The sequence below is a fragment of the Magnolia sinica genome, chromosome 17 (assembly GCF_029962835.1).
Source record: "Magnolia sinica isolate HGM2019 chromosome 17, MsV1, whole genome shotgun sequence".
In the NCBI taxonomy this organism is placed as follows: domain Eukaryota; kingdom Viridiplantae; phylum Streptophyta; class Magnoliopsida; order Magnoliales; family Magnoliaceae; genus Magnolia; species Magnolia sinica.
In genome coordinates, this window is record NC_080589.1 from 33040361 (window position 1) to 33184539 (window position 144179).

Genomic DNA, 144179 nt, shown 5'->3' on the forward strand with positions numbered 1-144179 from the left:
TATACTTTTACCCATTTTATCTTTAGAAAGTTTGAGAGTTGTACTCATGGGAGTATCAAACTTTTTTTTCTTTCTCAAACTCAAATTTCTTTACTAAATTCAAAGCATATTTGGTTTGAGAAATGAATATTCCATCCTTTAATTTTTTACTTGTAATCCAAAAAAGTAATTTAATTCTCCATCCATACTGATTTCAAACTTCAACTTCATCAGTTTTGCAAACTCAATAGATAAGTTAGAGCATGTAGATCCATAAATAATATCATCAATGTATATTTGTACAATCAATATATGTTTTTGACAAATAAAGTTTTATCAACGCTTCCCATGATAGAGTTATGACTTAGTAAAAATTTTATCAACTTTTCGTACCATGCCCTGGGAGCTTGTTTTAATCCATAAAGTGTCTTTTTAAAACGATATACATGATTTGAGAGTTTAGGGTCCTCAAAACCCTTAGGTTGTTCAACATATACTTCTTCATGTAAATCACCATTTAGAAAGGCACTTTTAATATCCATTTGATATATCTTGAATTTTTTATAGCAAACAATTGAAATAAATAATCTAATGGATTCAAGGCATGCAACTAGTGCAAAGGTTTCATCGTAGTCAATTCTTTCTATCTGAGTGTATCCTTGTACAACCAGTTGAGCCTTGTTTCTAATGATATTTTCCATTTCATCAGATTTGTTCTTAAAAATTCATTTGCTTCGAATTATATGTTTATCTGAAGGTCTAGGAACCAAATACCAAACATCATTTCTGATGAATTGATTTAACTCTTCTTGCATAGACAATATCCAACTTTCATCGGTAAGTACTTCATTTACATTTGCCGGTTCAATTTGAAAAGTGAAGCAGACGTAATTACAAATATTTTCTAATTGTTTTATTATCTGAACAACAGTGCGATGGTTACCTAAGATCTGATCAGTTGGATGATCTTTGACTGATCTTAACTCAGTAATATGTAAATTAGATGAAGAGTCAGGTTTATCGATAATATTGACTTCATCATCATCTTGGCTTGGTGAGGGTGTGATCAGGTGATTGCCAATAACAACGTTAATAGATTCTTGAATCACTCCTATTCTTTTATTAAGAATATGATATGCTCGACTATTCGGAGCATAACCTGAGAATATTCCCTCATCACTCTTTGCTTCAAACTTACCCAAATTTTTCCAGTCACGTAAAATGTAACATTTACTTTCAAAAGTTTGAAAGCATTTAATAGTTGGCTTCTTATTAAACCATAGCTCATAGGTTGTTTTATCTTTTGCTTTTCTAACATATACACGATTTATAATGTAGCAAGAAGTATTAACAGCTTCAGCCCATAAGTTTTTCAGTAAATTCATGCTATTTAGCATTACATTGGCCATTTCCTGTAGTAATCTGTTCTTTCTTTCAATAATCCCATTCTGTTGAGGTGTTTCAAGAGTTGAGAACTCATGTGATATACTATGGTCTATACAATACTTCTCAAAACTACTATTTTCAAACTCAGTACCATGATCACTTCTGATCTTGATCACATGTACTTCTTTTTCAATCTGAATTCATTTTAGAATTCTTCTAACTTCATCAAGAGTTTCAGATTTTTCTCTCAAGAAGAATACCTAAATATATCTGGTAAAATCATGTACAATAACTAGAAAATACTTCTTTCCACCTCTACTCTCCGTTCTCGTTAGTCCTACCAAATCCATATAGAGTACTTCAAGAGGTTTAGATGTGGCTAAGGTGTTCACTTTCTTGTGACTACTCCTGATTTGCTTGCCAATTTGACATGCGCCACAAATCTTTTTTACCTTTTTTTTTGGGTAAGCCACAAATATGATCTCTTTTGCTCAAGTTATAAAGATCTCTAAAGTTGACATGTAACGTCCTAGATTTTTTCCAACTTGGTGATGGACGTCCTTAGGCAATGGGTCGATCATAATACCTTATTGACTTCTCATAACCCAATCCCAAAGCCTCAAATCCCCTTTCAACCCATTTCCTTCAAAAATCTCACCTTTCACCACCTTGTTCTTCAAATTTTTCTAAGTACTTTCATATTATACACTAATCCTAAAGATGTTTAAATGATGAAGGACAATACTTAAACTAAAATTTGCTATAAATAGTAAATATATAATAAATGATTTTTTTAACCATTAAACTTATGGAATCTCATGAAATAAATAGTTTATTTGGATATAGCAACTTCTCCTACCCTAAAATTATCTATTACACGTCAAATAACTCATTCTGGTTTGTAAGATATGCTCGTTTCAAAAGTCATGTGGCAAAACCACCACCAGATAGCACAGTGGGGCGCAGCACCACCGCCCAGTCGGCGGCGTGTCGTCAGTGCACCGAATTTCGGTGGACCCTCGCTGTAATTTTTTACACTTTTCAATCGACTTCAAAAAGTCATATCTCCCTCAATATAACTCCAATTTAGGTGATTCAAAAGCCAAATTGAGTCTAGTTTCATATAAAAATAAGTAAAAAATAAAATAAAAATTTTAATATAGTTAAATCTAGGTTGATGTGACAACTGTCCAAAAATTATTAGTTCGGACAGCTGCTACTTCTAGAATTTTAAAATTTTTTCTAGAATACAAAATCTAATGAAATTTGGTGGAGACAAAGTAGACTTGATGACGAACTAGTAGACAAATAATTAAAATAATATACTAACTAAAAGTGTCAAAAAGGGACATATAACTACCCTAAGACCTTATTCTATTGTAATTAGGGTGGAATTTAGTTAAGTACTAAACTAAATAAGTCGTGGATTTAACTTGAACCACCATTTCCATAAATGGCAAGACCCAAAATCATTAATACCATTGACTCAACGTCCCTTACAAACCTAGGAGAAATCCTAAAACCCAGTTGCTCTCGGGAGCATATTGAAATTCCGTATCGGACCTGACCGCGTATCGAAAGTCCGATTACCGCAAAACTATAAGGTTATGACCGCCTTATTGGGCTTGACAACCATCATGGGAATCGAGCCCAAATAGTATCTAAAAACATACAACTTGAGCCTTGAGCGAAGTGTGTGAGAAATGCGAATATCTTTAAAAAGGGAACTAGAACTTAAGTGAATTGGACCGTTCACTTGCAAGCGAAATTGAAGACTTCAGACCGTCAGATTCTGACCAAACTTCACCCATGGATCAAGTAAATTTCCCTGCTCTTATCCGTATACTTGTGGCCCTGATCGAGTGACAATGACCGTTAATTTGATACGGGTCGTCCACGATCGATCCACTAATCCGATCGTACTGAAATCATAACCTGACTAAATCCATTGTAAGAGAACTTACTCCGTGACATAGACAGGTAATGAACCTTCAGATGAGCCTCATTCGTCAGAAACAGTCGCCCTTTGGCTATAACCCAAGTATACCATGGCCCTGGGGCCATTTACATCACTTTTGAGCCTATATAAGGCCCTTAAACCACCCCACCCCTCTCTCATACGAATTTCTCAAATCTTAGGTGAAGGAAGAGAGAAAAGAGGAGAAAAGAGTGAGGAGTAGAGTGAAAGTTCGGGAGATCGTTGCTGGGATTCACTCCCACTACTCCACATACTGAATCGCCTCCCACCATAGCTACATGAGCCATTCCAACTTTGATTTGGTTAAGAAATCCTAACCCTAATCTTGTCTTAGGAATCCAAATAGAGGAATCCACAAAATAGCTAACCTATTTTGTGATTTAGGTAACTATTGTTCTGTAGACGGGAGCGTAGGATTCGAACCGAGCTTGAAATGAACAATCCGACGAAAGGTGCGGACTATAAATTTTTAGGTTATGATTTTCAATGCTTTCAATGTCAGCTAATGATTTATGTCTGACTTGATTGCTACCATATTGTTGTAGATACGCCTATTCTTGTATAATATACATGATGAACTGTGTTAAATAAAAGATGCATTTCATGTGTTTGTTGAAATTTTTGAATGAACATTTGAATGTGATTTGAGCTTGTCGTGATTACTGATCTAGGGTTAATCATCGTCACATATACGTTACTCTCTCCGTATAAGGAATTGCTAAAATATATGTTGTAACTAACCTAGTCTATGTATTTATTATAGTGTAGTCTAAGTGTTTGTTGAATTGTCTGAATGAGAAATTGTTGATGATTTGTACTTATTATGAGTATTAAGATAGTATTTTGCATTACCTTATATGTATGTATAATTTATTTCATGTAATCATGTTTTCCTCAACGAAATTTATGGATAAAATGCAAGTGTTTGTTAACATATTTAAGGTGTTTGATAAAATGCTCAAATAAAGTATTTACTTGGATTGTTTGTCAAATGTTGAAATGCCTATCACATGTATTTATTTACTACATCTAAGTAAGATTGGGGCTACCGCGTAGCTCAGGCAATCGGTAACTTTTCCTATTCAGATGGCTGAATTAGTCACGCCACATTTGGAAAAATCTGATGAATCTGGGTTGTACGAAGATTGTCAACAGTTGTTAGGCCACACGGGGTGCTTATGCACTCTACATCGATTAAATTAACGTGTGCTCGTACCAATCGAACTTCCCTAACAAACCGATTGGTGTATTGTATGTTTACCATGTATAGACACTACCATTTGAATCTAAGGTACCCCTTACCAATGTAAAGATCCATTTTAACCATGGTACCACGATTCGCTAAGACTCATGGGTCAGGCATGGTGGTATGGGACATCGTGGTCGAGCTGTCAGCCTATGTTGGGGTGACGAGCCTCCCCATAGTGACCAATGAGCAACCCAAACTCGTGAGCCAGACGTGGTGGTATGGGACACCGTGTTCGAGCTGTCGGCCTACACCGGCGCAGCCTGGCTGCGATCCCAGTGTGGGTTGGGGTGAACCGTCTGATTTAGACGCCCTTCGAAAATATCGCTCCAGTTGGTAGGGCGTTGGTGGAGTGACCTTGAGTATAAACATTTGAATTTGTCTATCGACTACTTTTCATTAGGGATAATGCCCTACAACTTGCCTATCATATGTGACTAACTAGGATTGATGACCCTAGATGGATCCCTGTTTGGGTTAATGATAAAAAGGGAGGTACCTTAGCTTCCCGAATCTATGTATGAATAAGCCCAATCAATTACTTGACTAACACGATCATGCACCGCATTACATGTGCTTTGGCGTGGAAGTGCACGTTTAGGGAGTTTGTCATGCCCGAATGGTTAAGGAAGTCGCTTGAGGGAGCTTTGTGCTAGGGCATGCATCATTTCACCATACCATCCCTACATTAATAAGAGTACTTAGGACATAATTGTTGTATTGCTTTATCATTACTGCTTGACTAAATTGATAACATGTTAACCTTTGTTTTATAGTTCTACTGAATTAGCTACTCATTCCAACATGGGATGGTATTTTAAAACACCAACTAAACTTTAGTTTAGATGCAGGTGACGATGGAGTTTATACTATGGAGCAAGACTATATGGATGAGGAGGAGGAATTCTCCTACGTCCAGCTCTCAGGCGAGTCTATGTAGACCTCGTGCTGCTTCGACGAGATCACAGGGATATATGATTTAGTCGGACACTTTACATTTTGACATTTTGTATATTTTGAAACAAAATATGTATGTATTCAACCCTATTACATTATCATACTCTGGAGGCAGATAACCGCTTACTTATCTCAATACATATATTTTAGTCTTTCGCTTGCTAAATTACATCATCTCTGGAGTATGATTTGCTGTTTTAGTATAATCTCACTCATGTTAAATGCACTAATATGGACAACATTTAAACATCATTATCTATGTTGCATAAGTGATGCGTTGGATCTCGGGAGTTGAGCTTTGCCCAACCCTCAAAATCCGAAGCGTTACATGACATGTCCAAGACGTTTATGCCTAATTCTATTTCGTCTGTTTAGACCATGTAACATGAAAAATTATAAGAGCATGAGTCATTAATAATGTAGCAATTCTTAGAAGTCCTATGACCATTTAATATCACACTTCCCTTCTCATTTGATATCTCACATCCGTGATTTGTAAATTTCACGATATGTTTGTTATCACAGATAAGAAATATGCTGTAACGCCCCGACTTTTCAGGACCCGAGTATATGACCCATTTTCCAAAAATCCGAGTGTTAACCTTAAAGGATGGTCAGATTCAATATACAATATTTTTCTTTTATCAGAGTAAGCAGATGAACGTAGAATAGACAAATCAGCATAAGGAAAAATTTTGTATTTTATTCAGAATGTACAAGAGAGTGTCCATAATGACTTATACAAACCAATGTCTTTACATTAACAATGACAAGATTTACATACATGAAAAATATAAAAGAAATATATAACAAAAGCCGCAAAGTCGTGCAGCTTCCTTAACAAGTACAACCATACATCCTTAATAATCATAACGGCTCCTTATCAGTCTAAACCTGAAAATCACTTAAGCTACCTGTGCTACCTGTATGGTTATATATTTAATGGATGAGTGGCTAACTCAATATGAATTCCCCTCAAGATTACACACCACCGCATTAGGTAGGCAGAGTTATAAAACAAGGCATATAAAACACTACATGATGCAGGTCTTATTAGATGCATGGATGCGTGAAATATGCAATCATCGCCCCAAGGATGCTCATCCGTGCGGACAGTAGGCTCGTCACCCATGCAATATCGAACCTGGAAAAAATCATCCAGTTGGAACAATAAGTACATTATACACGATAGCAATAGATGTTGGTATGTCTCATGTACGCATGATTAGCCAATCCGTTATTAATCCAATTACAACCAACCATTTTAAATAAGATCAAAGGTCACTACAGAGGCTCGTCACCAGGGTAGCCGACAGCTCGGGCATAGGTCCCATACCACTATCCCCAGCTCATGATACTACCATCTTAGGATGTTTGATGGAAACCGATCGACCAGTGGCCAATCATATTAAAGTATATAGGGCTTACCATCATATGGTTGCACGGTATAAAACATCAGACCCATATAGGGAAAATACCAGAACAAAGCCACAAGGGCGATATCAAACAAGCCACATAGGGCAATATTGAACAAGGCCGCATAAGGCAAGTATCAAAACCATGAGATAAAAGACCATCCTTGAAAACCATTGGACACAACAACCTTGGATGGTATGCCCACATTAATGGTTAATTCGAACCACCATTCAATAACCACTAAGCCGAAGGTCCATTACAATCACAACCAATCGGGTTACATCCCAAGTATGGGTGTACATTTATAAGTGGGAGTTTCCCACTAATGTACCAGTTTAAGTTCCATAAGCAATTTACAAATAATCCACAAGCATGAGATAATATGCAGGATGAACATTAAGCATGAAATCTAGAAAATTTGATTCCAACAATTACACATGTGATTATAAGATGGAGATATCAATTATCAATTCAAATTAAAATAAAACTATACTTAAGTTAATGGGAAAATGGAAAGCTCAAGGGGAAGAATCATCACCTTATAATTTGAATCGCCTACCAGTGTTGCAACAGGATGCATGTTTTCTTAGAATCAAACCCTATCATAAATTGTAAAGTTATATAGTTAGATCCAAGATTTATACAACCTAAGGTTTGGATTATTTTTATTTTAAGGTTTTAATATAGAATTTGGATATCATCCTAGGGATTAGTCCTATCTTAGATTCTAGGGTTTGAACTCTAAATTATTATTAACATTACTATTATTATTATCATACAATGGACCGAATAATATTCATAATATGGGTATTAACCCATCAGTATTAAAAATGATAGCTCATTCGTTTGTATTTAGATGTACTGACATCCTCTAATATCCTTAAGATGACTAATAATCCCTTAAATAATACAAGAAATTATAGAATATTTTCTAATGATAATAATAAATATGATAGCTACCCATAATGGATTTAGTCACGATAATAAATACTATGGTCTACTATTAAGAATAATGTTTAAGAGAGTTAAATAAAATTCTACTATATAATAACTAAAATTTGTTTATGATAACTAGGTTGGGCACAATTAATTTACTAATGGCTAACCATATCTAATGTTGTCAATCCCCATAAAACAGTGGTAAAAATGGTAATACATAGTGTGACCTATTATCAATGGTAACATTTAGGAATAAACACTAATTTCTAACATCCATCGGTTGTAGTTTTATAGTAACTAGTACTAGCACAAATAACCTTCTAGGAGTTAATCACATTTAATAACCGCAATAGTTATAATAACATCAATGATAATAGTGAATCAACAATTTACCTTGGGAGAGAAAATTGACCCACATAAGTTGACTCAGCTTCCACCTACTCACTCCTTTTCTTTCTTCTTTTCTCCTCTCTCAGGACCCCACTTCCAGCTAGACCTAGGCTAGGCCCATGTCTAACTCAACCCAACTGACTCGGCAGTTAGTCAGCCAACATCTCAGCCCAAAACTCACTATCCCTGCCCTATCTTCTCCTTCTTCCATCTTTTCTCCTTTCCTTTATTCCCTTCCTTTTCTACTTCTTCTTTTTTTTCTTTTTTCTTTTTGAATTTGTAGAGAGGATGGAGGCGCTTGGCAGCTGCTCGACCGGGCTCAAAACTCGGCCTGACTCAAGCTCACAACTTAGCAGAGAGTCAAGCTCTCTCCGGTTCGAGTTGACTCAGCAACGTACCCATTCTTCCACCATTTTCTTCTTCTCTTTCTTTCCTCCTCCTTTTGCGTTTCTGGAAAGTCCGAATGTGGCTGGACTCGTTGCAGGGGCGGCCCAACTCAGTACATCTCGTTAGCTTGCTGGACTGAGTCACCAGCAGACGTCCCTTACTCAGCAGTGAGTTGCTGCGGCACGAATCTGCACCTTCTCCCTCACTTTCTTCTCCTCTTTTCTTTCCTTCCTCCTCCGAGACGTGCAAAGGACCAGCGGTGACTGGACTGAATCAGTCCCACGTGTGACTCGATCTGGACTCGATCCAGATTCGACCTGCTTTGAGTTGCTCACAGTGGTGCGGTGCAACAGCCGCACCACCCTCCTTCTTCTTCCTTCGTCGTTTCTTTCTCTCTTCTGCTGCTGGGAGTGTCCAGCAATAGCCATACCAGACCCCATTTCAGCCTCAACGAGTCGGGCCTGCCCGACTCGACAGGAGCAGTCCCCTCCTGTCTCTGACTTCTTCTCTCCCTAATTCTCTTTTCTTCTCCATTTCCTCTCTCTCTCACTTCTAGGAAAATATCTGCCGCACGGTGGTATAGTCTGGCAACAGCGTTTGCTGTTTTCAAAGGCCAGGATTCACTCTCCATGGACGTCTAGGATGTAAGGGAAGGAGGGCGCGCGGATTGCCAACCTGGCGTACGGAGAAGTTTCCGTTTTTGGAAACGTGGTTTTCCATAGTCCAGATACGCCTGGGTTTGTGCCCATACGTGTATGCTACTACGTGTAATAACACCTAGGGTTTGGTTAGAAAAATCGTTTGAACCAGATGGACGGTTCAGATCATAAATATGGGCCCCGCCGGTGGGCCACCGTTGAAACAAGCGGACGGTGACCGTTTGCTGGCTAAACGCAGAGAGAGAGAGAGAGAGAGAGAGAGAGAGAGAGAGAGAGAGAGATCTCTATTTCGAGAAGTCGCGGGTCAGCCCGCTTTGACCGGACTGCCCGGACCCGTGCACAGCGAGTGCACGTCCCCCCGTGCACTCACGCCTCGAGATGGGGTCCACCATGGTTTTTTTGAGAAATCCACACCGTCTATTTAGTTTTTAATGGTCCATTATTAGCCTATATTAAGGATCAGTCTAATCCTCAATGTCAGTGGGCCTTAAAACTTGATTTAGGGTCTCATTGGAGATTCCTGTCGATCTACTGGTCGGATCTTCCCAAAATCGAAAGTCAACGGTTGAAAGGTACTTGATAATTTATTTAGGTAACTGGGACCACCCATTCTATGATTTTAGAACATTATTTGTTTTTATTAGGTTTAATTCAACATTTATTATTATTATTGTTATTTTTATTTATTTATTTATTTATTTATTTATTTCCTTTATATATTTTGTTATATATAATTTATATTATCACAAATTTTTAATATATATAAATTATATGAATATCGGTAAGCAAAGATTTATATATATATATATATATATATATATATATATATATATATATATATATATATATATATCGGTAAGCAAAGATTTATATATATATATACACACACACACACACACACACATGTGTTAGGTTTTAAATTTTATATAAGTCATTAAATTTTTTGAAATATGTTATCCATTATAAATCTTTCAAGTATATTTTATTTTTATGTATTACAAATTCTATAGTTTGTAATTTATTTTAATAATGTTTTAAGTATATGCATATAATATGGATCATAGTTACATATCATTTTAATATGAAACTTTAAATATTTATAAAATATATAAACAACATTTCATAGTATATATACTTAGGTTGTATTAAATTTTGTATTTATACTAAATTAAATTATATAGTAATACTCGAGTACTAAAAACTACGAGGTGTTACATATACTCAGGAGGTTATGTTTTACGCCTTCAACATACAATACATTCTCAAAGGAATGGATATTAGAGAGTTGAACAGTACCTTGACGTATGATTCTACAATTGCTTCCATCACCGAAAGTAACTAAGTCATCATTTACTTCTCTAAAGTTGATGAATATTGGTTTGTCACCTGTCATATGTCTTGAACATTCACTGTCCAGGTATCATTTTGAATGGTTAGTGGCTTTGAAGGCTGTGTGGGCAACAAGACATGTAACCTTTGGAACTCATTTCAATATGATTCTAGGTTTAAGAGTTTCATTAGATTTTCTCCATTTTTGGGAGTTGGAATTACTCCACTGTCTATTAACTTCGATTCTATTTGAGTTAGATTTAAGATGCCCTTTGAGTAAGTCCACTATTTTTTCAGCTAAAGGGGGTTTATTAAATCTTTGATTTCTATAGCTGATAGTATTAGAATTAATAATCTTATAAACTTGAAAAGGTTTTAGATTTTTAAAATCATTTCGACCAAAATTTCTCAAGTCTTTACCTTTAGAGTTTGAGGATTTTTTTTTTACAAATATAAGAGATGAATTCTTCTTTTTCTAAGAGTTATCTTTGACATAATCTATACCTGATTTATTACCACATTTTCTGAATAATGATAATAATTTTTCGAGTTTTGAGTCTCCATGGGTATATCTTCAAGTATCCTTAGAATTTAAAAGGGAAGAAACTTCAAGTTTTAGATTCTCATTTTTAGTTCTGAGTTTTTTTTTTTTTTTTTTTTTTTTAAATTTTTAATCTCTAAGCTTTTGAAATTTAAGTCTGGTTTTGCTTTTTCAAAACAGTCTGAAAGATAAGATTTTTCTAAAATATTATTTTCAAGTTCTTCTTTTAACTTAAGATATTTTTTCTCTTTGAATTTTTAGTTTGACAGCAATTTTGCAACTTTTCCTGTATAAGGCATTGTAGGCGTCTTAAAGATCATCCTCATTCTCTTTTTCAGGGTCACTCCTGAGATTATCATTATCAGATAAGTTACAGCTATCTGAGGAGATGACTCTGGCTATAGTCATTAGGGCTTTTACTTCATTTGAATTTTCTTATTCTGATTCATCTGACTCATAAGAACTTTCAGAGCTAGATAATTCATCCCAAGTAGCTATCATGCCCTTTCTTTTTTATCTATCCGTTTTAGGACATTTATTCGCCAAATGCTGGCATTCATGGCAGTTGAAACATTGACTGCCTTTTACAGATTTCCAAGATTTAGATTTTCCTTTTCTTTTGTTAGATGGTTTTTAAAAATCAGATCCTTTCTTGTTTTTGAAAATTCTGTAAAATTTATTAGCAAGTAAAATCATATCATCTTCTGTATCTTCAACATCAGAATTAACGCAAAAAGGAAGAGACTCATAGAATGACAGAGGCAAATAGAGCTTTTGCACATTTTCGTTAATCCATGAACATGATCTATATTGTCACGCCCCAAACCCGGGGACGGATAGCTTCCGTGATACCCCGAATTCGGCACTCGACTTCCATAAACCAAGTCCCGAGTTCGGCGCACCACAAGGAAGATTTTTGACTGATTTTTTTTTTTATTTATATACATAGTAATACTTGAGCACAAAGATCCATGATCAAACTACCCAGTAACACTCTCCATCATAAGCATGGAAAATAGTACCGAATAGACCAGGTGTTACAATCTACCCCCCTAATAAAAATTTCATCCTCGAAATTTCTAGTTCTAAGCACACTATCAAACTCATAACATGAAATCCAAACATACATATCACCATATATATCAAACAATCATCCATCAAACTCTAAAGGGTATTGCTCACCGCTATCTCCCTTATGCCAAGGTACTAAGTATATTCTCTAGGGTCTCAAATAGAGGATCCTGTTTTGACTAGGTTCTCAAACCGGGAATCCTAGACTCATGTCTCTAGATTCATACAAATCAGGGGTACTAATAGCATTTAGGTTCTCGATCAACGACGCTGGGAAATATAGTTTAAGTTCCTCTATGTTTTCCATTTGCGGACTTTGCTCGTAATTGATCCCAAATCTTATGCTCTGATACCATCTTCTGTCACGCCCCAAACTTGGGGACGGACAGCTTCCGTGATACCCCGAATTCAGCACTCGACTTCCATAAACCAAGTCCCGAGTTCGGCGCACCACAAGGAAGATTTTTGACTGAATTTTTTTTATATTTATATACATAGTAATACCTGAGCACAAAGATCCATGATCAAACTACCAAGCAACACTCTCCATCATAAGCATGGAAAATAATACCGAATGGACCAGGTGTTACATATATAGACACATAGATCCATGGATCCATACATCTCGAACAGAAAAGAATCAATAGAAAAAGAAAGAATTGGAATGGATCGATATCTTTCTCGAAACAAACGAAAAGGAAATGAAAGATGAAACATAAATCATGGATCAACTAAGCCCTCCCTCTCGGGGGCTTGCTTAAGAATAAGAAAGAGGAATTTCATGGAAATACCATGGAATAAGGTTTGATCGTATTCATGGGGATTCCGTAAATATCCCATTCTTTTGAAATAGATCTAGATGATTTAAGAGCAATGGACTTACCTTTAGGAGCTTTAAAATTTAACTCATACGATTGAAGAGAACCAACTAACTCCTTAACCTTCATTTGATCAATATCTCTTAATTCCTGAACGGTAATTACTTTGGAATTAAATATCTTAGAAAGAGATTACAGTATTTTAGCACAGACCTTGCTTTCTAGGATTCTATCTCTTACACCCCACATGAAATTTACTATATCATTTAGTTTTGTATAGAAGTCATGAAAGTTTCATTTTCTTTTATATGTATTTCTTCAAATCTTGTAGTGAGGATTGGAACTTTTGATTTCTTAACTATATAAGTTCCTTCATGTGCCATCTCAAGAATATCCTAGGCTTGTTTAGCTGTATCACATAAAATAATTCTCTTGAATTCATCAGGTGATAGAGCACAAGTAGTGACATTTAAGGCCTTAGCATTTGCACTACTTTTGCTTTTCTGAGGTGTAGTTCATAAATAGAATATAGTTTCTTTTATAGATTTAGTTCCATCACCGCCTAGAACTTCAGACATAGGAGGTTTCCATATGGTTACAATGGCTTGCCACACGCTTTCATCTGAGGATTTTAGAAAAAACTTTATTCTGACTTTCACGTATGCATAATTAGAGCTATCAAAAGGTGGTAGCCTAATAATAGACAAACTATCGAAATTTGACATAATAAAAGCTCTAAATCTTTAAACTCAAAGAACTTAATCAAAAATATGAGCAACTTTGCTATGATATCACTTGAAAAAGGCGAGCTTAATAGTCCGGGGGGGGGGGGTGAATAGGACCATGTCAAATAAAAACATAAAGTACTAGAATAATAAATAAATCCGAATAAAACAGAAATCTCAATAACACTTGTATTGAAAAATTGATTCAAATTTTTTAGTTCGTAGAACAACTTTCACCAAAAACAATGTTAAGTGTTCACACCTTTCGACATACTCAAATAGTTCAGCAACATCATGTATGTAAATATGTTAGCATAACTTGCAAGTATATATTTTGGTTATAATGAAACATCCATATTCGCATGATCAACTAATCACAATTAATCACCAATCACGTACTTAAGTGGTCACACAATTCCTCATGCTTGCACATCGTTAAGTATTGGATCTGGTAAACATCACGGTGTAGCCCCACCTTTTACACAGATTGGATATTCCACGCACATGACATGTTGGCGTGAAAAAAAAATGGCTGGATCAGATCTCATCTAATCTTATTCTTCTTCTTGTTTTTTTTTTTTTCCTAACCCAAATCCAGATTTGTCCAGTCATTGAGCAGAAGCGGCTTTCATTTAAAATGAATCGTTGATCACTGTCTCTACCTGTCCATTTCTTTCATCCGTATTTCCAACGGGACATCGCACGTAGACGGTACGAAAGGCCTGTCGGATATTCCATATGCTCACACGTGAGTTACGATGGCACGCGTATACGCGAATAAGATACCAGCCCTACTCGCACAATAAGTAATTTCGGAACACCAAGGAGGAGCGGAATCGTCTGCAACACCTGTTTTACTTAGCATCTAAAGCACTTAAGCTCTCTGATGCCCACCATGCTTTGTATGTAAAATCCACTCCGTCCATTCCTTCTATAAACCTTATTATAACCGTACATAAAAATATGAGAGACATAAAATACTAAAATGGGTCACGCCAATGGAACAATTTAAAATTGCGCCTAAAACATCTAAGGGCGTGTTTGGGCGCTGGGAATGGACGGGATTCGGTGGGATGGGTTTCAAAAAACATAATTACCCTGTTGCCATGGGATAAGAATAATTCCATGCTTTGTTGGTAATCCAGTGGTACATTGAATGGATATACTAACCATCATTCGAAGTTATTGAGAATAACACGCATGTGTTATATCTAAACCGTTCATTTGTTTTGTAACCTCAATTTATGGCATGGGCCTAAAAATGAGGTAGATCCAAAACTTATATAGCCCCAGTGAAGTTTTCAACGGTAAGTATTCAATCCCCGTTGCTTTCTATGGTGGGGTCCACTTGAGCTTTAGATTAACCTGATTTTTTAGCCCATGCTCTAAAATAATCTCAAAAAATGGGTGGACGGTGTGGATCTAACCTACACATCATAATGGGACCTACCCAACTTGCTAACATGGATTGAAATTGGCATGAGACCCAATGCAATTCCATCGACAGCTTTTCCATCCTCCCCAAACATGGAGTGGAATTGGCACGGGACCAGATGCAATTCCATCCCACCTAATCCCTTCTAATCCCAGTGCCCAAACACGCCCTAAGTTCATGAGTTATGGCACACCTGAGTTTTTGATCAGGTTTATTTTTGAATCATCTCTTCATCACGGTGATTCACACATGATGAACGGCTTTGATAAAAGATAAACACCATGGTGACCTCACACACAAAGCTATGGTGGTCACCAATCTGCATTAGCCTTGTGGTGTGGCTGGACCGGAATCGTCTACAACACTGCCCAACCCAAGCCCCGTGGGGTCGATGGACATATTATCTCTCGGGGTCGATGGACATATTATCGGGTCGATGGACATATTATCTCTCTCTCTCTCTCTCTCTCTCTCTCTCTCTCTCTCTCTATATATATATATATATATATATATATATATATAAAATCTACTCCGTCCATCAGGTGGTAACCATTATTTTGACCATACATGGATAAGATAAGACGATTATAAGCTCTCATAGTCCAGAAAAATGCTGCTAAAACCACTAAGTTCACACCGTGTGACCCACTGAGTTTTGCGCGATGCTTATTTTTTTGTTATCTCTTAATCCTTATGATTTAAACCTGATTAACGGGTTTGATGAAATAGAAACACCATGGTAGTCCCACACACAAACCTATGGTTGGCATACCATCACCATTGTCCCATGTGGTATGGCCCATCGAAGTCATAGACCTAGCTGAGTTTTTGTCTTATGGCCTAATATAGAGGATATAACATGATAGACGGAGTAGATTCTACATAAAACATGGTGGGCCCACATAGTTGGATTAAAATAAATGTTGCAGATGATTCCTGGCCTGTAGCTCACCCGAGTTGTGCATCTAGCTTATTTTTGTATCCAGAGCTTAGCATCGTGGAGAGCTCAGGTGATGAACGGAGTGGGTTTCATATATAGTGGGCCCCAGATAATTGGGCGTAAAACAACGGGTGTTGTGATGTAGAGAATTCCGGTCCCACCTGAGGATTCAAATTTTCGTTGATATTCTCGGACTCGAACGGACAAAACGGGACGCTTATTTAAAAGAGAGCGGAAGTAGCGAAACGGTTCCGCTCTTGTTGCCGCCAAAAAGAGGAATCCTCAGAGAAGCTGGAGGAGAGGAGAGGAGAAGAAGAAGAAGAAGAAGAAAAAAAAAACCCTAATCTCATCCTCTCCTCCCCCATTGGAAGCCTAATCTTCTCTCTCTCTCTCTCTCTCTCTCTCTCTCTCGTTTTCAATCACAACAGATCTAATCAATCCTGCATTCCTCGATTCTGATTTTCGGAGGTTTGTCTCGAAGAATCTCGTCTTCTCTTTTATATGCGAGTAATTCGGTTCTTGGTGATCTGTGATTGATTTTTATTTTTATTTATTTATTTATTTATTTTTGTTTGATGAGTTCTGTTATGTGATTGATTTTTTTTTAATTTTTTTTTCCCATTTCTGTCATGAAACGGTGAATTTTGATGATTTGCGAGTTTATGGCCCTGGGACATATATAGGTTCCATGATTGATGATCAGAACCGTCAAGCTGGTGGGTCCTGTTGTGGATGATGGCTCATTGAGAAATATTGGTGATTTGGACAATCCCAACTGTCCAGTTAATTTTCTTTTGGTTATAGAACGTGAAATTTTCCTCTGCGGTCCTTAGTGAGGCCCACTGGTTTGTAGCATCAGTTTGGATTATGGTGGCATGGCCCGTCAGATGAACGGTTTCGACTGAAGACGGTGGGATCCATGTATTGTGGTATACCGGATGAGTAGTATTTCAGGTGGTCCATTTTCTTGTCCTCATCGGACTTATTACTATCACTTAATTTCCCCAATTTTCTCTTCTTGATCAAACAGAGAATAATGTGATCTATTTCTAAAAGTTAATAAACAAGATGCAGAGATGTTCTGCTATTGCTAAAAAGAATTTACTGAGCTTTTACCATATTAAAATTTCATTGAAGTTTGAAATCTTAAAGCCAGGATGGGAGCTTTTACCATATTAAAATCCAGGTTGCTAAGAACCCGCAGACTGGACAGTCTGCTCTGGTTTTTAGAACATTGGTTTGATCGAACAGTTAAGATGGTCATAAGTAACAATGACAGGTTGTCTATACAAATGCTAAAAAGATAATCAACAAGGGATATTATTGTGTGACACTCTTCAATATGATCTAGTTGGTTATAGCTCTTAGAAAGAGGCCCGAGGGTTGATCTCTATCTCAAGCATGGTTTAAAAATCCACCAATACCACTTGGTTTCGTTTCAGTCATGTTGGTTTTGGTCTGAAATGACATGAGTCACCAGACTGGAATGGGAAAATAAACAGCCAAAATGGAACAATCGACCAACATAGGGTGAGTCGTATTGGCTTTGTTCCCCTGGCTGGCTGCAATACAAAATCCATGATCTCAAGCCATCTAATCACATGGATTGTACCACCTTCAACTTCATTTTCCAAAGCCACAACAGGTAGTCACAATTCTTCTCTTCTTCTTCTTCGAAATGTGTATCAATATTTTGTGATCTTTTCTTAGGGGCACAACCAAATCTACGTGAATTCTGCAAATCACAACATTTTGTAGAGACTCATATAGAGAATGCTAGTGTATTGTATTTATTGTGTGTCATTAGTAGGCGGCCTTTTTAGTGTAAGTGCATGTGCACACTTCCCTATTCTCCTGCAGTGTACTATATGCTCTATCATAATAAAATATTATGTGTTAGGGCAAGCAAGCCCAACACATCATCTCTCCCAAACTCTCCTCCTCCTTCTTCTCTCTCAATATTCTCATCTCTTCTTCACATTATCCTTATCAAATCCTTCTCTACTTGGTATTAAAGCAAAGATCTAGGCATTCCGCATCCAACGGATTGAGAGGCGACACGTCACCTTGCTGACGTCAGCAGCCGTACGGCTGACGTCAGCGTTGTACGGACGCATGGACTCTGTTTGAGCTATAAGTTTAGGGGTTTGATAGATCTTGATTTTAGAAGATTTGTCATGATTTTTTCAGAATTTATTGGACCTCATTTCATGGTATTTTGGGCGAAATAGAGAAATTCAAAAATCGGTTCCAGATTCCGTTTTTCTTCGATCTACCTCAAATCGGTAAGCTTTTCTTTGGTTTCTTTGCTCAAGATGGACCGAAATCTTCCTCCCAAGCTATCCATAGTGGATTTTTTACTTAAGATAAATGTTTGAGAGGTTTTTAACCTCAAATGGGCGTGCAGCTGGGCCGTTTTTCACTCGGTCAGGCCCTATTTGACTGCGTTTCATGGTATTTTGGATGATTGATATTTGTTTGAGGTTTATCTCTTGTTATCTTGAAGGATTGAGTGAGATAGAGTTGTTTGAATCAATCTTTCTTGGCATTGAGGGTCTCTTGGCATAGGTTTATTTCTCTTGGACTCTACTATGGCTAACAAAGGGCCCTCATCTCTTGGCATAGGGTCTCTTGAATCCAACCCCTTTCAGATTACCTCCATTAAGTTGAATGGTGACAACTATCTTCAATGGGCACAATCTGTAAAAGTATTTTTAGGAGCCCGTGAAAAGTTGTCGTATATTTTGGATGATCCCCCAAGCTCTACAGATGTCACCTACAAGTCTTGGATAAAGAAAAATTATCAAGTTATTGCATGGTTGTTAAATAGCATGGATTCCTCGATTAGCCACTCAGTGATGTTTTTATCCTCGGCTAAAGGCATTTGGGATACGCTTCATGATATGTTCTCGGAATCTCAGAATTTTTCACGGGTATTCCAGCTTATTCAAGAAATTGGTCGGTTTCAACAAAACTCCAGATCCTTAAAAGACTACTATTCGACGCTTCGGGGTATGTGGGATGAGTTGGATATGTATCAACCTCTTCCTTCCAAATGTAAAGAGGATCATGAATATGCTCATAAGCAATGGGATGATACTCGTATCATGCAGTTCCTCGCTGGGTTGAGTTCTGATTATCTTCACGTTCGTGATCAGGTTGTTATGCAGGATTCTCTTCTCCCATTGATGACAGTCAATGCCATGTGTCAGTGTGCTATGGTCTCTACTCTTCCTTCTCATTCATTTGTGCCACCCGAGCGTTTGACACATCTTGCTAGCGATCGGTCCTCCCTTGGTCTCGGGTACCATCCTTGAGCTCAGGGTACATTTTTGGTTTTGGTGGTCGTGGTAGAGGCCGCGAGGGAGATCGCAGTCGCGGCGGCCGTAGTCTTCGTGGTCGTGGTGGACGTGGATGAGGACGTGATGGTTCCCGCATTTGTTCACATTGTGGTGGAACTAATCACACTATTGATTATTGCTGGCAGCTACATGGTCGTCCTACGTATGCCGCTGCTTTTGTTACTTCCACTGTTGCTTCTGAGACACAGTCTTCCACCCTGACAGCTGAGCAGTCTACTTCAAGGGAGTCTCTTATCATTTCTCGGGCGGCATATGACGCCCTTATGCGGCTTCACATTTGGGATATTTCTGAGCCTTCTCACGCAGCTTCGGCCCAGTCAAGTACTGCCCTTCTTGCGTCATCCTCTCCTACCTCCTGGGTCATCGACTCTGGAGCTTCCTCCCATATGACCGGTAAGCTGCAATTCTTTTCTTCTTATTCTGCTTCTTCTCCTACTCAGTATGTCACAGTCACAGATGGAACCCAATCTCCCATCTCTGGGATTGGTTCCATCCCTCTCTCTTCTTCTTTGTCTTTGTCCTCCGTATTGCATGTGCCTCGTTTTCCATTAAACTTATTGTCTGTTAGCTCTCTTACTAAATCACTCAATTGTTCCATCACCTTCTTTCCTTCTTATTGTTTGTTTCAGGACCTACAGACGAAGAGAGTGATTGGTGGGGGGCATGAGCGAGGAGGCGTTTATCTTCTCGATGATACACTTGTTGCCGCTTTTAGTACCCTTTCTCTAGATCGAGTCCTTGACTCGGTGGCATTGCCGCTTAGGCCACCCATCCATTGCTAGATTGAGACTTTTGTTTCCCTCCTTATCTGTCACTAAACCATTATGCTGTGATATTTGTGAATTGTCTAAACATCATCATGCTACGTTTCCTCCTAGCTCTTCTGGGAGAAAATCTCAACTTTTTCTTCTGGTACCAGCTCCGGTTACCTCGACTTTTGGATTTAGATATTTTGTTACCTTTATTGATAATTATTCCCGCATGACTTGGATTTATCTTTTGAAATCTAAAAGTGAAGTGTTTGATGCGTTTAAAGTGTTTTATCATGAAGTGTGCACTCAATTTCATTGTTCCATCAAATCCCTCCATTCTGATAATGGGGGAGAATACATGTCTACTGCCTTTCTGTCGTTCTTGCAGGAACGTGGTATTTTGTCTAAGACGTCATGTGCTCGCATTCCTCAACAAAATGGTATTGCAGAACGAAAGAATTGTCATCTTCTTGAAGTTGCTCGCACCCTTTTGCTTGGTATGCATCTACCTAAACATTTTTGGGGTGATGCTCTTTTAACTGCTACTTTTCTTATTAATCGTATACCCTCACGTATTCTGTCTTACAAATCTTCATTTACTATATTGTATCCTCATGATAATCCATTTCCTCTACCACCTAAAGTTTTTGGTTGTACATGCTTTGTTCAAATTTTGGATGGGAGTAATGATAAACTTAGTCCCAGGGCGACTAAATGTGTCTTTATAGGGTATACTCGGAGTCAGAAAGGGTATAAATGCTTTGACCCATTGACTCGCAAGAAATATGTCTCTGCCGATGTCATCTTCTTTGAGGATCTTTCTTTTTTCTCCTCTCCAGGCCAATCCCTCTGTGATCCTCTTGCGCGTCAGGGGGAGTATGACTCTTATCCTCTTTCTACTAGTGATCATGGGAAAACTCCTCTCCCCACTAGTGATCATGGGAAAACTCCTCTCCCCTCTATTCAGTATCCTGTTGGTGATATGGGTGAGCCTAAGCCTCTGCGGGTGTATCATCGTCGAGATAAATCTTCACAAGATATGACTCTTATCCTCTTTCCATTAGTGATCATGGGAAAACTCCTCTCCCCACTAGTAATCATGGGAAAACTCCTCTCCCCTCTATTCAGCATCCTGTTGGTGATATGGGTGAGCCTAAGCCTCTGCGGGTGTATCATCGTCGAGATAAATCTTCACAAGCTCAGCCATCCACCATTCCGCTCACTTTGGATGTTGGTTCAGGTGACTCTCCTAACTCAAGTTTAGATCTTCCCATTGCCTTGCACAAAGGGTCACGATCTTTTACTCAACACCCCATTAGTAATTTCGTTTCATATGATCATCTTTCACCGTCTTTTCAGTCGTTTGCAGCTTCCCTTTCATTACAGACTATTCCTAAATCTCTCTCACATGCTCTTCAGAGTCCTGATTGGACAAAGGCGATGATGGAAGAAATGTCTGCTCTTGAAAAGAATCATACTTGGGATCTTGTGCCCCTTCCTGTAGGCCATAAACCTGTTGGCTGTCGATGGGTTTATACAATCAAGTTTCTTCCAGATGGCTCAATTGATCGCTATAAAGCCCGTCTTGTTGCTAAAGGTTACACACAGACTCATGGTGCGGATTACTTCGAGACATTCTCTCCGGTGGCTAAGCTTAATTCAATTCGCGTTGTGCTCTCCTTGGCCGTTAATTTATCATGGCCCTTGTTTCTGCTTGATGTTAAGAATGCATTTCTCCATGGGGATCTTGCAGAGGAAGTTTACATGCATCAACCTCCTGGCTTTGTTGCTTCTCACAACCCTGCACTTGTATGTCGGTTGAAGAAGGCTCTTTATGGACTCCAACAATCTCCACGTGCATGGTTCGAAAAATTTAGTTAGGCTCTCTTGGAGTTTGGCTTTGTTTGTAGTCATGCTGATCATTCTCTCTTTATATGTCATCGATCGACGGGCATCATGGTTCTCATTGTCTATGTGGATGATATTGTTTTGTCCGGTAGTGATTCTGCTGGAATGAGGGAGGTCAAAGATTTTTTGAAGACCAAGTTTGAGATCAAGGATCTTGGTCCTCTTCGCTACTTCCTCGGAATTGAAGTTGCTCGCTCATCTTCCAAATTGGTCTTGTCACAACGAAAATATGCGCTTGATCTTCTCATGGAGACTGGCATGTTAGGGTGCAAGCCTGCTACCACTCTCATGGATACTTCACAGAAGCTTCGACCAGATGATGGTGCTCTCCTTACTGATCCTGAGATGTATCAATGACTTGTAGGCCGGCTTATTTACCTGATTATTACTCGCTCAGATCTCTCATTTGCGGTGGGGGTTATTAGCCAATTCATGCAAGCTCCCCGTACTTCTCATCTCACGGCTGTCTACCGCATACTTCAGTATTTAAAATCAGCCCCGGGTCTCGGCCTCCTCTTTCAGTTGCATGGTCATCTTTATCTTTCTGGCTATTCCGATGCTGATTGTGCAGGTAGTACTTTTGATCGCCACTCTACATCCGGCTTCTGTACCTTCCTAGGTGGCAATCTTATAACCTGGAAGAGCAAAAAGCAGCTAGTTGTTGCCCAGTCCTCGGCTGAAGTAGAATATCGTGCTATGGCTCATGCGACGTGTGAACTTGTGTGGCTTCACAATCTTCTTGAAGAACTTGGCTATCCTCCTTCGGATCCTATTCCTCTTCACTGTGACAATCAAGCGGCCATTCATATTGCTCGTAACCTAGTTTTCCATGAGCGAACCAAGCATATTAAGGTCAATTGTCACTTTATTCGGGAGAAAGTCGCTTATAAGGAAATTGTCACTCCTTTTGTTTGATCTGGGGATCAACTTGCTGATGTTCTTACAAAGTCCTTGAGTTGAGATGCTCTTTATCGTGCTCGTGACAAGTTGGGCATGATCAACATCTATGCTCCAACTTGAGGGGGAGTATAGAGAATGCTAGTGTATTGTATTTATTGTGTGTGGTTAGTGGGCGGCCCTTTTAGTGTAAGTGCATGTGCACACTTCCCTATTCTCCTGCAGTGTACTATATGCTTTATCATAATAAAATATTATGTGTTAGGGCAAGCAAGCCCAACACATCATCTCTCCAAAACTCTCCTCCTTCTTCTTCTTCTCTCTCAATATTCTCATCTCTTCTTCACATTATCCTCATCAAATCCTTCTCTACTACTCACAGATACCATATGATGTTCAAAACACAGCATCTTGCAGTGACTGACAGATCGAAATTTCGACTGTCAAGGTTGCAACACTTGACATGGGAGTTAGTCATATTGTTTTGTTGGTTCTATTCAGTAGAATCAAAAGTTGGTGATTTCAATTGTTATGTGACTGTGAAGAACTGTAACTCTCTCGGAAGGAACCTAGAAGTTCAGTAGAATCAAAAGTTGGTGATTTCAATTGTTATGTGACTGTGAGGAACTGTAACTCTCTCAAAAGGTACCTAGAATTATTCTCTTACATGGTTATCTCATAATTCAGCCTAGAACTTCTTCTTCTTCTTTTTATTGTAAAATGATTTAATCCTGTTTGAGTTCAATGGGTTTTGGTGATGAGGGTATGGTCCCCAGGTAAAGTATGTAAAAGTGCTGCATATCACTATTGATATTCTCCTTTTCTTTTCCATTTTTTCTTATTTATCGTTGCTATTTCTTTTCCTTTCTTATTTATTCACTTCATGCACCTTTCATATAGTTTTTCTTCTTCAAGTGCATGCTCTTTGTTTGACTGTATTCACTTTCTTTAATAGTTGCATGCCTTATGCCTATCCACCGTTCTGTTTGTTCTTTACTTTAACGTTTGTAAGATGAATCTCACGTGGTTAATCCTATTTCAAAAATTTCAGGGGAGTATTGGTTTCCGACAACGTAAATGGCTTCCCTTGTAGATATTGGTCTTGCAGCAGCTATCAATATTCTAAGCGCATTCATTTTCCTCATGCTATTTGCTATTTTACGGCTTCAACCAATTTTTGATAGAGTATATTTCCCAAAATGGTATCTGAAGGGGATAAGAAGCAGTCCAACACATTCGAGAACTCTTGTCAGAAATATTTTCAACGTAGACTCCAGATCATACATAAGGTTTTTGAATTGGATGCCCGAAGCATTGAGAATGCCTCAACTCGAGCTTATTGAACACGCTGGGCTTGATTCTGCTGTTTACATTCGGATTTACCTTCTTGGGTGAGTTTTAAGAATTCAATTTCTCATAAGTTCATCTTGGTTTTGAGCATATATTGCAGCTCACCTTTTCAACTGCTTTCCATTATAATTTATTCTTTTGAAATGAAATTGACTTTATGGTTGCATGAGGTTTACTCCAAACTACCTGATAGTTGCTAAATAGATGTTCTGAGAAGTGCATGTAATGATGCTTGGAATCCTCTTTTCTACCATGGAAATGAAATTATTTTCCTCAAGAAAATGTCACAATCCTGACACTATTTCGTTTTCACAGTTTTACTTGAAAAAGGGTGATTTCCATTTCCTCGAAAAAAAAAAAATAAAAAAAAAAAAAGAGGAAATGGAGATTTCCACTTCTTTAAGAGACAACTCTCACTTTTTTTTACCATTGAACTTTCCACATTTCCATGGACATCACATGTGCTAAAACGAATAGGTTTAGTTTGATTTTGTTCCAAAGATTTCCTCGGATGTGGTGTTTTCCTTTCTAAATCTACCTTTTGGATTCAACCAATCCCTAGACAGGCTCTAACCGATAAGTGCTAGTATTGGTGTTTAGCTATGATATCAGAGATGCTTGATTCTTGTGAGATTGATCATCTAATTTCCTCTCATGTTTGCAGGTTGAAAATATTTGTCCCCCTAACAGTACTTGCCTTTGCTGTCTTGGTCCCTGTTAATTGGACTGGTGAAACTTTGGATCATGTTACTAATTTAACATTTAGTGACATTGACAAGATATCAATATCCAATGTTCCACCTGGATCGAAAAGGTTAGAATATATTCTTCTCCATTTCTTTTTTCACGTTTTGCTCATTATTTTTAGAAGCTATGATATTCTAACTAACTCTATTGTCTTCTATGGCCTTTGTAAACTGGAGGTTAGGCTGTAATCATTTTTTTTACTGATTAATGAAACATGATTAGAGTGTCATAATTTTCATTATATGATGGGGTGAAAGAGTAACTAAACTTAGTTTTATCGTCAGGGGTGTTTACTCATTGTTTTACGAACTTGAGCTAGTTATTTTAGTAAAATGGATAGCCAGAATCGATTGAATGTACGGTTGAGATCGACATGGATAAAGATTTGTAGGGTCCTCAGAACATGAATAATGTCCCAGTGCACCATTTTATACATGTTGGACCATGGTTCAGTAATCATGATGGTTGATCTAGGGAACCCGCAGTCGATGGATGGTGCCTAAAAATTTTTTCCAGGTCAAATGATTCAAACTTTGGATCAATGGCCTAGAAATAAATAATAGGGAGAGAATAAAGAACAATCCAAGATAAGAGTCATAGATGGGATGGGTAGGATAATCTAATCTGCGAGGGCCCAACTTACATGAAGTAGATGCATGTGGACATTAATGTTTTGATTCATCAAGAAGTTATAATTAATCTTAGCATTTCTTTGTTTAATCTATTGTGAAAGAGTTAATCTAAATGAAACATATGTAAATATACATACATTCATATATATAATATATGAGTAGAAGTTTAGAGAGTGTGGAGCTATGCAAGTTTCCTCTTTGTTCTTGACATGTGAATTTCTCTCTATACTTCTCTTCATAGGCAAATCAAACCATTGATTTTGTTTTTTTGTTTTTTAATTATGTTTCCTTTTTCGCTGCTTCATTAGGGCATCCTATAGCCTCCATACCTGCAACTATATGATTTAGCTTCCTTGAAGGGTTGTTTGACCTAGATGGAGGCCCCTGTTAGGGCCTGCTCTAAATTCCAAGACTGCACAAGGCTTCATTATGAGCCCTCTGAACTTAGGCTGGCTATTGTGATGCTGCTCTAAGGGCAACAAAGTAGAAGTATAAAATAAACAAAAATAAATGTTACCAGTGAGCCACTTCGAGGGGGAAAGCCTCCATAAATTTACAAATTACAACCTTAGCACATCTAGAATTTAAATTCAACCAGCTAATTGTAATACTTACCTAATCAAACAACTCAAGATGATACTTTTACCTAACTATTCTTACTCTTATCCCTTGCTAACAACTAAATTATCCGAGATACAAATACTCCAAAATACTATTCCCTCTATTTCACCAACCAAAAAAGATTCAAATATTCCAACCCCCATGGGAACAAATTTCCTTAGGCTGCATGTGACCTCTTTTGCCTCATTGATACTTTTGCTGAAAATAGCTTTGTTTGGTTGCCGGCTTGGCGCCTCATTGAACACATACATCTCATTGAAATTCCAATCACCCATTTGAACAATCATTTTGATGTCAAAATTAATCGCCTCAAATCTCGCCACATGCATTTTAAACTTTTGGAAAGTTGCAATATGTATTGGCGGGATTGTCTTCCATTTGACTGTGCTTGTATTCTGTTTTAATCTTCCAGATCTCTACTTTGATCCTCAACTCAATAACATACGTTGGCAAAATTGAAATAGAAGAAAATCCTATTCTTTCTTGTCTTGGCTTCTTTTACAAATCACCTTCCTCTACCGTCATGATATTCGGATTGGTGATTTTGACAAACTTTTACCTCATCTACAACAAATTTTGTGGATATCAAAGATAGGGTATAATCCTGCATAGATGATTTGATGACTTGAACTTCCTTTTGTACTTTGATTAGCATTTGATCACCTTTTAATGCACAGATATAAGCAGGCCTTTAATTTCTCATGCTTACACGATGGTTCTTGGCACATGTTAATGCAGTAGGACAACTAATCACTTGCTTTAAAAGCTCAAACTGATAGAACGTGGCGGATCAATACCTTTATCTCAGGCCCCGATTAGGCCATCGGTCTAACCCCCCTCTTGGACCCCACTTTACATGGGTCTTGCCTCACACGAGGCACCCGCCTCACACAGGCTGCCCACCCCAAGTGTGCCCCCGCTTCACATAGGCCACCCCACTCGATTTCGGTGTGAAAATGCCCCTGCATTAATCACCCTAAGTGAGGAGTCTCGAACATGAGACCTCCCGCTCTGATACCACTTTTGATGCAGGATAACTAACCATTTCCTCTAAAAGCTTGAATTGATAGAGCGTGGTGAATCAATACCTTTATCTCAAGCCCTGGTTAGGCCATCGGCCGAACCCCCCTCGTGGACCCCACTTCACATGAGCCTCATCTCATCTTAGGCCCTGGTTAGGCCCTCGGCCGAACCCCCCTCGTGGGCCGCACTTCACATGGCTCTTGCTTCACACGGGCCGCCCACCCCGAGGGTGCCCCCGCTTCACACAAGCCACCCCACTCGAGCCTGGTGTGAAAATGCCCCTACATTACATGTCTTTGATTTGTTGATCTTCTATTTTATTCCATGAGATAACCAGACGTGCTTACAGATTGTCACAAGACCGTCGTTGTTAAAACATATGATATGATCCCAAAAAGCAGAAAATAAATTAGTGGATAGTATTGATGAGCCAGTTGAAGGGGGCAAATCCCCAACACATAACAATCATTTCCTAGACATGATCAACCCTTATACTACTCTTCTTTGAAACCTTACACTTGATCACAAATCATACTCTTATCACATTTAGAATTTAATTTGAACCAACTAGTGTGAATCCTTACCTAATAAATCAACCAAAAACTGCTAATTGCACCTGATCACTCATATCCCTTCCTAACCATTAAATTTCCATGATGCAAAATACCCCATTATCTTTATGATACCATTATGTTGAAGAAGAGAATATGACAATGGCACAAGTCTATGTAAAAATCTAGGCAGAATCCGTGACCAAAGTGGAGCCAAAACAACTCCAACTAGGCCCAAATGAAAGCCTAATAATGGTAGTCATGGAGGACTCCAAACCAGCACAAAATAGAAGACTATAACAACAACTTTGGATAGGAAGCAGTGTCCTAAGTATTGGTATCGCTACAAGTTTCGTTGGCCAAGGATACGGAAACAATATCGATATCGCCGATAATATTGCTGATAACCGGAAATGCGGAGAAACATAGGAAAAATGATGAAATTTTCAGCGAAACTTCAGGCGATGTTAAAATATACATACTTGCGTATTTAGAAATTAAAAAAAAAAAATAATTGTAAAAAGAATGCATTCATAACAAGTTTCCATTTAATGGGGCCTTAAAAGCTTGTGTTGTTTTAAGAAATCAGTCCAACCATCCCATCTGGCCTATTTAACCATCCCACCTTCCATCCAAACATCCATCAATATTGCAAAATAACAACAACATATGATATTTCACCAAGAAATCATCAACAATTGGAAAGGAAATGAAAGATTGTGGTTCAGTATCGCGCATGTTGCGATATCAATAATATTGAGATATTATCAATATTATCAATGACAAATTGAACACTACATACAACCATGTGCTCATAAAAAAATTGAAATAAAATTTTTTCTAATAAATAAAATTTTGATGATATCAATACGTTGGCGATATTGTTAAAGTATCGTCAATACACTTATGATACAAGCATTACCTAGAATTTACATAGTAAACAATATTGGCGATACATTGGTGATATTGATGCATTGGCAATACAAGCAACACCTAGAATTTACATAGTTGAAAATATTGGCAATTACTTTAATGATATTGATATGTTAGCAATACTTATCTATACATTGCTATTACCTGGAAATTCTGATACTACCAGCATTAACGGAATCACTACCATCGGTATCGCTGAGTTGGAGATAAAGATAATATCGGAGATAATTTAAACACCGATAGCAAGAACAGGGGATGACATCATGCTAACATCAGCACATTGCTAATGTCGGCATGACACGAGGCCTGCAAAAGATCATTTTCCACTTTTTGTCCTTGTTGCACCCCTAAGAAAGGCATTTTCCATGATGGAAGGAAAATGGGTTTTATGTCTTGTCGGACATGGTATCATTGACACAATGCAAGCAATAAAATACTAACAATACAACAAAAAATATACCTTGGTATCAAATCCACATGGAGTTAGGAGGCAGCTTGCCATCCCTATCCATGCTAGGGCAACTATAATATTGTTGTTGCACATAATTTCAAGCTTTCCCAAGTTCCAACTCATGAGATTATGGTACCAGGCTGTTTCACTCGTGAGCATATTAATGATACTCATCCTCAACATTGTGCACTAGTATATCCATTGGTGATATTGCACAATCATTGTAACTGTCACAACCGCTCATAGTGGCACCAATGTTCTCAGTATCGGTATTGACGCATTTATTGCTCCCTTGGGATCATTTAAACATATCAATATGGAAATATCGTTATGTCTCAGGGAATGTATTGCTGTCTATGAGAAACATTGGGAAAATGATGGAATTTTTCAATGAAACATTAGGCCTATTTGGATTCATGGAAAGGAATAGAAAGGAAACATTCTCCTATGAAACTAAGTTTCTGTTATTTGTCAAGCCTTTCTTTGTGGAATTCGTGGGAAACATCATTTCCCACTTTTTGTCTTTGTTGCACCCCTAAGAAAGGCATTTTCCATGATGGAAGGAAAATGGGTTTCTCAATAGTTAAACCTAAAGGTGCACCATCCATCTTCAATGGCTTCACATGTGACACATGTGCCAATAGGCTAGATGAGCTATTATCCATCTTTTGTTATGCATCACACATGCCACTATGCCACATGTGCCACATGCATCTTCTCTTGCACCCCATACGTGCTAATGTACCACATGTACCACCATTCATATTTTCTTATGCTACTCATGTATAAAGCACCCCATATGCCCTAATATGCCACATGTGCCATCGTCCATCTTCAAGTGCTCCAAACATGCCACGTGCCAATGGTGCGAATGTGCACAAGTTCTAATGGCTGGCTTCAAGTGCCTACAAGTGTGAAATGTGCCAATATGAGTCTTGTGCAACATTTGCCACTGTACAGTTTCAAGCACCTCACATGTGCCACAATTCAACTTCAATTGCCCATATGTGCCACATATGCCCATTGTTTGGAGTATCCTCAATATTATCAATAATATCCTTGATATTATCTGTATCTCTAGCTCAACGATACCGATAATACTAGTAGTATTAGAAATTCTAGGTATAGGATATATATCTCTAAGTATCGTCAATGTATCGCCAATATTTTTTACTGTGTAAATTCCAGGTTTCGCTTGTATCACTAATGTATCAACGATATTTCAATAATATCGCCAATGTATCGATATCACCAAAAATCTATTTATTAAAAAAATTACCATTTTAGAAATTTCTTTTGGGTGTATGGTTGTATGATGAAATGCATGCTTGTACATGTCAAAAATATTGGCAACAATATTGTCGATATCAAAAGTCGAGTGTTTCAGGATATTGAACGTGTCGCAAATATTTGATTTCGGATGATTTGTGGATTGGGGATCAAAAGTTGAGTGTTGTCTTTCCTCATCTAGTAGGTACGACCATTGAACCAAATATTTTAGTTGATAGATGTTTTTCAATTCAAAGTGAGGAAATTTTGGTTGTCTTTCCTCATCTAGCAAGTATTGCCATAGAACTAAATAATTCGGTTGATGAATGGTTTTCAATTCAAGGTAAGGAAATTATTTGGGTGCCTCCATGTAGAAGGAATCTAAATGATGAAGAGGTGGAAGAATTGTTTAGGTTGTTGGAATTGCTTTTAAACCGGCATTCGTCTAGCTTGGAAGGAAGATGCATTGATATGGTTAATTGATAAATCTAGCAAGTTCTTGGTAAAATCCTTTTATAAGAGGATAGATGAGGGGCATCTTGAGCAAGTTAAGTGTCACATAGCTCATGTTTGGCATTATGGTGTTCCATCTAAGGTGGCATCATTTGCATGGTTGGTGGGAAGGAATAAGGTGCTCATGGTTGATAATTTATGAAGGCACAACATGATTATCCCAAATGTGTGCTTATTATGCTATCATGCTGAGAAATCTGTTGATCACCTTTCTCTCCACTGTTCTTTTGCTTTAAAGATTTGGATTGGGTTCCTAAATTTGTTTGGATTTGCATAGGTTGTTCTAAGTTCAATAGATCTGTTTTTCCTAGCTTGTCATGGAGGGGGCAAGGGAAAAGTAGGGAAGTGGATTTGGGATGTGTGCTTATTAGCAGGCCTTTGGAGAATTTGGTTGGAGAGAAACAATCGCAATTTCAAAAACTGAAGAGGTTGGATATCGGAAGTCTTCAATAGGGCAAAACTAAATGTAATGGAATGGCGCAAGCATCTAATGTATTAGTTTCCTGCTAGTTGGTCTCATGTATAAAGGTTTTGTGTTTTTTTTTTTTTTCCATTAATGTATTTATTGGCTTTGGCCTTCTTTTAATAATATTATAATCATTGTTTAAAAAAATGTATGCAACATGGATGTATGTATGCATGTGTGTGCCTGGATGGATGGATGGATGGTTGGTTGGTTGGTTGGTTGGATTGATAGATGGATGGATGATTGGATGGATAGATGGATGGATGAATGGATGGATGTGTGTATGTGTGCACGCGCACATGTGTGTGTGTGTGTGCACACATGCATAGATGGATGGATGGATCCACCATTTTCCCCATGTTTCCCCAATGTTTCCCTAAGTCAACGACCCATGCTTTTAGGCCCCAATATAGGGAAACTTATTATTTGATTCCTAAATATGCAAATATGCGTATTTTCACTATTATTTGATTATTAAATATGCAAATATGTGTAATTTAGCTTCTCCTGAACTGCATTGCAAAATTCTATCATTTCCCCATGTTTCTCTAATTCTTCCCTAAGTCAACGTTACATGCTTTTAGACCCCCATTAAAGAGAAACTCATTATGTATCCATTTTTATTTTTATTTTTGCAATTATTTGATTCTTAAATATGCAAATATGTGTATTTTAGCATTTCCCGAAGTTTCATTGAGAAATTCCACCATTTCCTAGTATTTACCCAATGTTTCCCTCAATCAACAATACATTTCCAGGTATCAACAATAATATCGGTGATATCAGTACATGTTTCTATATCCCCAACTAACACCAATACTACGAACATCGCATATGCCACATGGGCATTGCCCATCTTCAAGCATCCCACATATTCCACGTGCTAATTTGACACATGCTAGTGACTACCTTGAAATTTCTTCCCAAGAAAATTTTATGTTTTGCCAAACAACAAATTTGAAAATAAATCTTAGATTTCTAGGAAAATCTTATTGAAAAACAAACAAGGAAAACAATGTTTCCTTTCCCATGGTTTCTTGGAAATAAGGTTTCCCAAGAAACATTATTTCCTTTCAAATGCTTTCTATGAATCCAAATAGGTCCTTAGGAGATGTTAAAAGAGACATGATTACCCACTTAAAACTGAATACTCGAAAAAATATATGCATAATAAGTATCCATTGCATGTGGCAGCGTTTTTGGTAGCACTCGTAGGGTAGTGTACGCTACGTAGCATATGCAGGTAGCGTAAGCTACAGGGCATGTAACATAAGCTACAGGAGCATGTGGCATACGCTACATGTAGCGTAGCGTACAGTGTAGCACAGGTAGTATATGCAACCTGATATCTCCTCTTTTTTTTTTTTTTTTTTTTTTTTTTTTTTTTTTTAAAGGTTTTTCTTCTATTCTAGTTCAATACCTATTTTAAAATGGTGGTGACTCATCCCAATCGCACGTGGCACTACATTAGATCAATCTAGACCATTTATATTGTGGTCTATATCATGGATAGAGCACTTAGATCAATCCGGGCCATCCAATTGGTGGTCCATATTGTGAATTTGTGTTGTTTCAAAAAAAAAAATGAAAAAAAAAAAAAGAAGAGGTCACACATAGAGATGTCTGAAGGCAAAGAGACAGATTTTGAATGGAAATATGTGGTTGACGATCTAGATTTGCAATAAAAAAACTCATAGCAATTATGCATTTTGTAAATTTTATCATATTTTCTAATATTTTAGTTAAAAAAAATATTAAATATCATGTAGCTTACGCTATATGCTATGTACCTTATGCTACACACTATTTAAAACAATGGTACTATATGGTTCTAAACTATGTGTTATCTAACTAAACTGATGCACTTAATATCTAAAATGAGTTCACATAATTCATATCCATACAGATACAATACAAGTAACAAAACACAAACAATACATCCAAAAAAAGAAGCAAAAATACATTAGCAATTTTTTTTGAGATAATGATATTTTAATTATTTGTCACCTTTTCAATTAAAAATAATATTTAATAATATTTTTTCAAAAGTTCAAGAAACCATCTCCAATTCGTAGGACTTGCAATTTAAATGGGTAAAAACAGAAGATTTTCATATTTTCACTAAAATCTTATTCTTTCCCCAAATTCAAAAATCGAAGCTTCAAACCCATAAATTTGCATGCAAAGCATGCATAATCATGATTTAGTAACTTATTTCTACCGGTCATTAACAAAAGAATTAAGTAATTTATTTCTACCGATCATTAACAAAAGAATTAAGTAAAAACAAACAAAATCACAAAAATCTTATGAAATGGTTCGGGCTTGTTTCTGCTCTTCAATCACAATTTCTTTGGCCAACCTTGATTTCTCTCCAAACAACTCAAAAGATGTCTAAATCTGACCACATAGGGATTTCACCAAAAAAAATTGGGGAGAAAATGGAGTTTTGGGGATTTTCTTTTCTTTTTTTGGTTTTTTTAAAGAGGTTTGCTGCCTCGATATTGTTAATATGCATCGCATGTATCAAATATAGCAGAGGATATTGTAAGGGGCTGTGTGATATTTTGGGTTATATCCATTATCAATGATATATCAAACGGTACATGAAAATATTTTTGTTGATACAGGGGAATTTTACAATTGCCATCATATGCCATATTGGGCTCATATGATATCGATAGTATCGGCCGATACTATTGTTACTAAAAACATTGAGCGGAACTGGATATGGTTGTGTCTGTGCTTGTGGTTGGACACCTCTATATCCATATCTATATCCTGGATATATTTGTCCATAGCCATACTCTCTCCATATCTATAGCCATAGCCAGATGAGTGTGAATGGATGTCATAGCCATTGGAGTCGCTCATGCCATAGCCATACGAGGCGTATCCATAAGGCGGCATGGAAGTGGAGATCCCTACCCACCAGTAACATTTATGAACCTGAAGCTCTATGCAATAGCCTCCTCATCATGTGCCAATTGTTCTTATGACACATATCAGGAAATATCATGTATAGAAAACATCTCACATATTGGAAAATATCACAGATATATCAGGAAATATTGCGCATACACAGAGACAAATATCGATGATGATGTTATTGATATATTGCAAAATATGTAATCCATCCATATTTTGTATTGCGCAAGTGGAATGCCAATATATCGTTCAACATTGTCAATATTTAAAACAATTAAAATCAAATTCAGGCTTTGGAAATCAATTCTTGCTTGAACTTGTTCTAGTTATAGGAAAGACTGTTCAGTGCTTGGCTTTGTCAGATCTTTAATGACCCTTGGATGGGCCTGATCTTCAATTGATCAGCTTGTCGTACCATCTGGGATCCATTTGATGGATGCATGGCTCAAACAAATCAATTTGGGGTTAATTTAGAAGATTCAAGAATTAAATAGGTGTGGATAAGAATTATCATTGTTCATGATCATGATTTCTATTTATCCTAGTATCTTGTATCGATGTTCCCCCCCTTGAAGGCAATCTACAATAGAATACTTCTATTTACTATTTTGGGGACATATCAGTTAGGGCAAGCAATGGGCTGGGAAAAATCAATATTTAGTCCCAGTCCAACCAATTCAAAATCTGGGCCTGAGTCAACCCCAGCCCTGCCCATTGCAAGGCTTTGTGTCAGCAGCACTTTTACCCCTTTTACCTCAACCCAACATGACCGCTTCTATTACATGTAGTTGAGCAAGGACGCATTTGCAAGACATTTACTGCCAGTGATGTAGGTGTTGTTACTGAAGCATTAACCTAAGTGTTTGTGATTGCTCAGGTTGGAAGCCCTATGCAATTGTTTGCATTTCATAATGTGCTCTCACTTCTGTTAGAAACATATGAATTTGCAGATATAATTCTTTTGGAACTATGTTTTATAGGAATGCAACTGTTGTATGTGAGAAGTTTGAACATGGAGCCTTTTCATTAATAACAAATTTTATTGTAAATAGTGGTTTTGAAAATGAGATTGTATGAAATTTTATCATGCTCTGATTTGTAGTCCTTACAAGCCAAATATGTTATAATTCTTGAATAGTCTCTTGCCTTGTGCTGTTGTTACAAAATCATTAGTTTGTCACTAGTGCATACATCTCACTCTATGAGAGTGAGATGTTAGAAAATGGCCTCAAGGTGTACCTTGAGGTCCATCGACACAAGGCTCAACCGCTGTTTAGGTGAGGCTTATGCCTCAGCTTCAAGGCGTATTTCTCCTCCATGAGGTTTAAACCTCATATATTTGGGCAAAAGATCCAATTATATTTTCATTTATATTTATTTCTAATCTTTTTTGGGATAGTTTTTCGTTATTTCTTAGTAGGGGTGGCATTTTGTTGGTGGCCCATATGTGATCCGTCTAGTTGTGGACCCCATATCAAAGGCGTATACATTTTTTATTTTTATTTTTTAAAACTCTTAATGCACATTTAAGATTAACATTCTCACAACAAAGCTGTAACACCTACAATAACGTTGAAAATTAGAAAAAGGTAAACATGCAGCGCAACATTTATTGATTTCACGTATTCGCCTGGCTTTAGTTTACAAGCCATTCATCAAATGGTTAGGAATGTTAGAACGATATGATCCTTTAGCATGGGCATTCTTAGGTGGGCCCATTAATGAATGGTGTAGATTGAGAATCATTCAAGATATTGATTATTTGGATTGGAAATGTTGATGCTCCACTGTTGCTCCACCTTGCCATCATATGGATGCCATCTTGGATGCCCATCGACATTCTCGTGCAAACAACTCATAATTGACACTGGTAATGTGGATGGTTCAATAATCAGTTCAAATAATAAACTAGTTAGGCCCATCTTGAATTGTTGATTAAAAAAGTAATATTGTGACTCTAAAAAGACAATTCTCGATCTTCATATCAGGGAGCTTTTTTTGTTGAACATGAATAGCTACTTTTAAGCCTAAAGTATTCACTCTAGAGAAATAACCCAATGCTAGTCCAGTTAATTGATTTTGCCCGCGGTATATAGTCAATTGTGCAAGGAACAAACTGAATGGATGATTTTAAAGCTTTGAGCAATGGCCTATAAAATGGATGATCAAGTTCATTTATATTAAATAGTTCCAACCATTAATTGATCCATTATTTTTTATGTCTAATACTATGCTTTTAAGCCTCTAGCATTGGCCAACTTGACTCTTGAGACATGCTTTGCTTTGAACTTCATTTTGGGTTGAGATTGTTATTTGCGGCCTTGGGTCATTACTTAAGAGACCAGGACATGAGAAGTTTGCCTGTGTTTACTAATTGGTAACTTGGTGCTTTGTATTTTTTTAATCCTTTTTATTTACTCATTTAATTTAGCTATGTACTGCATTTGCGTATTATTGATTATAGTTTACTGTTCCACTTTAACACAAACCAATCAATTACCCTTCATAGATGTTAGATCAATGCAATCAATTTGCCTCATAGATACCATATACTTAATTGTGAACAATCAACATTGTAATTATTTATTTATTGTTTGAGACTAATGCCCTTGAGGCGTATGCCTCACCTCATAGGCCCAGCCACATAAACTATGCCACACGCCTTTAAAAACATTGATTAGCACGATCAAAGTGAGCCGTGTATGGCAGCATGACTAGATCCTTTTGAGTTTTGTAGCATAGGTTTTGGAAAGTTCATACTAGACAAATTTCAAAATTTCAAAATTCCAAGCCCATTAGTCATTGAACAGCTTTGATGCTCTACCTTTGTAATAAGCCTCAATGCTTCATTTTTCACACTAAGTAGATTGGTTGGAGAACCATAAGATATTTTCTTTTTTACTTAAAAGAGATTATGGTGTTGGTCTTTTACAGGTTTTGGGCGCATTTGTCAATGTCTTATATCTTTACATTTTGGACATGCTATGTGCTATATAATGAATATGAAATCGTAGCTTCAATGCGGCTGCGTTTTCTTGCATCTGAAGATCGTCGTCCAGATCAATTTACGGTGAGTCTATTCTAGAAATTATTACTTATGTTCCATTAGCTTTAAAATGAATATCTTATTCAAATCCTTCTGAATTTGGGTTCTCATTGGTGGCAAAAAATATAAGATTAAATGTTTTTATTTACATCGTTCATTTAGATTCATAGTTACTCTTAGCATTCTTATTTTGTATGATTATAATGAATTTTCATGTTTAAAAATTGTTGAGCTGTTAATGGATGTGGATGTAGGCCACAACCTTGTACGGCCCACCTAGGCTCACTTAGATTTGTTTATGTGCTTGCTCTATTGTTAATAGTGGCCTAGGACATGATGAGGATCCTTGCTTTTGTTAGTAAGGGACTTTTTTCATATGAAATTCATTTATAAAAGAGAGAGTGGTGGCGTCAATCCTAATTTGGGTCCCTCTCTTCTCTTCTCTCTCTTTCTTCTCTTTGTTTCTTTCTCTATACTTTTAGCCAGCATCAGAGCATTGTTGCTCCTGATTTACCCTTTTTCTTTCTTCTATTCTCTCCTTTCTCCCACTTTTATCGTTTGGTACTTCTCATCCCCCTTGTGCCAAACATCTTTTAATAACCTAGGGTTTCTTTTTCTTTTCTTGTGTCAGGCCTTTTGTAATGGCCCATGCATGAATAGGTAAATGAAGTCCATGTAATCTCACCTTTCATTTGATTATTTGAAGCGTATGGGCTGGTTGCTCGTGTTGGATGTTGTGTTTGTAATCATCTTAATTGGTAACTAGTTGGAAAGTGTGGATATGTGGGCTAATTTCTCTCTCTAAGCATGTGCGCATTGTATGAAGCGTACAGGTGGGGTGTTCATCAATCGTGCTAGGTCAGCCTGTGTTTGTGCAAGACTTGCAGTATTCTCTTTTTCACTTGTTCTGATGGGCATGAAAAGTGATATAAAATCTTGATTCATAAATCCATCTAATTTTTTAGGGGTCCAGATTACCTCTTTTAAATTAAATGGAACTAATTCTATCTAGTGATCTTAAGTCCATCCAAGTGTTTTTAATGGCCAAGGGAAAATTAAGATATTTGATCATGGAGAAACCTGATGAGAGTTCTAGTATTAATGATCAATGGATTTAAGAGAATACCCAAATTATGACATGATTGTGGATTAGTATGGAACCACCCATCAGTGCAAATGTAATGTTTTTGGACATTGTAAAGGAAGATTGTGTGGAGGATATGCACATGGTGAGTTATACTCATTGTTTGAAGTATCTCTGATATTAACGATGTCACGCCCCAAACTTGGGAACTAGACTCACTAAATTCCCGGCCACCGAATTCGGTGCCGACAGCCTCCATAGTACCTCATTCTCAGCTCCTAGATCCCATACGCCAGGTTCCAATCCTGGGATCCGACCAGGAGGATTTTCAGGGTGTTTTTTTTTTTGTAAAGGAGCATAACCATAGGTGTACCCAAGTCACAAAACATAATCACCGCATATCCATTAATAAAATCTTTAAGTATAGTGCTGGAATGGAAAACACAAGATATAATCAAGAACTTAAAAGGTCAGGCTCATGCTCTGGGCTCAATGCTGTTGAATACACCCTAACATCACCTGCAGCATAAACAAACGTGAATAAGCCTCCTACGAAGCTCAGTAGAGTGCGTGTGTGTGTGCACAATGCATATGACAAGAATACACATATCAGAGTATGCGAAAGATGATGGAGGGCTAAGTTGCCAAGTCCATGAATGTTGTTAGCCATACCAAGGCTATGTAATGCAAGCCCTACATGCCGAGTGTCATATGCTAAAGATGTAATGCAAACATGTCAATCCTTGACTGGTCCACATATCAGTACGGTTCTTATCTGGAAACATCACGGGGGTCTAGTACACTCCAACACTGGCTACCGCCCCATTGCACGCATGACCCAGTGAGTGGAAAGACCTCACTATCCGCCTCGTTAATGGTATGCTAATGTCCACACGGCTCGTCGATAGCAGACCCATTTCATGAGTTGGTTAGACTCAACCTAGCTTACAGCCCTCTACCCTCGGGCGGATAAGGTCACGCCCCTTTTCAACCAACCTCGACATAGTGGGAGACGCGATTTGCTAGTATTTGACACTCGGGTGCTCATGTTATCCACTTGGTCTCGACATTGAAGCATCCTACTAGTACCACAAGTGTTTAGCGACTTTCACCCAAGGACATCCATAGCACTCAAGTGCTAAAACAGATATTTCCGGTATCCAATCCGACCATCCATGACATGCCTGTGAAGGTCACAACCCCGATGTCGCTAGGGTGTAAAAGTGATTGTGACATACAGGATGTGAAATGCATGAGTCATACTCCAAGTCATGCACCAAACCTACACATACTGTGCGGTCACTTGGGGCAATCCTATCTCATATAGTCCCATAAGTGTCTCAAGCCGAAGGGCATATGCTATGAACAATCGTCATCCACAATAGGCATACAAATGATACATATGGGCATATAACTAGGCATGATATCATTATACTAAGAACGTTATCAATGTGTCCTATCAAGCCAAGTACACTAGCATGTTATCAAACATATCATGTGATAATCAACAGGCTCCACTAGAAACATAAAGGTCTATGTTGTGTGGCCCACGTTAGACTAAATTCAGCTCTTCATGTAGCCTGCACATTGTAAGGCATGGATAAAATACATATGCCAAGGCGAGGCCCACTGGGAATGATTTGGATGGACACCCACATGTGCAACATGTGTGCCACTAGGCTACCAATCTATTGGACACATGGCCCACTGATAATATCCCAAAACAATCAAATTATCAATGGCATCACTAAATTACTTTAATAGGATGATTTGTACCATTTGAACATTGCCTAGCATAAATCGTCAGTTACGAATCATTGGTTAGTCACTAGGATGTGATCCTGTGCTTATGGCCCATCCGAGTCTTGGGATTTGATCATTTCAGGCAAGGTATATGCCTCAACGGATTTACTACAACCTAGTGTTCAAATTATCTCTGATATTATCCTATCTCTAGCTCAGCGATACTGATAACACTGGTAGGAATACCGATAACGCTGGTAGTATCAGAAATTCCAGGTACTAGCAATATATCGCAAGTATCGCCAATGTATCGATATCACTATTGTAATGGCCAATATTTTCAACTATGTAAATTCTAGGTGTCTGTTATATTGCCAATGCATTAATATCGCCAATGTATCGCCAATATTTTCGACTGTGTAAATTCTAGGTAATGCTTGTATCATAAGTGTATCGACGATATTTCAATAGTAAGTTTTGTTTCAAATTTATTTTTTTTTATGGGCACATGGTTGTATGTAGTGTTCAATTTGTCATTAATAATATTGATAATATCTTGATATTATCGATATCGCAACATGCACGATATTGAGACCACAATCTTTCGGTTCCTTTTCAATTGTTGATGATTTTTTGGTGAAATATCATGTGTTGATATTTTGCAATATCGATGGATGTTTAGATGGAATGTTGGATGATTAAATAGGCCAGATGGGATGGTTGGACTGATTTCTTACAACAACACATGCTTTTAAGGCCCCATTAAATAGAAACTTATTATGTATGCATTCTTTTTGCAAATTTTTTATTTCTAAATATGCAAATATGTCCATTTTAACATCTCTTGAAGTTTTGCCAAAAATTCCACCATTTTTCCCATGTTTCCCCACATTTCTGGTTATCATCGATATTGTCGGCGATATCGATATTGTTTCCGTATCCCTGGCTAGCGAAACTTTTAGCAATACTGATACTTCGAACACTACTACAACCATAGTCTCAACATTACTTAACGTACACTAATTGGAAATATTAAGGTTGATTTAATAATTAAACCCAAACCCTTGCAATTATATTAGCATATTACCTTAGGATTATAGCATCTTTGTTTTTTTATCCAATTCTTCTCCAACAAATCTCCTCTTCTTCTTTTTTTTCTTCCTTTTTTTTTTCTTTTTTTTTTTTTTTTTTTGTGATTCTTATCCTACTTGTGGTGAAACTCTGTTAAGAAATCTAGGGTTTCATTTTGTTTCTTTTGTGTCTGGCCTTGTGTAATGGTTCATGCGTATGTGGGTGAATGAAGGCATTGACTTCTTGAATTATATCATCCCACGCATGCTTGTTGCAAGCATGTGGGCTGTTTGCCCATGTTGGATGTTGTGTTCCCGACAATCTCTGTGTAGCTTGCTGGAAGTAGTCAACGTGTGGGCTGATTTATCTGTCTGAGGTGACGTGTGCATCATGTGAAGCATTTAAGTGTGGGGCTTATCAATTGTGCAAGGTCAGCCCACGTTTGTGCTAGTGAAGTTACTCATGCTGATAACCTATTTGTGCTAGTGAGGTACTCTTATTTTATTTGTTATGGAGATAAAAACTGGCCCAAAATCTGGATTTATAAACCCATCTGACTTTTTAAGTGTCCAAATAACCTATATCAAGTTGAATGGGATAAATTATTTAGGGCGTGTTTGATTTCCAAGAGCTTGGGTAAACCCAGGAAATGGGTAATTATTACCATTTCCTCCGTTTGAAAATCCAAGGAAACTTCTGCATTGGGAAACGGTTCAAATAGCTATTTAAAATTTTTGAACCTCAAGTTAATGTATATGGTATATCAATTCCGTTCATATGTTTTACCACAATATTTTGAGGCATGAGCCAAAAAATGAGGATGATCCAACACTCAGGTGGCCCACACCAAAAGAAACAATGGCCTCACAAAGTTTTTAACGGTAAGTATTCGATTCCTGTTTTCGTATGGTGTGGTCCACTTGAGTTTTGGATATACCTCATTTTTTTTGCGCATACCATAAATTCAAAAGGCATAATGGATGAACAGTGTTGATAAGCGAAATGCATCACAGTGGGACCCATATATAATTTGCAATGTTTTCGGTTACCATGTCAAAAGTAAGTAGTCAAATCAGGTGCCTTGTAAATACACAGGGAAATAATTATAACTCTTTTCCCTGGTATTTACCAGTGCACTGGAAAATCAAACAGGCCCTTACAGTAATCTAAGTCAATGCAAGTTTTCTCACAACCAAGGGAAAATTAGGATATTTGACCATAGAGAAATCTGATGAAGACTCCAGTACTTATGACCAATGGATCCAGGAAAATGCCCAAATTATGACATGGTTATGGAATAGTATGTGCAAATTTCATGTTTCTAGATGCGACAAAGGAGGTGTGGGATGCTTTATGAGAAATGTTCTCATTTGAAAAAACATCTCTCATACTTATTAGTCATATGAAGAAATATTCAAATTTCAACAAGGAGATAAATCATTAAGTAAATACTATTCCAAACTCAAAGGAATGTGGGAAGAGTTGAATGTGTCTCAGCCTCTAACTACTGATTTGGAGAAACCATGACAACAAGGTGAAGAGTTTTGAGTGGTTAAGCTCTTATTTGGGTTGAAACGTGAGTATGAACCGGATTGTGCACCAATTTTGGGTAACAAAGACGTGTCATCTCTCAACAAGGTGTATGCATGCCTCCAATGTGTATCCTTGTCCTTTTCAAGTGGAGCCAATGATAGCTTAGCTCTAACATCGTTCTCTGGTTGGATTCGCAGTGGTGGCCATCGTGGAAGAGGTGAGCGTGGTAACATGGGAGGTAGCCGTGGTAGAGGTCAAGGCCCTAAGAAGTGTACACATTGTGGGCTCTTTAATAATTTTATTGAAAAATGTTGGGACCCCCTTGGTAAGCCTGCATGAGCGAATCAAGCTTCCCACAATGAAGAAAGCAGTGTTCCTTCTTTGGCTTAACTCTACATCTAATCCACAGACACGTATGACTAGTGACATGGTTACTTTCACTCAAGAAGAATATTCCAAGTTGATGAGCAATATACATAATCAGTTGGCTCCTACTATTGCAACTACTTCCACTCCTGTGGCTACATTTATGACTTCACATGTGGCTTGTTTACAATCCAAGTCTCCTACTTCATGTGTAATTGACTCCGGATTATTCAACCATATGATAGATTAGTCCAGTGTGTTTTCGTCTATTGATGGCTTATTAACAGGCTCTTCTATCACTCTGCCAGACGGTACCCAATCCAAACTATGTGGAATGGGTACCGTTCATACGAGTCCTCTTTCATTATATTGTTTTATTTGTTCTAAAATTTTCATTAAGCCTTTTATCTGCTTACAAACATGCCAAAACTCATAATTGTTGTGTCATTTACTATCATTCCCATTGTGTTTTCCAAGACCTAAAGACTAAGAGGAAGATTAGTACAAGACATGAGCATGATGATTTGTACTATCTTAATTGTGATGTTGTGGGTGCAACAACTTAAAAGGACATCTCAGCCTATTAATGGCACTACCATCTCGATCCTCTATCATTACATATTTTTAGGGGTGTCATTCCTTCCGTGTCATCAATGTTATGTCTAGAGTGTAAGGTGTGTGAGTTGTGTAAGCATCATTGTGCTACTTTTCCATCACGTTTTTTGCTCATTTCTCTTTAGTCACTTAGATGTTTGGAGCCCAATTAAAATATCTAATAGGTTTGGGTTTAAGTTCCCCTTTTTTTTTTTCTTTTTCTTTTTCTTTTTTCTTTTTACATTGTTGATGATTGTTCAAGAATGACATGGCTTTATTTAATGAAAGATAGATCTAAATTATTATATATTCTTAAGACTTTCCACATAGAAGTGCAAAATTAGTTTAATTCGCAGGTGTTTGTGTTTTTGTCTAATAATGTCAAGGAGTACATATCCCAAGCATCTAGTCATTTAAAATAAAATACTTAAAAAAAAAAAAAAAAAACAAGAATCCTACATCAAACATTATGCGCACACACCCCACAATAAAACTGGTTTATAGAAATGGCTAATAGGTCTGAGTTCAAGTTTCCCTCTTTTTTTTTCTTTTTTTTTTTTTTATATTTTTTTTACATTTGTTGATGGCTGTTCAAGAATGACATGGCTTTATTTAATGAAAGATAGATCTAAATTATTCTCTATTTTTAAGACTTTCCACATGGAAGTGCGAAATCAGTTTAATTCATAGGTGTCTATGTTTTAGTCTGATAATGTCAATGAGTACATATCTCAAGCGTTTAACGATTTTTTTAAAAATAAGAATCCTACGGCAAACATTATGCGCGCGCACCCCACAATAAAACAGGTTTATAGAATGGGAAAAACTTCCCCTCCTTAAGGTAACTCGGGCTCTCTTAATTCACTTGAATGTTCTTAAGAGTTTGTAGTGATGTAGTATTCAAAGAACATTTCTAATAAATCGGATGCCTTAATTTGTTTTAAGGGGTTAGTCACCTCATTAGGTGTTATTCCTAGATAATTCGATGTTCTCTATTGCCTAAAGTTTTTGGATGTGTTTGTTTTGTTCATCAGTAGGAGTCTAGCCATGATAAGTTTGATCCTCATCCAGTTAAATGTATTTTTCTATGATAGTCTTGCACACAAAGAGGTTATCGTTGTTATAGTCTAGCACTTCGAAGACAATGTATGTGCTGATGTTACATTTTTTTTGTCTACCCCATTCTTCTCAAAATACAACAAATCTCTTGATATAGAAACAGTAGAGAATGGTTTAATGATTATAATGTGAAGAAGAGAGGAGAAATTGAGAGAGAAGGAGGGGAGTTTGGGAAAGATGTTGTGTTAGGCTATCTTGCCCTAACACACACTAGTTTATTATAATAGAGCATATAGTACACTGCAAGAGGAGGAAAGTGTGCAAATGCACTTACACCAAAAAGGGCCACTACACTATAGAATAACATTCTCTATACTCCCCCTCAAGTTGGAGCGTAGATGTTGATCATGCCCAACTTGTCACAAACACGATGAAAAGCATCTCGACTCAAGGGCTTTGTAAGAACATCAGCAAGTTGATCCCCAGATCGAACAAAAGGAGTGATGATTTCTTTTGAAGCTACTTTCTCCCGAATAAAGTGACAGTCGACCTCAATATGCTTGGTTCGCTTGTGGAAAACCGGGTTACGAGCAATATGGATGGCCGCTTGGTTGTCACAATGAAGAAGAATAGGATCCGAATGAGGAAAGCCAAGTTCTTCAAGAAGGTTGCGAAGCCACACGAGCTCACACGTCACATGAGCCATAACACAATATTCTGCTTCAGCCGAGAACCGAGCAACAACTGGTTGCTTTTTGCTCTTCTATGTTATAAGATTGCCACCTAGGAAGGTACAAAAGCCGGATGTAGAGTGGCGATCATAAGTACTACCTGCACAATCAGCATCAGAATAGCCAGAAAGATGAAGATGACCATGCAACTGAAAGCAGAGGCCAAGACCCGGGGCTGATTTTAGATACTGAAGTATATGGTAGACAGTCGTGAGATGAGAAGTACGGGAAACTTGCATGAATTGGCTAACAACGCCCACCGCAAATGAGAGATCTGGGCGAGTAATAGTCAGGTAAATAAGTCGGCCAACAAGTCGTCGATAAATCCCAGGATCAGTAAGGAGAGGACCACTCATCATCGGGGAGTGGTAGCAGGTTTGCACCCTAACATGCCGGTCTCCATGAGAAGATCGAGCGCATATTTTCGTTGTGACGAGACCAATCTAAATGATGAGCGGCCAACTTCAATTCCGAGGAAGTAGCGAAGAGGACCAAGGTCCTTGATCTCAAACTTACTCTTCAAAAATTCTTTGACCTCCCTCATTCCAACCGAATCACTACCGAACAGAACAATATCATCCACATAGACAATGAGAACCATGATGCCCGTCGATCGATGACATATAAAGAGAGAATGATTAGCATGACTACGAACAAAGCCGAACTCTAAGAGAGCCTGACTGAATTTTTCGAACCATGCACGTGGGGATTGTTCAAGTCCATAAAGAGCCTTCTTCAACTGACATACAAGCGCAACTTTGTGAGAAGCAACAAAGCCAGGAGGTTGATGCATGTAAACTTCCTCTGCAAGGTCCCCATGGAGAAATGCATTCTTAACATCAAGTTGAAACAAGGACCATGATAAATTAACGGCCAAGGAGATCACAACGCGAATCGAATTAAGCTTAGCCACCGGAGAGAATGTCTCGAAGTAATCCACACCACGAGTCTGTGTGTAACCCTTGGTAACAAGACGGGCTTTATAGCGATCAATGGATCCATCTGGAAGAAACTTGATCGTATAAACCCATCTACATCTGACAGGTTTATGCCCTAAAGGAAGTGGCACAAGGTCCCAAGTATGATTCTTCTCAAGAGCAGACATTTCTTCTATCATCGCCTTCATCCAGTCAGGACTTTGAAGAGCATGTGAGAGAGACTAAGGAATAGTCTGTGATGAAAAAAGAAGTTGCAAACGACTGAAAAGACGGTGAAAGATGATCATATGAAACGAAATTACTAATGGAGTGTTGAGTACAAGATCATGACCCTTTGCGTAAGGCAATGGGGAGATCTAAACTAAAGGTAGGAGAGTCACCTGAACCAACATCCAAAGTGAGTGGAAGAGTGGATGGCTGAGCGTGTGAAGATTTATCTCGACGTTGATACACCCGTAGAGGCTTAGGCTCACCCAAATCACCAACAAGATGCTGAGCGGAGGGGAGAGGAGTTTCCCCATGATCACTAGTGGAAAGAGGAAGAGGATAAGAGTCATACTCCCCCTGACTCGCAAGAGGATCACAGAGAGATTGGCCTAAAGCTGAGAAAAAAGAAATATCCTCCAAGAAGGTTACATTGACAGAGACATATTTCTTATGAGTCAATGGGTCAAAGCATTTATACCCTTTCTGACTCCGAGTATACCCTAGAAAGACACATTTAATTGCCCTGGGGCTAAGTTTATCATTACTTCCATCCAAAATTTGAACAGAGCATGTGTAACCAAAAACTTTAGGTGGTAAAGGAAATGGATTATCATAAGGATACAATATAGTAAATGAAGATTTGTAAGACAGGATACGTGATGGTATATGACTAATAAGAAAAGTAGCAGTTAGGAGAGCATTGCCCCAAAAATGTTTAGGTAGGTGCATACCAAGCAGAAGGGTGCGAGCAACTTCAAGAAGATGACGATTCTTTCGTTTTGCAATACCATTTTGTTAAGTTGTGCGAGCAAACGACGTCCTAGACAAAATACAATGTTCTTGCAAGAAGGACAGAAAGGCAGTAGACATGTATTTCCCCCATCATCAGAATGGAGGGTTTTGATGGAACATTGAAATTGAGTGCACACTTCATGATAAAACACTTTAAATGCATCAAACACTTTACTTTTATATTGCAAAAGATAAATCCAAGTCATATGTGAATAATCATCAATAAATGTAACAAAATATCTAAATTCAAAAGTGGATGTAACTGGAACTGGTCCCCAGATATCCTAGTGAGCCAAAACAAAAGGTTGAGATTTCCTCCCAGAAGAGCTAGGAGGAAATGTAGCATGATGATGTTTAGACAATTCACAAATATCACAACATAACGGTTTAGTGTCAGATAAGGAGGGAAACAAAATTCCTAGTCTAGCTATTGATGAGTGGCCTAAGTGGTAGTGCCACCGAGTCATGGACTCTCGATCTAGAGAAAGAGTACTAGAAGCGGCAATAGGTGTATCATCGAGAAGATAAACGCCTCCTCGCTCATGCCCCCCCACTAATCACTCTCTTCGTCTGTAGGTCCCGAAACAAACAATAAGAAGGGAAGAAGGTAATGGAATAATTTAATGATTTAGTAAGAGAGCTTACAGACAGTAAGTTTAATGGAAAATGAGGCACCTGTAAGACTGAGGGCAGAGACAGGGAAGAAGAAAGAGAGATGGAACCAATCCCAGAGATGGGAGTTTGGGTTCCATTTGCGACTGTGACATACTGAGTATGAGGAGAAGGAGAATAAGAGGAAAAGAATTGAGACTTACCAGTCATATGAGATGAAGCTCCAGAGTCTATGACCCGGGAGGTAGGAGAGGATGATGCAAGAAGAGCAGTACCTGACTGGGCCAAATCTATGTGAGATGGCTCAGGAATATCACGAATGTGAAGCCGCATAAGGGCATCATATGCAGCCCGAGAAATGATAAGAGACTCCCCTGAAGTAGACTGCTCAGCTGTCAGGGTGGAAGACGGTGTCTCAGGAGCGATTGTGGATGTAACAGAAGTAGCAGCATACGTAGGACGACCACGTATCTACCAACAATAATCAACAGTGTAATTAGTTCCACCGCAATGTGAACAAATGCGGGAACCATCACGTCCTCGTCCATGTCCACCACGACCATGAAGACTACAACCGCCACGACTGCGATCTCCCTCGCGGTCTCTACCAAGACCACCAAAACCAGAAAAGCGCCCTGAACTCAAGGATAGTACCCGAAGGCCAAGAGAGAATTGATCGCCAGCAAGATGTTCCGAACGCTCTAGTGGCCCAAATGAATGAGAAGGAAGAGTAGAGACAGTAGCACGCTGACACATGGCATAGACTGTCATCAATGGGGGAAGAGGATCTTGCATAACAATCTGATCTTGAACATGAAGATAATCGGAATTCAACCCAGCTAGGAACTGCATGATACAAGTATCATCCTGCTGCTTATGAGCATGTTCATGATCCTCTTTACATTTGGAAGGAAGAGGTTGATACATATCCAACTCATCCCACATACCCCGAAGTGTCGAATAGTAATCTTTTAATGATCTTGAGTTTTGCTAGAACCGACCAATTTCTTGAATAAGCTGGAATGCACATGAAAAATTCTAAGATTCCGAGAACATATCATGAAACGTATCCCAAATGCCTTTAGTTGAGGATAAAAACATCACTGAGTGGCTAATCGAGGAATCTATACTATTCAACAACCATGGAATAACTTGATAATTTTCTTTTATCCAAGACTTATACGTAACATCTGTAGAGCTTGGGGGATCATCCAAAATATACGACAACTTTTCACGGGCTCCTAAGAACACTTTTACAGATTGTGCCCATTCAAGATGTCACCATTCAACTTAGTGGAGGTAATCTTCAAGGGGTTGGATTCAAGAGACCATATGCCAAGAGATGAAGGCCCTTTGTTAGCCATAAGAGAGTCCAAGAGAGATAAACTTATGCCGAGAGAGGCCCTATGCCAAGAAGAATTGATTCAAACAACTCTATCTCACTCAATCTTTCAAGATAATAAGATATAAACCCCTAACAAATAGCAATCATCCAAAATAACATGAAACGCAGTAAAAAACGGCCCAACCGAGTGAAAAACGGCCCAGCCGCGTGTCCATTTGAGGTTAAAACCCTCTCAAACTTGGATCTTAGGTAAAAACTCCTCCATGGGTAGCTTGGGAGGGAGATTTCGGTCCATCTTTACCAAAGAAACCAAAGAAAAGCTTACCGATTTGAGGTAGATCGAAGAAAAATGGAAAAAGGCCCGATTTTCAAATTTCTCTGTTTCGCCCAAAATATCATGAAAGAAGGTCCAAAAAATTCTGAAAAAATCATAACAAATCTTCTAAAATCAAGATCTATCAAACCCCTAAACTTTTAGCTCAAATGGAGTCCATTCGTCCATACAACGCTGACGTCAGCCGTACGACTGTTGACATCAGCAAGGTGACGTGTCGCCTCTCAATTTGTTGGATGTGGAATGCCTGGATCTATGCTTTGATACCAAGTAGAGAATGGTTTGATGATTATAATGTGAAGAAGAAAGGAGAAATTGAGAGAGGAGGAGAGTTTGGGAAAGATGTTGTGTTAGGCTATCTTGCCCTAACACACAATATTTTATTATAATAGAGCATATAGTACACCGCAGGAGAAGATGAAAGTATGCAAATGCACTTACACCAAAAAGGGCCACTACATTATACACTAGCATTCTCTATAGAAACTATTCCTTACTTCTTGTTGTTAATAAAGACATCTAAACTCCATCATCCAATGCCTCTTCCATTCCGACTGTGCCTCAACTGAGGGTTTCTTCTTGACGAAAATGAACAAATGGTACAATCGTCATGTTGTGTTGTCCAGCATATCTTCTTCAGAATCTTTTGGTTCGATGAGTTCTTCATATATATTTGATACTCCTATTGCCCTAAGAAAAGTAAAGTGTGGGTACCAATCATCCCATCCTAAGCTTATCTCTAAAATTTTGCAACTTTTTCATGTCCTTGTTTCTCACTTTGTTCTCAAGTCATATGAGGAAGCTCTATTAGATACGGGGTGGGAAAGGGCTATGGAGGAAGAGATGGATGCACTTCATTGGGATGACACTTGAGAACTCATCAAACTTCCTACTAGTAAACGTGCAGTTGGTTGCAAATGGGTTTACACAATCAAGTTTCATCATGATGGAACCGTTGAACAGTTGAAGGCTTGCCTAGTCGCTAAACGTTGTACTCAGACACTTGGTGTTGATAATAGTGAAACATTCTCCTATAGCCAAGTTGAATTCCATTATGGTAATCCTTTCTAAGCCGTTAACCATGGCTGGCCTCTATTCCAACTTGATGTAAAGAATAAAGAATATTTTCCTTCATATTAATCTTATCGAGGAAGTGTATATGGAGCAACCTCTTTGGTTTGTTGCTTAGGGGGAGCCTGACAAAGTGTGTAAATTACGAAAGGTAATTTATAGGTTAAAACTATAAGACTCGTGACAGAAAAAGTTGTAAGACCCGTGACCCCGAAATCTGGTTTGTACAGTGGATAGCCGTTGACTATAGGTCCATTGGCCTCGAGAATGTTTTGACGTGATTATAATGTTGTTCTGTTATCAAGCCGCAAGCCGTATTTCAACCCGATGTCCGAATTTAAGATATGGACTTAAAATTAAACAATCTGAGAAATGACAATTATGTCCTTAGTTTATCTGGCGGAGCCCCACCTTCGAGTTTTCAAAATCCATTAGGTCCGAGAGCCTAACTGTTGTAACCGTAGTCGAGTTACGGAGTTAATGGCGAAAACGGCATGTCAATAGGACACCCGGAGTGTAAGTTATGCATAGATACGTACATGTATATGTTGAGAAAATATACTCAAATGACCTCGATGTTTTTAAACTCCTTGGAATACGTTAGTTCCAACTACTTAAATAACATTATTATATTTCTACTATACGCTTAAACTTTTCAAAATCATCACAAAACATCCCATAACCCTTTAAAACCAATTTCAAGTCCACACATTTGAAAACCCTCTTGCAGGATTTTATTTTTCAGCACTCTTTCTTGTTGAATGTGAAGTTGAGAAGAAGAAGAAGAAAAAAAGGAAATAGAAGCTGAGATTGCAAGTCAATCCTTTGATAGTTACAAGTGAGTGTATAGATTAGGAGCACGTATATGTGTACGTTGAGGTTTCCTTCAAAACCCTATCGCTGGAATTTCTGTTTTAAGGTTAGAGAATTGCTGAATTTTCTGTTTTAGGGTTAGGTTTTCGCTGGATTTTCATTTAGGGTTAGAAGATTGCTGAAATTTCTGTTTTAAAGTTAAATAATTGCTGGATTTTCTGTTTTAGGGTTAGGTTTTCGCTGGATTTTCATTTAAGGTTAGAAGATTGCTGAAATTTCTGTTTTAAAGTTAAATAATTGCTGAATTTTCTTTTTTAGGGTTAGGTTTTCACTGGATTTTCATTTAGGGTTAGAAAATTGCTGAAATTTCTGTTTTAAGGTTAAATAATTGCTGGATTGTCTGTTTTAGGGTTAGGTTTTCGCTGGATTTGTATTTAGGGTTAATAGATTGCTGGATTTTCTTTCAAAACCCTATAGAAGACTAGCTTTGCTGATTTAAATTCGTTAGGTTATTGCTGGACTTTCTTAAGGTTATAGCTGATTAGATGAAAGTGGATTTTCTACATTAGTTGACTAGGTTATTAATGGCTGATTAGATGAAAGTCATACGTATTTCTAACAGGTTCTCTCTTTGTCCCTTACAAACGGGTTCTCTCTTTGTCCCTTACATCCGCCCGCTCCCTGTTTGACAAATTGTTTCAAAGAAATATCCTACATCTTTTTAATGTAGTTACTTCTTGAGAAAAAGCATGCTTGTAGAATGAAGTCTTATAACAGAATAAATCCCAGATTGGAATTAGATTGGCTAAGTCATGTGCATATCATATGCATGACTCATAGTTGTTGTATCATTATATGCTTGAGAGTGAATGATTCATATCATGATATGGTGATCATAGTGGGTTGTGGTGCGACACACGTGTGTCTATGATGAGTATGTAAACCGTCTAGATATATGATGTATTACATGAGACCCTTATGAGGAATTTAAATGTGGAACTTAAATGTATGAGGAGACCACATGAAGAAGGTCGTCCTATGTTTGCCTTGAAAACCATGGCATATTGTGCTTGTATGTGGACTTATGCATATGGTAATTGTAAATGCGATGAAACATACTTTGTTATAACTTGAGTTGGACACCACACCGGAAATGTGTAATTCGACAGGATGTGATTAGAGGGTCCGTGGGTGAAAGTCCCTAAACCCCGATTGATACCATTGGGAGTGACCAATGCTTAGACCGGGTGGCAGAACAGAGCGCTGGAATGTCGAAATACCAAAGTAGGCAGCGACTCCCACTGACGCGTGTCGATTGGTTGAGAGGTTTGACCTGACCTGCTTATGGGCAAGCAAAGATAGGTTGTGTGTGACGAGCTCGTAAATTGTCTACTATCGTTTTGCCAGGCGACTTATTACTTCTCGCTGTTAAGCAGATAGTGAGGTTTAACACAAGTGGGTTAGACTAGTTCGGTCTATGAACTATGTAGTCCCACCTTTGTTGTTGACCACGGTGGAAAAGTCTACACAAGTGGGTAGTAATTATATTCTACACAAGTGGGTAGTAATTATATGCGAGTCCCACCTCTGTTTTAGACCCTGGTGATCCAATTGAGAAATGTGGAAAGTTGTGGAAACGTTGAAAGAGTAGGCATTGTATCTTTATTTTATGGTTATCAAGCCAAAAAGCATGTGCATTAGAGGAGCATGACATGAAACATGCATTTTCACTGCACACATGCACTCACTGGGCTTAGTAGCTCAAGCTTTCCTTTCTATTTTTTTTTGTTACAGGTGAGAGTAGGGAGCTGCAGGAGTAGAGGCTACAGACTCCGGTTGTCCCTTTTGTTTTATACATATCAGTGTATATTTTTTTGTAATACCCTGAATATGTACATTAGGTATAGTAAATATGACATGGTTTATGTCTTGTTTTGCCTTGATGTGCTCAGTTGTACACAATAATATATGTTGAATATGATGAAATTTTGAGACATACATGCTTGTTGTCTTTACTTTCAGAAATCCTCCTTGTGGAGCCCCGCTTATGGGAGTTAGGATGTGATAGTTGGAAGTCCCAAAATTGGAGTTCTACAGAGGCTGTCAACTAAAATTTGGTGTCCCGTAATCATGGATTACCAACACTAGATTTAGGGTCGTGACAAAAACAATCCCCAGTGCATGGTTTGACAAATTCAGCAAAGTTGTACTAAACTATGGCTTTATTCGAAATCATATTGATCATTTCGTTTTGGTACATAAAGATATCTTAGGTCTCATTGTGCTTGTAGCATATGTGGATGATATTGTTGTTGCTAGAAGCAACAACAAGGGGATTTAAGAACTAAAGAAGTATCTTCAACAACATTTTCTCACATAAGATCTTAGTCATCTTTAGTTCTTCCTTGGTATAGAAGTAACTAGATCCAAAGGAGTTAACTTATCTCAAAGGAATACGTTCTTGATTTACTCATGGAGACAAGTCTTCTTGGGACCAAGCCAATTGACACTCCAATGGATCCTAATCACAAGCTTGTAAGTGATCAAAGTGATGGAGTAGAGGATCCAAGAAGGTACAAAAGATTGATTGGAAAACTTATTTACTTAACTGTTACTCAACCCGACATATCTCATGCAGTGAGCGTGGTTAGCCGCAATTCATGAGTGCTCCAAGAGTACCTTACATGGAAGTAGTTATTTGAATTTTGCATTACCTCAAAGGAGCACCTGGTCAAGGAATTTTGTATAAATGGAATGGTCATCTTTGGATAACAAGATATTTAGACGCAGACCAGGCATGTTCCTTAACAGATAGATTCGTGGGACGAAATCTAGTCACATGAAAGAAGAAGAAGCAAAGCGTAGTGGCCCGATCAAGTGCCAAAGCAGAGTACAGAGTAATGGCTTATACCTCCCGTGAGTTGATATGGATCAAGAAATTGTTGCAAGAAATGAGATTTACAAGGTACCTATGCAAGTATTTTATGAATATCAAGTCTCTTCACATATCGCAAATAATATGGTCTATCATGAAAGAACTAAACACATTGAAGTTGACTGTAACTTCATACATGAGAAAGTCTCTAGTAGCAAAATCTCTACTCTATATGTTCAATTTCAAGATCAACTTGCCTATGTGTTCACCAAGGCTCTTCATTCCAGTCAGGCTACACATATATATTCCAAGCTTGGCATTAATAACATCTATGCTCCAGCTTGAGGGGGAGTGTTGTTAAGTATGAGATGAGCCTACTCGGGCCCACTTAAATGGGTTATGTTAATCTTGGACATAAAGGGGATATTTGCTTTTGTTATTACCATGGTATTTTTGTCATTATGCGATTATTTTAATATAAAAGGATGGGTGGGGGGTCTAGGTTGGAACCCTTTTTATCCTCTCCATATTTTCTTCTTCTTCTTCTTCTTCTTCTTCTCTCTCTCTCTCTCTCTCTCTCTCTCTCTCTCTATTTCTTTTCTTTTCCCATTAAATCTCATCCATTTACATGAGAATTGAGTACCCCTGACATGCATATGAAGGTATGTTGAGGATATGGAAGCATGTTGAGAAGCCACCTCCTTTTGTAGCAATGCAAAAGATGAGGAGGTGAGAATTAAGGTGCTACCATCTCTAGTCATAACTATGTATGTATTATTGAATTCATAATGTACGAGGCATATTAAAATGAGATGTGCAAGTGTCAGTGCTTATAGCCCTATGCCATAACATACTGGATAGCTTTGGATACGAATAAGACTCTTAGAGTCAAACACATTCATAGGTGTGGTGGTGTTAGGAGTTACTGAGATGAGTAGGTTCTTATAGTCATAGCTAAGTATGTATTATTGGATTCATAACCGTACGAAGAATTGTTTAAATGAGATTTGCAAGTGATAATGCTTATAACCTTGATTTGGATGACTACGGATGAGACTTTGGGAGTCGAATGACATTCATAGTGGTGGTGGGGTTAGGAATTACTATGAGTTGGTTGTCACACGTTTTGAATGGGACCTCTATCTCATGATGAGATCATGGAGATGATTCTAAATATCATCATCAGGCGATACAAGCATCGCATATCAGACTATCGGTATTAGCTCACATTGGTCGAATAATTTTTAAGCCAGCACACTTGAGGAAAAATTAGAAAAAGGAAGGAAAACGAGATATTCAAGAATTTCTCCTTTTTTGTGTTTTAGACATGTATATTATAGGGTATCAGACCGTTCTTTGATGAGAATGTTGTTAGTCAGCTTAGCTTATTTAAAACAAGCAAATGGGGTTGATTGAACACAAATCAAGGATGATTTGGTGAGTTACAACACATTTCATTGAAATACAATAGAAAGAATATGAAAAACATGAAAAGAAAAGTGAAGGTTTAGCCTTCTTTCTGATTTACCCACAATGGTCCATTCTGCCTCAATTTATTGAATCCCACCCAAATCTTTTGTTTTAATTTCCAAAATAGTCTAGAGCTAATTTACAATGACTTTGTAAGCTTCCTCCATGATTGAAATGAAAAAATAATAGGAAAAATGAGTGAAAATTCGAAAAGGAAAAAAAAAAAAAAAAAAAATCAAAATTGGCCCCTTTGTGGGCGTATTGGTTGTATCGGACCAGCTTTTGGGTGGGCATATATGACCTTGTATCGTGGATCATATCGGACCTATATGGATATAATAAGGCCATATTGGCCAATATGCCATCGATATTTAAAACTATGGTCATCTCCTATAAGGTGCCAAATTAAGAGTTACCGAGTTGAATCAGTACTCATGCATTTGAGACGGGACTTGTGCATTGTAGATCTAATGTATGCCTAGTAATGTCTACTTCGCTGTGTGGTGTGCATTCACATGCTTGGAGTGTCTTAAGTTAGATTTTGCCCGTGACCCTTTTACCCATTGCCTATTGGTGTTTGATTTAATCTAATCAATGGATTGTGTGAAAGGTTGGTCTTATGGGTGAACCCCTTGCCCTTATCTACCCAGTGCCCTGGGAGGATGAGATTGTGGATGGCTACAATGGCATATAGGACAAAGGTCATGATTTATTCTGCTGAAAATATATTGTTGGGAAAGCGGCTTAGTTGATTACGAATTGTGTAGTTGTGTGGGGAAGACCCATTGGTAGTGACTCTAGGTTCCTACGATCTTGATTGTGCTTATTGGATTGAGACTCACCATTATAACCTTGATTCCTAAATATGCAAATATATGTCTTTTTCACTATTATTGGAATCTTAAATATGCAAATATGTATGTTTTTTTGCATCTCCTGAAGTTTCATTGAAAAATTTCATCATTTTCCCTATGTTTCCCCAATGTTTCCATACATTTCCGGGAATTGGCGATAACGATATTGTTTCTGTATCCCCAGCCAATGAAACTTGTAACGATATCGATACTTTGAATTCTGGGTATATTTGAAAATTTGTTCATAAGCTTACTCCAATGATTAAGTGAAGAAACAAGGAAAAAAAAGGTTAAAAAAAACAAAAGAGGACTTTATAGGCGTCTTTGTCTTGAGCCAGTGTGCCATGCCTATATCAAACCCACTACATACCCTGATTTTATGACCAAACCATTTTAGACTCAGTTTACATAGACTAGGCTGCTATGAATTCAGTGCACATCTTATTGCTCAATTTGAAACCGATATTTGTAACCAGGGTCCCTATCTATATTTGGACATTGTAGCTCCTAACAATTAATGCTTGATAGGTAATCTTCGCTTTGTTAAATATGAAACTCTTTTGTTTGTGTTTTATGTTGTATTGCGTAAGTAGTGATTCTAAAGGGATAACCACCCTTGATTTTGGTCTTTGCCTCTCTAATATAAGATTCGTAGACTTCCAAAAAGGGAGAAGGAGAGTAGTAGTGGATAGGGTTTGCGATGGAGAGGATCTCGTAGAAAGAATAGTAGGAGGATAGTGAAGAAGAATAAGAAGAATATGGAATGTTTTGAATAATGATTAGGATTCTTGTGGTGTAATAAAGAAAGGCCAAAACAAAAAAAAACAAAAAACCGAGGGAAGGTAGAACGAAAAACTAGATGGTGAAAGGGCGAGAGAGAAAAAGAATGTGATTAAGGTACAAAGAGGAGAGGAATCAATAGCCAAATATTTCTATATATGTGAGATCCCTCGCTTCTTCATACAATGGAATGGTGGAATAGGATCTATGTAGCCGATCCAAATTAGTTGGAATAAGACTTGGATGATGATGATGATGCTGATTAGGTCCCTAGCTTGAATAAAGAATTCCTTGGATGAAAGAGAATTTTCCATGGATTGCTGACATTAAAAAGAATTTTCCATGTATTCATTATGGTCAAATGACCAGATATAATGTTGATTACAATGGGATGAATATAGGTCATTGAGTAAAATGAAAGTAAATTACAAAATGACTACTAACTTATTTTATAAAGATATATTTATATATTTGCTATAGATGAAATTGTAAAAACCTCGATAACTCTCTGCATTCTCTTAAATGTAGCAAAGCAAACATTTCTGGTTATCGTGGAGCCCAAAACAATTTGTTGAGTTGGGAACAATAAAGTTCGATCATTGATGATTTTGATTCTCTTGGGGTGATAATACCTAAATTCCATGTGATTTCTTGTGGGAAAAATATTCCATGCTCCGTTTTTTTAATTGCCGAAGTTTGGAATTGTAGAACTCCATTTCCTGCTCTACTTGTCTAATTCTCATGTAGGAGAAAATTGAAGCTTTTCCAATGCTTCTATGTTTCTTTACGAAATTGTAGTGGAGTATATTTAAACTATGAAGATGTTATTTATCAAATTCTCTCTTTGTTGTTATAATACAAATATTCCATTAAGTACATCCGTGTTTTCATTTAAGTGGTTGATCATGTTCATCCATAGTTGCAAGAGCCTCTCCTTTCTCTTTTATTTATAGAATCATAAATGAGATGTTTAATTTTTGCATGGATTACATTAGTGTCCTTTTAACCTCAGCTTTAATTATTAAATAGAATGATCATTGTACACCTAAAGCATGGAAGTGCATAGTATCCATTTGAAAATGAATACAAAGAGAGAAAGAGAGGTCTCCTGTGACTACCTTGGGTGGGCCCACTATGATGTGCATATGAAATCCACTCCGACCATGCATCGCCCCATGTTAAGCTGAAGGCCTAAAATTCAGGCAAATCCATGATTCATGTGGGCCGCACCAATGGAAATACTTGCGAGGGGAACGCCCACCCTTGATTTTGTATAGGGTCCACTATGTTGTGTATGTGAAATCCAGTCCTTCCATTAGGTGAGTCGCCCAATCTTATGCCTAAGGCCCAAAAAAATGCCATTTTTCAATTCATGTGGGCTTCGATGAAATCAACAGTGGCCATTCACTCCCAACTATTTCCCTTGATGAGGCCCACTTGAATCACGGATTGACCTGATCTTTTGGCCCTGGCCCTAATGCAATGCGATGCATCTAATGGTCGGAGTAGATTTCACATGCACATCACTATGGAGCCCATTGAGTTTTCTCACACCAATGGTCTCCTACAACACAACTTGAAGGTGTGTGTGGGTGGGTGGGTGTATGTTTGCCAATATAGTTCAAACTTATATAGCTAACTTCTCTTTGCTATATTTAACAATACATTCATTTCTTTATCCTTGATCTTAGTTGTACCATTATTTCCTCTAATTTAGTGGTTGTTCACAGGTCCTTGTGAGAAACATTCCTCCTGATTCCGATGAGTCGGTGAGCGAGCATGTTGAGCATTTCTTTTACGTAAACCATCCTGATCATTACCTCTCCCATCAGGTTTGAACCTCTAAGAAATAACGATGTTCTTTCCTAGTAAAATTGGTTGCAAATATGGCATTCTTATGACCGTGGTATACACAAATCAAGCAAAACAATTAAAGGATGTGCAATTTCTGTTTATTCTCTCTTCATTATCATTTTTGAACAAGGTTGGAAAAGTTGAGACTGACTCAACTCAGCCTACTACAGAATTTTGACTCGGGTGAGTAGACCAAGTGACTCGGTCAATTCAACTTTTGATCATATTCCATCAATACAAATAATGTATGTATTGTGTGTGTGTGGATATGCGTGAACACCACACACACACACACACCTTCACACACATATTTAAAGATGAGGAAATTTATAAGAAAAGAGTTTCCTTTCAAGCAAAAGTGAAAATTAAACCCTGGCTCTACGAAGAAGATGCAGGTTCGTTCATTTGATTGGCTAGTCAAGCATGAGCTAGTTCATAGATCGTTGGACTTTGATTACCTAGAAACCTGCTTTTTCCAACGTCACTCCCAATGACAAACTCCAAAGTGATGGTAGACAACCTGAAGTCTAGAATTATATTGATGAATAAATCTTAGTATTCAGGGCATTTTCAGTTTTAGTAAAATGAAAAGTGTATTTTTATAAGTGAAATGCTCTAGTTCTTTCAAAGCACTATAAGTTAGAATGCTTCTAGTTGCATTGGATCACTTAAACAATCCAATTGCTTTGATCTAGACTCTACATTATTGAGCATAGATCTTATGGGCTACCCTGCAAATACCACACTAATCTGACGATCATAACTATCTAATCATTAGTCTTTAATTGGAAGATCCAAATCACTAACATGAAAATAGGTCCAATCAACAATTTGATCAATCTATTTTTTGGATCCATCATTGATTGCTTATGATTCAAAAGAGTGACTATGTTTGGAAGGAAAAAGGAAAGAAAAGAAGGAGAAAGGTAGAGAAAAGGAAAAGGAGAATAGAAGGAAAGGAATTTTCCCAATCTCTAATACCATGTAGTTTGGGAAGAGTGGAGAAGATGAAGATAGAGGAACCCTAGTGGGGAGAGAGAGAGAGAGAGAGAGAGAGAGAGAGAGAGAGAGAGAGAGGTGTTAGCAGAGTGGGAACAAGATTGAACAGTATCCTCTATCCCACACCTGTTTATAATCATTCGTAAAAACATAATGACAAAATCAACTAAAAATAAAAATATATAAAATCTAAAAAGATACATCTTCATCTCTTGTAGAATGGCATTCTGAACAATGATTGAATATGGTGCTCCCTCTCCACTGTATGTTTGTACCACTCGTATACCAAAAGTTGGGTACTCTTACACATGCAAGTACTAATAAACCAAGGTTGAAATTTAGGAGTCAAGCACATTGTGAAACTGTTGATCCTTGCCTCCTTCGGCTATATAAATTGGTAAAGCAAAGTCTTCTTTGTGAGGTTGTGATAATACTAATGACAATGCTAACTACAAAAGTGATGACATCCCCAAATATCATTTTTTGAGCTGTCACATCCCTTTTTTTTTTCATATTTTGAGCTGTTGAAAAACGTTATTGTATATTGAACTCGCATTAGAGTCAATACTGTCTGAATAGTGAATAGAATTACATAATTCAAGGAAACATGATAAAAAGCGATATTGAATATGGAAATGCTGAAAAAAGAGTGTAAATGAAGTAAATTTGCAAGACTGGATTATGGCATCTTTCTTTATGAATTTGGAATTTGACCAAAAACAAATAAGAGATATTTCTGGATTGGTCTCATTATATTATCCTTTATTAGTTCTCTATTCCCTTTTAACTAGTTTTTGCTTCATTGTGAATTTATTATGCATTTAGTCATCTTATATAGCCAAACAACCCTTGCATCAGAATTTTGATGTGAAATAATCATGGTAACCCTTTTAGCAACCAGCTTCTGCCTTTTGGGTTACCCACATTCTTTCTTCTCTCAATTAAGCAAACCACTTGGTATCATTTCCAATCAAATCTTCTCTAATTTATCACAATAGTGGCTTTATTCGAATAATAAAGGTCCAAATTTTATTAAAATATCTTTTCGAGATTATCAATATTTGATCAAATATAAGATAATAATATAAAGCTTCATCAGAATGGGTAATCTCATTAGGAGAGAGAGAGAGAGAGAGAGAGAGAGAGAGAGAGAGAGAGAGAGAGAGAGAGAGAGAGAGAGAGAGAGGAACCATAAACTCTTACCATTGCAAATTTGGTGTTTTTCTAGTCGTCCATTTTTCATGCTATTTTTGATTTGGTTTTTGACCAAGTCAACCTGGTGAAATCTTTGAAGTTGAGTATATAAGAAAGAAAGCTATTTGGGGTACGAAAAGTTTGCAACGAGCAGGCCATGTATTTATCAACAAATTGTTCAGGTACTCAATGAGGTTGACATCCCTACAATTCTCAACAGCAAAGCATTAAGCCTAAATATCCTTAGTATAGTGATGACCAGGATAAAGGGCCATCTTCAGATAGTGTTCGTCAAATTGAATAAAGAACTTTGACACATGGTGAAAATGCCTTTTAGAGAAATCTCCACGTGTGAAGAAAACTTTATGTGAATTGCTGCTACTACATCGATGTCCATGCTGAACAATTAGAAACTTAGATGTAGCATCTCCAATAGACTTGATTACCCGGTGGACTAACTGAAGTTATGACCCTTGATAGTGGAATGGCAAAACAGGATACATGTAGCTGACCCCAATTAATTGGGATAATGCTTAGATGATGATGATGATTATGTAGCATCTCCGATATTACTTATCCATTAACTCATTTTTATCCATTCATTGCCTTGTTGGTTATACTGTGTAGAAGAATATGCACTACATGCTAATAATAAGAAAATTCACATTCAGATTTTGTAGAGTTGAAGATTTGCTAGTCTTACTAGGTTGTTATTTTCGTATGCTTTCAAATCTGTATTACATGTCCTCACTAAATTATGGGTTTTTTTTCTTTTTTTTCTTTTTTAATCTTGTAGGTTGTTTATAATGCTAATCATCTTGCAAATGTGGTGGAGAAAAAGATGAGCTTGCAAAATTCTCTTGACTACTACGAAAAGAAATATATTGAAAATCCTTCCAAAAAACCATCTACAAAGGTATTTTTCATCCCATGGTAAACTCTTTCTTGCACCCTTTCCCTTTGTAGTTCTTCAGATTAATTCTTTTTAATCAATAAAAAATTGAATTTTGTTGGTGTCCCTTGTTCCATTAATCCTCTCATACAAGTATTCTTATATATAGACAGGTTTTTGTGGACTTTGGGGGCGATCTGTGGATGCGATTGAATTTTATACTGCTGAGATTGAGAAGTTGACTAAAGAAGTAAGAGTAACTGTTCGTTGTCATTGATTTTCTTATTTCTCCATTTCTTTGTTTGACTTTCTCATTTCATTCCCTGTTGCTTTTCCAATTATTACAATTTATTGCTATTACTACCATTGTTTTTAATTTTTGCATCTGCCATTTACGAAAGGTAATGTTAATGGATAATCAAACCCTCTTTTAGAAAATTGATTTTTAGAGTATCCAACCTCTCAGTAACATACCTTTATATTGTAGGTAACAACATCACTTCATTTGCATATTTTGGTTTTGAGTTTCTAAAATCATTGTTATATAAACACTTAGCTGCAATATTTTGCGACCACCCCAACACCCATCAAATCCTTTTGGTTTCTGGATAAAACAAAAGCTGCTGGAGAGTCATTGTACTAAAATTAAAGACAATGCTAAAACATACTCCTATTTGTTCTGGTGAAGTTTGAGAACTCAATCTTGCTAGTTTACTGAAGGAAGTTCTACACGCTAGGACTACTGCGTGGTTGTATGGAAACACATTGTTGAGTGCCTTGCAAATATGATGTCCACACAATTGGACAACTGGAAATTTGTGCTTAAGTTTGCACTTCTAGTTAGTAATCTATTTACATCATTAGGACTGTCAACAGGTCAGGTCCTCAAATACTGTACCCAATTTTGATTGCATTCAGTCATGCCGGGTCCTGGTCCATTCAGGTCTGGGTATCGTTTTTTAGGACCCAGGCCAGGATATGATCAGTTTCAGGTCAAATAAGGGCATTTGTATCGTTCAGCCTAACAGATGGATGGATAAAAAATTGCAAGCACATGTCCACTTCAAGACATGTGGTGTATAAATGGGCTCTCTCATATGCATATGACTCAATGTAGTTCTAAGACTCGGTGACTCGACTTGAAACTTTGCCAAGTCCACTCAACTGATCCCGAGCCAGGTCACCATGGAACTTTCTACTTGAAGTGACTCGGCCAAGACTCAAGGAGAATCATTGAGTTGACATACTGATTCAGTTGATTCGATTCAATTCAATTCAGCGAGACTACAAAGCTCTAATCTAACTCTTCCTCCCATTGAAGAAATAGAAAGCCCTGATCTATCCTTTCCCCAATCCTCCCACCATCTCTACCCATCCAATCCATTCAGAGGAAAAAAACTACTGGAGGCTTTTTTTCTCGATTGCTTTTTTCTCGATCAGAAATCGTCAATCAAAAGGTGTGTTCTTCCCTTTGTTTTCATTTGTGATGTTAAAAATCATAATCTTTTAGTGATTATTTCATTTCATTATTTCATTTTCATCTTGTAAGTGGATTCAATAATCTCAAATGACTTATTTTTTATTTTTTGTGATTTTCCCTTTCCATGTTAGGGAGGAAAAACTGTAGTTTTTTTTTTTTTTTTTTAACCATCATTTTATCTATTTTGGTAAAATGGGAAAAGAGCTTATTTATGGTAGTGAGGATAATATGGACAGTTCAAATCATTGGACCACATTAGTATGTGAGCCACAATTGGTAGTGACACATATTGGATCCTGAGTCGACATAGGCAAAACAAACTCTAAACTGAGGTGTGCAAACCTCAATGAGATCTATGTGAATCCCACATGAGTTTATCACCCATAAGGCTTCGTCTATAGATTCTACACACCTCCACGTGTTTAGGTCACGTGGGTGCAAGATCCAAGCGGTCCATTGGACAGGCCTAATCATGCATGACATGGCTGAAAAAACCAGTTCCACCCATCAGGTGGGCCACAATGTAATTAGCCTAATGAGTAGATTGTTTGTACCAGAGCCTACCTAGTGGTGGGAATCACCTCATGTATAGGTTGGATCTTGCACCTATGTGTGCTATTGGGCACATGGATTAGTGACGCAGGACAATGAACCACTTGCTCTAAAAGCTTGAACTGATAGAGCGTGGAGAATCATTCCCTTTATCTCATAGCCCAGGTCAGGCCCTTGGCTGAACTCCCCTCGTAGGCCCCACTTCACTTGGGTCCCACCTTAAACGAGTCACCTGCCTCACATGGGCCGCCCGCCCTAAGTGTGCCCCCGCTTCACACAGGCTACCCCACTCAAACCCAGTGTGAAAATGCCCCTACATTAAACACCCCCAGTGAGGAGTCTCGAACACGAGACCAACCTAGCTCTAATACCACTTTTGACACAGGACAACTAACCACTTGCTCTAAAAGTTCAAACTAATAAAGCAGGGCGAATCAATCCTTTTATCTCATAACCCTGGTCAGGCCCTTGGTCAAACCCCCTCGTGGGCCCCACTTCACATGGGTCCCGCCTTACATGAGCCACTCGCCTCACATGGGCCGCTCACCCCAAGTGTGCCCCTGCTTCACACAGGCCACCCCACTCGAGCCCGATGTGAACATGTGTCACGCCCCAAACTCGAGGAACGGGCTCACAGAATTCCTGAGCTCCAAATCCGGCGGTGATAGCCTCCATAGTACCCCCATTCTCAGTTCTTAGCTCCCATGCATCGGGTTCCGATCCTGGGATCCCACAAGGAGCATTTTCAGGGTGAATTTTTTTTTATATACATGACCATAACAGCAAGTTTACCAAAACTAAAAACATCATCACATTTTCACTCTAATATCAGTTCAAGTACAGTGCTGAAAGGGAAATACAGGATATAACAAAAGCTCAAAAGATCAGACACATGCTCCTGCCTCAATGTTGCTGCGGTCTACCATAACCTGCACGTAAACATCATGTGTACACTTACTACGAAGTTTAGAGAGTGCGTGCGTGTGTGCTCAATGCATGTGCCAAGCATATGAATATCAGAGTAAATGGAAATGATGGAGAGCCAAGTTGGCAAGTCCAAGAATGCTATCGGCCATACTCAGGCTATGCGATGCAAGGGCCTACATGGCCAAATGTTATACGCTAAAGATGCAATGCAACATGCCAATCCTCCACTAGTCCACATCGAAATAGTTTACAATTGGATCATCACTAGGGTCTAGTACACTTTTGAAATTGTCTGTTGCCCATCGCACGCAATACCAAGCGAGTGCAAAAGACTCGTCGATAGTGAACCCATTTCACGAGCTGGTTAAACTCAACCTAGCATATAGCCCTCTGCACTTGGGCAAGTAAGGTCAAACCCCCTTCCAACTGACCCCGACACAGCGGGAGACACGGCCTACTGGTATCCAGCCATTGTGCACTCATGAATCCACCTATCTAGACGTTGGAGCATCTTACTGGTACCACAGGGTTTAGGGACTTTCACTCATGGACACCTATGACACCCTATAACCTCAATAGTTTCTGATGTCTATAAAATCATCCACCAGCTAGAACAATACTACGGAACTACCTCCCTAGTGTCACTAGGGAGTAGATGCGACATGTCACACATGATGCATAATGCATGAATCACACTATCCAAGTCATGCATCAATCATGCACATACTGCAGGATCATGCAAGGCGACCCTGTCTCATATGGGTCCCCTAAGTACCTTAAGCCAAAAAAGGCGTATGTTATGATCAATCATCGCTCCAAGACAAGCATACAAATAATGCATATGGGCAGATGAATGAGCAAAGTATCCATTACACTAAGCATATTATCAGTGTTAACCTATCAAGCTAAGTACCTTAGCATGTTATCAAACATATCACATGATAATTGGCCTTAAATGGTCTGACATATCGAGAGTGGGACCTGATTAGTGGGCTCCTCTAGCAATGTAAGGGTCTACGTGGCATGGCCCACTTGAGACTATAATTGGCCACACACACTAGGTCCTATGCACGTAACATGAACTTATAAAATGGATGATCGATGAGGATATACTATATACATCAAGGTGGGACCTACTTGAGGTGGATTAAACAAACACATGCACCATGGTGGGGTCCACAGTAGGATCCATGGATAAGTTGGGTGGCAACAAACATTAGAATGGGCTTGTGGAAGTTTTCAATGGTAGGCACTCAATTCCTACCATTTCCTTTGGTGCGGCCCGCTTGAGGGTCTGATTGGCCTCATCTATGGGCTTATGACCTAAATTGATATGGAAAAACATATGGACAGTATGGATAAAATAGATATATCATGGTGGGTCTTGCTGCCAAATGGGCAGTGTGGATAAAATACAAACATCATGGTGGCCCCTGGGAAGGACTCAACGGTGGACACCATCATCCCTCTGTTTCCAAAGGTGTGACCCACCTGAGATATGGATTGGCCTCATTTTTTTGGCTCATCCTAAAATGAGCCGGAGGAACAGATGGATGGCATGGATAAAATGGATACATCAGGGTGGGGACCCACATCGGCCTCATTGACACTTTTGTTGTCAAATAATCATAACAGTGAGCCCTAGGATTTATTTATTAGGGGGGTGTCTAGCCCCGGCTGGTCCCATGGATGGACAGCACAAACCATGGTGGGACCCCCAAGATGGGCCTCACACTTCGATTAGAAGGCAAATAAACATGAAGTGTGCACTAGGATAGTTTTAATGGGGACGTTCAATCATCATTGTTCCCTGCGGTGTGGATCACCTAAGGTTTGGAATGGCCTCATTTTTTGGCCCAAACCTTAAGATAAGCTGGAGAAACAGATGGGCGGTGTGGATTCAACATATACATCATGGTGGTGTCTAGCCCCAGCCGGTCCCATAGATGGACAACACATAAACCATGGTGGGACCCCAAGATGGGCCTCACACCTCGATTGGAAGGCAGATAAACATGAAGTGTGCACTAGGATGGTTTTAATGGTGAACGTTCAATCATCACTGTTTCTTGTGGTGTGGATCACCTAAGGTTTGGAATGGCCTCATTTTTGGGCCCAAACCCTAACATAAGCTGGAGAAACAGATGGGCGATGTGGATTCAACATATACATCATGGTGGCCCTCACTGGTCTTCTTCAAGCAGCAACGCCCCTAGAAAGGCTAAGGGGATATCTCCATCTCGACTATTTCTAGTGGTTTGGTCCATTTAAGTTTAAGATCTGGTTGAAACTTGGGCCGCGGCCCTAAAATGATCTGGCAAAGCTCATGGATGGTGTGGATTAAATACTTACATCATGGTGGGTCCCACAAGTAGGGCCTACCTTTGCTGCAAAAGGGGTAGCACCCTTTAGAAGGTTTCAGTGGGCGGGCATCACTATCCCCGCTATTCCTAGTGGAGTGGCCCACCTAAGATTTGGATCTCCCTCATTTTTGGGGCCCTGCCCTAAAATACTTGGAGAAGAGGATGGACGGTGTGGATGCAACAAATGCACCAAGGTGGGCCCCATGAGTGGTCCACCAACTGGTTGCAGAAAGGGGTTGTGCCCCTGACCCACTATTCCTAGTGGTGTGGTCCACCTAAAATCTGCATCGGGCTAAGTTTTAGGGCCAAGGCCTAAAAGTATTTGGTGAAGAAGATGGACGATGTGGATTAAACCCATAGATCATGGGACTCGGTTCATGCCTAAAGGGGGCTTCCGCCCACTCACGTCGCTTTGCAATCACGCCCAGCACATGATGTATATATATTTTTCATTTTTCGTTTTTCTCTTCTTCTTTTTTTCTATTTTCTGCTGAATGGGGCCCACATTGGGATGATCCACTCTGTTCATCTTGTCAGCCAACTCGTCGTGGACCCAAAGAGTCCAACCATGGACAGGTTCCACTACACACACATCACTGTGGGCCTTAGAAAGTTCAACAGTGGCTGCCATCACCATCACTGTTTTCTATGGTGTGGCCCATCCGAGATTTGGATCTGGCTGATTTTTGGACCCAAGGTCTAAAATGGCATGGTGAAATAGGTGAATGGTGCGGATTCTACACATACATCCTGGTGGGTCCATGATGGGCCACACCTCAAGGCTGCATGGCTTACAGCATCACTGACGCTAAATGTTCCAATGTCTAGTGTCTCTGATGCAGAAATAGCCTTTTTTTCTCTATATTTTTTTCTAACTTGTGGGGTCAAAACATGGATGATCCACTCCATCGATTTGCTTGGCCATCTTGTGGTGGGCCCAAGAAGCTTGGATTAGATTGATCTTTGCATCTTCCCATCACCTAGATCTAAGTGGTTTTATAAACAAGTTAAATGGCAAATAAATATCACGGCGGGGCACACAAGGTGGTCCACGCTATGACAGCATGCAAGGCACGCTGTCTCACAGCGTGGCCCACTTATGGGCCCCATAATAGTCCACAATCATTAAAGAAAAGGAAGAGAGGACAGAAGGGAGGAAGAAGGAAATCAGGCCATTAGATGGGCCCTCGTCACTATAGGGCCCTCCATACATATCTAGCACATAAACAAGGTAGGTCCCACCCATTGCGGGCCCATGTAAATGAAAGAAAGCAAGGAAAAAGGGAGAGTTTGTCCTCCCTTGGACTCAAAATGACATTGAACGGTCAGATCAGGTCGGATCATCGATTGACGACATGGATGGACCTAGCTCCTCCTAGACTCTAACCCTCAAAATTCCCCTTAAGCTCTCTCTCTCTCTCTCTCTCTTTCTCTCTCTCTCTCTCTCTCTCTAATCTATCTTAAACACTCTCTTTTCTCTTTAATATCTTTCAAACCTCTCAAATTTCTTCTCTTTCCTCTCTAATTTCTCTCTAATCTGTCTTCTACTCACTCTCATTTGCTAGGAAAATGGTGGAAATGAGAGGGTTTGGAAGCTTTTGTGGTAGAATTTCTTGGATAGAGAGGGGAATTGGAAAAGATGGAGGGATAGGATGAGAAGAGGGAAAGAGAGAGGGGAATGGCTTAGCATGGGTAAGAGTGTGGATGAATGATGGGAGGCATGGGCTTGTTTGACTAATGGGGAGAGAGAGAGTTGATTGATTGATTGATTGATGGGTCGATTGGACTGCCTCGGGATTTGTGCAAGTGGGGCCCACACCACACGTGTGTTGCACGGTCCACCTTGGATTGCGCCAAAAATTACAACTTCTAATCTAAGTGTTGAAATGGGGCATGCCGTGCGGCGTTGGAATCACAACGCTTGAGCAGTCGCCAAGGTACAAGTCTCGAATCATTGTGGTACTGAAATGGGATTACGATCGAAGCTCGCCAATCTGGTCTGCCTGGAACGTGCCTGCACCGAAAATGAAGCATACGGTAGGTCTCACAAGGTTACGGGTCTTGCAAAATGCCCCTGCATTAATTGGCGAGCAAAAGGACAGCCTTATAGATATGCTTATCGGCTTAGCACACCTCTAAGAGTGATACTGATGTAGGATGGCCTAATCCAACCTTAAATGAGCATGGTACTTGAAAGGGGCAGATTCATGCAATCTTAAAAAACAAATAAATATCAGCCTGCTTTATACATCATAAACACAAGAAAGAAATAAGGTTAATATAGCATTGATTAGGGCCATCCATCACAAACACGAAGTATTGAATCTTAAAATCTAAATTTAGTTGGATCCGGTGAAAGATAGAACTTTCGTCTTGCAATAAGTCTGTCTAACGATCCAAGTGGATTTTCTAATCGACAAAATAGGAATTTCCTGGATTGGGAAATCTGAAAAATTCAGAAAAAAAAAATGGTGGTTCTTCAAATTTAGATTTGGGTGATGGGTTTTATGGGAGAATGGAAAGGGGATGAAAATCTTTTGAGATCTAATGATTTAGATAAAAAGAAACAAGATTTGGCTTCTAGATCTAAATATTCTAGGAGAAAAGGAAGAGAATGGGGTTAAAGAAAAGAGTACCTTGAGAAAAGAAAGAAGGAGAAAGAAGTAGAGGATGAGAAATCGTTTACCTAGGCCTCACGCCCTCTTCCAATCACTGGAAGTAGAAGACGAAATTGTCATAGGCAAAAAGCTCTCTTTTTTTTTTTTTTATTCATAAACATAACATAACATACTATGGGTTTAGGGCAACCCTTATAAATTCGTAATTACATGAAATCACCAAAGTATCCCTACTAAAAAAAGTTTCAAAAAAAAGAAATTCGCACAAAATTGTGCACAAATTGTCTTAAAACTTAAATAAGTCAAATGTTTATAAACTAAATGCAAATTGAAAATGCCCGATGGGCCCCAATGCTAGCACCGTGAAGGTGGTGTAATGAAGGTGGGCCGTGACGATCCAACGGTCCGATCACACTATCCTTGCGATCCAACGGTCCAAATGTCTCCTGTAAGCAACTTACACATGTCACGAACACATGTGTAAGGTCTTCAACCTCTAGAGACCTGACCCATATCTGTCATCCAACCACATTGACACAGGTAACACACGCTTCCTGCGTTGATATACTTTGAATGGCCTGGAATCAGATTGATAGAACAACCTTTACCTTTGGTTTGGAGACACATGTTTGCTGAATCTGGACCATTGTCTATTTTTCATCTCAGCATCCAATGAATGTCCATCAATCAACCATTTTAGTAGTCAAATAATTGTCATGATAGGTGGCTTTTTATGATTTCGAATTTTTAGTAAATTTTATTTTTTCTTCTTTTTTTCCCCCTTTTTTCCATTCTTCCATAATTGTTCATTTTTTAAATGCTTTTTAACTATTTTAAAGACTATTTATCTAATTATTAAACATTAAGTCTAATCAAGTCAAGACCCGACCAAGCCGAACGTTGAGTTGAGTCGAGCTTTCAAGTTTTTGAACTATGCTTAGCAAGCCTTATTTTGTTACTAGACTACGTAACATGTATTTAGCATATGTGGCATAACTAGTAAAATTAACTTTACTTGACCAGACCCAATTTAACTAGGTCCAAGATGGACCAACCCAAACTCAACTAGACCCGATTTTAACCTAGTCCAAAATGGCAGACCCAAATTGACCCGATTTATAAGAGGTCCAAAAAAATGGACGCGAAGCAAAGACAATAACTGAAAATACCATGAATAGTTATAAATATAGGAAAGATGATGTATTGCAATGTACTATGTAATTTTAGTGTGTGGGTGTATTGTGTACACAACCATTTTGTGCTCTTTAGGAATATGTACTAGTGCTCTTTAGTATTATATAAAAAAGGGTGTGTTAGGGTTTCTATCTCTAACACACACAAAAGGGTCTCTTTCCTTAAACTACTTTTTCTCTCCTTCTTTCCTTCCTTCACCTTCATCTCATCTCTTCTTCTTCCTTCTCCATCCAAACCTCACAAATCCACTTGGAATCAGAGCGAGGTTCTTCACATTGATTGGTGCTACGAGATTCTGTTGACATCAACAATCGTACGACAAACGTCTGCATATGGCTCCGTTATGATTGAGAAGAACATGGTTTGATCGATCTTGAATTTAGAAGAATTATGGTGATTATTGTGAGATTTTTAAAGCACATTTAAGGTACATTTCACTCGTTTTTCTACTCCAACAAGAAAACCCTAAATTTTTATTTTTCCTCTATTTCTCTCAAATTGATAGCTATTTCCTTGGATTTTCTCCATATGTTGGGTTGGATTTGTTGTGTTTAACTCCTCATGGAGGTGTTTTTGAGAAAGGAAGTGATTTGAGGGTGTTGTGAAGCCAAACAGAGGACCAATTGTACTGTTTTTTAGGTCCCTGGGGGTTTGATTGTACACCGGATCTCACCATGTATGTGTTGATGGCTGAATGTCATGTGTAGGGTGATATTTGTGCTAAGTTCGAGCCTTCTTTGACTCTGGTTGTTGCATAGCATCTTCTTCCTTGTTTCTAGACCCTCATATGGAACTATGTTTCTTTAGACTTGTTGTTGTTTCTACCCTGTGGTCCTCTCTTTGAGCTGTTTTTCTCTTGGGCTTTTGTGTGGACCCTTATGGAGGACAAGATGTCTTCAGGATCTGGTGCGGGGCCTTCGAAATTGCATCCCTTGCTAATTACAATCGTAAAGTTGAACGGTAATAACTATTTGCAATGGGCACAATCCGTAAAATTGTTTTAAGGGGGAAAAGATAGATTGTCGTATATACTAGATGAAGTTCCAGATTCCACAGATGCAAATTTGAAGTCCTAGGCAAAGGAAAATTATCAATTCATGGCTTGGCTACTTAACAATATGGAACCAACTGAGTAATTCCGTTATGTTTCTAACCTTGGCTAAGAAGAGATGGGACACTCTTCATGACATGTACTCAGAAGCTTAGAATATATCACAAATGTTCACATTGATCTTAGACATTGGAAGGTTTCAACAAGACTCATGATCCCTGGAGGAGTACTTCTCAGCTCTTCGAGGTATGTGGGATGAGTTGGACCTCTATCATCTCATTCCCTCTAATTTTACAACAGACTATGAGCACATATGGAACCAACGAGAAGAGACTAGAATTATGTAGTTTCTTTCTAGTCTCAACCTTGAGTATCATGCTGTTCGGAGACAAATTATCACTATGACTCCTCGTCCTTCTCTAACAGCTATCTATGTCATGTGCCAAAGGATTACCACATCGTTCACTTCTCCCTTTGTCTCACAAGATCAATCTGTGCATGTTACTGGAGACCAGTCTTCATTCAGCCATGATTCTAGAGTTCCTACATGGGGTACTCAAGGACATGGACGAGATTCAGGATCAAGCACTCAAGGCATAGGTCGTGATGTTGATCATGTAGGACGTGGTAGTCGTGACTGTGGTGGACAAGGACGTGGTTGCTCACTGTGGGGTACCAACCATTCTGTTGATCATTGTTCGGATCTTGTTGGTTGCCCATCTTGGATGGGTGTGTCCTTAGCTAATAGTGCCTCCACTAGCTTTGAAAAGATTTCAAGGCTGACGACAACAGAGAAGTCTCCCTCAGGTGATTCCGTTCTCGTCTCGTGAGGCTTACAACTCTTTGATGTGATTGCTTGTACATGAGGTTCCTAACACTTCTAGATAGGGAAGTGTCGATGGGTAGTGCTCGGGCCTGAAAATCAGAATTTTGAATACGGCTAGCCCGACAGCCCAACCTGAAATAGTTTAAAATCCGAGCCGAAACCTACCCCAGGCCTCCTCATTGCCCAATCAAGTACTGTCCTCCATGTAGCCTCTCCTTCTTTGCGGATCATTGACTCCGAAGCTACCTCCCACATTACCGGTAAGTCTCATCTATTTAATTCCTATTTTCCTTTTATCCAGTCACACTCAGTTACAATTGTTGATGGCAACGAAACTCCTGTATCTGGATCGGGTTCCATCACCGTCGTTCCTACTGTGCACTTGTCCTCAATCTTGCATGTACCTAGCTTCCCCCTCAATCTATTATCTGTAAGCCCTCTTAGGAAGTCTTTGAATTGTTTAGTAACTTTCTTTTCTTCTCACTGTGTGTTTCAGGATCTCCAAACGAAGCAAACGATTGGTGGGGCCATGAACGTGGAGGAATTTATTTCCTTGATGATGCATCCGCAATAGTATCCAGTGTCTTGTCCTTGGATAAGGAGTCAGTGTTCTGATGGTATTGCCATTTAGGGCATCCATCATTGTCTAGGTTAAAATTATTGTTTCCTTCCATACTTGTATCAAAACCTTTAGCCAGTGAAACTTGCAAGTTCTCCAAACATCACTGGGCTGTGTTTTCTCCTAGTTTATCTAAGAGGAAACCCATCCCATTTAAGTTGGTTCACTCGGATGTGTGGGGTCCTACCCCTGTCACCTCTCTTTTTGGATATCGATACTTTGTTATGTTTATTGATGATAGCACATGGATGACTTGGGTTTATCTCTTAAGATCCAAGAATGAAGTTTTTGATATGTTCAACCTTTTTTACAACGAAGTGACTTACCAATTTCAATGCCCCATCATTCTGATAATGGGGGCGAATATATATCGAAGGCCTTTTTATCTTTCTTGCAAGAGCATGATATCTTGTCATGCACATCATGTCCACAAACCCCGAAACTAAAACGGTGTAGCTGAGAGGAAGAATCGTCACCTCCTTGATGTTAGTCAAGCCCTTCGCCTTAGTGTGAATCTTCTAAAACGATTCTGGGATGATGCCTTGCTTACTGTAGTATTTCCAATTAATCTCATTATGTCTCGAATATTATCTCACCAGTCTTCATTTAAACTCCTACACCCACGAGACACCTTTTCCGTTACCCCCTAAAGTGTTTGGGTGTACATGCTTTATTCAAATCCTTGGTGAGAGCAATGACAAGTTGAGTCCTCGGGCCACAAAGTGTGTCTTCTTAGGTTACTTTAAGTCTCAGAAAGGATATAAGTGCTATAATTCTTTGACCTATAATAGGTACATCGTATGTGTCAGTGGATGTCACCTTTTTCAAAGAAATTCTATACTTCTTTATTAAAAGGAAGTCTTTACAACATCCTCATACTTGTCAATGGGAGCTTATATAATGTAATTCTAAGTCCACGCCTCTTCCATTTGTATGTCTAGATAATGACATTGTTCTCCCTCCTTTTGTCCCAAAGCCTATTCTTGCATTAGTGAGCTAAATCTTCTACTGATCATCAACCCACCACTTCATCTGCTCCTGCTGGTGGTTCAGGTATAAGCTCTTCCTCTCAACCTCATGATGACCTTGCCATTGCTTTACGTAAACCTTCCCACTCATGTACAAAACATCTTAATGCAGGGGCATTTTCATATCAAGCTCGAGTGGGGTTGCATGTGGTATGTAAGGGCAAACTCGGGGTGGGCGGCTCGTGTGAGGCAGTACCCATGTGATTTGGGGCCCACGAGGGGGGTTCAGCCAAGGTCCTAACTCATGGGATGTGGGGCCTGGGCTATGAGATAAAGGGATTAATTCGCCATGCTCTATCAGTTCGAGCTTTTAGAGAAAGTGGTTAATTGTCCTACATCAAATTGGTATCAGAGCAGGAGGTCTCGTGTTCGAGACTCCTCACCGGGGGTGATTAATGCAGGGGCATTTTCATATTGGGCTCGAGTGGGGTTGCCTGTGGGATGCAGGGGCACACTCGGGTGGGCGGCCCGTGTGAGGCAGTACCCATGTGATTTGGGGGCCATGAGGGGGAATTGGCCAAGGTACTAACCCATGGGATGTGGGGCCTGAGCTATGAGATAAAGGAATTAATTCGCCATGCTCTATTAGTTCGAGCTTTTAGATCAAGTGGTTAATTGTCCTGCATCACATCTTACTAGTAATTTTGTTTCCTACCATCATCTTTCATCTTCTTTCCAGTCTTTTGCAACTTCCATATCCTCCTCTACTATCCCGCACAATCTTAAGGAAGTCATGCATAGCCCTAATTGGATTAAGGCTATGATGGAAGAAATGCAGGTGCTAGAGAAAAACAATACCTAGGAGCTGGTTCCTTAACTAAGGGAAAAAGAACTTTTGGATGCCGATGGGTATTCAACACCAAGTTTCACCCAAATGGTTGTGTTGATCATTGTTAGGCACGATTGGTTGCAAAGGGTTTTACTCAAACATATGGCGTGGACTACTTTGAGACGTTCTCTCTGGTAGCCAAACTTAACTTTGTTCGTGTGCTTATCTATGTGGCAGTAAATTTGTCCTAGCCCTTGTTTCAACTAGATGTGAAAAATGCCTTCTTCCACGGTGATCATGTTGAGGAGGTTTATGTGGACCAACCACCGAGTTCTTCCATGCCTCATGGTTCTTGCGATTCACCTCTTGTATGCCGCTTATAGAAATCAATTGATGGTTTCAAACAACCTCCCCATGCCTGGTTTAATAAGTTCCATCGTGCTCTTCTAGACTTTGGATTTATATGCAGCCAAACCAATCACTCGTTTATTTGCCATCGACCCACATGAGTTATGATTCTAATTGTCTATGTGGATGACATTGTACAGTTTGGGAATGATACCGAGGGAATGGTGGATGTTAAATCCTTTCTCAAAACTCAATTTGAGATCAAGGACCTAGGGGCTCTTCGGTACTTCTTGGGGGTTGACGTTGCTCGATCAAAATTGGGAGTGGTGCTCCCTTAGAGAAAATATTCCTTTGATTTGCTCTTAGAGACCGCGATGCTAGGTTGTAAGCCCACCGCAACTCTTATGGATGCTACTATGAAACTCATCCATGATGATGGTGCTCTACTCTCTGATCCCGGGATGTATCGTTGGTTGGTTGGTCGACATATTTATCTCACTATTACCCAGCTTGATCTATCTTATGTTGTGTGTGTTGTTAGTCAATTCATGCATGCCCCTTGTACAACGCATCTAACAGTCGTGTATCGTATCCTTCAGTATCTTAATTCTGCTCCAGGTAAAGGTCTACTTTTTCAGTGGCATGGTCATCTTCATCGTTCGGGCTACTCTGATGTTGATTGTGTTAGCAGTTTACATGATCGACAATCCACTTATGGATACTATACATTTGTAGGTGGCAATCTTATCACTTGGAAGAGTAAGAAGCAATCTGTTATTGCACGATCTTCTACCGAAGCTGAGTACAAGGCGATGGCTCATGCAACGTGTGAACTTGTTTGGCTTCGAACCCTCTTGCAGGAACTTTACTATAGTCCTTCCAGCCCCATTCCTTTGCATTGTGATAATCAAGCTGTCATTCACATTGCCAGCAACCCAATGTTTCATGAGCGCATGAAGCACATTGAAATTAAGTGTCACTTCATTTGGGAGAACGTGGCTAACAAGGAGATTGTAACTCCCTTCGTTCGCTTTAGAGAACAACTAGCTTATGTCCTCACCAAGTCTCTCACTCGCAATGTCCTTCTATGTCTTACTAGCAAGTTGGTCATGATTAACATCTATGCTCCAACTTGAGGGGAGTATAGGAAAGATGATGTAATGCAATGTACTTTATAATGTTAGTGTGTGGTTATGTTGTGTACATAGTCTTTTTGGGCTATTTAGGAGTATGTAATAGTGCTCTTAAGTATTATATCAAAAAGGGTGTGTTAAGGTTTCTATCTCTAACACACACAAAAAGGGTCTCTTTCCATAAACTACTTTTTCTCTCCTTCTTCCTTCACCTTCTTCTCATTTCTTCTTCCTTCTCCATCCAAACCTCACAAATCCACTATTGATGCTATGATAACAAATGCCAAACATAAAATTATGATTATTTGATGTTGGTGATAGAAAACTTTAAGCAATCGATACTACCAACTGGAGACAAATGCTAGTGACGAATGCCTCTAGATTGATAATCAACGGTGATAGATGTCAAGCATTAGAGTCGACAGAGATAGGCAATGCAGACAACATATGGATGATCATATTGGTGAACAAGCAATGAAGTCGATGGCAAAGATTAAAATGATGACGTAAAACAATGAACCAAAAATCAGATCCATAGATGAGATTTGATCTATAAACAGAAGATTCAATCCAAAGACATGCGATTAAATCAAATTCAAATGCTGGGGATTGGCAATTCAGAAAGAAATGATAGGTGCATATAATGATAATAACTACTTGAGGTGGATGTTGGTTCAACTGTACAATGCTTTAAGATTTAGATCTGACAATCTAATTATAACTTGCGATCATATCAAATCATATGAGGATGGTGAAGAAAAATAGGTCATCCAAGATGGTTTAGTATAAAAACAAGTCTATTTAGATGGGCTAGGATGGAAAAACCTTTTGTATGAGATTTGAAATGGTGAATTGTGGTAGAGTACACCGATGATCCCGTAGTCATTTGGCTGGCTAGTGAAAGAAAAGCTTGCGTTTGTGTCCTAGCTGCTAGGGAAGCACAGTCTTGGTCTACAGAGGAATTGGAGTTTAGTAGGTTTGATTTGGTCAGGTGAGTGAATCACCGAAGCATGTGGAGAAGTAACCCCTTTCATCCACCATGGCTGAAGTCCACCCTTACTCAGTTGAGGCATTGCGGGCAGGGGGAATATGGTAAGCCCTTATTCGATTCGTCATCGAACAAGGCATTGTAAAGTCCAATAAAAAAGGCCCAGCATGACAGAGAATGGGTCGGGTCAGAAAGATGATAGGAAACAACACATCCATTGAGATGTGGAATAGGATATTGGAAAAAGAACATACTATTGGTGATTTTTTTATATCTTTTTTTGTAGAGATGAATGTTGAACAAAAACGCTCAAGAAATCAAAGCTCACATTGTTAATCCTGTGCTAGTGGAAGCCACTACAATGGGAAGGATGGTGGACTCGCAACAAATTTTTGGTAGAGTAGATGATGAGGGTAGGTGCTAGAACTGGAGAAGAAGAATGAAAAGAGAAAAGGAGAAGTTAAGGTCGGCTGCCTTATTCTCATTCTTTTATAAAAACATATAAACAATACATATAAGCCCCTCGCATTCCTTTTATTACAAAGAGGTTCTTATAAATTATATCTCACCATTCCCCCCTCAAGCTAGTGTAAATGTTTATAATAAAAAGCTTGCTAAGAATAGATTCTAACTTTATCTTAACAACTCCTTTAGTGCCCGTCAACTTCAATGTGCTTGGTACAATCATGCGGAACTGGATTTTGTTCAATGTTAATGGCTGCTTTGTTATCACAAAGTAGCTTCATAGGAGAATTCTCCATGATTTCCAAATCATTTAACAAAATTTCACCCACAATGACTCTGCCACACCATGAGCTGTAGCCTTGTACTCTAGTTCTGAGCTAGACTTAGCCACTACGATCTATTTCTTACTTCTACACATAACTAACTTTCCTCCCACAAGAGTATTATATCTTGTAGTTGACCTTCAATCATCTACATCAACAGCCCAATCCACATTAGTATAGGCTTCTATGTGGAGATGACTATGATTTGCATTTATTTTATTTTTTTAGAGATAACGATAATTTATTAAGAAGCATCGAAGCAAAAAGAATACAAACCCAACATCAAACAGACTAAAAAACACAAGGGTGTCGAAGCCTCCTTAACATACACTACCCATCGGACACAAGACTTTTGACCCTATCAATCACGACATTCTTGCCTTCTAAAATATTGCAAAAACACCATCCATTCATAGATCCCCAAATGACCCACATAATTACCATGAGAAACAACTGCCACACTACTTTCCGCTCCTTCCCTCCACCCCCACCATGCCAAGCCCAGAGGAGCTCCTCCACTGACTTAGGCATTACCCACGCCGTACCCATGCACAAAAGGAAGAACTCCCAGATTCTAATGGAAAAAGGACAATGGATAAAAAAAAAAAGATCAATCGATTCCTCATTAGGAAAATGTTTGGCAACACGAACGCTCTTCTCTGAAGAATGTCAATGGTAAGAATTCTCTTCCAGGCTACCAACCAGACAAAAGCTGCAACTCTAGGGGGAGCACCGTAGAACCAATGATGAAATGGGTGATCCAGCCATATGGAGGAAGGTGACACAGAGATGAACCTGTATAAAGCTTTAATCGAGAACTTGCCTGAATTGCTACCCACCCACATCATGCTATCTTCTTAGGATGGGCCTAGAACAACCGAATAAAGAATCTTCAAAAGCACTATAAGGTCTTCCAAATCCGAATATGACATATTTTTGCATAGAGTGGGCACCAAATAAACTTCTCCCCAACCCTAGAGTAGCAATCCACTACTCGCACATACCTATTCGGCGCTAGCCTGGCCAGCCTAGGGAACAAGCCTTGAAGCACCTGAGAACCACACTAGATATCTAGCCATAATCTTATTCGAGAGCCCGAACCTGCTCTAAAAGAGATGCCCCTACTCACTATGTGTTGCATTCCCATGATTGCTTTCCAAACGCGCAAAGATCTATACGAGGATGAGGTCTCAACATACCTCCCTCCCTTCGGCACCCCATACTTGACTGCGATCAAATCTCTCCATAATCTTCCTTCCTCAACCCCAAATCTCCAAATCCATTTTCTGAGCAAAACCATATTCATAAGCTGAAGAGGCTTAATACCTGCCCCCCCATCTATTGTCGGCTTAGAAACCTCCTCCCATCTTGGAAGGTGAAACTTTCTCCCTTCACTGTCCCTGTGCCAACGGAAATCCCTCTTCATCTTCTCAAGCTTGTCCAACACAGATTTGGTGCATTTAAACAATGACATGAAGTATAATGACATATTAGCAAAGACATGTACTTGCATTTCCATGTAGAAAGTTTCCAGTCTATCCTTTCAATCACCCTGTCCCAGAGGTGCTTTGCCGATTTCCCCAAACAAAGGGGCAAGCCTAGGTATAAGATTGAGAAGGATCCAGTTTGGCAACCAAACGCAAGAGCCATCCGAGATAAATCCTCAGGATTAACGTGAACTCCTAACATTTAATCTTCAATCTTGAAACAGCCTCAAAGCACAGTAGAATTTTTCTCAAGTTCTGAACATCTTCCACCTTCGCCTCGCAGAATTGGAGATGAGAGATGCTTCCCAAGGAAGTTCTGCCACTAAAACCCAGAAAAAAGACTATTATCCCCACCTTTTTTAGCATAATGTTGAGAGCCTCTACCACCACCACGAACATGTATGGCGATAAAGGATCACCCTAACGGAGACCTTGAGAGCTTTTGAAGTGACCTTTAGGAGATCCATTTACCAAAATGGAAAAAGTGGTCGATTGCACACAAGCTTTGATCCAACCCCTCCACTTGCTACCACATCCCATCCTTCTAAGCATGTAATCCAAAAAATTCCGATTCACATGGTCAATAAGCCCTCTCAATATCTAATTTATAGATTAGGCCGCTTTTCCTCTCCCTGTAAGTAGAATTGACAAATTCATACGCAATCAAAAATGTGTCCAGAATTTGTCTGCCCGAGACAAAGGCCCCTTGAGTTTCTGATATCACTTTGTGGATGCACTCCTTAAATCTGGAGGTGAGGATTTTAGCCAAAATCTTATACGAGCTCCCGATAAGACTTGTTGGTCTAAAATCCTTTAAATCTTCAGCTCCCTCTTTTTTTGGGATTAAGGCAATAAAGGTTGCTCCAAGCTCTAATGCCATGCTGCCACGCCCCAAGAATTCCACCACAAATTCCGATACATCCTTCCCCACTATGTGCCAATTTTTTTGAAAGAAAGCTATATGGAAGCCATCCAGTCCAGGGGATTTGTCCCCGCTTAACGATCCCACAACCAATTTCACCTCCTCTTCTGATAACCTTCTCTCCAAGATTTCTGCATCAGCAATAGGTACCTGCCAAAAATGCAGACCATCTAGAGTCAATCTTCACCATTTGTCTTTTGATAGAAAATTCCGATAATAAGATACTAATTAGCTCCTTCTTGAAAGTGAGTTCGCCATCAACTACTAGATTGGAAATTCTATTGGTGTAGCCCTGGCACTGGCAATGCTGTGGAAGAAGTGGGTGTTTTTTTTTTTTTTTTCGCTTTCTTTGAGACAAACTACCTGCGATCTCTATCGCCATCTAATTTCCACTTCTCTTGCCTTGCCCACATATCTATTGGATAGCCCTTCTCTCTTCTTTCTATCCTCTTCCGACAAACAAGTGGCTGCCTCTTTCAAATCCAGCTTATGAATCTTGTCAGCAATCTTATAAAATTCCTCATCTCTTTTAGCAAGGACCTCTGTCTTCCAGATTTTTATCTTCTCTTTCAACATCTTCAGCTTTCTAGCTAATCTAAACCCTATGAAGCCTTTAAAAAAGAAGGATGACCACCAATCCGCCACTAGTTCCTGAAATCCTTCAACTTCCATCCAATCCAGTTCAAACCTGAATGGTTTGGGACCCCAGTCTTCTTCGTCTATATTCAACACAATAGGACGATGATTGGAGATCATTCTCAGCAGCCCTTTCTGTGAAACAAGAGGATATCTGTCTATCCAATCCGGCGAGAGGAGGAATCTGTCCAAGCGCAACAGCACCACGGTCTCTTGACTATTAGACCAAGTAAACTTAGTCGTCCAATTCATGACACTTGATCCATGCTAAGAACAAGGCCATGGTTTTCGAAATCTCCCATCCCCCAAATTTTTCATTAGGATAGTGAACCGCATTAAAATCCCCACTGATACATCAAGGGGATGTCCATAAGCATCTGATCTTGTCCAACTCCCAGAACATGATCACGGAGATTATAAGCACCGAGGCCATAGATGACGGTGAACAACCACTTGAATCCTGATGCCACCTCGCAGAATAACACCGAAATAGAGAAAGACCCTATGAATTGGCCAATTTTTTTCAGCCTAGCCGAGTTCCAACCAACACAGATACCTCCTACATACCCTGTAGTATTCAAAACTACCCACTCCTTAGAATTCAATCTCAATAGAGAGTCAAACATACCTCTATCAAAACCTCCCATCCCCCAAATTTTTCATGAGGATAGTGAACCGCATTAAAATCCCCATCAGTAAACCAGAGGGATGTCCATAAGCATCTGATCCTATCCAACTCCCAGAATTGATCACGGAGATTATACGCACCAGGACCATAGACGGTGGTGAACAACCACCTGAATCCCAATGCCACCTCGCAGAATAACACCAAAACAAAGAAAGACTCTATGAACTGGTCAATTTTTTTCAGCCTAGCCGAGTTCCAACCAACACAAATACCTCCTGCATACCCTATAGTATTCAAAACTACCCACTCCTTAGAATTCAATCCCTATAGAGAGTCAAACATACCTCTATCAAAATTTTGGAGCTTGGTTGAAACACGACAACATCCACTCTTGTTTTCCTACACACATTCTTGATCTAGGCTCTTTTGGTTGAATTCCCTAGACCACTCACATTCCAAGATAGGATTAACATGGATCACCTCCTTTGCCCGATCTCACCCTCTTCCCTCCAACAATCCTAGCCATGGAATCATAATTTATAGAGCATTCTAGGCCGAGAAGCTCCCTCCACTCTTTGGGGGTTATAAGAGGTCCTTCCTAGGAAATGTCTTCAAATACCTTAGGATTCTTTCAACAGCCTCCAGGTGAGGAACTCGTGGTGCCTACATAAACCAACTCACCACACTTACTGCATATGTTATATCAGGTCGAGTGAGAGACAGAGTAATTGGCTAACCAATCTCTAATACATCTCTTTATTTAGGTAGCAACTCCCCCTCACTTTGGCTCATTTTATGATTAGGATTAATAAGAGAGTTTGTAGGTCAAGAACCTAGCTTGTCAGTGTCCTTCAATAGATCTAAGGTACACTTTCTCTACAAGATAAATATACATTTCTTTGTCGAGGCACCTCCATACTAAAAAATACTTCAAATTTCATAGATCCTTAATTTCAAATTCTTTCACCAAAAATTTCCTCAAGTCTTTAATATACTGGGAATCATTTCCTATCACCACAATATCATCCACAAAAACAATCAAAGTTGTTGTTAACTTCCCTATTGCTTTTCAAAGAGAGCATGATTGGCATGACCTTGGGAATAACTAGTTTTCTTCATTGTCTGACTGAACTTCTCAAACCAAGCCTTGGAGATTGTTTGAGACCATAAATTGACTTCCTTAACCGGCAAACCTTTCCTTCACTATTAAGGAACCTAAAACTAGGTGGAGGAGCTATATATGCACTTCCTCCTTCAAGTCTCCATGGAGAAACACTTTCTTCTCATCTAGTTGATACAATGGCCAAGGAAAATTTACTGCAAGGGACGACAGGATCCATACAGAGTTAATCTTGGCTATAGGCACAAACATTTCCTTGTTGTCAATTCCATATGTCTAAGGTGTACCCCTTAGTAACAAGTCTAGCTTTATACCTTTTAATGGACCCATTTTCCTTGTGTTTCACTTTGAAGATCCATTTGCAACCTTTTGGCTCCTTTCCTTTATGTAAGTCTACCAGTTCCCATGTGATATATTTTTTTGTTTATCAATGCCCTCATCTCTTCCATCATAGCCTCACTTCACTTCGGATTGGAGATTGCCTCTTAGAATCTGGAAGGCAAAGACATAAGAAATCGAAGACAAAAAAATAAATAAATTTGATAAGAAGAGGACAAGGTCGCATATGAGAGAAACTTAGATATAGAATGTGAAGTGCACTGGCGCTTCCCTTTTCATAAAGCAATGGGAGGACTATCCTTAGAAGAAATAGGAACATATAAAAGAGAAACAATACCTAGTTCCAAGGAATCAGAATCAGTGAGTGGACATATCTCAGTGGTCACCCCTTTCTGGCATCTCGAATACACTTGCAATTCCTTCACTGTAGTATTAGTAGTAGTAGTAGTATCTCAGTGGTCACCCCTTTCTAGCATCTCGAATACACTTGCAATTCCTTCACTGTAGTAGTAGTAGTAGCAGCATCAGCAGTAGGATGTCATGAATTAACTAGGACATCAGCCAATGGACTACAAGGAACAAGGACAAGAATAAAAAGGGGACAGACTGGAGGAAGATGCCTCTGTGTTCCCTCTCACTAAGCTCCCCTGAAGAGAGGAGTGATTACAAGAAAAGAAAGGCACCGATTCATAGGTGACATCTATAGTGACAAAATGTTTTCCAAACAGAAGATTAAAATACTTGCATCCCTTCTATGTAGTGGGATAACCTAAAAATACTCCCCGAATGGATTTTGGATCTAATTTGTTCTAGTTTGAACTCAAAACCTGAATGAAATAGATATACCTAAAAAAATATGAGGTGGAAAAATGAAACACAACTGATCTTATATAGAAGACCTAACATGGGGATTTTAACTTCAATACGCTAGATGGCATACGATTAATAAGATAGGCGGCCGTAAGAATTACATATGCCCAAAAACGCTTTGGAACGTGCATCCTGATCAAGAGACTTTGAGCAACTTCAAGAGGATGACGATTTTTTTTGTTTGGCCACACCATTTTGTTAAGGGGTGTATGAACAAGAACTTTGATGTATCATCCCATACACCTCCAAGTATTCCTGTAACATGCCTTCAAAGTATTTATGAGTATTATCTAAACAGAATATTTTTATCAAACTATGTGAGTTCCATCTTATGGAATTTTTAAATAATATATGGTACTTCATCATGAGTCTTCATAAGATATAACTAAGTGAGTAAGTGTAGCAAGAGAAGTCATCTATAAAATAAATGAAATACCGATACATCTACAAATACATCGGGAGTTGGTCTCCACACATCTGAATGAGCAATATGAAATGGAAACAAACTTTTATCTAAACTTGATGGGAAGGTTGATCTACAATGTTTAAACAACTCACAAACTTCACACTGCATATTTTTACTCACACCTAGCTTAAACAAGTCTAGAAATAACAAATTCAAGGATCAAAAAGACAAATGTCCTAAATGAATATGCCACAATTTAATCAAGGCAACATTGTTATCCCTTCTAATACTACTGCTTAAGTGCAAAGCTTAATGAACCAAGGACATCCAAAAGGTAGAGACCATCCACAGCCATTCATATCGTTTTCCTTGCCACCAAGTCTAGAAAACACAATGAGTGGGAAGGAAAGTTACACAACAATTCAAACTTTTAGTAACACTACTAACAAACAACAAATTTGTGGATAAAAACATGAAGCACAGAGGACGGAGATAAATGATCATTAAGATTGATATCACCCTTTCTAGAAATGGAAGATAGGGATCCATACGCAACTCCCAATTTATCCCTTCTAGATGATAAATTATATGAAAAAAAAAAAAAAAGGATGACAAACCTGTCATGTGATTAGACGCATTTGAATCAATGATCCATGATAAACTAGATGAAGGATGGCTAACTGCATACCTGATTGTGCCAATGAAGTAGAAGTAGAGAATGATTTGATGATGATAATGTGAAGAAGAGAGGAAAATATTGAGAGAGAAGAAGAAGAAGGAGAGTTTGGGAGAGATGTTGTGTTGGGTTTACTTGCCCTAACACATAATATTTTATTATAATAAAGTATATAGTACACCGCAGGAAAAGAGGGAAGTGTGCACATGCACTTACACTAAAAGGGGCCACTAACCACCACTAACCATATATACAATACACTAGCATTCTCTATACTCCCCCTCAAGTTGGAGCATAGATGTTGATCATGCCTGACTTGTCATGAACACGATGAAGAGCATCTCGACTCAAGGACTTTGTAAGAACATCAGCAAGTTGATCCCCAAATCGAACAAAAGGAGTAACGATTTCCTTAGAAGCGACTTTCTCCTGAATAAAGTGAAAGTCGACTTCAATATGCTTGGTTCACTCGTGGAAAACTGGGTTACGAGCAATATGGATGGCCGCTTGGTTGTCACAGTGAAAAGGAACAGGATCCGAAGGAGGATAGCCAAGTTCTTCAAGAAGGTTGCGAAGCCACACGAGTTCACACATCGCATGAGCCATAGCACAATATTCTGCTTTAGCCGAGGACCGGGCAACAATTGGCTACTTTTTGCTCTTCCAGGTTATAAGATTGCCACCTAGGAAGGTACAGAAGTCGGATCTAGAGCGGCGATCAAAAGTACTACCTGCATAATCAGCATCGGAATAGCTAGAAAGATGAAGATGACCATGCAACTGAAAGAGGAGGCTAAGACCCGGGGCTGATTTTAAATACCGAAGTATGCGGTAAACAGCCGTGAGATGGGAAGTACAGAGAGCTTGCATGAATTTGCTAACAATCCCCACCACAAATGAGAGATCTGGGTGAGTAATAGTCAGATAAATAAGCCGGCCTACAAGTCGACGATACATCTCAGGATCAGTAAGGAGAGCACCATCATTTGGTCGAAGCTTTTGTGAAGTATCCATAGGAGTGGTAGCAGGCTTGCACCCTAACATGCCGGTCTCCATGAGAAGATCGAGCGCATATTTTCGTTGTGACAAGACCAATCTGGATGATGAGCGAGCAACTTCAATTCCGAGGAAGTAGCGAAGAGGACCAAGATCCTTGATCTCAAACTTGGTCTTCAAAAAATCTTTGACCTCCCTCATTCCAGCAGAATCACTACCGGATAGAACAATATCATCCACATAGACAATAAGAACCATGATGCCCGTCGATCGTCGACATGTAAAGAGAGAATGATCAACATGACTACGAACAAAGCTAAACTCTAAGAGAGCCTGACTAAATTTTTCGAACCATGCATGTGGTGATTGTTTGAGTCCATAAAGAGCCTTCTTCAACCGGCATACAAGTGCAAGGTTGTGAAAAGCAACAAAGCCAGGAGGTTGATGCATGTAAACTTCCTCTGCAAGATCCCCATGGAGAAATGCATTCTTAACATCAAGTTGAAACAAGGGCCATGATAAATTAACGGCCAAGGAAAGCACAACGCGAATCGAGTTAAGCTTAGCCTCCGGAGAGAATGTCTCAAAGTAATCCACACCATGAGTCTGTGTGTAACCCTTAGCAACAAAACGGACTTTATAATGATCAATTGAGCCATTTGGAAGAAACTTGATCGTATAAACCCATCGACAGCCAACAGGTTTATGGCCTAAAGGAAGTGGCACAAGGTCTGAAGTATGATTCTTCTCAAGAGCAGACATTTCTTCTATCATCGCCTTCATCCAATCAGGACTCTGAAGAGCATGTGAGAGAGATCTAGGAATAGTCTGTGATGAAAGGGAAGCTGCAAACGATTGAAAAGATGGTGAAAGATGATCATATGAAACGAAATTACTAATGAGGTGTTGAGTACAAGATCGTGACCCTTTGCGCAAGGCAATGGAAAGATTTAAACTCAAGGAAGGAGAGTCACCTGAGCCAACATCCAAAGTGAGCGGAAGGGTGGATGGCTGAGCGTGTGAAGATTTATCTCGACGATGATACACTAGCAGAGGCTTAGGCTCACCCATATCACTAACAGGATGCTGAATAGAGGGGAGAGGAGTTTTCCCATGATCACTAGTGGAAAGAGGATAAGAGTCATACTCCCCCTGACTCGCCAGAGGATCACAGAGGGATCGGCCGGGAGCGGAGAAAAAAGAAATATCCTTAAAGAAGGTTACATCGGCAGAGACATATTTCTTGCGAGTCAATGGGTCAAAGCATTTATACCCTTTCTGACTCCGAGTATACCCTAGAAAGACATATTTAATTACCCTGGGGCTAAGTTTATTATTACTCCCATCCAAAATTTGAACAAAGCATGTACAACCAAAAACTTTAGGTGGTAGAGGAAATGGATTATCATGAGGATACAATATAGTAAATGAAGATTTGTAAGACAACATACATGAGGGTATACGATTAATAAGAAAAGTAGCAGTTAGGAGAGCATCACCCCCAAAATGTTTAGGTAAATGCATACCAAGCAGAAGAGTGCGAGCAATGTCAAGAAGATGACGATTCTTTCGTTTGGCAATACCATTTTATTGAGGTGTGCGAGCACATAATGTCCTAGACAAAATACCACGTTCCTACAAGAAGGACAGAAATGCAGTAGGCATGTATTCCCCCCCCCCCCAAATTATCAGAATGGAGGGATTTGATGGAATAATGAAATTGAGTGCACACTTCATGATAAAACACTTTAAACGCATCAAACACTTCACTTTTAGATTTCAAAAGATAAATCCAAGTCATGCATGAATAATCATCAATAAAGGTAACAAAATATCTAAATCAAAAAGTTAAGGTAACCGGAGCTGGTCCCCAGACATCCGAGTGAACCAGAAGAAAAGGTTGAGATTTCCTCCCAGAAGAGCTAAGAGGAAACGTCGCATGATGATGTTTAGACAATTCACAAATATCACAGCATAATGGTTTAGTGACAAATAAGGAGGGAAACAAAAGTCTCAATCTAGCTATGGATGGGTGGCCTAAGTGGCAATGCCACCGAGTCATGGACTATCGATCTAGAGAAAGGGTACTAGAAGCGGCAACGGGTGTATCATCGAGAAGATAAACGCCTCCTCGCTCATGCCCCCCACCAATCACTGTCTTCGTCTATAGGCCCTGAAACACACAATAAGAAGGGAAGAAGGTAATGGAACAATTGAATGATTTAGTAAGAGAGCTAACAGATAATAAGTTTAATCGAAAACGAGGCACATGCAAGACTGAGGACAAAGACAGGGAAGAAGAGAGTGGGATGGAACCAATTCCAGAGATGGGATATTGGGTTCCATCTGCGACTGTGACATACCGAATGTGAGGAGAAGGAGAATAAGAAGAAAAGAATTGAAACTTACTAGTCATTTGGGAGGAAGCTCCAAAGTCGATAACCCAGGAGGTAGGAGAGGATGACGCAAGAAGGGCACTACCTGACTGGGCCGAAGCTGTGTGAGAAGGCTCAGGAATATCACGAATGTGAAGCCACATAAGGGCATCATATGCAGCCCAAGAAATGATAAGAGACTCCCCTGAAGTAGACTGCTCAGCTGTCGGGGTGGAAGACTATGTCTTAGAAGCAACAGTGGATGCAACAGAAGCAGCGGCATACGACGGAGGACGACCATGTATCTGCCAGCAATAATCAACAATGTGATTAGTTCCACCGCAATATGAACAAATGCGGGAATCATCACGTCCTCGTCCACGTCCACCACGACCACAAAAACTACGGCCGCCATTACTGCGATCTCCCTATCGGCCTCTACCACGACCATCAAAACCAGAAATGCGCCCTGAACTCAAGGATGGTACCCGAAGACTAAAAGAGGACTAATCGCCAACAAGATGTGCCGAACGCTCGGGTGGCACAAATGAATGAGAAGGAAGAGTATAGACAGTAACACGCTGACACTGGCATAGATTGTCGTCAATGAGGGAAGAGGATCCTGCATAACATCCTGATCTCGAACATGAAGATAATTAGAACTCAACCCAGCTAGGAACTGCATGATACAAGTATCATCCCGCTGCTTATGAGAATGTTCATGATCCTTTTTACATTTGGAAGGAAGAGCTGATAGATATCCAACTCATCCCACATACCCTGAAGTATCGAATAGTAATCTTTTAAGGATCTAGAGTTTTGTTGGAATCGACCAATTTCTTAAATAAGCTGGAATACCCGTGAAAAACTCTGAGATTCCGAGAACATATCATGAAGCGTATCCCAAATGCCTTTAGCTGAGGATAAAAACATCACTGAGTGGCTAATCAAGGAATCCATACTATTCAACAACCATGTAATAACTTGATAATTCTCCTTTGTCTAAGACTTGTAAGTAACATCTGTAGAGCTTGGGGGATCATCCAAAATATACGACAACTTGTCACGGGCTCCTAAAAATACTTTTATAGATTATGCCCATTGAAGATAGTTGTCACCATTCAACATAGTAGAGGTAATCTACAAGGGGTTGGATTCAAGAGACCCTATGCCAAGAGATGAGGGCCCTTTGTCAACCATAGGAGAGTCCAAGAGAGATAAATCTATGCCAAGAGAGCCCCTATGCTAAGAAAGATTGATTTAAACAACTCTATCTCACTCAATCCTTCAAGATGATAAGAGATAAACCTCAACCAAATATCAATCATCCAAAATACCATGAAACGCAATAAAAAAAAGCCCTAACTGAGTAAAAAACGGCCTAGCTGCACGTCCATATGAGGTTAAAAACCTCTCAAACATTGATCTTAAGTAAAAAAATCCACCATGGGTAGCTTGGGAGGAAGATTTCAGTCCATCTTGAGCAAAGAAACCAAAGAAAAGCTTACCGATTTGAGGTAGATTGAAGCAAAACGGAAGATGGGCCCGATTTTTGAATTTCTCTATTTCGCCCAAAATACCATGAAAGGGGGTCCAATAAATTCTGAAAAAATCATGACAAATCTTCTAAAATCAAGATCTATCAAACCTCTAAACTTTTAGCTCAAACGGAGTCCATGTGTCTGTACAACGCTGACGTCAGCCGTACGGCTGCTGACGTCAGCAAGGTGACATGTCGCCTCTCAATCTGTTGGATGTGGACTGCCTGGATCTATGCTCTGATACTAAGTAGAGAATGATTTGATGATGATAATGTGAAGAAGAGAGGAAAATATTGAGAGAGAAAAAGAAGAAGGAGAGTTTGGGAGAGATGTTGTGTTGGGCTTACTTGCCCTAACACATAATATTTTATTATAATAAAGTATATAGTACACCGTAGGGGAAGAGGGAAGTGTGCACATGCACTTACAATAAAAGGGGCCACTAACCACCACTAACCACATACACAATACACTAGCATTCTCTAGAGTAGATGCAAATCGACCTTCCAGTTTGGAAAGAAGATTACAAAGGCGATCGAAGTCCATAGAAGATAAGCTATCTAAAGTTGATGAAGGTTGTCCAAAGGGAGGTGCCGATATGACAAAGGAAGTAGTACTCGAGGAACGACAACTAAAAGCAACAACGAGACCACTTGTTGAAGGCAACTAGCCCAAGCAGTTGAACTTTGTTGGTCAACCATGGAGATCTCACAAGTCTCTTGTGAAAATTCATCTATGGGGATTGCCATGGTTGTGCATGCAGAAGCTTGGCGAAGCTAAGGAATGAAGGGTATGTCCTAGAAGGGGGTGATTGGGACCAATTAAAATTTTCGTCCTTCTAAGCCACAATTGCCTACCTAAGCTAATATGCAAATTAAGCTAAGCAAGACAATTAACTCTAAGGCTTCCAAGCTAATAGAGGGTCCAATCACATAGACTACAAATTATATGCCATCAATTGAGAGATGAAACCATGAAAATGATTACTGGACTAGTTTCTTTAGGAAAATTTGAAAGATTTCCTGTGAGAAGTGTTTCCGCAACACAATTTTCATAAGAGAGATATGAAGTAGTATTAGATTAGATTTCAAGATAAAAGGCAAGGGAAACAAAACAAAAGGGAAATAATTTAGAATCTTAGACACCCCAAATATATGGTATAAGGCTTAGATGATGATGATTTAGAATCCATACAAGCACAAGCAAACAACTTATGGAAGGAATTTATGCCACAATAAGAACACCAAAATTTTCAAGGAAAATAAAGAATCAAAACTCATTAAAAGAGAGAAGACAAACGAGCCTACCTCAGTAAATGTCCACCAAGGACTGGAAGAAAAAAAAAAAAAATCTCTAGTGGGGGAGATCAACATTTACTGCACTACCATGTAAGATACCCTTGGAACATGGAGGCAAACTCTAGCTTCTCTTGTCATATCGCTTGGGAATTTCATTTTAATTACATACATGCGAAAAAAGAAAAGCAAGAATTCCCTTAATTTTACAACAAACAAGATGAGAGATTAACAATCAAAGTGACATGATAAAATTCCCCAAACTAGCATTCTTGGTATCACCGGTATTATCAATAATTTTGGCCGATATTATATGTATTGCAGGTCAGATGCCGATGCAGTGTGTAATACAAAAATACAATGTACCGGTCAATATTAGCAAATAATATTGCCAATATTACGCGATAGTTTCGATATTGCAAGGTATTGGAGACAACCCTTTGAAATAAATACTATGTATCGTCAACAGATGTGATAATAATACCAATATTATCGATAATATCGACAATACAAGCATTAATACCTTTGCAATTCTAGAAAATAACTATTTAAAAAAAAAACCATTTCTAGTTTTTGTCGGGGATTGCTGCAACCCGGTTATCGAGTCAAGTAATAACTTTGTTAATATTCAAGCTTTTTCTCTTTCTATACTTGAGAAAACTTACAACTAAAGAAATGTGGAATGCCCTATCTCCTTTATAGCCCCTAACGACAATCCCCATAAATCTTTAATGAAGATCCCCCAACTATTAGTTTATTTCAAATCAATATATAATTTATTTAAGATAATAACAAGCCCAGCAACAAAGATTGGCCTAAAATAGCAAAAAAATAATAATAATAATAAATAAATAAATAAATCTACTAAATAGCCCCAAAATCATCAATCATATCTTCCACATCAGCCCCTATCTTCCCCCAAATGGTAAATGTGATCTCTGACATTTAGGCCCCAAAGCTTGCAACAATCATCGCAAAATTAACGCATACTAGGCCCCACTTTGTGCCTTGGCCCTACATCGGGGATCTCTTCCTAGAGGTGTTTTAAAATTAGTGCATTTGTATGTGCTAAATTTATTGCATTAAGATCATAATTATTCATTAATATTTGTCGGACATCGAAGTTTGGGCCTATATAAAATGCAAATCTGTATGTATAGTTGATTTTTTTAATATTTTGAGTCCTACAGGTGTAATCATGTGTCTGTTAATATCTCCTGAAGTGTCAACGAAAAATTCCACCCTTGTCCATAATTTTGTACAATGTTTCCCTTAGACAACGATACACTCCCCAATATTTGCAATATTAAAGTGATATTGATACATGTTTTCATGTGTCCATGTCTCTGATACAGGTAATGGTAACTATGTTTTGAACAATGGAAAAGATGACATAGATGGTTCATCAATAGGTGTTTTGTATTCGATAGAATGGGCTATTTCTGTGAGATGAAATGACTAAAATGTACTTACCTTTACATTGAATATATGCATAAACTATTAGAATTATTTCTCATTTTCTTATTTACAATATTATACTCCTTTTAGTTGAAAGGATTTTATTAGTTGATTTTACTTTCAATAAAGGGTGTCTACTTTTTCCTGCATTTGTCATGTATGTTGTGAGTTGTGACCTCTAGGTTTTTCATTCAAGTCCCATGAAACTCTACCTAATAATTGTATTTCATTGTAGTCTGCTAACAATAATTCATATGGTCAACATGAACTTTTCAGACATACATCAGTAGCCCGGTTAATTTTTCTTTTAAGGTTAAGTCTCTATGTTGTTTCATGTTGTCTTGAAAACTTACGCTTCATGAAATCTGGCAAACTATATAGTTACATACATAATAATAGGAGTGAAAGCGAGGAATTACTAGGGATTGCTGACCAAGAAGTTTCCCAAAAATGACCACTTTCGATGCCTTTGATCAATAATTCATGAAAGTGGAGAGATTGAAAAGGACGTTGCCCATAGAATTCAATCTGGGTGGAAGAAATTGTGATGTGCCTCTGGAGTTTTATGTGATCATCATGAACCACTAGGACTGAAAGGAAAATTTTAGAGGATAGCTAGACGACCAGCCATGCTTTCTATGACAGAATGTTGTGCAGTAAAAGAACATGTTCATAGGATGAGTGCAGCTGAAATGAGGATGTTCAGATGGATTAGTGGCAAGACGATGAGGACAAAATTAAAAATGAACACATTCAGGGGAACTTAGGAGTGACACCATTAAATAATAAGATGAGGAAAAGTAGACTTAGATGGTTTGGTCATGTGCAATGGAGACCAAGAACTGCACCGGTTAGGAGTGAGTTGGTACAAAATTGAAAGCTCCAAAAAGGCAAAAGGAAGGCCCAAAAGGACATGGATGGAGGTAGTAAGAAAAGACTAGTTGTATGTTTGTTATTATTTCGTATGGCTGAGATGATGTTGATAATTATGATGTTTTTCGTATGTTTTTACATTATTTGCTAAATTATTCTATAATTAATTAATTGCTTTTAAATAAGGAAGGTATTAGTTGGCAAGGACGCTTTGAAAAGGATGGGATCCATAAAGGATAGTAATTCATTATATGGTATCAACATAGTTCACAATGCAAGATTGGACTACAACTTGTCAATCAACGGATCCAATCAATCCAGGACTCGTCTAGTCAACCAAGTGGGTCCATAAATGTTTAAGTAAAATTTTTAAATATAATTCATATTAATAATGAAAACAATAATAATAATAGTAGTAGTAGTAGTAGTAGTAGTAGTATGATATATACAAATTGAACAAAATGGAAGATTTAGGCTCGACCCAGTAGTGGTTTGGGTGTTCGCCAACTCTATGATCCACACAATTAATCTAAAGGGCCCTTTCATGGGTAAACATCGCATGCATAAAATTCTAACACTTCTAGTTTGTTCAAGTTGGGAATGTGTTTTGATGATCCATATTATTGATCTAGTAGACCCCACCATGCATGAGGGATGCCCCAAAATCTTTCACATCAATGATTTTATACACCTGATCCTGGGCCCTATATAAGAGTACTTAGTTGTAAAGATACTTTCTGAACTGAACAATTGTAGGTCCCTGAACAAGGGGCTCAGATTTTTCAATCTGGAAGATTGTTTGGACATCCCCCATCAATGATAGGACCCATCAGATCAGTAACAATGCCCCCTGCAATTGTGGAAGGGAAACCAAAAAATCCAATCTATTAGGTTTATTGTGCAGCCCTCATTGGAGGCCCATGAGATCAACAGGCCATGACCTCATGTGTTGAATGGGAAAAATACTGGTAGATTCTTTTAAAAAAACACAAAAAGAAACAAATGGCCTTATCAAGTCCAAGCACCCATAAGAACAAAAACAAAACAAAATAAATTTAAGGAAGCCTCTTTGATTCATATGTCTAGCCTAAAAGTCAAATGACTCCTAGGTCAACCTTGTCCTCCAACTCAATTTTCACCCTAAGCTGGGAATGACATGGCCAACTTTACTTGGGCAAGGCACAAGCTGATTGGCCAGGTTATCAAACTAAGGGTACCAGACAACATTTGCAACTTGTAGTCTTGTACAAAACTTTATGCTCCAAATTTTCTATTCCCTCTAATATTTAATTAGGCATGTTGTCTATTAATTGTTTCTAATAACATTGTTATCAGAGAGAGATCTCTTGTCATCCCTCATTTATAATGTATTTAGTTGAATAACTTAAATCATTCATGACTTGGATTTTTGCTATTTTAAACATTTTCTTCTAACCTACTATAATATTTGGCCTCTTTTTATTTTTCTACTGGTGTATAATTGCATTTCTCTATCCAGGAAGATACCGAAAGAGAGAAGGTAGTAAGTGACCCTAAAGCTATAATGCCTGTAGCATTTGTCTCATTCAAAAGCCGATGGGGGGCTGCTGTTTGTGCTCAAACCCAGCAAACAAGTAATCCAACAATATGGTTAACGGACTGGGCCCCTGAGCCTCGTGATGTTTATTGGCCTAATCTCTCAGTTCCATTTGTTAAACTCTCAATCAGGAGGTTCCTAATGGCCATTGCACTTTTCTTCCTTACCTTTTTCTATATCATTCCAATTGCGTTTGTTCAGTCTCTTGCAAACATTGAGGGGATAGAAAAGGTTTTTCCATTCTTAAAGTCAGTCATAAACGGGTGAGTATATTGCTTGCTTTTGAATTGATCATTTGTTATTCTTAAAGCCAGTCATAGAAGTGTGAGTATATTGCTTTTGAATTGATCATATGTTATTCGTCAAATACTTTTTTAATCCAATTCTCTGGAGCTTTCAAAAATCACAGCCTTGCCCACAAATATCTGGGATGGGGCTTGATGATGATGATGATTTAGTTTTGAGCTTTTCAAAAATATTAAATTGCATTATTGTTAATAGGTGTCATGCTATCATTTTTTATCTGTAATGTATTTTCAATTTCTTGTTGTATTTTATTTAAATATATAAAGAGGAAATATGACAATGAGAAGGCAAAAAAAAAAGAAGCAACAGTTTATGAAAAAGACAGCTTTTTAAGTTCATATTGATCAAGATGAAGGTATGAATTCTTATTTTTATATTTAATTTGTTCTAACAAAGGAAAGAAAGATGGACATAGAACCAGTTCAACATTGTGCAACTTGGTTATCATTTAACAGAGAGTAGTTTCATTTTAGAGAGACAAATCTTCCAACAAAAGACTCACCTCAAGCAACTTGTTTGGTCTTTTTGTTGTATTTGTATAACATATAATTGACACCATATCTTTAAAAAGGCATACATTTGACTGAAAATCTTTCTTGCTGGATACTTTCAGTAGAAAGTTACATGAATCAAGGGATGTCGAAGGATGTCATGACTCATGGCATAAACACCCTAAATCTCCAACAACAATTACTGCAACAAACTGCCAATATTCCAATAGTACTATTTGGTTTATTCTCGAAATGAGTTAGTTCTCTTTGCATCAAACGTAAAAGAAATATTTACAGATATTGAATATCATAGAAGTTCTCCGAACTCTAACTCGAAATCCCAGTTGTTATCCATTTAAAGAGAACTAACCCTAGTAAAACAATGAATAACAAATTCATACGTATGTCCTAATCATGTCATAAAATTAAACCCTGAAAGTTGAGCCTCTTGGTTTCATGAAGTCTGTAATGTGAAGTGAATCTCACAAACACGTCCATAAACATGTGTTACTAGGAAAACAAAGGTATTCCCTAGGAAGTTGGGTTTTGTTCATGAACAATGCCACCATTAACAAATATCAAGAATCATATCTTCCATTAAGCAATGATCAACTTAATGATAACGATTATATCGAACAAGAATATTGAACTGATGTTGGAAGAGATCTGTGTGTTTTATATCTATCCTCTACAGCTTAGTTCTAATGGAAATCTGAAAGCTTCCGGAACAGCTACAAAGAGAAACCTTAAATCGATATGGGAATATTTTTAAGTTCCAAGTTCCCTACAAATGTTCTTAGAGAACCCGTAGAGTTCCATATTAGATATGCTTTAATGAAGGAAACACTTCAAACATCATGCAAAATTTTCCCACACAATACACACCCAAGATAATTTCTTGTTCTTAAAACTCACTAAAACTATACAAACTCACCTAATCAAAATCCCAATTTATATATATATATATGAAAGAAAATAAGAAATCCTATGTCACGCCCCAAACTCGGTAAACGGGCTCATAGAATTACTAAGCTCTGAATCTAGCGGTGACAGCCTCCGTAGTACCTCATTCTTGGCTCCTAGTTCCCATTCGCCAGGTTCCGATCCTGGGATCCCCACAAGGAGGATTTTCAAGGTGAATTTTATTTTATTTTATTTTTTTACATGAGCATAACAACAAGTGTACCAAAACTAAAAACACATCACGTTTTCACCATAATATCAGTTCGAGTACAATGCTATAAGGGAAATACGTGATATAACAAAACTCCAAAAGATCACGTACATGCTCCTGCTTCAATGCTACTACGGTTTAGCATAACTTGCACGTAAACAACGTGCATAAGCTTACTATGAAGCTTAGAGAGTGTGTGTGTGTGTGTGTGCACAATGCATGTGCCAAGCATGCAAATATTAGAGAAAGCGGAAATGATGGAGGGTCAAACTAGCAAGTCCATAAATGTTATCATCCATACTCAGGCTATGCGATGCAAGAGCCTACATGGCCAAATGTCATATGCTAATGATGCAATGCAACATGCCAATGCTTCACTAGTCCACATTAGAATACTTCACAATTAGATCATCACCGAGGTCCAGTACACTTCCGACACTAGCTACCGCCCATCACACACAAGACCAAGTGAGTGCAAAAGACCTCACTATTCGCCTTGTTAGTGGTACACAGAAAATCACCTAGCTCATCGATAGTGAACCCATTTCACGAGTTGGTTAGACTCAACCTAGCATATAGCCCTCTGCACTCGGGCGGGTAAGGTCAAACCCCCTTCCAACCAACCCCAACACAGTGGGAGACGTGGCCTACTGATATCCAACCATCATGCGCTTATGAATCCACTCGGTCTAAACGTTGGAGCATCCTATTGGTACCACAGGGTTTAGGGACTTTCACCCAAGGACGCCTGTGATGCCCTGTAATCTCAATAGTTTCCGGTGTCTATAAAATCATCTACCGACCATGACAAGACTGCAAAACTACCTCCTTGGTATCACTAAGGAGTAGATATGACATGTCAGTGTCACATATGATGCATAATGCATGAATCACACTATCTAAGTCATGCATCAATCATGCACATACCGCGCGATCATGCAAGACAACCCTATCTTGTACGGGTCCCTCAAGTACCTCAAGCCAAAAAGTGTATGCTATGATCAATCGTCATTACAAGACAAGCATACAGATGATGCATATGGGTAGATGAATGAGCAAAGTATCCATTACACTAAGCATGTTATCAGTGTCAACCTATCAAGTTAATGGTCAAACATATCGAGATCGGGACCCAATCAGTGGGCTCCGCTAGCAATGTAAGGGTTTGCCTGGCATGGCCCACTTACCACTAGAATTAGCCACACAATAAGTCCTTTACATATAACCTAATCTAGTAAAATGGATGATCGGTGAGGATATAATGTATACATCAAGTTGGGACCTACTCAGGATGACTTAAACAAACACATGCACCATGGTGGGGTCCACAATAGGCCCTACAGATAAGTTGGGTGGCAACAAACACTACAATGGGCTTGTGGAAGTTTTTCAATGGTAGGTACTCAACTCTCATTAATTCCTTTAGAGCAGCCCACTTGAGGGTCTGATCAGCCTCATTTATGGGCTTATGACCTAAATTGATATGGAAAACATATGGACGGTATGGATAAAATAGATACATCGTGGCGGGTGCAGCATGGACAAAATACAAACATTATGGTGGACCCTGGGAAGGTTTCAATAGTGGACACCATTGTCCCACTATTTCCTGAGGTGTGGCCCAATTGAGATATGGATCGGCCTCATTTGTGGGTCCCATCCCTAAAATGAGCTAGAGAAATAGATGGACGACATGGATGAATCAGATACATTAGAGTGGGCCCCATGAGGTGGGCCTTGCTAGACAGCGTGCGCAGGCACGCTGCCTACAGCAAGTCCACTCATGCGGCCCCCAAATTCTTTGGATCAAGCTAATAGTTGTGTTTCCCTTCATCCGGGTATGTGAGACCTTATAAAAAGGTTCGATGATAAATAAACATCAAGGTGGGCCTTAGGAATATTGCAATAGTGGACGTCATTGTCTTCACTGCTTCCTGTGGTGTGGTCCACCTAACATGTGGATCCGTCTCATTTTTTAAGGCACCAACCCTAAAATGATTTGGAGAAACAAATGGGCGGTGTGGATTCAACATGTACATCATGGTGCACTAATGCGGGGGCATTTTGCATTTTCACACCGAGCTCAAGTGGGGTAGCCTGTGGGATGCGGGGACACACTCGGTGTGGGCGGCTCGTGTGAGGTGGGTGGTTCGTGTGAGGCGATACCCATGTGATGTGGGGCCCACGAGGGCGGTTCAGCCAAGGTCCTAACCCATGTGATGTGGGGCCTAGGCTAATAAGATAAAGGGATTATTTCGTCATGCTCTATCAGTTCGATCTTTTAGAGAGAGCGATTAATTGTTCTACATCAAATTGATATCAAAGCGGGAGGTCTCATGTTCAAGACTCCTCACGGGGGATGATTAATACGGGAGCATTTTCACACCGAGCTCGAGTGGGGTAGCCTATGGGATACAGGGACACACTCAAGGCGAGTGGCCCGTGTGAGGCGGTACCCATCTGATGTGGGGCCCATGAGGGGGGGTCGACCGAGGTCCTAACCCATGTGATGTGGGTCCTGGGCTATAAGATCAAGGGATTATTTCGTCATGCTTTATTAGTTCGAGCTTTTAGAGCAAGTGGTTAATTGTCTTGCATCACCCACCCACGCACCCACCTCCACTGTTCTTAGTGCTGTGGTCCACTTGAGATCTGGATTTCCCTCATTTTTAGGGCCCTACCCTTGAATAACCTAGAGAAGAGTATGGACGGTGCACGAGTGGCCCACCAGCTGGCTAGCCCAGTATTCCTAGTGATGTGGGTCACCTAAGATTTGGATCTTCTTCATTTCTGGGCCCCGGGCCTGAAATGATCTGGCAAAACTAATGGACGATGTAGATGACACATATACATCATGGTGGGTCTCATGAGTGGAGATCCCACTCTCACCTCCAAACCAAGTAGCGTCCATGACGTTGGTAGTCCAAACGTCCTTGACGCTGACGTCCAGCGTCTGGACGTTCATTTTCTCTTCTCTTTAATTTTTTAGTCTTGTGGGGTCCATACATGGACAATCCACTCCGTCCATTAGGTTGACCAGCTCAAGGTAGGCCCAAAGAGCTTTGAATCAATTTGATCTTGTCTTTTTCCATCATCCAGATCTGTGCGATCTTATAAACAAGTTGAATGGCAAAGAAATATCACGGCGGGCCACACAAGGTGGTCCATGCTGTGATAACGTGTGGGGGGCACACTGTGACAGCGTGCGTCTCACAACGTGGCCCACTTGTGCGCTCCACAATAGTCCACAACATTAAAGGAAAGAAAGAGAAGGGAAAAAGGAAGGGGAAGATCGAGCCATTGGATGGGCCCCCGCTACTATGGGGCCCTCCATACACAACTAACATATAAATAAGGTAGGACTTTTTGGATAGGGAGGGAAATATGAATAGATGGAGGGGTAGAATGGGAAGAGGGAAAGACAGATGGGAGTGGCTTAGCATGGGCAAGGGTATGGGTGAGTGATGGGAGGCATGGGCTTGTGTAACTAATGGTTGGAGAGAGAGAGGTGTGTGATTGATGGGTTGATTGATTGATTGATTGATTGATTGATTAGACTACCTCGGGATTTGTGTAAGTAGGGCTAATCATGCATGCGTTGCGCAGCCCACCTTAGATTGTGCCAAAAATTAAAACTTCTAATCTGTGTGTTGAAATGAGGCATGCCGCATGGTGTTAGAATCGCAACACCTGCGCGGTCGACAAGGTATATGTAACGCCCTGAAAATCGGGGGTCGAGCATAGACTCACTCCCGAGTTCCAATGCATCACTTAAGCAACATAGATAATGATGATTAAATGTTATCCGTATTAGTGCCTTAAACATGAATGGGATTATACTAAAACAGCATATCATACTCCAGAGGCAATTAAAGTACGCTAGCGGAAGACTGTGATATGTATATAAACTGTACAAAAATAATAGTAAGCCCTCAGAGTATGACTGTCACTAGGTTAAACAATTAAAAGTTTAATTCAAAAATATACAAAAATCAGAAAGTGTAATGTTCTCTATCCAAAATCCTGTAGCCCCGTCAGCACAACTCCAGGTCTACATAGACCCGCCAGAGAGTTGCATATAGGAGAACTCCTCCTCGTCATCGTAACAGTCCGGCTCTCTCTCATAAGCATCGCCATCACCTGCAGCTAAGACAGAGTCTAGTTGGTGTTTAAAACACCGTTCCAGAACGTGGGAGTGAGTGATCAACTCAGTGGAGCTATAAGGCAAAGGTTAACATGTTATCAATTCAATCAAGCAGTAATGATAAAGCAATACAATCAAACATCCCTAAATACTCTGGTTAATGCAAAAATGATATGTATTAATGATGCATGCCCTTGCCTGCACTCCCTCTGCAATCTTCCTCTTATGGTCGCGGCATGCACCCCTTCCTCTATGCTCAACACCAACGTCGAAGGCATATGCAATGCGGTGCATGAGCATGATTACCGAGTTCTTATTAGACCTTTTCATACAGCAGGATTGGAAAGCTAAGGCACCTCCCTTTATGTCATATACCCAACATTGATCCATCTAGGGTCGTCAATCCTAGCAGTCACATACGATAGGCAGTTTTTAGGCTGCCACGGAGAGGCTCGTCACCTCAGCGTAGGCCTGGTTTATACTCTAGTTTACTACGGAAAGGCTCGTCACCTCATCATAGTTTCTAGCGTACACTCGAGGTCACTACGGGCTCGTCACCTAATCATAGGCCGACAGCTTGAATATAGTGTCCCTATAGAGAATGCTAGTGTATTATATTTATAGTGTGTCCTTTTAGTGTAAGTGCATGTGCACACTTCCCTATTCCCCTACAGTGTACTATATGTTTTTTCATAATAAAATATTATGTGTTAGGGCATGCAAGCCTAATACATATCATCTCTCCCAAACTCTCCTCCTCCTTCTCTCTCAATATTCTCATCTCTTCTTCACATTATCCTCATCAAATCTATTTCTACTTGGTATCAAAGCAAGTTCAAGGCATTCCGCATCCAACAGGTTGAGAGGCGACACGTCACCTTGCTGATGTCAGCAGCCGTACGGCTGACGTCAGCATTGTACGGACGCATGGGCTCTGTTTGAGCTAAAAGTTTAGGGGTTTGATAGATCTTGATTTTAGAAGATTTGTCATGATTTTTTCAGAATTTATTGGACCTCATTTCATGGTATTTTGGGCGAAATAGAGAAATTCGAAAATCAGTTCCAGATTCCGTTTTTCTTCGATCTACCTCAAATCGGTAAGCTTTTCTTCGGTTGCTTTGCTCAAGATGGACCGAAATCTTCCTCCCAAGCTATCCATGGTGGATTTTTTACTTAAGATCAATGTTTGAGAGGTTTTTAACCTCAAATAGATTTGATGAGGATAATGTGAAGAAGAGATGAGAATATTGAGAGAGAAGGAGGAGGAGAGTTTGGGAAAGATGATATGTATTAGGCTTGCATGCCCTAACACATAATATTTTATTATAAAAAAGCATATAGTACACTACAGGGGAATAGGGAAGTGTGCACATGCACTTACACTAAAAGGACACACTATAAATATAATACACTAGCATTCTCTATAGTCCCATACCACTGTATTCGGCTCATGAGTTTGGGTTGCTCACTGATCACTACGGGGAGGCTCGTCACCCCAGCGTAGGCCGACAGCACGACCACGGTGTCCCATACCACCATGCCCAGCTCATGAGTCTTAGTGGATCGAGGTACCAAGGTTAAACGGGTTTTCCACTAGTGAGTTTGGTATCTTAGATTCAAGCAGTAGCGTCCATACATGGTGAACATTCATCGAGCCAATCGAGTTACTTGACAAGCTCGACTAGTACGAGCATACGTCGAGCCGATCGACATGGAGCGCGTAAGCACTCCGCGTGGCCTAACCACTGTCGACTAGCAGCGTACGACTCGAATTCCTCGAACGTGTCTGGTGTGGTGAAACAACCTCGGCCACTAACTCGGAAATCATTACCAATTGCCTGGACTACGTCGTAGCCCCAAACACATTTCATGTACATTAGGCATTCATATGTACCAGTCCAAAACCGCATGTGCCAATCAAAATTAGATACAAATCTTACTTGAGCAATTTAATCACACACATACTACACATATTATCATGCACATGCATTTCATTCATACAACACATAATAGTATGATAGGTTATAGAAAGGGCACTATATCCATAGTTAAGGGGATTGAGAATCCTATCTCAACACCCTCCATACATGCATTTAAACAAGCATTTTCTCATTCAGGCATTTTATCAAACACTTAAGACTACACATATTACACACATGCACTTAATTAGTTTAAAACGCATATCATAGAAAATCCTTCTACATAGGAGTTGCCATATCAACAGCAATCATGTATTCTCTAACGACAATCGTATCAAACACGAATCATAATTCCACATGCATTCAGACATTTCAACAAACACATGGAATGTATTTAAAACCAACATAGTTTACATATATGTGTAGTTTACGGAAAATATCGTATCTAGCATATGTGATAGCAATCAAGTTAGACATAAATTATTACTAACATTGAAAGCCTTGAAAACCATAACCTAAACGTTTATAGTCCGCACCTTTCGTTGATAAACAAGTATCGAACTCAGTTTGTATGTCAAGTATTCGTCTATGGCACGACAGCCACCTATAGCAATGAAATAGGTTAGCTATTTCATCACTTACACTATTTGAAACCCTAAAACAGATTAGGGTTAGGTTTTCTTACCTAAGAACGGAGTCGGAATCGCTGGAATAGCGATGCAGAAGGGTTGATTCAGCCCATGGAGCGATAGGGAAGGATCCCAGGGACGGTCTCCCACTTTCTCTCTCACTCTCTCTCTCTCTCTTTCCTTCTCTTTTCTCTCTCTTCTCTCTCCTAGGGTTAGGAATTCGTATGGAATGAGAGAGGGATGGGTTTAGGCCCTTATATAGGCCCAGAACTGATGGGAATGGCCCCAGGGCCATGATATACTTAGGTTATAACTAAAGACTGGCCGTTTCGGTCTAACGGAGCACATCTGGAGGCCCCTTTTCTACGTGTGGTCGGACTTAAGCTCCCTGACATTGGATTTAGGCCAGACTAAGTTTTCGGTCCGATCGGATTTACAGATCAACCACGGAGGACCAGTTTCAGTTCGACGGTCACTGGTACTCGATCAAGGCCACAAGTACACTGACATGTGTTGGAAATTTTTCCTGATTCGAGGGTGTAATTGGATCAGATTCTGACGGTCTGAATCCTTAGATTTGGCCTGCAAGTGAACGACTCAATTTACTTAAGTTTCAGTTCATTTCCTAAAAATATTCGCGTTTCTCACACACTTCGCTCCAGGCTCAAATTATGCGTTTCCGGGTACTATTAGGACTTGATTTCCGAGGTAGTTGTCAAGTCCAGTAATGCGGTCATAACCGTATAGTTTTGGGGTAATCGGACTTTCAACGTGCGGTACAGGTCCGATACGGAGTTTCGGTGTGCTCCTGAGAGCAAACGGGTTTAGATCTTAGTGATATCTGCCTGAGGTGGTACTCGGTCTTTGTACAGATTTTTTTCAAGACGTTACAGTATAAGTCTCGGGTCATTGCAGTACTGAAATAGGGTTATGAATTACGATCGAAGCTCGCTGATCTAGTCCGCCTAAAACGTGCCGGCACTAGAAACGAAGTGTACGATCAGTCTCATAGGGTTACGGGTCTTACATCCTACCTAACAAATCAATAAATAACAAAAAAGACATCATTCAATCCTAAGATAATATGACACCGTAAACAATTCAATTGGATGAAATCAAAAATCAATGTGTAGATTTCTTCTTGAGTAGTTAATTGTAACCACTAATAAATAAGGAAAGGGACACTCAATCACATTGATGGTCCTAAAAGTTTTATTATTTTTTAACATCACTTAAATTTTTTCCCTTAATGCTTTTTTTTTTTACTTGAACTTAATTTTTCTCCCTTAATGCTTTTTTTCTTTTACTTATTCTTTTCATAATGTCTTCTTTATTTTCTTGTCCAAGACCAATGATTTTTGAACATGTTTAATGGTCGAAGATCTCAAGGGTCAAAAAATGCTATTGCAGGGTGGTCAAGTCCTTCATTCAAGGGTTTCTTCCTGGGATTGCATTAAAGATATTCCTTATTCTTCTTCCAACTATACTCATGATCATGACCAAGATAGAAGGTCACACATCTATATCAGCTTTAGAGAGGAGGTCTGCCGCAAAGTATTACCTGTTCATACTGGTCAATGTATTTCTTATGAACATAATTACGGGAACAGCACTTCAACAGCTTCATAATTTCATCAATCAGTCTGCAAATGAGTATGTTGCTTTTTCTTTTTCTTTTTCTTTTCTTTTCTTTCTTTTCTTTGTTTTTTTTTTTTTTTTTTGGGACACCTTTCGAGAAAATCTTTAGCTTAATTCATATGTAGCTCACAGCTTGAACAGTTTGTTACAGCAAAGTAATAATACCTTTCTTGCTTTCAAGTTCAATGGTCCAATGGTTGTCCATGATTGCTTAGGCCAGCTGAGCCGATGATGGCAGGTCATTCTTTTAGCCTTTATCCCAGAAATTTAGTCTGCTTTTAAACAGTAGATTTTCAAATTTTTTAAGACCAGCTGCCCCACCAAACATCAACCTTCCTCCTTTACCCATCTTTGGAACCAGCCATCATAGAGGCTCACATTGACAACACTTGTATGTGAACATGGTCCCACCTAGTGTTTGCGATATCAGTGCTATCAGCTGATATGATCGATATCACGTTTCAGCGATACGAAATCGATTGTGAGTAACACTGGAAAGTCCAGATTCTTGAATATCGGTGACAATATCGCAATTTATTGCAATGTATCGCTAAGTATCGACAATATCGCGAGACATCACAAGATGTCATCGTACTTTTGTAAAGGTTTTTACCGAGCATCAACGATATTTGTTGATATCGACAAATATCATTAATACTTCACAGGAAACGCATGCTACCTCCCAAAAAACCTCAAAAACCAATTGATTCTTCATGTTTTGCATGAAAAATCAAGGATTTCAAGCTTCGATTTCGAGATTTAAGTGTGGGTGGCCCGATTTGGGGAAAATTGGGCAAATTTTGAAATTTCCCCAATTTCTCCCGAATTGCTTGCAATGTTGCACTCCAAACATGAAATCAAGCATGTATGAGGCCTGATCTACTGATTTGTTAAGTTCTTATTAAATTTCAGAAAATAAAAGTTATTTTTAATTAAAATATTAAAATTTTTCAAATTTTCCCTTCAACCAGCAGTCAATTAAGACTAATTTCAAAGTATTTAGGAGTATTTGATGAAATGATCATTACATATACTCTAATTTTGAAATTCGAGTGAAGATGGCCCCGATTTGAGGAAATTTGGGAAAATTCGAAACTTCTCCAATTTCTCCCAAATTGCTTGTAATGTTGCACTCTAAACATGAAACCAAACATGTATGAGGGTTGATTTACTAATTTGTTAAGTTCTTGTCAAAATTTGAAAAATAAAAATTATTTTTTAATTAAAAATAAAAAATTATTAAAATATTATTTTTTCCCAAAATTTCCCTTCACCCAGCAAACAATTGAGACTAATTTTAAATTATTTAGGAGTGTTTGATGAAATGATCATCACATACACTCTAAATTAAAAAATCGAGTGTACGTGGCCTGATTTGGAAATTTTGGGAAATGTTCATATTTTCTTCAATTTCTCCCAAATTCCTTGAATGAATTGGCTGTGTTTTCATACATGTCTTCTTACATTTATAAATGTTATGAATTCAATTTGAATATAGTTGCGTTAGTTCAATCAAACAATGCATAGCTTAGGACCCTATACAAAGGAAACCTATTATGTGCACTTTTTTTAGATGTTATGATCTAAAATTGTGTATTAAGTTTGTTTATATATATATATATATATATATATAAAACTATCCCTGAAGTTTCATTGAAAAATTCAAACAATTTCCCAATGTTTTCCCATGTTTCCCAAAAAGTGCGATAAATTACCCGATACAAACAATATATCCCATGCGATAACCGATACATATTTGTATCCCAAGGGTGTGATACGTAATGCGATACCAATGTTTTGAACAATAGTCCCACCCAATAATTGCCCATGCCTAACTAATACACACACACACTTCAAAGAGCAAGCAAGCAAAGGAGGCTCATCAAGTTGCCAGACATATGACTACGCATGAGGTCCACACACACAGAATTCCCTCTCATTAGGTAATAACATAGGCACCAAATTCAGTACCAAGGAACACACATGTACCACCGTCAGACCAATATTGGAAAGGCACACTCAAGGAGTTGGCTGCAAAGAATAACACGGAGACATTGATGTATATTTATTGCACACTGTTCACTCACTAACAGAGTATGCCAAACACTGCACTTTAGCTATTATGTGTTACCTGGGATGGGGGATGTTGCAAACAGTTAAGGTCTACTGCATGCGAACACTTTAACTACCTTGTGTGACCTAGGAGGGGGGATTTTGCAAAGTCTACTGCATGTGATGCCCAACAGGTTTGATTCTTCTTCTGGAATTTAGAATGATCATATTCAATCTATGTTTAAAATTATTAAAAAATAAAAAATGGTACTTTCTAATTGACATGTCCGTGTAGTTTGTTAGTAAAAAAAAAAAATCCTGCACGCCTTGTTTCAATGAGATACTGATTTGAAATTTTGTGACCCTTTCACAGAATTCCCAAAACAATTGGAGTGTCCATGCCAATGAAAGCAACATTTTTCATTACTTATATAATGGTTGATGGTTGGGCTGGAGTCGCTGCAGAGATTATTAGATTGAAACCATTAGTTATGTTCCAACTTAAGAAATGGTTCCTAGTAAAAACAGATCAGGACATGAAGCAGGCAACGAATCCCGGAAGTTTGGATTTCAGTTCATCTGAACCTCGAATACAGTTATATTTCTTGCTTGGGCTCGTTTATTCAGTGGTCACGCCTTTCCTTCTGCCTTTCATAGTCATCTTCTTCGGTTTCTCTTATGTTGTTTTCCGCCATCAGGTATGTTAGTTAATGTTGTTATGGTTTTTCAAAGTTGCATAGCCTTTTCTTTTCATGCCTTTCCAAGAGGATCTAGTCAAACATATTTCAATGGGATAGAATTTTTGAGGAATGGTACTAGATTGCCTGCTCGTCATGGAATTCCATGATGCGCATGCCAAAACATCTTTGTTGTACACACCACACTAGTCTAGGGTGATCAGGACCATTAATTGTCTTACACCACATGGATAGAATGCATTCTAAAAATCAATGAGATTGTACTGTGGTAGCCATATGAACAATGGTCAAAATATGGATGATTCTTGCCTGTAAGAGAGAAATAGGCCACAAACAAATGGATGATCAAAGTTCTCCAATCACTACCATTTTTGGTCTATATTCCATCCACATGGTGGCTCACCAGATCAACAGTCTCAATGACCATCCATTTTTGTTCTGTCTATGGTCAAGGATAACTGCATAAAACTGCAAAGCCCATAGTCATGCAATCCTAATTAAATCTTACCTCAAGGTTTTTTTTTTTTTTTTTTTATCATAGTGGTATATTAATGATAAAATAGATTTTGTATATTTTATCTTGGATATAATATGAAGATAACTTGTATTATTCCATATTTTGGCTGTTTGATTAGTCAAGGATGATTGATTCGAATCATTTGCCCTTCTCTTTTGCTTTCCAAGAAGGTCTATTAGAGTATGTTCTTTAACATTAAGATCTATTAAATACGTTCTTTAACATCAATGAGAACTGTGCTTTGTTAAACAAACTGCAGAAAGAGAAAAAGACAAGAGACTTATATAAAGGGAAGAGACAGGGCACTCTTCATAGCTCCTAGGTGCACAAGGTGCTCATTATTTTCTCCCTCTCCTCTAAGTGATAACATGGGCCCCTTTGATAGATAGGAGTCACAACCCACATTCCCAGAACTATTCAATGTAGGACAAAAATAATATATAAAGACAACACAATAAAGGCTATGGTATTTAAATTAAAATTAAAATTAAAATCAAAAATCAAAAAAAAAAAAAAAAAAAAACAGTTATGTTACGTAACAACAATGTTGGTGGCCATTAAACGGTACAGGGCCTTAGTGCCCAAGTTGAAAAAAAAAGTCCCATTACGGGCCCGTAACAAGCCAACATGGGGCCAATGCATTTTCCCTTTAAAAAGATTTTGACTATCAGACGTCACAGCCCATATTGTAATTGCCATAGGGCTAGCCATTATAGCCACTGTTATTGTTACTGAATACCTTGATAAAGGCTGAATTTGTATTCTCAACATGGTTGGATTTGAGATCTTCAATTGCAGATTATATTTAGATTGAGCTTTTGATGTCCATTGAATCTTCTCTTGAAATAGTAGTTTGTAGCAAAGAAGGCAACAACCATCAAGTCATCAGATCATCGTTCACATGCAAAATCCTCTCAAAGATGCAAGCTCAATACTGCATAACAATTGAGTGAATTACAGTCACAATGGTTGAAAGGAGGATTACACCCAAAATGACATGTGAAGACAACAGAGCATTACTCTGCACAACCAGTGAGTTGACTGCACCTGAAATAAATTACAAAGGCCTAAAAAGGAAGAGACAGCCGATGGAAAAGGAAAGCTCCAGTGCTAGTAGAAATCCTCCTTATCAAGTTGGGTCAAGCATTACCATAAAACTATTTGTATGCATCAAGAAAAAAAAAAAAAAAAACAAGCTATATGATGTCCACTCCACAACCCAACAGAGGCAAAGGCAAGAGCAAAATGGCAAAGAGACAAACAACCATTATAAAAAATAAAATAAAATAAAAGTTGGATTTATCATTTCTTAAGCATCACCATGAGCATCATCAAAGGATTCACGCCCAAACAATAGCTATCACACCACCACTACCATCAACATCAAACCTTATTGAACAACACCCCTTATCAAGCTTGGAGACACCCTGGTATAGAATGGAAGCCCTCGTCACTCTTGGAGGCATGCCAGCATAGAATGGTACTCAGCAAACACACGAAGCTCGACCCAAGGTACATGAATACATGATGGCCAACTTATGGGCTAGCCACTTGGGGTTTGGAGAACTTGAACCACCAGCCCATGGACAAAGAACAAACTAAATAGACAAAATCAACAAGGTCTAACCCTCTCTAATGCCATGGTAAACAAACTAAAGAATAGAGAGAGAGAGAGAGAGAGAGAGAGAGAGAGAGAGAGAGAGAGAGAGAGAGAGAGAGAGAGAGAGAGAGAGAGTGGTCAACTACGGAAAAGAAAATGAATTCCTTTGATGTAACAGTTCCTAGTTTGCGAAACCAATTCCTTACTTTGTGGGAAGATGCTATGACCCTCTAATTTGACATTTAAGGTTAAATTATTGTACTATTTCCTTAATTTAGGTAGATTTACCCATTCAAAATGGCAAAAGAAAAATGAGAATGGAAAATGAAATACATCTCCATAGAAATTGACATTGAACAAACATTTGAAATGGAAAAGGATTTCCTTCTTTTCCTGACTTGAGGATTCAAGGGGGGTTTTCCATTTCCACATTTTGATTCACCCTATCCCAGCAGGCCTAAGAGAAGAGTGGGGACACTCTTACTAGCTTAGAGCTGAAGGTGCACATGGTGCTACATTGCAACATTGCTTACACACATTCCACAACTATCAGATGTAGGACAAAAACAATAAAAACAAAGATAACACAATAAAGGTTGAGCTTGAATTCTCAACATGATTTTGAATTTTCCAAAAATCTGTTCAACAAAAGTAACTTACTATCTGATAAATTCTCATTTATATGTTGTAAATAATTAATCAAGCAGACAGGTGAAGTTGGGGGTCAGCATTTACACCTGCCTTTGATCTTCATACACCCATTTTCCGTTTTCAAAAAACAAAGTAGTATAGAGTGTATCATTCAATTCCCGAAATTAAAAATGATTGATTGATCAAAAAAGTAAACAATTAGTGGTGTTTTTGCTTTCATGTTTCCCTCATCTACAACTGTAAACTCAAGTGGCAGGCTTCATTAGTGTTCGGGTGCAGGGAATAAGACAACCTATCCCCACAGTACCTGTGCAAACGCAACCTAATGGACTAGGGAATGTCCAGTGCCCCACCTGATGAATATCCTGAATCTTGCACATGCTTGCCATGCTGGCACATGATTTGCAAATTGCTTCTTCAATCTATCTGTGCATCAATTCATTCATTGCTCAAATCATGAGAAAGAAATGATGATCGGTTGTAGAACTTGTGACAATGCGTCTTAAACATCTCTTTGATTTTGCTTCACTCAATCCTTTCCTGAAGTCATATGTTTCTTGGCACAAGATTATAAATGTCTACCACCAACAGTACGAGAGTGGAGCAGCATTCTGGCCAGACGTGCATCGGCGTATAATTACTGGACTGGTAATATCACATATGCTACTCATAGGATTGATGAGTTCAAAAGACTTTGCTGAATCATCTGCAGTGCTCATTGCACTTCCCATATTGACTATTTGGTTCCACACATACTGCAAAAGTCGATTTGAATCCGCATTTGTTAAATTCCCTTTACAGGTTAGTCCTTACTCAGTATAATTTCAATGATAATACTAATCTGCTTCTTCTTCTTTTCTTTTTTTTCTTCTTTTTTTAATTGAAACAAGAATTGGAAGATAGGGATCTGCAGAAATGCACTGCATTGCCTGAAGACCACTCTTCTTCTAGTTTGTCTATTTGTCTTTGAGAAATTATAGGATCCTAATGCCTATGTGAAAGGGGCCCATGGTTTTGTGTTGACCTGATGGACCCATGGTGGATCTTTGGATGCCCCAAATGTATTTTAGACTGGAAGGTTTCCAGACTGCTGTTTGATTATTCTTTATTATATGTAAGGGTCTGTTTGGTTGCACCAAATATCATGAAATTTGGTGTGAATTTTCATGATATTTCATGAAATTTGGTGCAACCAAATGCAGACCCTTAAGCATCAGCTTTTAGGGTACTGATCAAATGAACAGAATCTGACAACATCAGAGTTTTTGGCATGTCACACGTTTATGATGAGGCCCATTAGATCAATAGTCTGGATCCAAAAACCATGGGGCTCACTTGCCCGGGCACTAGGACACTGATCACGTCCCAAGTACTGATGCATCCGCACCCTATTATTTCTCTTTGGCTTCATATGTATAGCATGATCTGCTAACAAGTAGACTGTTACCTCTTTGATGTCCTTGAATTCATGGTTGCCATGGAAATAAAAATAATTCAATGGTGTGGTCCACACACTTGCCTCTTGCACGAAAATTGCATCTAGTATATTTTTTTATGTACTTGGCAAGTGTGCATGATATCCAAACTGTGCATCTGCTGGGCCCCTCTGTCTCTCGTCAAATATGCATCCGTTCATCAGGCAGGCACCTGTGCATAGAAGGTGGACCATAGGCAATTTGTAAATCCACATACTTGTGGTTCACCTGATATGGGGAGCAGCCTGATTTTATGTGAGGTAATCCACATAGTCAGAACTGATGAATGACTAGGACCCTCACACATATGCCACCTTGCCACGTGTGGGAATTAGCAAAACTCAAAAAACTCTATGGCAGTGATGCATCTTAGTTTTATATAATGTTGCATTGAGGACTTGGTCATTTTACTATATGAATACTCTTGTATCGTTTCCATTCTCTTCAATCGCAGGACGCGATGGTGAAGGACACACTGGAGCGGGCCACGGAACCAACCTTTAACTTGAAAGCCTACCTTCAAGATGCCTACGTTCACCCTGTCTTCAAGGATGGCTACTTTGAGAGACCTACGGCCATTGATGAGGAAGAGAGCAACCCACTCGTGCCAACCAAGCGACAGTCTTATAGGAGTACGCCAGCAGTAAGCAAATATGGCTCTGAGATCAGTTCCGAACATGAGGTGGGAATTACATTGTAATCACCCTTTAAGGCAAGTACTCTATCCATTATGAGATTCGTTGATTTGTCTTGGTTTTGGTGTTCATGCTAATCAAATCCACATTGAATGGTATGAACATGATCAAGTTGTGATTTCTTGGGTTCCTTGTGTTTGGCAACACCCCTAGAATCCATTCTTTTCAATTCTTCTCCTGGAACTTATTTGCAAAACGGGGAGGGAGGGAGGGAATTTCCCCTTTTCAAAAGTGATGTGGGGTACTCTTCCTCTTGTAACGAATGCTCGTGTGGGGAATCGCACAGTAGCATGCAAACCCATATACACATGACGGCACATGTATTTGAGATCTGGTCCATTCATTACTGGCAGTTAGCATAGAATAATAAAACAAAAGGATCATTCATCAGTTGGTACAAACATCTACAACTAAATATAGGCTGTTGGTCATCTTTTTCTTTACCATCCTTTTTTTTTTCTCATATACGTGTATCATGCAATCACTGCACGGGAATAATTTTCCAGTTAGGATATATTATTTCCTTATGGAATGAATGGCTCTGATTTTGCCTGTGTTCCAAATTGGCTTGTGTACACGAATTGGATGTTTCTGATGGATGTGGACCCACCTGATGATTTGATCTGTGTGTTATTTTGGGGGCATCCCATTATCATGGCAGGGCTAATGCAATGCACTGGTTAGATGTAAGGCTGAAAGTCCAGTGGGTTGGGTCGGGTTGGTGCTCAACCCTAGCCCAACCCAAGGTTCCTGTACCTCAACCCTAACCCAACCCAATCTCAGGTTGAGAATTCTCAACCCAAGCCCAACCCGGGTTGGCCAAGTGGATATATGCTAATATTTTCATTATTACATTAGTCTATTATATTTTCAATACACATCTTATTTTTTGTACTTTTGATTTTATTAATTATATATGTAGTTATTTATCGTAAACAAGTTCATTTTTCTAACCAAACAAGCTAAAATATAGGACGTGTACACGCAATCTATTTGGGGGAGAGAAATCCGGCGTATCTTGTTAGCTTGAGTCATCGGAAATGATGTGGACCATTGAAACCCAATGGCATTGTTATTTCATGTGCCTTCAACACGGACGATCCGCACTCAATTATAATTTATAAGAAACTTATATATCGATTGGGTTCGGGTTGGGTCGGGCAACCCAAGACCTCAACCCGAGCCTGACCCAAGTTTTATCAGGTTGGTGTTTGTATAGCCCAAGCCCAAGACCCAACCCAATGTCGGGCCAGTCATGGGTTAGTCCCAACTTTCAGTCCTAGTTAGATGGCATATACCCAACCAAAGGTAACTACGGACAGCTGTCAAAATGCCATATGATATAGTTGGATCAGCCTAAAATTTTTAAATGTATATTTACCAAACATGTCTATTGGGAATCATCTTTGCATTAGCAATTTCAAAAATCAATTTCAAAAGACTTTATTGAGAATCAATTCTACACTTTCTAAAAGCAACCAAGTTCTAAGTATTTGGTGAGCAATTTCTCATAGAAGAATTTCTTCCTGGCCTACCAGCTGGACCATGTGGACCAGTGCAAGACCTACTTCAGGATGTAGGCTCCACCATTGGTAGGCCATGAAGGGTCCTTTCATACGCTAAAGATGTACACCATTTCCTTTTGCTTAGCATCATCTTTAGCAAATCATGCCATGCCCATGGTTTATTCTTGGTGGGACCTACTTCTTGAACTATTCTGGCCATCCATATGCATGGCCCAGCTAGCGGACTAAGAATTCACTCTGGCATAATCCCGTGTTAGTTTTTGGGCTGTTTAAAAGATGGTGACTCATCCATGTCATATGTTTCATTGATGGATGGCATAACAGAATGTGATATGATGAGATAGAATGCAATAGAAACAAAGACAAACTAACGGGTTATCTACTCCCAACAGTCAAAGTCAGCCCTTTTAATTCTGTATTCTTTAATTAAGAATTCATCAAATCTCCCCAAGTAGAATTCGAACTATCCAGACCATTCAAATTATGGGCCCTATCATAGATAGAGCATATATCTAAAATCATGATGATCAAGCAATCCTAGCAATCCAATTAATTGCTATGGAACAGGTTGGTTAATAATAGTGAATAGACCAAATTGGAAGGGAAAATCATATGGTTAATGTTGTTATTTCTTCTCGCACTTTTTGAGGTATATTCCATTCAAAGTTCAGTCAGCCATTTGGACAGTGGATTGCCGTAAAACTCTGCCATGTGTACGGTCGAAGAGTCCACCACTTCTTAATGGGATTTCACCACCTATGGATATTCGAACCCTTGACTGGGTGTTGAAACTCCCGAGAGTCTGCCACCCGACCAAGAGTAGGGATCCAGAGTCCACCGCTTCAATGCATGTAGAAAAAGGTGTTGTAATCAATAGTCCTAAAACTCGGTGACCCCAACTCAAAACCCCGTCAAGTCAACTCGATGAGTTCAATGAAATATTGAGTAGATTAAAGACTCAGTCCAGTCTCTGAGTCAACTCAACTCGAGTTGACTAGTCTAGCCACTGAGTCTACTTGTCGAGTTTTTTAACAGTGATTGAAAATAAGACAGATGCCTTGAATGTAGTGTACCGAAACAAATGCTGATATTATGATTCTACCCATCTGATCATAACCTACAAATGGACCGTAAAAGGCCAAAATTATGTTTCTTGATTGGATGGTTTGGATCTTCTTAAATCACTGTAATTTTGAAGGGGGGGGGGGGGGGGAATTTTTTTTTAAAAAAGGCCTGATGTGATGTGGGCCACCTTTAGAATTGATGGCCATGAGCAAAACTACTGGGTCCAAGACATGGTTTTGTGTCCCTCAACGAAGCAGAAGTCCGGCGCCAGTTTTTAAAGGTTATCCTGCCATCGGCAATGGATGGGATGTAGTCTTAGGTAGATCTCTAGTGAGATCAGACGGCTCTCATCTCATTTCTCATGGAAGCGGATTGCATACTGACACTGCCAGTGGCCACTCGCTATTGGATGGTGCTCTGGGGCCTCACCATGATGTATGTATTTTATCCATTCCATCCATCCATTTGTTGACCTGATTTTAAGGCATGAGTCCAAAAATAAGGCAGACCCAAATCTCAGCTGGACCACACCACAGAAAACAGTGATGATTGAGGGCCACCGACCATTAAAAGCTTCTTTGGGGCCATAAAATTTCTTAATCAAGCTGATATCTATGTTTTCCCTTCATCCAGGTTGGTGTGACTTAATCAGCAGGTTGGATCGCAAATAAACATTGCAGTAGACCCTAAGAAGTTTTTAATTGTGGGCATTCAATCACCACGACTGTGTTTTCATGTGGTGTGGTCCACCTGAGATTTGGATCTGCGTCATTTCTGGGCCCATTGCTAACATAATAATGATCCAAAATGAATGGATAGCGTGGACAAAACACATTCTCGTTATCTTGAATGCGTGGAAGGGCTGTCCAATTGGTACCCGGACCCGTGTTTACTCTGTGGACCCACCCCAATTTTAACATGCCTATATCCAAGTTTTTTTTTTTTTTTTTTTTTTGACCCGTCAGTAATGCAGCTTGGGTTGGGGCTTCCCTTTCTGCAACCCATTTAAATTCGGGTCCAGTCAGGTTCACGTCCGGTCCATGGGCTTGGACCCGGTGAAAGCCAAGTCGGGTCCAACAAATTTTATGGCAGCATTATACAAAATCAAATGCATATTGATTATTCTAAAAAACGGAATAAAGTTTCCTAATGTAACGTCTCGGAAAAATCCGTACAAAAACCCGATGACCACCTTAGGTAGATACCACTAAGGACCGAATCCTTTAGAAATTAGATGAGAATTAACTAAGTGCTAAACTAGATTACCTGTGAAATTAGCACTAATCACTTTAAATACGAACTGCAAGACCCAAAACTAGCAAAATAGTTAACGCTACATTACCTAAATACTTAGGATCCATCTCAAAACCCAGTTGTTCTCGGGAGCATCTTGAAGCTTCATATCGTACTTGGACCGCGCGTTGAAAGTCTGATTACCCAAAAACTATACGGTTATGACCGTTTTGCTGGACTTGACAACCACCTCGAAAACCAAGTACTAATAGTAACCAGAAACGCACAACTTAAACCCGGAGCGAAGTGTGTGAGAAACACGAATATCTTTAGGAAATGAACTGAAACTTAAGTGAATTGAGTCGTTCGCTTGCAGGAAAAATCTAAGGCTTCAGACCGTCAAATTCTGACCCAACTACACCCTTGGCTCAGGAAAATTTTTCAACACATGTCAGTGCACTTATTGCCCTGATCAAATGTTGATGACCGTTGAACTGAAACTGATCCTCCACGGTCGATCTGTAAATCCGATCGGACTGAAAACTCAACTGGACTTAGATCTAATGTCAAGGGACTTACTCTGTACCGTACGTAAAAAAGGAGCCTCCAGATGTGCTTGATTGGACCGAAACAGCCAACTTTTGGCTATAACCTAAGTATACCATGGCCCTGGGGCCATTTACATCAGTCCTAGGCCTATATAAGGTCCTTTACCCACCCCTCTCTCATTCTATACGAATTTCCAACCCTAAGAGAGAGAAGAGAGAGAAAAGCGAAGGAGAAAGTGAGGAAAAGAGAGAGAGAGAGAGAGTTAGGGTTTGTTCCTGAGATTCAATCCCATCACTCCAGGTGCTAAACCGGTCTGTCTGTGTCGCTATTCCAGCGATTCCGACTCCATTCTTGGATAAGCAATCCTAACTCTAATCTATTTTAGGGATTGAAATAGAGTAGACGATGAAATAGCTAACCTATTTCACAATAGAGGTTGTCATTGTGCCGTAGACAAAGACAAAGAGTTTAAACTGAGCTCGTTACGAGTCCACCGGTGAAAGGTGCGGACTATAAACGTTTAGGTTATGGTTTTCAAGGCTTTCAATGTCAACAATGATTTATGTCTGACTTGATTGCTATCACATATGCTTAGATACGACGTTTTCCGTATATTTCACTTATATGTAAACTATGTTAGTTTTAAATGCATTCTATGTGTTTGTTGAAATGTCTAAATGAATATGGAATTATGATTTGTACTTGTCATGATTGTTGTATAGGAATACATGATTGTTGTACGTGTGGCAACTCTTATGTAGAAGGATTTGCTATAATATGTGTTTTAACCAATTTATTATATGTATGTGATATGTGTGGTCTAAGTGTTTATAAAATGCCTGAATGAGACAAATGCTTGTTTAGATGTGTGTAATGAGGGTGTTGAGATAGGATTCTCAATCCCCTTATCTATGGTTATAGTCTCTTTCATGTAACCTATCTTACTATTATGCAATATATGGATGAAATGCTTATGTTTGGTTTCATGTGTAGCATGTGTTTGTTGAAATGCTCAAATAAGATTTGTGTTTAAATTTGGTTGTCACATGTTGTCTTGGCAATTAGATGTAAATGCTATTTGTTTGGAGTGTAATTGGGGCTACGATGTAGTCCAGACAATCGGTAATAGTTTACGATCAGTGGCCGAACTGTTTAGCCACGACGGATACGTCCGATGAATCCGAGTCGTACGGTGATTATCGACAGTGGTTAGGCCACAAGAAGTGCGTTTGCGCTCTATGTCGATTTATTTAAGTACGCTCGTACCAGTCGAGCTTGTCAAGTAACCCGATTGGCCCAATGTATGTTCACCATGTATGGATGCCACTACTTGAATCTAAGGTACCAACTTACCAATGTGAGCCCGTTTAACCTTGGTACCTCGATCCACTAAGACTCATGAGCCAGGCATGGTGGTATGGGACACCGTGGTTGAGCTATCAGCCTACACTAGGGCGACGAGCCTCCCCATAGTGTCCAGTGAGCAAACCAACTCGTGAGCCGAATACAGTGGTATGAGGCACTATATTCGAGCTGTCGGCCTACATTGACGCAGCCTGGCTGTCACTCCCCAAACTCGGAAACCGGACTCACAAAATTTTCAATCGCCGAATCTAGCGCTGACAGCCTCTGTAATACCTTATTCTCGGCTCCCAGTGCCCATTCGTCAAGTTCCGATCCTAGGATGCTATAAGGAAGATTTTCAATATTAGTTTGATTCGTAATAAGCATAACCAAAGGCATAACCCACAAACAACAACCAAAAACTCCATCACATTTCCACTATGATAAAAAACTTTACAAGTACAATGAACATAATGGGAAATACAATGATAATGGACAAAAAGCTCCAAGATGATTTGTTATGCGCTCCTGCCTCAGCGCTGCTGCGGTCCAACGTCACCTACACGCAGCGATTGTGCATAAGCTTATGGAAAGCTTAGAGGGTGGTGTAAGTGTGTGCGTAAGGTAGTATTACAATTATGCAGTATCAGAGTAATGCGGAATATGCTGATAAATCCATGAATGCTATTAGCCGTACCAAGGCCATGCGGTGCAAGGCATGAATGATGTCGACCATACCAGGGTCATGCAGTGAGAAATGCAACTCAAGCATGCGAATCCTCATCTAAGTCCACATATCAATACAGCTCAACTCTGGAATATCACCGGGGTCTAGTATACTCCAACTAGATTGCCACCCTCATTGCGCGCAATAAGGTGAGTGGAAGAGACCGCACTATCCGACTGCCAATATTGGGCTCGGCTCGTCCATAGCGGAGTCATTCCTCGAGCTGGTCAAACTCAGCCTAGCTTTGCCCCCTCCACTCGAGCGGATAAGGCTGCACCCCCTTCCAACCGACCACGACACAATGGAAAGCGCGACCTTTTGGTAATTGACACTTGGCGCTCCTACACCCACTCGGTCTAGACGTTGGAGCAACCTCCTAGTATCATAAAGGTTTAGGGACTTTCACCCAGAAATATCTATAGCACCCCATGTAGATCAAGATTTTCGGTATCCAATCTTACCAACCACGGTACGCCTGTGGAGGCTACAGCCTTGATGTCACTAGGGCATACAGTAATCATGTCACACAATGCGAAATGCATGAATCACACTATCAATCATACAACAATCCTGCGCATATCATGCGCTCATATAGGGCAACACCGCTTAACCGGGAGCCCCTAAACAATCTGCCTGAAGGCATATGTTATGATCAGTCACTTCTCATATCATGCATACATATGATGCATATGATCATGAATCATAGAACTATACTAAACATGTTATATGGTGCTAAATGTTGTTCATAACGAAGATGGGCTTAGACGGCCTACAAGTGTGGGCCTAACAATGGGCCCTAAGGGGAATTATAATGCGGACATTTAACCAACATTATTCTTACAATGTGGACATTAAACCAACATTGTTCACAAGGCACGGCCGTCATAAACATCATTACACAAACCATGGTAGAGTCACACATTGTAATGGACTTGTGTACATCCAATTGGGCCTCGACCCATGGGCCTTAGATACAACAAATGGGTCGCATAACATGGGCCTTATGTATATCAGGTGGGCCTTAATGGATGGACCATAACTATATCAAGATGGGTCTAATCATATGGGCCTCATATATATTAAGGTGGGCCGAATTAAATGGGCCGATCAAATGGGCTGAGTCAAAAGGGGCTATCCAAGTGGGCCAAATGTATATCAATCGGGCCCACCCTTAAGTATTTGAGATCCGACTTATTCATAAGTTAACATGGAGATAGTTGAAGTGAAAATAAATATCAACTTAACTGGAAACTACTTGTGGCCCTTAGGAATTTGAATGGTGGATGTCACGGTCCACCTATTTAAATGGTGGGGGCTACTTGAACTTTGGATCACACCCATTTTCCCATGCCAAAAGAATGATCTCATAAATGGTTGGACGGCATGGATGCAACACATGCATCATGGTGGCCCCACCATCCAAACCGTGGATGGTGTAGATAAGACACATACATCATGTAGGGCTTGGGCTTGCTGTTGCCAAGAGGAGCAGCTCCATATCTGCTGCACGTGCAGCTTGTTGCACAAAAAGGGGTAGAGGTGGGTCCCACGTACAGCCCACCCTCAACAGCTCAAGCAAGAAATTATATATAAAATTATAATATAATATGTAATATATTATATCATATATTAATATAATATAATATAATATATTAATATTATATTAAATAGCATTCAACGTCCAGGGGGGGTGGACGGCGCGGATGGAAACACATATATCATTGGTCCCACGCGGGGCCCACCCAATCTGTTGATGAGGTCACATAGACCCTGATGAAGAGGAAACAAATTTCATAAAGATCCAAAACCCCTGCGTCACCCAAAAAGGGTTTCAATGGCAGATGTTCAATTCACCACTGTTTACTGTGACGTGGGCCACCTGAATGTTGTATGAGGCTGATTTTTAGGGGGCCCATCGCCCAAAAGGAGGCCCACCAGATGCACGGTGTGGATCGCCCAACCCACATCATGGTGGGGCCCACGGCTGGGGCCGTGGGTCTGCCTGCCCGCACGCGCTAATAGCAGTAACGCCTGCTACATGCATTTCATATATATATATATATATATATATATATTTGTTTTCCTGAGGTATTTCACCTATGGGGCCCGCGTTGGAAGAATCCAACCCCCCCCCCCCCCCCCTCCCCATTGCTTCCTATATCTCAAGATAAGCCAAACAAGCCCAATATTCAATATATGTTAGGGTATAGAAATGACAGGGGGATATTTCAATGGTAAACCTGCTGTTTGCTATGCTATGGCCCGCTCGAAAGTCCGATTGGCATCATCTTTCGGCTCAACGCCTAAAATGAGCTTGGGAAAGGAATGGACGGCGTGGATTGAATACATACATCAAGGTGGGGCCTATATGAGTGGGCCACCCCATAAGCTTGGAAACAATCTAATATTTGTGTTTTCCCTTTTGTCCAGCGTCCCTGGACGCTGGACGGTTGGGCGTTGCACATGCATTGAGGTGAGCCCTGCTTAGGTGGGCCACCAAATGATGGATGGTGTGGGTACAACACATTTAAAGTGGGCCCCACTTATAAATGGCTTGGATAAAATACTTGCCTCATGGTGGGGTCCATCCTGATGGGCCACATGACCATATTAACACAAGAAAAGAAAAATGACAAAGAGAGGGAGAGAGAGAGAGAAAGAGAGAGTGGGACACGCATGATGGAGGGACCCTGACATTATGGGCCCTCCCTTGCAATCAATCATACATCAAGTGGGTCCCAATACATGTGGGCCCATCAAATCAAAGATCAACGGTGGGGATTCCTTTCTCCACAGAAATAGAAGGTCTAGATGACCCATTTTCAAACTAGAAAGTAAACGTCATGATGGGGGCCATGGAGAATGGCCCCATCATGGAATGATATTGATAATCAAGGTGGGCCATTGGCCACATCTTAAGGTCCAAAGTGAGATCCATACCATCGATCGGTATGCCTTACTTGGCCCATCATGAAAACATGAAAAACTAGCCTATAGAAGCACCCACCGTTTGATCTTCTTGGTCCGTTGGAAAGCCGGTCTCCTTGTGCTTCACTTTGATGGAGGGTGATGAGGTTTGAATGGCTAGGATGATGGTTCTTCGGGTGGGAAGTGGGCCATAAATATCACTTTCTCTCTTGGGAAGGGCTTGGACGTGAGCACATCTCTTTACTTGGGATTGTTGCTTGGAGTGAGTTTAAAAAGAGAGAGAGAGAGAGAGAGAGAGAGAGAGAGAGAGAGAGAGTTGTAAAGAGAGAGATGTGATAGAGTGATGGATGGGAGAGAGAGGGATGGGTGTGTAAGGCCTTTTTGACTTTTGTGGTAGATTGTGTAAGAAAGGTATGGGTGGTGTAAGAAACTTTTGACTTTAGGGTTGCTTGGGGATGGGTGAGAGGTAATGGTGTACTTGACATGATGGGATTGATTGATTGATTGATGTAACATATTATAGAGATTCTCTCAAAATTTGCACACGCGGCGTTTTCCTCGCACCGAATGCTGGCCCACATCTCCTGGCTAGAGAATCAGATCGGCGCGCGAGATGCGGCTTCGGAACCACGGCGATGGCGCGGTCGCAAGGGTACAAGTCTCGGTTTGAGTCAATTCAGGTTGACGGCGTGTGACTCAGGGTCGCACGCAAATACCGGTTAAGGGTCGAAGGTTGCCGGAATTCGACAAGGAAGACCGCGGAAGTCTAAGGAACGATACGGTCTAGGATACGGGGCTTACACTGGCTATGGTCCCTAGTCGGGTTGAAAACTAGCCTTCAAAAATAGACTGCCAGTTGGTAGGGCGTTGGTGGAGTGACCTCGAATATGAAATAGGCCTACGCTGATGGTGACGAGCCTCTTGTAGCAACCTACAGTATAAACTCTCGAACTTGCCTATCGTATGTGATTAACTAGGATTGACAACCTTAGATGGATCATTGTTTTGGTAAATGATATAAAGGGAGGTACCTTAGATTCCCAAATCTGCTGTATGAATAAGTCTAATTAAAAACTTGGCTAATCACGTATATGCACCGCATTTGCATGTGTCTTTGGCGTTGGAGTTGAGCACAGAGGAAGGGGTGCATGCCGCGATTGTGAGATGATGTCACAGAGGCAGTGCAGTCAAGGGCATGCATCATTAAGTCATAACATCCTTGCATTAACAAGAGTATTTAGGACATGAGTGTTGTACTGCGATATCATTACTGCTTAACTAAATTGATAACATCTTAACCTTTGCTTTATAGCTCCACTGAGTTGATCACTCACTCCCATGTTCTGGGATGGTGCTTTAAACACCAAGCAGACTCTTTCGTAGTTGTAGATGATGGCGATGCTTACGAGGCGGAGCCTGGCTTTTATGATGACAAGGAGGAGTTCTCCTATATGAAGCTATCAGGCGGGTCTATGTAGACCATGTTCTGATCGATGGGGTTACATGGATGCTAATTAGATGTCATTGCACTTATTATTTTGCACTTTTGGAACACCCATGTATATTCATTTTGTTCAGTTTTGGAGTATACATATACATATATATATATATATATATATTTAACCTGGTAACATGTTCACACTCTGGAAACTTATGACAGTTTATATAATTTATATATCTATCACAGTCTTCCGCTTGCGTAATTTAACTGTCTTTGGAGTATGATATGTTGTTTTGGTATAATCCCACTCATGTTTAATGCACTAATACGAACAACATTTAATCATCATTATCTATGTTGCATAAGTGATGTGTTGGAACTCGGGAATTGGGCTCTTGCTCGACCCCCGATTTTCAGAGCGTTACAAGTTGGTATCAGAGCATGATTTGGATTAAACTGGACCTGAGTTATGGATACAAGGAGCACACTGACGTACTTTGACTTAGGAGGGAGTGTTGAAACATAGAACAGTCGTAGGATTCCCAGTTTCGCCGATCAGCGAAACTGACCATTGAAATCGGACCCGTAGGCATCTATGGTCACACGAGATGATCCTAAATTCTTTTCAGACTGTCAGTCGATGGATTTAGATAAAAATTCGATGAATTCCACACTCAAACAAAACTGAAAAACGCAAATACATGCAAAAGAGGACCCAAAACGACTTGAACGGACTCGGGAACCCAAGCGGTGCAAATCGGGGGGGATCTAAAGTGGACCCCACACACATACGGCACCCCGGGAGGGGGGTGGCTAGTTCCCCGCCCACCACAGCAGCACTGCGCCCGGGTCCAGCGGACAGCGGCGGCGCCACGCCAACCATGGTGCACCACGCCCGGGTCACCCGGGCCTGTCGGGCCACGACGGGCCGACGTATGTGGGGTGCTGTGGGGCTCACTAAATCACGTGGTGTAACACCCCGGTCCCAACGGTAATATATTGTCCTCTTTGGCTAGCACAATGTCCACCTTCACAGTTTTGTTCTCGCAAATGGAAGCGGTTAGCAACCACCCGCAAAACGCATCTTACCCTTGAAGGCCAAAGCCCCACATATAGCCCAGATCTTTAAGCATTCCCTTTCTGATGTGGGATAGGCGCACCACCTCCTTGACAGCTGGCAGTTTATTTTCGAAGGCTCGTCACTGACCCAACTGAGGACCACAGCCCGGCTGGGCGAGCACCCACTCTGTCTCCTGAGGGGGGATGGGTGCCTGCCTAGCCGGGCTATGGTCCTCATTCGGGTCGGTGATGAGCCTTCGAAAATAGACTGCCAGCTGTCAAGGAGGTGGTACGCCTGTCCCACATCGGAAAGGGAATGCCTAAAGATCTGGGCTATATGTGGGGCTTCGGCTTTTAAGGGTAAGATACGTTTTGCGGGTGGTTCACTAACCGCTTCCACCTGCGAGAACAAAGCCGTGAAGGTAGACATTGTGCCAGCCAAAGCAGACAATATCTTATCGTTGGGACCAGGGTATTACAAATGGTATCAGAGAGGCCTTTAACAGTAAGACACGTTTTGCGGGTGGTTCGCTAACCACTTCCACCTGCGATAACAAAGCCGTGAAGGTGGACATTGTGCCAGCCAAAGCGGACAATATCTTACCCTTAGGACCGGAGTGTTACACGTGAAACCCCTTTTAACCCTTCCAATTGCTCCCTTTTCCTCCCTTACACACCTCCAAGCTCTCTAAATCTCTCAAAATCCCATTTATCTCTCTCAAATCTCCCCTCCATTCTCATATCTTCTTCATTTTTGTCACCACATACCCATTCTTCACCTTATCCCTCAAATCCATCTCCATCTCCCTCATTTCCTTTCCATTTGAGCACATAAACCCTATTTTGTATCTCAAAAATCTTAAGGTATCACAATCCATCACATCCCTCCATTCTATTTCACCTTCATGGCTCTTTTTGATCTTGTGGCGACTCGTTCGACGGGGCACCCCCCCTAAACGATAGCCAGACGGACCCTAGTTTGGGCCCGACTCACGACACTATGCTGGATTCTCAGCCGGCCCCTGGCCCCACTAACGGGCTGACACCTGTTGCACCATCGGTTCCTAAGCAGAACCGTGGATCTACTTCGACGCCGACGTACCTCAATCGGCTCCTCCTACTGATAGGTTTAAGCAGATGATGCTCTTGATGTGGCAGTAGAAACAGCAGCAGCAACAGTTTTTGGCCACCATCACAGGGGTCGTTGCCCAGAGTATGGGCGTAGTTCCACCTGCACCTCTCGTGCACTCTGCTGGAAATGTGGGTGCTAGCAGCCTTTTTGAGCGTTTCCAGTGCTTTCGACCTCCTACCTTTATGGGTACTCACAGACCCGAAGAGGCCGAGTATTAGCTTGACCGCATCTCTAAGATGCTGAAGCCGCTGCACTGCACTGAGGCAGAGTAGGTGGAGTTGGTCACCTACATGTTTGAGAAGGAGGCTAGCTTATGGTGGGATAGCATCCTGTGGACGGTTCTTATAAGGTATGTGTGGACCTGGGAAGCCTTTGAGTCACACTTCCACGAGAAGTATTTTCCTCTCACCTACCGCAATGAGAAGGAGAGTGAATTTCTTCGCCTCCGTTAAGGAGGAATGTCAGTGGCGGAGTACGAGAACAGGTTTACGGAGCTGGTCAGATATGCTCCCTTGATATTTGTAGACTAGCCGATGTGGATGCAGCAATTTTCTAAGGGTCAGCGACCCAATATACGCTTGAAGATGTGTCGCGCTAGCATATCCAACTATGCTGAGCTAGTGGGCATGTCTTTGCGAGCGGAGCAAGACGGGGATAGATTATCCTGCACTCGTGTGCCTCTGGTTCCTAGGCCACAACCAAATTTGCCGAGCAGGCCGTTCCTCAGCAAGAGGCCCCGTGTAAACTCGCCTCCTAGACTTACGACTCCACCAGCCTCGACGAGGCGATCAGACTTATGATGCACTTACTGCAAGAGGGGGGGCCATTCTGACAATTATTGTTTCACCAGGATGAGGGACAACAGCTTCTCACAGCCTCAGAGGATCAACCACCAGCTTCCTCAAGCTATTGCAGCCCCACCTCTATGGTCAACACCAGTACACCCATCTTTTCGGCCGCCTGCACCTCGATTTAGGCAGCCCCAGTGACCTATGGCACCATAGCTGAATCGTTCTCAACAGACTCAGGTGCACTCACTTGCAGCTGAGGCATCCGAGATAACAGTTACAGCACCGATGGCTTTCAAAGTCACCACACATGTTCAAGTTACACTAGTCTTTTTATTGGTAGACACCGGGTCCATTATCTCTATAGTATCATACCCTGCAGTCAGGCGACTAGGGTTGGAAACTAGTCCTATGGTTGGGTTAAGACTCCTTACCGCCACAGGGACTTTCTTAGACTCTACCAAGATGTGTAAGGGTTGTTCGATAGACCTAGGGAGCAGAAGAGTGCTCGCTATGTCATCACGATGTGATTCTCGGTATGGATTGGCTCATGGAGATGAGGGCAAAAATCGATTGTGATGCTAGGGTGGTGACAACCCATGGACAGGAGGGCACGAGTTTTACATTCCCAGTGCAGGTCAGTTAGTACTACCGCATCAGTTGTTACGCTACCTTGTTAGAGCATGTCGATGGTCCGACGTTGGGGAACACGCCAGTAGTTCAGGATTTCTCGGATGTGTTCAGGACGATACCTAGATTGCCTCCTCAGTGCGAGATCACTTTTACCATTGATCTAGTGCCTGGTGCGATACCCATTTCACTACCCATGTATCGCATGCCCCCATGTGAGATAGAGGAACTGAGGAAACAGATCGATGATCTGTTAGATGCAGGCTTCCTACGACCAAGTTTATCTCCTTAGGGAGCACCTGTGCTGTTCGTAAAGAAGAAGGATGGATCACTGCGATTGTGCATTGATTATCGCAGGTTGAACCAAGTGATGGTGAAGAACAAGTATCATTTGCCCAGGATAGATGATCTGTTCGATCAGTTGAAGGGGGCCCGGTATTTTTCGAAGATCGACTTACAGTCAGGGTATCACCAGTTGCGCGTCAGGGATGAGGACGTGCCGAAGACAGCTTTCAGGACCAGTTTTGGTCATTACGAGTTCCTTGTGATGTCGTTTGGACTCACAAACGCACCGGCCGTATTCATGGACCTGATGAACAGGGTGTTTCGGCCATATCTGTTCCGATTTGTCATCGTGTTTATGGATGACATCCTGATATACTCCAAGAGTCGGGAAGATCACGAGGAGCACCTGCGAGCAGTCTTTAATACTCTCAATAAGAACCAGTTGTTTGCATAGTACAAGAAGTGCAACTTCTGGAAGGAAGAAGTCAAGTTCCTGGGACACGTGGTGTCCAAGGAAGGGATAGTTGTGGACCTTGATAAGGTAGCCGCAGTTTAGGACTGCGAGTAGCCCGGTTCAGTTACTGAGGTGAGGAGTTTTCTTGGCCTGGTAGGTTACTATCGATGGTTCATTTGGGACTTTTCCAAGATAGCCAGACCATTGTCACAGCTGACTCGAAAAGATCTCAAGTTCGCCTGGAACAAGAAGGCCGAAGCAGCTTTTCAGGAGCTTAATGACAAGTTGACGTTCACCCCTATACTAGTATTATCAGAGCAAGGGGTCAAGTATACTATATACACCGACGCCTCTCATGTGGGTTTGGGTTGTGTTTTGATGCAGAAGGACTGGGTTATTGCCTATGCATCGCGACAGTTGAGGAAACATGAGGAGAACTACCCTATGCATGACCTAGAGTTGGCAACCCATTAAGATGTATACTTGGCCCATAAGTTGTGACCCATTGTGATGTATTTCCAACCCATTTAGTGAGGCCCATTGTGATATATATGCCTGCTCATATGATGAGGCCTATTGAGATGTATTCCCTGCCCATATGATGTGGCCCCATAGCAATGTGCATTAGGCCCATGTGATGCGACCTACCTGATTTATGAAACCATTGTGTGAGGTCATGGGCCCACTATATGTTTGGCCCTATGTGGGCCACTCATTGGGAGCAATGTTGGTTAGATGTCCACATTGATGGCCAATGACGGTTAGATGTCCTCATTGTGACCTTCCCTTAGGCCTTATTAGGCCATTCTCATCGATGTCGATTGCCAATTCCGATCATTGAGGCCGATTTCGATTACCAAGGCTGATTGTCGAAACCTATATGATATATATGCGACCCGTAGTTAAGGCACATTGTGATGTATCTAAGGCCCATAGATAAGGCCCATTGTGATGTATTCATGGCCTATGGGCAAGGCCCATTGTGATATATATTAGGCTTATGATGCATGTCCCATTTAATGTATTCGAGACCCATGTGTAGGGCCCACATGTCCTGTATTTAAGGCCCATGAGCAGGGCCCACCTGTTGTGTATATGTGGTCCTTGGGCAAGGCCATTGTGTTGTATATTAGGCCTTTGTGTGAGGCCGTCAGCCCATTATGTGTTTGGTTCTATGTGGGCAATTCCTTGGGGTAATGTTGGTTAGATGTCCACATTGTCGAGGCCGATTGTTGATGTCGGTTATTGACACCGATTATGAGTATGAGACAGCATAGCATCATAATACATATGCATTATCTGCATGTTTGTTATCAGATGTGATTGACCATTGCATATGTCATAGGGCAGGTTATTCATGGGGTTCCCTGATTGGCGGAGTTACCCCACATGAGCACATGGTATGCGTAGGATTGATGCATGATTGCACTGTGTGACTCTTGCATCTCGCATTTATGTGACATGACCACCATACGCCCTAGCGAAATCAGGGCTGTAGCCTCCACAAGTATATCGTGGATGGCCAGATGGGACACCAGAAATCTGTTCTACATTGGGTGTTATAGATATCCTTGGGTGAAAGTCTCAGAACCCTCTTGGTTTCAGAGGTTGCTCCAACATCTAGATCAAGTGGATGCATGAGCGCATGAGGGCCGTATACCGTTAGGCCGCGTCTCCTACTGTGTCGTGGTCGGTTGGAAGGGGGTGCGGCCTTACCTGCCTAAGAGGAGGGGATAATGCTAGGCTGAGTCTGACCAGCTCGAGGAATGGGTTTGCTATCGACGAGCCGGGCCCGATATTGGCAGGTGGATAGTGAGGTCTCTTCCACTCACCTTGTTGCGTGCGATGGGGCGGCAATCTGGTCTGGAGTGTAATAGACCCCGGTGATTTCTCAGAGAGGAACTGTACTGATATGTGGACTTATTGAGTAGGAGTTGCATGCTCATTCATTCATTCACTATCTACTAGGGCTGGTGGTGCGCAACTAATTATTGTCTACCTTCGTTATGGCAAGAATTTCGGTTGGGGGCGCGACTAACCTGAGATCAGGAGTTTACCACATCAAGTCTAACTATCCAAATTTAGGTATGGGACTGGTTTGGATAGAAGACCCTTGTGATGGACCCCATAGACTGCGATACTACGTGCTATCATCCCGACTTCACACTCCAGCATGGTCATTCCATTCATACCGCATATTGCATTACATCCGCGGCATATAGCATTTTGGGTTACTATGTTTCTGCATTTATATGGTTTAGATACGGCTGACGCTATTCGTGAATTCATTAGGAATTGCATACTGCATCGCATCCTCGGCATCTGATATTTGGCTCTTTATAACTCCTCATTTGCATAGCTGTTCTATAATGCGTATTCTGATATTGATTGACTCATGGGCTTGTCCGTATTTTCTCTTACTCTGTTATCGTATGATTTATGATCTTGTCAATATTCTATTTACTATGATAATTCATGCTCTTGTCAGTATTTCTGCTTATTCCGACATTATACAATTTATGAATTACCAGTATTTTCGGTATTGTATGATTATGGCTTTGTATTGAATACTTGGCACTTACCTTGTGCACACACTTACACCACCCTCTAAGCTTTCTAGAAGCTTATGCACGATAGATGCGTGCAGGTGATGTTAGGTTACAACAGTGTTGAGCTTGGAGTGTGTAGCGGTCTTCTGGTGCTTAATTTTTGATTTATGTATTTCCCTTTCAGCATTGTACTCAAATGATTATATTAGTGGATATGTGATGATTATGTTGCCTTTGTGAATTAGGTAATCTTGTGGTTATGCTTATTGCGAGTTAAATGTACAAAAAAAACCCTCCTTGTAGGATCTCAGGATCGGAATCTGGCGTATGGACTCTAGGAACCGAGAATGGGGTACTACGGAGGCTGTCAGCACTGGATTCGGCAATCGGTATTCCTGTGAATCCAATTTTCAGGTTTGGGGCGTGACAGAAGTTGGTATCATAGCATAACTTGGGAATACCTAAAGATAACATCACATATCTACTGATAACCACCCTTCACTCTATGATTGTTGAGAACTTAGCACGGTTAGATTCCCGAGTTCGTATAACTTAAAGATTTTCTGACATAGCTCCCTACTGTTACGATTATGAGGCTGCATGGTATTTCTGTTTCGATCACTTCTGATTAAGGATCGAAGGATTTGTATGGTTCACCATTCTATTAAGGAGGCATCTTGGGAGGGCGAGGTTGAGATTAGAGAATGCTATCTTCATCCTTTTGTAGATTGATTGAGCCTTGACATATATACTTAATGATGTTTCCTCTCCCCTTGTCTGTTCTGTAAATTTTGAGGATGAAATTTTTACTTGGTGGGGAGAGTTGTAAGGCCCGTATCCTAGACCGTACCGTTCCGTATACTCATACAGTCCTCCCGGTCGAATTCCGGCAACCCTCGACCTATAACCAATATTTGCGCGCAATCCTAAGCCGAGTCCTGCATATCTGAGTCGACTCGACCCGAGACTTATACCAGTGCGACCGCACCGTCGCCGCTGTTCCGATGTCACGTCTTGCGCGTCGAGGCGATACCCTGGCCAGGAGATATGGGCCCACGTTCAGTTCGAGGAAAAAACACCGTGCATTACAAATCCCAAGAAAAGAATCTCTACCCAACATCACATCAATCACCCATACCTCTCCCACCAACTAATTTATGCAACCCATGCTTAGCCTATTCCTCTCATCCCAAAAGTCAAAGAGACCCATACTTTCCATGCCTTATCTCTTACACACCACTCCTCACTCTCTCATTTTTCAAAAAAAAATCATCTCCCAAGCAACCATGGGAGAGGTGGACGTCCATGGGAGAGAAGTCATGTGTGGCCCACCTCCCTATCACTCAATCCAACAATCCATTTTCCATCATCCTCCGTCTAAGCTGAAGCCAAGGAGTTTGGCATTCCATCGGACCAAGAAGGCGGCTAATAGGTGGGTGATTTTTGTATGATTTTGTTGGTTAGAGGGCCCATTTATGGTGGGACCCACTTGATGTATGCATGGTATGGAGGGACCCATAGTGGTGGGGTCCCTCCCATCTCCACCGTCTGTCTCCCTCTCTCTCTCCCTCTCTCTTTTTTTTCTTTCTATTATATGTGATGATGTGGCCGTGTGGCCCACTTGGATGGACCCCACTTTGATATATGTATTTCCCATGCCCTCCAACCCCTTCTTTGGTGGCCCACATCCATAGGTGGGGCCCACCTCAATGTATGTATTATGTCCAGACTGTCCAGCGTCGAGGGATGCTGGACGTTGAATGGAAAACACAAATATGAGCTTGGTTTAAGACATTTTGGGGTGGGCCACTTGTATAGGCCCCACCTTGATGTATGAATTTAATCCACGCCATCTATCCTATTTAACCACTCATTTTAGGCATTGAGCCTAAAAATGAAGCTGATCCAGTTTTCTGGCGGGCCATACCTTTGAAAACAGTGATTCTTACCATTTAAACTCACCTTAATTTTTCTACACGCCGAAAGATGCCTAATATTGGGCTTGATGGATTTGTTATGGACGGTAAAATCCATTGGCAGACCTGGATTCAGTTAGTGTGAGCCCTACCTCTGAAAAACCGCAAGATTACGCGATTTTAAAAAAAACAGAAATATGCAGCAAATGCTGCTGCTGCCAGAGGCGCACGCCTGCGGCATCTGGCGGATGGACGCAGTCCCATGGCCCAGCCATGGGCCCCACCATGATGTGGTTTGTACATCCACACCGTACATTTGGTAGGCCACCTTAGGGCAGTGGGCTAACCCAAAAATCAGCATCATCCGAAACTCAGGTGGCCCACACGGCAGGAAATAGTGGGATTGGGCGTATGCCATTGAAACCTTTTGGGCGTCCAGAAGTTTTGGACCTTATGAAATTTATTTTTCCTCTGCATCCAGGTCTACGTGACCTTACTAACGGATCGAGTGGGCCCCACGTGGGACCCAATGTTGTATTTGTTTCTATCCACACCATCCCTTGTCCTTGGACAGTGGGACTAACCCCACGTGTGGGGCCTCCTTGACGCATGTGACTGTCCAGGCCATCCAAGTGCCTGGATGTCAGCATATGTGTATATACATTATTATATATATATATATATTATATTTTATATATTATATATATGAGATGGTGGCCCTACGTGGGACCCACCTTTGCTTCTCTTAAAAAGCAGCAAGGCTACATGTTAGTTTATAATATAATATTAATATATTATATTTCATCCATCTGTTGTGGTGGGCCCTACATGGGACCCACCTACCCTCTTAAATGCATTCATTTACTATCCACTCAGGCTGGTGGTGCGCAACTAATTGTTGTGTACCTTCGTTATGGCAAGGATTTTGGTTGGGCACACGACTAACCTGAGATCAGGAGTTTACCACATCGAGTTTGACTATCCAAATTTAGGTATGGGACTAGTTTGGATAGAAGACCCTTGTGATGGACCCTATAGCTTGCGATACGTACTATCATCCCGACTTCATACTCTAGCATGGTCATTCCATTCGCACCGCATATTGCATTACATCCGTGGCATATAGCATTTTGGGTTACTGTGTTTCTGCATTTATATGGTCTAGATATAGCTGACGCTATTCTTAAATTCATCATGAATTGCATACTGCATCGCATCCTCGGCATCTGATATTTGGCTCTTTATGACTCCTCATTTGCATAACTGTTCTATAATGGGTATTTTGATATTGATTGACTCATGGGCTTGTCCGTATTTTTGCTTACTCTGTTATCGTATGATTTATGATATTGTCAATATTCTGTTTACTATGATAACTCATGCTCTTGTCAGTATTTCTGCTTATTCTGACCTTATACAATTTATGGATTACCAGTATTTTCGGTATTGTATGATTATGGCTTTGTATGAATACTTGGCACTTATCTTGTGCACACACTTACACCACCCTCTAAGCTTTCTATAAGCTTATGCATGATAGATGCGTGCAGGTGATGTTAGGTTGCAGCAGTGTTGAGTTTGGAGCGTGCAGCGGTCTTCTGGTGCTTGATTTTCGATTTATGTATTTCCCTTTCAGCATTGTACTCAAATGATTATATTAGTGGATATGTGATGATGATGTTGCTTTTGTGAATTGGGTAATCTTGTGGTTATGCTTATTACGAATTAAATGTACAAAAAAACCCTTCTTATAGGATCCAAGGATCGAAATCTGGTGTATGGACGCTAGGAGCTGAGAATGAGGTACTACGGAGGCTGTCAGCACCGGATTCGGCAATCGGTATTCCTATGAATCCGATTTCTGGATTTGGGGCGTGACACCATTGTCACAGCTGACTCGGAAAGATCTCAAGTTCGCTTGGAACGAGAAGGCCGAAGCATCTTTTCAGGAGCTGAAGGACAAGTTGACATCCGCCCCTGTGCTAGTATTACCAGAGCAAGGGGTCAAGTATACTATATACACCGACGCCTCTCATGTGGGTTTGGGTTGTGTTTTGATGCAAAAGGAGCTCGTTATTGCCTATGCATCGCGGCAGTTAAGGAAACATGAGGAGAACTACCCTATGCACAACCTAGAGTTGGCAACCGTCATCTTTGCATTGAAGCTCTGGAGACATTACCTCTACGGAGAGAAGTTCGAGCTCTTTTGCAACCACAAGAGCCTCAGGTATATATTCACATAGAGGGACCTAAATATGAGGCAGCGACGGTGGATGGAAACCTTGAAGGACTTTAAGTTCGAGGTCTCTTACCATCCTGGCAAGGCCACCCTTGTGGCAGACGCGTTGAGCCGCAAGAAGGCGTTAGCATTTACGGCTCCGTTGATGATAGCAAAGTGGGATATGGTAGAGTTTGTATGAGACTTTGAGCAGAAACTTACGGTGGAGGAGCCGTTCGAGAGCATCGCACATATTCAGGTTCAGTCACTTCTTGATGATCGAATCATAGTGACTCAATAGGAAGATGAAGGATTGGCAGAGTTGAGAAGGCGGGTTAGTGACGATGAAGACTCAGAATGGAGAATTGGTACGGATGGATATCTACGTTACCGTGGCCGCCTATGCGTCCCAAATCTTTATGACTTGAGGAAGGAAGTTCTCGAGGCTGCTCACAATTTGAGAATGGTGCTGCATCCTGGCAGTACGAAGATGTACCAAGACATGAAGCGCTCGTACTAGTGGGACAACATGAAGGCCGAAATAGTAGATTATGTGTCCCTTTGTCTCACATGCCAATAGGTCAAGGCAGAGCATCGCCGACAGCCTGGTATACTTAAGCCTATGCCCATAGCTGAATGGAAATGGGATTTCATCTCTATGGATTTCATATCATGGCTGCCGAAGACGAGGAAGGGACATAATTCCATTTGGGTGATTGTGGACCGATTGACGAAATCGGCTCATTTTCTCCCTATCAGAGTTTCAAACTCCACAGACGAGTTAGCCAGGTTATACATCAAGGAAATTGTGCGTCTGCATGGAGTTCCTATGGAGATCATGTCGGACCGAGACACGTGATTCACGTCTATCTTTTGGACTCGTATCCAGGAAGCAATGGGTGTGAAACTGAAATTCAGTACCGTGTTCTACCCATAGACTGACGGGCAGACGGAATGGATGAATCAGGTGTTGTAAGATATGTTGCGAGCTTCTGTACTGGATTTCAAGGACAGTTGGGACAACTATCTTCCTTATGCAGAGTTCACTTATAACAACATTTTTCAGGTGAGTATTGACATGAATCCCTATGAGGCCTTGTATGGGCGCCCCTGTCGAGCACCGCATTGCTGGGCAGAGATTGGCGAGAAGAGCTTAATTGGCCCCGAGTTAGTACAGGCGACCTCAAAGAAGATCGACATTATCAGGCATCGACTTCTGGCAGCACAGAGCAGATAGAAGAGCTACGCCGATACGAGGCGGCGGCAGCTAGAGTTTGAGGTCGAAAACCACGTATTCCTGAAAGTTTTCCTAATGAAGGGAGTCCTTCGGTTTGGCAAGAAGTGGAAGCTCACGCCGAGATTCATTGGCCCATTCCAGATACTTGATCGAGTGGGTGTGGTGGCTTACCCCTTGCTTTGCCCACACCACTCATAGGTGTGCACAACGTATTTCATATGTCGATGTTGAAGAAATACGTTCCTGACCCTTCCCACATTATCAGATGGGAGCAAGTGCAGTTGAGTGAAGATGTTACCTATGTACTGCGACCGACGAGTATTCTAGATAGGAAGGAGCAGGGGCTGCGTAGTAAGGTGATTCCACTTGTGAAGGTTCTATTGACATACCACACTAAGGAAGAGGCTACTTGGGAAACAGAAGCCGAGGTCCACAAGAACTACCCTCAGATTCTCAAGGAGTACGAAAAGGAAGTAATTTTGGGGATGAAATTTTTCTTTAAGGGGGGTAGATTGTAACGTCTCAGAAAAATCCGTACAAAAACCCGAGGAACACCTCAGGCAGATACCACTAAGGACCAAATCCTTTAAAAATTAGATGAGAATTAACTAAGTGCTAAACTAGATTACCTGTGAAATTAGCACTAATCACTTTAAATATGAACTGCAAGATCCAAAACTAGCAGAATCGTTAACGCTACATTACCTTAAAACTTAGGATCCATCTCAAAACCGAGTTACTCTCGGGAGCATCTTGAAGCTTCGTATCATACTTGGACCATGCTTTGAAATTCCGATTACCCCAAAACTATACGGTTATGACTGCTTTGCTGGACTTGACAACCACCTCAGAAATCAAGTCCTAATAGTAACCAGAAACACACAACTTGAGCCCGGAGCGAAGTGTGTGAGAAACGCGAATATCTTTAGGAAATGAATTGAAACTTAAGTGAATTGAGTCATTGGCTTGTAGGCTAAATCTAAGGCTTCAGACCGTCATATTATAACTCAACTACACCCTCAGATTGGGAAAAATTTTCAACACATGTCAGTGCACTTGTGGCCCTGATCGAGTGTCGATGACCGTTGAACTGAAACTGATCCTCCGCGGTCGATCTGTAAATCCGATCAGACCAAAAACTTAACTGAACCTAGATCCAATGTCAGGGGACTTACTCTGGACCGTATGTAGAAAAGGGGCCTCCAAATGTGCTTCGTTGGACCGAAACAACCAACTTTTAGCTATAACCTAAGTATACCATAGCCCTGGGGCATTTACATTAGTCCTAGGCCTGTATAAGGTCCTTTACCCACCCCTCTCTCATTCCATACGAATTTCCAACCCTAAGAGAAAAAAGAGAGAGAAAAGAGAAGGAGAAAGTGAGGAGAAGAGAGAAAGAGTTAAGGTTTGTTCCTGAGATTCAATCCCATCGCTCCACGTGCTAAACTGGTCTGTCTATGCCACTATTCCGGCGATTCCAACTCCATTCTTGGGTAAGCAATACTAACCCTAATTTGTTCTAGGGATTGAAATAGAGTAGATGATGAAATAGCTAACCTATTTCATGATATAGGTTGTCATTGTGCCGTAAACAAAGACAAAGAGTTCCAACTGAGCTCGTTACAAGTCTACCGGTGAAAGGTGCGGACTATAAACATTTATGTTATGGTTTTCAAGGCTTTCAATGTCAGCAATGATTTATGTCTGACTTGATTGCTATCGCATATGCTTAGATATGACGTTTTCTGTACATTTCACTTATATGTAAACTATGTTGGTTTTAAATATATTCTATGTATTTGTTGAAATGTCTAAATGAATATGAAATTATGATTTGTGCTTGCCATGATTGTTTATAGGAATACATGATTGTTATACGTGTGGCAACTCCTATGTAGAAGGATTTGCTATAATATGTGTTTTAACTAATTTATTACATGTATGTGATATGTGTGGTCTAAGTGTTTGATAAAATGCCTGAATGAGATAAATGCTTGTTTAGATGTGTGTAATGAGGGTGTTGAGATGGGATTCTCAATCCCCTTATCTATGGTTACAGTTTCCTTCATGTAACCTATCTTACTACTATGTGATATATGGATGAAATGCTTATGTTTGGTTTCATGTGTAGCATGTGTTTGTTGAAATGCTCAAATAAGATTTATGTTTAGATTTGGTTGTCACATGCTGTCTTGGCTACTAGATGTGAATGCTATTTGTTTGGAGTGTGATTGAGGCTACGATGTAGTCCAAGCAATCGGTAATGGTTTATGATCGGTGGCCAAACTGTTTAGCCACGACGGATATACCCGATGAATCCAAGTTGTACGGTGATTATCAACAGTGGTTAGGCCACAAGGGGTGCGTTTGCGCTCCATGTCAATTTATTTAACGTACGCTCGTACCAGTCGAGCTTGTCAAGTAACCCGATTGGCCCAATGTATGTTCACCATGAATGGACACCACTACTTGAATCTAAGGTACCAACTTACCAATGTGAGCCCGTTTAACCTTGTTACCTCAATCCACTAAGACTCATGAGCCGAGCATTATGGTATGGGACACCGTGGTCGAGTTGTCGGCCTACACTGGAGCGACGAGCCTCCCCGTAGTGTCCAGTGAGCAAACCAACTCATGAGCCGAATACGGTAGTATGGGACATTGTATTCGAGCTGTCGGCCTACACTGACGCAGCCTGGCTGTGGTCCCTAGTCGGGTTGGTGACGAGCCTTCGAAAATAGACTGCCTGTTAGTAGGGCGTTGGTAGAGTGACCTCGAGTACGAAATAGGCCTACGCTGACGGTGACGAGCCTCTCGTAGCGACCTAAAGTTTAAACTCTCGAACTTGTCTATCGTATGTGATTAACTATGATTGACGACCCTAGATGGATCATTATTTGGGTAAATGATATAAAGGGAGGTACCTTAGCTTCCCAAACCTGCTGTATGAATAAGTCTAATTAAGAACTTGGCTAATCACGTACATACACCGCATTTGCATGTGCGTTTGGCGTTGGAGTTGAGCACAGAGGAAGGGGTACATGTTATGATCATGAGATGATGTCGCAGAGGGAGTGCAGGCGAGGGCATGCATCATTAACTCATAACATCCTTATATTAACAAGAGTATTTAGGACATGAGTGTTTTACTGCTTTATCATTACTGCTTGACTGAATTGATAACATGTTAACCTTTGCTTTATAGCTCCACTGAGTTAATCACTCACTCCCACGTTCTGGGACGGTGCTTTAAACACCAACTAGACTTTGTTGTAGTTGTAGATGATGGCGACGCTTACGAAGTGGAGCCTGACTTTTATGATGACGAGGAGGAGTTCTCCTATATGCAGCTATCAGGCGGGTATATGTAGACCATATTCTGATCGACGGGGTTACAGGGATGCTGATTAGACGTCATTGCACTTGTCATTTTGCACTTTTGGAACACCCATGTATATTCATTTTGTTCAGTTTTGGAGTATACGTGTATATATTTAACCTGGTACCATGTTCACACTCTGGAGACTTATGATAGTTTATATAATTTATATATCTATCACAGTCTTCCGCTTGCGTAATTTAACTGTCTCTGGAGTATGATATGTTGTTTTGGTATAATCCTACTCATGTTTAATGCACTAATATGGACAACATTTAATCATCATTATCTATGTTGCATAAGTGATGTGTTGAAACTTGGGAGTTGGGCTCCTGCTCGACTCCCGATTTTCAGGGCGTTGCACCTAAGCTATGCACGGTTAAGGATACCATTTACACACCTTGCATGTGTCAATTGGTGCATGCGTGTGCAATCTAATCCATCCAATGGGTGGGTTAAACCATGTAAATGCTTTGTACATGACTCAAAGCCTAGATCCAAAGACTATGACCATCCAATGGGTACCTGAGCCTGACTGGATCTAGATTTATGTCTTTAAGAATAAGATTCAGACCAAGACAACCCATAACCAGTAAGATCTAAACCAGTTAGTGTGGATTAGAGTACCAGATGAACCGAATCAGCTCGAATAACTCGCTCAGTTAAAGCTCAACTCCACTCGGATCAAAATTAGCTTCAAGCTGAGTTAGAGCTCATTTTTTGTACTCAAAAAATATTTGAGTCGAGTCCGAGCTAGACTGACTTTGACTTAACTCGACTCGGTCTTAAGCTCGGACCCAACTTGGTTTAGCTCGATTCGACTTATTTGACCGAGTATATAAATACCCAGTCGTGTAGAAACCCTAATCCTTTCGAGTGCTCCCCTGTCATTATCGAGCACCCGTCCAAACTTCAAACCCCACCTGGCCACCCCCCCTTTCTCCTCTCCTCTCTCTCTAGCGTCCAGCCTTTGACCCTCCAATCTGACGAGCACCGAGCAGCACCCCACCCATTTCTGGTGACTTTTCTCTGTCTCCGATCTGGTGAGCACCAAGCGGCAAGTAAAGCAGGTACTCTCCTCCACCTCCCTCTCTCTATCCCCTTTCCTGGCCAAGCGTCCGGCCACTGTCAATGGCTAACTGTGGCAGCCCGGTCGACCACTGACCTTGTGTACAATATATATTATATTAAATATAATATATATATATATATATATATTATAGATTTATATATAATATATATTTACATTATATATATACAATATATATAATGTATATATATTATATTAATACACAACCCTTTTCATGTATATATACATTAATACATTATATAATAATATATTAATAATATATACATATATACATTATATATTATATATTTACATATATTATATATTAATATTATTGTATAATATATTATATATAATTATAAATTAAATAATCTAAATTAAATGGATGGATGGTTGACTGGATGTATGGATGGATGGTTGGATCAGGATGGGTGGATGGGAGGCAGGGATGCTTGGATGGATGGATGGATCATGTATGGGATGATTGGGGTGGTTAAATGCATAGATGGATGGTTAGATGATTGGATGGATGTATCTGTTAAATTGTTAAATTGTTTTTTATTTGGTAGATTATTAATTTGTTAGTTTGTTATATTGTTTTTAATTTGTTAATTTGTTAAATTGTTAAGTTATTTTTTTATTTATTATTGTTGGATTGTTAGATTTTTTCTAATTTATTATATTTAAAAATAAATAAATTTAAATAAATAAATAAATGATTGTAAGAATAGATAATCAGCTATCCATTTGAAGATTTACATGTTGCTAAACATAGATATAGTGGTTCTTAAATGCATAAAAATCATCAAATTATCTCATTTTTGGACAGTTCAGGGTTAGATAGATTGTAATATCTTCATTTATTGCAATTTAAATGCATGTTCGTTCTAATTCATTTCTCATTTTTCTCTCTCAATATATTTTCTGCTTTTATTTTCATAGTTAAATGTACACACTTTATATGTATGCTTGATATGGGAATCAAATACGGGATGAATATATTTATAGAAATAAAAAGAGATGCTACCAAAAATTTTGCATGCCATTTAAATTGGAAAATGAAGGTATTACAATTTATCTAACCTTGAATGAGTGACTAATTTTAAAAATTAGACAAGTGTAGTCGTTTAAGAAAGCATTACATTTTATAATTATATACAGTGGTGCGGTGAAGATGAATAGATAATCAGTTATACATTTGAGGATTTCTATATTGCTAGACATAGATACAGTGAAGTAAGCATATAAATCATCAAATTGTCCCATTGTTTGACAGTTCAAGGTCGGATAGATTGTAATGTCTTCACTTATTCCAATTTAAATATATATGAATGTTTTGGTTTGTCTCTCTTTTTTTCTCTAGATATATCTCCTGCATTTATTTTTGTTGTCAAATTTTTATACTTTGTGTGGATGCTTGATATGAGAATCAAATAAAGAATAAATATATCTGGAGAGATAATGGGAGATGCTTCCAACATTTTGTGTAATGACCCTGAAAATTTTTTGCTAATCTTTCCTTAGTAGCTTTTTGGGGTAATTAGCGCTTAACTCGATTGCTTGTGAAATTTGCATCAATCACTTTAAATTTGATCTGCATGATTCAAAACCTGTAGATTAGTTAGCGCTATGTTACTCTGAAATCTGGGATTCATCGCTAAGTCCAGTTGCTCTTGGAATTTTTTAGAAGTTCTGGATCGAACCTGGACCGCGCGTCGAAAGTCCGATAGCGATGATCTTAGGCTGTTGCGGTCACCATATTGGGCTTGACCATCTCCTCAAAAATCAAGTCCAGATGATGTCCTAGGTCGATTTGATTGAGTTCGGAGTGAAGAGTGTGAGAACGGTTAGAAATTTAATAAGATTTTATGAAATCTGAGTAGTGTCGCTTGCGCGACGATTTTAAGCAATCTGACCGTTGGA

The 144179-nt window shown here is 39.8% G+C and overlaps 1 protein-coding gene across 3 annotated transcripts; it reads left to right on the forward strand.

Moving 5' to 3' along the window:
- The first annotated feature begins 16400 nt into the window (after positions 1-16400).
- On the forward strand, positions 16401-114845 carry LOC131230806 (CSC1-like protein At4g02900). Of its 3 annotated transcripts, XM_058226796.1 has the most exons (12): positions 16415-16664; positions 24167-24506; positions 25130-25279; positions 37534-37669; positions 59648-59749; positions 62761-62880; positions 63026-63106; positions 96661-97001; positions 106812-107054; positions 109465-109789; positions 113125-113358; positions 114487-114845. In XM_058226796.1, the coding sequence occupies exons 2-12, from the start codon at positions 24193-24195 to the stop codon at positions 114730-114732; spliced, it is 2292 nt and encodes a 763-aa protein (XP_058082779.1). In that variant the 5' UTR covers positions 16415-16664; positions 24167-24192; the 3' UTR covers positions 114733-114845. The 3 variants fall into 3 exon arrangements, with proteins under 3 accessions (XP_058082781.1, XP_058082779.1, XP_058082780.1); XM_058226798.1 differs by lacking the exon at positions 113125-113358 and having other exon boundaries at positions 16401-16664; XM_058226797.1 differs by lacking the exon at positions 59648-59749.
- The last annotated feature ends 29334 nt before the right edge of the window (positions 114846-144179 follow it).

Coding starts and splice junctions, on each gene's coding strand:
- LOC131230806 (XM_058226796.1), top strand. CDS start 24,193: ATGGCTTCCCTTGTAGATATTGGTCTTGCAGCAGCTATCAATATTCTA. Junction 59,750..62,760: donor ATCATTACCTCTCCCATCAG/GTTTGAACCTCT, acceptor TTAATCTTGTAG/GTTGTTTATAATGCTAATCA. Junction 109,790..113,124: donor ATGTTGTTTTCCGCCATCAG/GTATGTTAGTTA, acceptor TCTTGGCACAAG/ATTATAAATGTCTACCACCA.